The sequence below is a fragment of the Ictalurus furcatus genome, chromosome 19 (genome assembly GCF_023375685.1).
Source record: "Ictalurus furcatus strain D&B chromosome 19, Billie_1.0, whole genome shotgun sequence".
Classification (NCBI taxonomy): Eukaryota; Metazoa; Chordata; class Actinopteri; order Siluriformes; family Ictaluridae; genus Ictalurus; species Ictalurus furcatus.
In genome coordinates, this window is record NC_071273.1 from 5,009,475 (window position 1) to 5,131,370 (window position 121,896).

The following is a 121,896-nucleotide window of genomic DNA, read 5'->3' on the forward strand; positions in this document are numbered from 1 at the left end:
TGCCTTTCAGTTTAAACACAGAATTTTGTCTCCCTCACCTGTAAAGAGATTGCTATGCAACATTTTAGACATATCAAATCATAACACTACTGAATGTGTTCATTTCGTTGTTTTAGGTTAGAAGCCACGAGAAGAATTGCCATCAGAATAACCCCGGCCACAGCTGACAACCAGCATGGGCATAACCACGCATTCTTTGGGTTGGGGGGTCGTGACCCTCCCAATGTTGAGTAAATACCAATTTGTCTCCCCAATATACAGTACAAAATATTTTCTATATGTCCCCCTTAATGAACCCTGAAAATGGATCTGTCTTTTCTTCATCTATTCTATTTATTTATTCCTATTCCTTTTTAATATATTTCCGTCTGTTAAGGAAATAGGTGTGTGCCCTACCTACAATTGTACGCTTGGTTGCGCCTAAACTCAACACAAGTTTGTTGATATATTTTAGCAGCTCAGTCTGTAAGAAATGGAGACAGCAGCCAAGCGTAGAAAAGTGTAGCAGAGCATACAAGCTTTTTTTCAGACAGTAAGTAACTAGATACCTACGTAGTAGGTAACCTTAGCTTAGTATAGAAGGCATCATACCATGGCTTGGTTTGTTCTTAAGAACGTAAATTAACTTTTGATATTCGCACACCCACGAAGTAGGCTAGGCTAACGTCAGTTCCAGTTTTTGACCATTAACGTTACATTCACTTGCGTATCCTCCCACCGAGTTCGTTGTGAACCCTCACATTGTGACAGACTGTTATAAATGCGAGTGAAAGTGAGGAAAGTTGCATTTTGTTCCTTTACACTACATTTGGGCGAAGGACAACTAAGTGATTTTACAAATATAAGGCTCAGCATAATGCTGAGATGTGCTAGCTTGGCAACGAGTGATATGGAACTAACGTCTGAGTTGTGGCCATATTGTAGTTATCCATTCAGAACTAATTATGGCAGTTTGTCTTTAGACATTGGCCCCTGGGCCCATAGCCATAATGCCCATTGGATAATCTGTCCCAGCACTGATCTGAAACAAACTGTGCATAAGACACCAGCTGACTAGTAATGAGTAATGTTAACTAACTAGAAAGAGAACATGCAATCCGTCTGCATGGGAATGTGTAAAACACAAAATACTGCATCAGCGAAACATTTCAGTTCATCCAAAGTGAAAGTGCCGCACAAATCTGTCAGTATTTCCAAAAACTGCCTCACAGTAACAGCTGATGGGGAGAAAGAGAGAAGTGTGCTATGGAGTATTGTGCAGACCAGAACAGGAAATATAATTAAATCACAATGACCACTGAGTGTTTAGTTAGTGAATTTTTTTTTTTAATTAAATGTAAAAGGTGAAAAGGTTAGGATGTACAAGGCATTTTATTTAAGTACGCTATTAATTAGTCAAAAAACAGTCTACAATGTACACATGAAAAAAGATTCCACTACTGACCTGCCTTAAAAGATGAGAAAGGGAAACATGTAAAAAACCAACTGATACACAACAGAAAGAAGGTGTTTGTGCTCATATACATATAAGAGATCATCTCTTGTATGTATGTATGATGAGAAAGGGAAGCATGTAAAAAGATACACAACAGAAAGAAGGTGTTTGTGCTCATATACACTCATTCCCAGTTGAGTCTCCTCAAAAAGGTCCACTCTAAAATTGCTGAGTTAAACAGAACCCAGTTTGGGTCGATTCTGAAATCCAGCGCTGGGTACAATGTGGACCGACTCAGTCTGGGCTGTTTTATCTCAGCAAGGTTGGGTTATGATGTTGACTCAGCATGTTGGGGTGATTCATATTTTTACTTTTCTCTACAAAAACACCCAGTGTAACAATATATTTGTTTGTTACATAAATTTGTGTTCAAAATTATTTTGCTATAAAATTCCTGTTAAATACTCCTCAGATGTCAATCCTGTCAGGTGAGAATTCCACCAATGTCTTGAAACTGTTCCTGTCCATTTTAGCTCTCTCTTCCACTGACTGGGTTCAGCTCGAGGTCATGTGTTTTTTCACCTGCTGTTCCTAATAATCCCTCAGGTGTTTTTATGAGAATGAGGTCTGGGGAATTTTATCAGGGGTCAGAGGTCGTTCTACACTCAGTGTAGAATTGTGTGCAGTCTGATTCACTGTGCATGATGAACACACACTTCTCACGTCTCTGAGTCTGTTTAATGTGTTATAATTAAATGAGTGATGTGTTTATAAATGTGTTCTCTATTCCCCAACAGTGAAATGCAGGAACACCGGAGTCTTCATCACACACACAGATGTTCAATCCACCCTGAATATAAAAGAAAAACATGTGAATTAATTACCACAAACTGGACTGTGGTACTTCATGATCAACATGTAATCATCTCTGCTCCAAGAGAAACATCATCATCTCCTGTTTATAATTAATCATTCTACATTTCTTCATTCTTACTAACATCTGTGTTATAACATTTAGCGAGAACAAATTAGAACTTCCACAAGTTCTAACAGGAAAATGAGCAGATATTTACCCATCACATCACTGCTCTTATCCAATCACAGGCTTTGGAGTTTTTTAAATAATGAACACCACTGTGTCATTTAGCTCTTGTTCTACATTTATATTTAAGTGCAGACTTTAAGAAGAAGCCGAGGTGAATGTTACAGGAAAGACAGAAGACACGGTGTGGAGGTAGGGTGCTGGAGGAAGTGTCAGAGTGAGTAAAGTGGCTGCTCAAATCAAATATCTGGGGCATAAAATATAATCATTTTAATTAGCTTTAATGAGACTTGAGAAGAAAGTGTGCTGCTTATCAGAAACAGGGAAAAGCAGAGATCATCTTGTTCAGACAAAAGCAGCAGTATGAAGTCAGAGATAGCAGGCTGACACAAGGAGACCAGGTGTTCATTTACAATCACTCTCATGCACTCATTTGTGATATTTTGTAGACTCTGTCTGACTCTCTGTCTTCTACCTTCACATGAATTTTAAATCAACACACTTTACTGAACACAAAACAGCATTAAAGCCAATTGTTAGAAAAAATCTGATTAAATAGAATATAGTGACATTTCTAAAACTGGTTTTATTTCCTATTTACTTTATTTTTTTTCACAATTTATTTATAAAGGTCATGACTCACCACAGTGTCTGTAGTTTGTAATGTTTATCATGCTTAAGAGCAGAGAGCAGCTTCACTCCTGAGTCTCCTATTTTATTACCAGACAGATGCAGTTCTCTCAGGTGTGAGGGGTTTGATCTCAGAGCTGAAGTCAGAGCAGCACAGCCTTCATCTGAGACACCACAACCACGCAACCTGTAGAGAGACACAATGACACACTCTTCACTCTCTCGATCTCAGGCAGAGGAACAACAGCACTGACTTTCCTCTGGTTGTAGACAGTTTCTCTCATTGTGGACTGAGTAACACACACTAGATCTTTAGAAATGTTTTTAGTTACTTTTTCCTGCTTCTCACATCTCAACAAAATCTCTTTTTTAATCAGCGTTCACATGAACAGATCTTTCTTGAAAAGATCAGACTGTCCGTAATCAGAAGATTAGAACATGTTTTATTATTAATGATTTAAAATATGATCTTACCATAGTGTCTCCAGTTTACAGTGAGGATTCTCCAGTACAGCAGAGAGACTCTTCACTCCTGAGTCTCCTATTTTATTATAGGACAGATCCAGTTCTCTCAGGTGTGAGGGGTTTGATCTCAGAGCTGAAGTCAGAGCAGCACAGCCTTCATCTGAGACACCACAATTATACAACCTGTAGAGAGACACAATGACACACTCTTCATCAACAGATTTTTATCTTGGTTTAAGAATTACTTTAAAGATGATGTGTTTGTAAAATGATTTTATTATTCAGAATGACATGACGATTTAATATCACCTGTTTATTATAATTAACAGTGTAATTAAAATGATCATACTGAGTGTTATATTAAGTTTCTCTCATCTAATATCTCTCTATATATTTATATTATCACAGAATGAAGGAAGTAAAAGTCTGAATCATCATGAAAAACAAACACTGTCATGAATTACAAGATACAATGGATAAATTACGGCGAGATTACTCACCGATAATTTATTGTTAAATAAAAATAAATAATCTTCCTCCTCAGGTCACTGATGATGAACCTAAAACTTCTGCTTCAGTCTCACTATTAGAGAATGTGTCTTACTGAGGAGCAGGTCATGTGACTCTCAGAGAGATGATCTTACCACAGTTTCTCCAGTTTACAGAGAGGATTCTCCAGTACAGCAGAGACACTCTTCACTCCTGAGTCTCCTACATTATTATAGGACAGATTCAGTTCTCTCAGGTGTGGGGGGTTTGATCTCAGAGCTGAAGTCAGAGCAGCACAGCCTTCACCTGAGACATCACAATCACGCAACCTGTGACCACAATGACACACTCTTCATCAACAGATTTTTATCTTGGTTTACTTGCTATGATGATGATGTGTCTTTCATGTTGGACTTTCCGCCCTCTCTTGATCAATCACAAGATATAATTATCACTGACCAAAACATTATCACTGTTCAGTGGCTCCCTTAAAAAAACTCTACAGGAATCCTGCAGGATTTTCATTTTTCTGCAGGATGTTTGCTGGAATCCTGGAATGATGAAATCCTGCAGGACACATTGACAAACTGTGCAGCATTTTCCTATAGGGTTTAGGATGGAGCAGTACAATAGAAACATGCAGGAATTTCCAGCACACTCGCTGCACAAGGGAAAACTCCTGCAGGACTTTATAATTCCTGAAGGACTGCTGCTCACCTCCTGCAGAAATAAAATAAAGTTCCCAAGTACTTAATCTATCCTGCAGGACGACTTCTTATTTCATTTTAATGGAAAAAAAAAAAATTCTGCAGGTTATGTAGTCGACAAAATTTATTAAATAGTAGATCTGCTCTGAGCTGGAAAACACGCTGCTTAAACAGTGGTAGTCCAATGGTTAAGATGTTGGACAAAATATTGTTTCAGAAGAAACCGATAAATCACACGAACTGTTTCAGCTAAGATTTCTTTTAAATCTATTAGGAGAACCATTATAACTGTCGGATTACTATTTGGTTGTGGTGATATTTAAAATAATTTTATTCAAGTGATGATTTTAACAGAAGAAATCGTCAGAATGGACCACTGCCCCATCAGATTATTATTAAATAAATTCATTCAGAAAGTCTTCAGATTTTGAGTGACAAAAGGAAACCAGGCCTACTCTAATTCCTGTGATTAAAGATGACGTGTACAGACACAGACATCATTTTGTTTTTATCACAGTTAAAATGACTCTGTTTTGGCGTTGCCCCATGCACTCCTCAACCAACTGCAGTTCTGTTCTTCATCTCTCAGATGAGTCCAATCTCCACTCTGACAGCGTGTTCCAGTGTTAACACAAACTGAAATACATTTCATCTTATTATATCCTCTGATTACAGTGTACGAGAGTCAGGGGGAAAAGACACGGTGTGGAGTCTGTTTCAGAGAAGGTAAACTCTTTATTGAACTAGTCTGTTACACGGATACACACCACGCAGAAATGTTACTGAGCAACGTCACTCAATGCAGCTTCTTAAAGCAGCAGCTCCTAGAGAGTGAGAACTGATTTTATAAAACATTCATTCTGAGGAGAATTAACACTCATGTCTTCTCTAAACAAGATTACTGCTGATAATTTATTGTTAAATAAAATATTCCTGGATTATAAAACTAATGGAAGGTAAAAATGTCTGCACATTGGGTTCATCAGGTTCTATGGGTTTAGGATGTGAAATTTGCAGTAAAAAAAAATTCTACAGAAGAATAACATGAAGACAGAGGGACAGATGTGCTGAGATTTTTGTGCATTTGAGGAAGAATCTCTCAAAAAATTGCAGAAACACTGGAAGTGTAACTGTTACATATTCTGCTCAATTTAATAAAGATTGTGAGATTAGCAGTTGTCGGTTTTACACGTTATTTTGTCCTCCTTTGGAAAACCAGGTGCAAATTAGCACCATGTGTGTTGTTGGAGCAGTTGCCAGGTCTCCGGTTTTAATGAGGAATTGAGCTACTTTTGACTCACCATACTATTGACATACATTATTTTAATCATAACTGTATATTAAAACATACAGTAGTGAGCATGCACTGTGATCTCCTCTCATACACACATCTATTGATCCTGTTCTCAACTTCAGCCCTGTGTTACTATATGAATGTATTTGAGTCAGTGGGTTTCCTCATAGACATTCTTTATTTATCACAAAATGTGGAATAATACGAGACCACTGTAGGACCTTAATGAAAGAGCAATTGATGAAATCTGCATGGTTTTAATACTGCTTGTCTATTGAGCTGCTTCTGTAATGCAGGTATGGCAACCCTGTTCATAGCAGCTAGACAGAGACATACTGAATGAACATTCACTCACAAAATAAACACTATTTCACTTTTAAGAACAATAATAATTTAAAAAATCAACAAAAGGATTGTTGCTGTAGCTTGAAATTTTTCTAAGTGCCTTTACCTCACTTTTTTGTTTTTATAAAAAAAAAATCTAATTTGATTTATTTAACTGTTCACCTTTTCAGTCCTACTGCATTAACTTCTGATTATAGTTTCCACATTCTATTTTTGAGATAATTTCCATTTCACTGCTGCTTTTAAACCCTGCAGTTCACACACAGTGCATTTAGTTTGTGTCCCAGGTGCAGTCTGTGTGATTAGTTCAAGTCACGTTTTGTGCTGCAGCTTCTCACATACGTACATCTGACCCAAAGACTCTGTGACAGATCATCAGTGTGCAGTGAAAATAAACAATCTTCCTCCTCAGGACATTGATGATGAACCTAAAACTTCTGCTTCAGTCTCACTATTAGAGAATGTGTCTTACTGAGGAGCAGGTCATGTGACTCTCAGAAAGATGATCTTACCTCAGTGTCTCCAGTTTACATTGAGGATTCTCCAGTACAGCAGAGAGACTCTTCACTCCTGAGTCTCCTAATTTATTCTTAGACAGATCCAGTCCTCTCAGATGTGAAGGGTTTGATCTCAGAGCTGAAGTCAGAGCAGTACAGCCGTCATCTGAGATACCACAATCATACAACCTGTACAGAGACACAATGGCGCATTCTTCATCAACAGATTTATATCTTGGTTTACTTGCTTTGACGATGATGTGTCTGTCATGTTGGACTTTCTGCCCTCTCTTGACAAGACATAATTAACACTGAACAAAACATTACCACTGTTCAGTGGTGCCCTTAAAAAAAAAAAAAAAACTCTACAGGAATCCTGCAGGATTTTCATTTCTCTGCAGGATGTTTGCTGGAATCCTGGAATGATGAAATCCTGCAGGACACATTGACAAACTGTGCAGGATTTTCCTATAGGGTTTACGGTGGAGCAGTACAATAGAAAAAATTGGAGTTTCCAGCACACTCGCTGCACAAGGGAAAACTCCTGCAGGATTTTATAATTCCTGAAGGACTGCTGCACACCTCGTGCAGAAATAAAATAAAGTCCCCAAGTACTTAATCTATCCTGCAGGAAGACTTCTTATTTCCTGTAAATTAAAAAATATTCTGCAGGTCATGAAGTCAACAAAATTAATAATAAAAAAAAAGTAGATCTGCTCTGAGCGGGAAAAACACGCTGCTTAAACACTCTTCTAATAGATTTGTAGGAATGCTCATTTTAGGTTAATAAGACATGTTTAACCGTGAATGACTCAGTGTTTTAACAAATCAGTTGAGTAAATGATTCAGTGAGTCACAACACACAAAAATAAACTTTTCACACATACTGGTGTAATGATGTAATTTACAGAAAGGGCCAGTAAATGAATGTTTTTCAAGAAAAGATTCGATTCACTGAGATGACGTCACTCTTTTTGTCACAAAATCCACGTTAAGAAGTTAGGACTGATGCAAATGCAGAGAAGAGTTTATTCATAGAGAGACAGGCAGACAAATCCAAATCACGAGACAATAGCGTGATCAAAATAACAGGCAAAGGGTCAGGCGATTGGCAAACAGGCACAAACTAGGCAAGGCAAGAATCAACGAGGAACAAGAAGCAAGATCAATGAACATAAAACAAAACGAGGAAACAGGTACAAACGATTGATAAGGTGAGAACACTCAATACTACGCAAAGTCATGATGTTCATAAAGTCTCTCATATTGCGTGGAGTGAGTGAGTGTGAGATTGGCAACAGGTGTGTGAGATTAGAATTCCGGAGAAGGTGAACGTATGTGTGGGAAGCACCAAAATGCATTCCCTCCCTTGGTGGTCCTAGCTCTTTGGGCAAAATGTCTTCACAGCCCCTCAGGTTCAAATGCAGGCATTGTCTGACCAGTAGCAGGTTCCTCGAGGAGCTGAGGAGCAGACATGAGACTGGGGCTGGTTCGCCGGGGTCATCAGTTTGAGCATAAGCATAACTTGGTTGGTCGTGACGTCGGTTTCAGGCATAAGGAGAACTTAGTTGTCCATATCAGAAGACGCGGTTGTGATCAGAACTTGGTTGTTTATGATGTCGGCTTGAGGCGTGAGCAGAACCTGGTTGGCCATGATGTCAGCTACGACCTGGGACAGGAACTTGGCATGAGCAGAGCTTGGGTTGGTCGTCTCTTCAACCTCGGACAGGAACTTGGCTTGAAAGGTCGTCTCTTCAACCTCAGACAGAAACTTGGCTTGTGAGGCCCTCTTTTCGACCTCGGACAGGAACTTGGCTTTCTGATGGAGCTCTGGGGATGAGACCGCCTCGTGGGTCTCATGCTGGATCTCTGGAGCTGAGGTTGCCACGTTGACTTACAAATGGAGCTCACATAGTGAAGCAGTGTACGATACAGTGCACGAGAGTCAGGGGGAAAAGACACGGTGTGGAGTCTGTTTCAGAGAAGGTAAACTCTTTATTGAACTAGTCTGTTACACGGATACACACCACGCAGAAATGTTACTGAGCAACGTCACTCAATGCAGATTCTTAAAGTATTGCTGGCTTTAAAAGTAATGAGTCAGGTTTTGTAGAAGGATCTCTGTTTATCTCTATTTTTAATGTACATGTATCTAACTGTAAGTACATTTATTTATTTATTTAAAGCATGAATTATTCTGGAGAGAAATCATTATCATTTAATGATTAATCTATTTGTTCTGCATGTTGTACTGTTACAGGACATTTCAGGTGAAAAACAACACTGTATACAACTGCTGTGTTTAGTGAGTTATTGTGACTCTCAGAGAGATGATCTTACCTCAGTGTCTCCACTTTACAGTGAGGATTCTCCAGTCCAGCACAGAGACTCTTCACTCCTGAGTCTCCTAGTTCATTCCCAGTCAGATCCAGTGTTTTCACAGTCAGATGCAGTTCTCTCAGATTGGAGGTTTCTGAGCTGAGTGCTGAGACCAGAGCTGACCAACTTCTCACTCCAAGTGAATCACATCTGATACTGAAGGAAATAAAATAATACATAATGAACTAACACCAGTGCAAATTATCAAACAAGTCCTCAAAGCTCTCACTGAACCTTCTCATTTTCATAAATGCTAAAAGTACAAACACCAGTTAGACAATATGCTTAAAGGGAAACTCCAGCCAACATCTAAATTTTAAACATTGATGCATCTGCTGTAAACATCACCAGGGCTGTTTCTTCCTATACGCTAGGTACTAAATTAGGCAAATACACACAAAAAAGAAGAAACAGACCCAAAACAAGCAAAAAAATGACTATTAATGAACTAGTTTGTGTCAATTTGTACACTTTATTGCTTCCACTTGTTGATGTAATTAAAGTGGATAAAGTTAATAGATAACTACAGCTAACTACCTAGTATCTAGAGTAGGGTTTACACTCATCCTGTGTAATATGGGATTGTTATGTGTTGAAATATAAAATTACTCAGTTAATACGGGATGTGATTTGTCCCGTATTCTCATACACATCGTTTCATACATACACTAAGTCTCCACAGTGGTGAGAAACATAATAGTGAATAAAATGAAACCAATTTCACAAGAAATAGCAGGAAGAGAATATACATGAGCAGTGTGAGCTTGCATGTCAACGTCATTGTTGCCCTGGTCAGCCTTTTCAGGTGCTATAAGGAAATATTTTGGGGTACTGTCAGTGTTAGCACCAAGCTGCCAGCTGCCACTGTAGGGCACTTCAGCAAGACCCTTAACCCTCTCTGCTCCAGGGGCACCGTATCATGGCTGACCCTGCGCTCTGATCCCAACTTCCTAACAAGCTGAGATATGTGAAGAAATTAATTTCACTGTGCTGTAATGTACACCAATCAGTCATAGCTTTAAAAGTACTGACAGGTGAAGTGAATAACATTGATTATCTCGTTATAATGGCACCTGTCAAGGGGTGGGATATATTAGGCAGCAGGTGAACAGTCAGTTCTCGAAGGTGAAGTGTTGGAAGCAGGAAAAATGGGCAAGTGTAAGGATCTCAGTGATTTTGACAAGGGCCAAATTGTGATGGCCAGATGACTGAGTCAGAGCATCTCCAGGTCTTTTGGGGCGTTCCCAGTATGCTCAGTACATACCAAAATTGGTCCAAGGAAGGACAAGCGGGCGCCCAAGACTCACTGATGCATGTGGGGACTGAAGGCTAGCCCATCTGGTCCGATCCCACACAACAGCTACCGTGCTACTGTGACAGAAAGGAGTCAGAACACACAGTGTATCACAGCTTGCTGCATATGGGGCTGGGTAGCGACAGAATGGTCAGAGTCCACATGGTGACCCCTGTCCACCGCTGAAAGCACCTACAATGAACATGTGAGCATCAGAACTGGACCATGGAGCAATGGAAGAAGGTGGCCTGGTCTGATGAATCAGGATTTCTTTTACATCAATTGGAAGGCCAGGTGCGTGTGTGTCACTTACCTGGAGATGGCACCAGGATGCACTGTGGGAAGAAAGCAAGCAGGTGAAGGCAGTGTGATACTCTGGTCAATGTTCTCCTGAAAAACCTTGGGTCCCGGCATTCAACGTGGATGTTATTTTGACACGTACCACCTACCTAAACATTGTTGTGAGAAAGCAATCTGAACAGTGTCTGAAATTAACTTTGTCGTCCAACTGCCAAAGTGGCTGATAATTCTCACCTTGGTGTAATTAGACAAAGTCTCTTTATGCTTCCAGTTGCCGCCCGTAAAAATTAGATTGAGTGAAGGTGCGTTCACACATACAGTGATTTTATTGCTGCTAGTCGCCAGTTGCTGTACTATGATGTCGCCAGTAGGCGTTCCTACTACTGGTTGCCATAGTAACATATGTGGCGCAACTAGCATTCCACTTTTGACAACAAACCAGTATTCTTGCCGCTAAAATAAAACATTCTGTAGGGAGAGTGTTTGTATATAAAAATCCACCAGCGTATATATGCATCATATCCTATAAGATGAAGAGGAAGCAGTGTGTGGTCTTTGCCATTGTTGCCATCTGCGGCAAAAGCACAAGCAACAATTAGCTTAGCTTAGCTTATGGCCTTAGTGCATTTAAAGTAAAATAAAAATAATGAAATACTCTGCCCACAATACACCCTCATTTGGCAGGTGGCGGGTGCTAATTTGATACCCTGAAGTCGACCCAAGAAACCAATGAACCATCCTATACAACAGTTCATGATGGGAACTACATTACATAATAAGTGTTTGTTTTGCTAATGGCTCGCAGTTTGAATTTTTAACTTGGACCAAAGACAAGGTAAAATACCTCAATGAAATTTGGTCTAACAAACATGTTTCTGAACAACTTTCAAAAACACATAAAATAAATAAATGGTAAATGGCACACTTATATAGCGCTTTTATCCAAAGCGCTTTACACTGTGTCTCATTCACCCATTCACACACACACTCACACACCAATGGTAGCAGGAACTGCCATGCAAGGCTAGCTTACCATCGGGAGCAACTTGGGATACAGCGTCTTGCCCAAGGACACTTCGACATGTGGAGTCACCCAGGCCGGGAATCGAACCGCCAACCCTACAATTAGTGGACAACCCACTCTACCAACTGAACCACAGCCGCCCCATAAAAACACACACATAAAAACACAGAGGTTTACAAGGTGTTTAGTGAGAGTCTCAAGGAGATGGGCTTCAATCACTCAACTGAAAGATTATAATAACTACAGCTAAAAAGAAAGCCACAATAAGCTTGCGGGGCTGGCATCTTGATGGACGACTGTTATGAGCGGAACTCCGGGACAAAAACAGGTGCAATCTGACCAATGAGGGGACATTTTACTCACATGTGACTTGTATAAACACATTTTGGTACAGTTTGAAATGTTGTGTTGCGGATAAAAAATGTCATAAAATAAACATAAGGGAGACCTAGCATCCAGCAAAGGGGAGAAGAAGAAAAGACGGGCACCTAGACACATAGAAGTGGGATTAGGCGGACATTGACAAATTGGAATTACACTTTAAAGATCTTTAAGAGCAGTAGTAGTCAAAAAAGTCAAAAAGAGGTATACGAGCTGAGCTGAGGAGGGCTAATACACACACACACACACACACACGCTCGTACAGTCAAGGGCGGGCAAGTAGATACAACATACACACACACTCTCTCTTTCTCATACACACACATGAATAACTTTAATAATATCTTATAGTAATAGAGAAACTCTCTATAAAAAAACAGAATAGTAGGATATGCAGGACAGTAGAACTGTAATGATATTAAGAAGTTGGAAGTACAGTAAACCGCTTTTTAAGTAGTATAAATATATATAAAATAAGAAATATAGTGCAAATATGAAAATAAATTATAAACTAGAAATACAGGAAAATGTAAACTTACTCATGACTCAAATGGTGAGGGTTCGTGTCTCGCAAGGAAGGCCTTAATTTTAAGAAAGAACCGTGAGGAGCCAGTTATAAGGGTGGCTGGGTCAAACTGCCCCCCCCCCTCGAGATAACAATAAGACCAAGGTCCCTCCCGGTTGTTTAGTCTTGTCTACGTCATCTAATTTCCCTTAGGTAACTGAAAAGTGCAGTTTCTGATGCCCTAAGGTAACTGAAAATTCTGGTTTCTGATGCCCTAAGGTAACTGAAGAATGAAGTTTCTGATCCTCTGAGTAACTAGAAGCTCTGGGTTTTTATTTTCTGGGTTATTAGAAATGCCTGGGTTCTGATTTTATGTGTAAATTAAAACCCCTGGTTTCAATTCTATGTGTAAGTGAAATAGCCCTTTTCTGGAACATAAGAGTAAGGTAAATGAGCTCTTTTTTAACCCTATTGGTAGTGAGATCATAGTCCTCTTGAAACATATGGGTTATTTAGTGTGTAAATACAGTATAAATACTGGAGCTTAAGCTCAGGGTATTGGGATCACCTCTGAGAATTCTCATCGGTGTGGATCTCGTGTGGTGGAACGGAACAATAAAGCTGGACCCTTGCTTCTTCTCACTCACGGCTGGTGTATTTTTTCTATCTCCAACTGGGCTCAGAGGTAGATGTGAGTATTGGCTTCTAAGTTGAATTTTAAATGTTTTTGGGTAATAGGCTAAATTTGAGCCAACAGTTGCCTTGTGAAAGGAAGCTGAGCCAAGGACAAATACAACATTTTAACAATTTATGTCCCCGTTTTGCAATAAAGCACAGATCTACAGGTCTGAAAATGCCCTTAAAGGACCTGCTGCTAATGTCTTGGTGCGAGATTCCCCAGCACAGCTTCAGAGGTCTTGTGGAGTCCATGTATCAACGGTTCAGAGCTGTTTTGCTGCACAATGTTAGGCAGGTGGTTTTAATATTATGGCTGATCAGTGTATGAGACAAATAAAAGCTTTTTGATAAACGTGATGCAGGTACAATTTTTACTACTTTCTTTCGTTCATTCTTTCTTCTAATTGACTTGTTTAGAGAGTTCACTCCTTGAGTATGTAGATTTCTATTCATTCTGTCATATATAATAATATGATTGGTATAGGTGGTGGCCCCTGATGAAGTTGTCGCTTAGGGTCCCCAAATTTTCAGAAACGGCCCTTAAGATCATTGGGTGGGAGAGGAATGGGGGAGAAGGGGGGATATGGGGGGAGAAGGGAGAAATGGGGTTGTACTAACTAGATAATGATATATTCAGGGAAGTGAGATAGTTAGCGCCCTACTGCTAATAATCAGTTACGTAGCTTTGTGTGTAAATTATTGTGATAGAGTGAATGGTTTACTGAAGAGAGAGAAATGACTCAATGAATGAGGATGTTTTGATTTAGTGTTACATAGTGACCTTCATCCATACATGTTCAATACAGAATATACAGAAGAAGAACTGCACCAGAGAGAAGAACAACAGGAGGAAGAGAGCAGCTGTAGGTCTTTCACAATTACACTGAGACAAATAACTGAAGTTAACAACAACACAAACAGCGACCATAATGTTAGCTAGCAATGTTACATGATTATTACCTTTGCATTACTGACCTTATTAGCCATATTACTAATAGTTACATGGATAAATCAAGTAGGGTTAGCCAACTTGCTAACAGATATTAACAAGTTCTCCTATTTCAGTTCATTTCCTTTTGTTCTGGCCATGGAGCTTCTCTGCTCTCTGTTTTTTTATTAAATACAGACAGAATCTCTGTTTTCTTTAGCATCTTCTCCAGTGGAAGACCTAGAAACTCACTTTCAAATCTCTTTTATAATCCTCTGATTTGAAGTGCTGCTGCACATGTGTAAATATATATAATATTGGTTCATCACAGTAGGGAATCCCAATGGCTGAATTATGTATTGTTGTCTTGCTTGCTGGGTATTTTAGTGTTTGGGTGAAAAATGGAAAATGTTTTATTCTCTAATTTATTTATTTCCCAAAGTAGATATTTGTCAAAGTGTGTTCAGTTTCTCGTTCTAACACTGTAACAGTAGAACAGTTATATTCAGCTTTACTTACATTGCTTTTCTGGATGCTGCAATCACAGGCATCATCTTCAGAAGAACAGTTTCTGGTATCTTATCTGTACTGATATATTTATTCAGGTCAAATTCTTCCAGATCCTGTGCTGATGTCAGTAACACAAACACCAGAGCAGACCACTGTGAAGAAGAGAATTCACTTTGTTTTCCAGATTTCAGGTAGTGTTGGATTTCCTCCACTAGAGAATTATCACCCAGTTCATTCAGACAGTGGAACAGATTGATGGATTTCTCTGGAGGAAGATATCCACTGATCTTCTTCTTAATGTACTGAACTGTTTTCTCTATGCTCTGGGAGCTACTTCCTGTCTGTGTTACTAAGGCAGTTAAGAGTTTCTGATTGGACTTCAGTGAGAGACCCAGAAGAAAGCGAAGGAAAAGATCCAGATGTCCAGTCTGACTTTCTAAAGTCTGATCTACAGCACTCCTGTGTACATTTGAGATCCACCATTTAGAGACCTGATTATGATCAAGAACATTTCTCTTTTCCATCATGAATGTCAGGTGCACATACAAAGCTGCGAGGTGCTCCTGAAAGCTCAGATGAACAAAGCAGTACACTTTACTCTGTTGAAGCCCAAACTCCTCTCTGAAGATCTGCGTACACACACCTGAGTACACTGCTGCTTCTCTCACATCGATGCCACACTCTCTCAGGTCTTCCTCATAGAAGATCAGGTTCCCTTTCTTCAGCTGCTGAAAAGCCAGTTGTCCCAGTTTAAGAAGCATTTCATCACTCTCCTGCTTCTTTGAGTACTTTTCTCCTATGATGTTTGTCTGAATGATGAGGAAGTGTGTGTACATTTGAGTCAGAGTCTTGGGGATCTCTCCACTCTCTGCTTCACCCAACATTCTCTCTAGAACAGTGGCTGAAATCCAGCAGAAGACTGGGATGTGGCACATGATGTAGAGGCTTCTTAATGATTTCAGGTGTGTGATTATGTTATTGGCCAGGCTCTGATCACTGATTCTCTTCCTGAAGTACTCCTCCTTCTGTGGGTCATTGAACCCTCGTACCTCTGTGACTCGATGGACACACTCAGAGGGGATTTGATCAGCTGCTGCTGGTCGAGAGGTGATCCAGATGAGAGCAGAGGGAAGCAGATTCCCTTTGATCAGGTTTATCAGCAGCACATGCACTGATGCTGATTCAGTTACATCACACACTCTCACTGTGTTCTGGAAATCTAGAGGAAAATAACACTCGTCCAATCCGTCAAAAATGAACAGAACCTTTTCCAAACTGGACATTTCTGTTTCTTTTGTTTCATTAAAACAGACATGAAGGAGCTCCATCAGACTCAGTTTCTGGTCCTTCATCAGATTCAGCTCTCTGAAAGGAAGTGGAAATATGAGGTGGATGTCCTGATTTGCTTTCCCTTCAGCCCAGTCCAGAATGAACTTCTGCACAGAGACTGTTTTTCCGATGCCAGCGACTCCCTTTGTCAGCACAGTTCTGATGGGTTCGTCTTGTTCAGATAAGGGCTTAAAGATGTCATTGCATTTGATTGGTGTTTCCTCTGTTCTTGTTCTCCTGGATGCTGCCTCGATCTGTCTCACCTCATGTTCTTTATTGACTTCTCCACTGTCTCCCTCTGTGATGTAGAGCTCTGTGTAGATCTCATTCAGGAGTGTTTGGTTTCCCAGGTTTATTATCACTCCATTCAAACACTCAAACTTCTTCATCAGATTTAATTTGAACTTTTTCTGGAATTCATTCACAGCAGCAGATTCTGGGTCGTGCCTGTGAGATGGTGAAGTAGGAAGATGTGGTGAGACATGGGGTCCATATATTTTCTATAATCTAATCACTCTGTAGTTAATAACAGCAGAGAGGTTTACAATACCAGTGTGTCAGTGTCACAGTCATGTTGTTGGTTCTGATCTTACCCTGTATCTGTGATGTTCTTCTCTATTCTGTCTCCTGCTCTCTGTAGAACACTGTGAACAAAAATTGCAGCTATTAAAGATTATAACATCCATCACTTACATACTATAGTCTAAACCTTTACATAAACTACAATAATTATTTTTGGGTGCATTAACATTCAGAAAACACAGTGTTAATCTGGCCCTATTTTAATTCTAGGTATTCTGGTTGTATTCATTGTCCAGGACAGGACTGTATCCTGTCTCACATCCACACCTTTATTTCAACAGCCTCTTGCATTTCATGGCCAAAATAGCATTGGAAGACATTTTTCAGAACAGGTTTAGTTCATAGCAGAGACAATGATGATGTTGACCTGCCATCTCACACATTGTGTGCTTGTTATTCTCTGTCCCATATCATTGATTTTGAGCTTCCCTGCTATTTTTTATGAAACTGGTTTGATTTTATTCACTATTATGTTATTCTCACCACTGTGTAGACTTATCCTGTTTATAAGGGATGGATTGTTGTCAACCCTAGATAGAGAGAATGGTTTACTCAAGTGAGAGTAATGACTCAACAAATGAGGAGTTTTTGAGTTACTGTTACACAGTAGCATCCAGCCATACATGTTCGAGCCAGAATATAGAGAAGAAGAACTGCACCAGCAAGAAGAGCAACCGTAGGTCTTTCACAATGTCAGCTAGCAATGTTACTTGATTATTTACCTTTGCATTATTTTATTTATTTATTGGAATTTATTGGAGACATTACCTGTGTGGAAGTGAGGAGTCTCCATCTTTAAATCTCAGAGGAATACTCATAGACTGATCACTCTTCATGGAGATACAGCTGGGTTTACTGCACAACATTATAGACAGTCCTTTAGTCATTTATATTCACTCTTAACAGTTCTTAACTAACTTCTTAATTTAATGAGAACTTAATTTTACTTACAATGAACTGAATCAAACATTATTTCACACTGAGTGGAGACTGTTGACTTGTCATTAACAGTAAAACTTTGGTTAAGTTATTCCTTTCATATCTACTCAGTAAATAATTTTGGTAAGGGATAATCCATGGCTAGGTGTGCATTACATTATAATAATGCATGCTGTGGAGGCAAAGAGCCACCTGACACAAAGTGGAGGGTGGTTGCCTCCATAGAGTGCATTAAAATGGTGTAGTGCACTCCTAGTCATGGATTATACTGCTTATACCATGGTCACTGCCAGCATTGACAAATTAAAGCTGTCTTTACCCAGCAAACACAGAACGTTCCCCTAACATTAGCACATGGGTCCCACTTCTTTATTTTTTTGGGAGCCAAATAATAATGTTCTAGGAACGTTCTCTGTAGGTTCTTTTTTTGTAACCAAAAACTAACCTTCCCAGAACACTGCAGAGAGGTTTCTGTGGGACAACCTAAAGAGAACTTATACTGGATGTTCTCTAATGGTTATTTTTAGGTGAATTTAGATAATTGACATTTCCTTCAAGCACTGGCACATCCAGGGGTGGGGCCAGATGGCACTGGCCGGCCCCTGCTGAAATATTATTGGCCCCTGATGTGCCCCTGACGTGCCCCTGACCTGTCAAACTTGAATGAAACGTAACACAGCGCTAACGTTAATGATTCAAGATAATGTTTAAAATTAGCATTTTTGCTTTAACTACAGAGTTTGGCAGAGGTAAAAATCATGAAGAGAAAGGATGAAAAAAAGACATTCTATGGTTTCTGACCAAAAAAAAGCCCATCCTGCCGGTCATTGACCATGAGAGCAGTCAGTGTGAGAAGTAGAGATCTGCTTTTATTAAATAATCTCAGCCTCAAATTGCAATTTTCGATGCGAGTGAATCAACCTCAACATTGTCCCTAAATGGGTAGCACATGAAGGTAGCGACTGGCTCCAGTAAAGCAAAGTCTTGAAAGCGTGTGTCAAACTCTGACCGACAGCTGTCAATCTGCTCCGTGTAGCATGCAATGTTAAATTGCTCACAAGCTTTCCGCTGCGTCTCCAGCTCTGACGCAAGGTTTTGGAAGTTCCCAAAATCATGGCGCTGCAGCTTTGAGCAGAGAAGTTGTATTTTCCGTTTAAAGGCACTAACTGAGCTGATCATATTGACCACGGTTTTGTCTTTTCCTTACAGCTCCAAATTAAGCTCATTTAACCTGTTGGTCAGATCGGTTAAAAATGCCAAGTCCAGCAGCCACCGATCATCATTGAGTTGGGTGTATTCTGCATGTTTAACAGCAAATAGAAACATCTTTATCTCCAGACAGAGCTCTCGAAATCTCTGTAGGAATTTACCCCTACTAATCTCACATCAGAGTGTAGCAGGAGCTCAGAATGGTCGTAGTCTGCCTTCTCCAGATGATCACGGAACAGCCGTCTTTGAAGTGATCTAGCACGTACAGAGCAGGCGATCTTTGTTGCCACATCCATGGTCTCTCTCATGTTTAGCATTTTTGCGCATAAGGCTTGTTGGTGTATTATGCAGTGGTAATTAAGGAAGTCAGGGAAAGTGCATTCCCTGCACTTGGCAATAAATCCATTTGTGCTGCCATCCATAGACTGCAGGACATTTTTCAGTCTTTTAAAGACTTCATTGACAAAACCCAGCTCCCAGTGTGCAAATTGATATCAGTCACTACGGACAGTGCGCCCACAATGGATCCATTTGCGCTGCCATCCATTGCGGGCGCACTGTCCGTAGTGACTGATATCAATTTGCACACTGGGAGCTGGGTTTTGTCAATGAAGTCTTTAAAAGACTGAAAAATGTCCTCTTCCCACGATTTCGCTCGCTAGCCTTTAGCGCTGGCGCGTTTGATCGCACATGAATTTTAGAAGGGTAATATCATCTCAAGTGGAACACGAGTGGTTTTTTACTAACTGGAAGTATAACCCATTTCCCAGTTGATAGCACATGACGCCAAATGCACGTGATGCAACGCCGCTAACTTTAGCAGAATACCCAGAATCAATGACAATAAATTTCTTCAGTTTACTGTTTATGTCAGCGCTACCTTTAATGTCCAACATGTCACCATCAGACAGAAGCATAATCAAGTGACAGCAGAAAAAAAGTGTTACTATCCAAAATGCTCCACTGTGTGCATCAGGTTGGGGAAATTGGTGCGAGTTGCTTAAAGGTTTAGTTTAATTCAAGTTTATTGACATTATATGCTGTATTTGCATGCTTGCAGTGTAAATTCTGTCGTTTATTATAATGGGAGTGATCTGTAAGTGCTCCTCAATCGCAATGTAGACGCAGTGATAAACAGTGAAAGCACAAGTAAGATCTGTAATGTCTAATTAGAACAGTACAATCAAAGTAAACATAAGTAAACCATTATGCCTAAAGAGCGAGTAACAAAAACCATAAGGTGCCATGAAAGTGAGATTTTATTATTAAGTTAAAACTGAAGTTTAATTATCAGTGCTTTTTTGCATCCATAAAAAACAACGCATAAATACTTATATAAAATATAAACTAATACATATAACCAATATATATATGTATATATATATATATATATATATATATATATATATATATATATATATATATATATATATATATATATATATAACACAACACAAAAGTGCACTTTTCAAATTCTGACACTTTGAACATTCTAAGTAAAATAAAGTTTCAAGTTGTAATCATTGCAAAAAATTTGTGGTGCTTTATTTGTGCAGCAATCCTCTCTCGGTATTCGCTATATGTATGGGGGAATGGCGGTATAAGGAAAATATTTGCGACTTGGCAGATAATACCGTGCATCTAAAGTGTGTATCAGTCTCTTAAATCCCACGTTGTCCACAGCCTTGAACGGCACCATATTCTTGGCTAGATAGAATGTGACACCTCAGACACCTTTTCCCATCGTTCGCTGCTTTTATCATATTTTTTTGATTGCTCTAATGTGTTGGTCAGTGCTAACTGTTTATGTTTCGGGATATTGTGAGATACAGATGAGTGGGGTTGTTGTACCTGCCTGAGTGGCATGTTCCCTTCAGATGCTTCCTCTTAAGGTTGTTGAAAAGATTTGTCGTATTACGGAAGTGCTGACCATTGCCCAACAAAGTTTACAAATAACTTTGGTTTGAGAAATATCTGACTGTGCATAGCAGATACAAAATCATCAGATCGCCCACCCCTAATTCAACAGTTTGAATGCACACCTTCCAGGCAATCAGAATCGAGTATTCATACAGACCATGGTATAAATATGAATATTTATGACTAGAATACAATGACATGGTAGGTTACCCAGTTTTGGGGTGTGGGGAAACATTATCTGTGTCCAGATCAGGAGTCTCCATCTTTGAATATTAGTAAAGTTTGCACAAACACACAGCTGAGTCCTGAAGAGTCTGATCTCTTCTGCTGGAATGGAGCACACTCCTAAAAAACACAGAAACAAATGTACAGTTAAACTTCACAACAAGTTTACCTTTTTGTATCATTTTTAATAGTGGTGAGCCTAAAAACTTTTTTGACAGGTGCATTAAAATCACAAGCTCGCCATTCATATATCTGAACTGTCTGGTTATGTTACGGTGGTATATACATACAGTTACAGTTACAATTATTGGCACCCTTTTAGTCAATACTTTGTGCTACCTCCCTTTGCCAAGATAACAGCTCTTAGTCTTCTCCTATAATGCCTGATGAGGTTGGAGAATACATGGAAAGGGATCTGAGACCATTCCTCCATACAGAATCTCTCCAGATCCTTCAAATTTTGAGGTCCATGCTAGTGGACTCTCCTCTTCAGTTCACCACACAGGTTTTCTATGGCTTTCAAGTCAGGGGACTGGGATGGTCATAGCAGGACCTTGATTTTTTTGGTCAGTAAACCATTTTTGTGTTGATTTTGATGTATGTTTTGGATCATTGTCCTGCTGGAAGATCCAACCACAGCACATTTTAAGCTTTCTGGCAGAGGCAGTCAGGTTTTCATTTAATATCTGTTGATATTTGATAGAGTCCATGGTGCCATGTGTCCTAACAAAATGTCCAGGTCCTCTGGCAGAAAAACAGCCCCAAAACATTAAATAGTCACCACCATATTTAACCGTGGGCATGAGGTAGTTTTCCATATGGCTACCTCTCTGTGTGCACCAAAACCACCTCTGGTGTTTATTGCCAAAAAGCTCTATTTTGATTTCATCGGACCCTAGAACCCGATCCCATTTGAAGTTCCAGTAGTATCTGGCAAACTGAAGACGCTCGAGTTTGTTTTTGAATGAGAGTAGAGGCTTTTTTCTTCAAACCCTTCCAAACATCTTATGGTGATGTAGGTGACTTCGGATTGTAGTTTTGGAGACTTTCTGACCCCAAGACGCAACTAACTTCTGCAATTCTCCAGCTGTGATCCTTGGAGATTTTTTGGCCACTCGAACAATCATCTTCACAGTGCGTTGAGACGATATAGACACACGTCCAATTCCACGTTGATTCCTAACATTTCCAGTTGACTGGACCTTCTTAATTATTGCCGTGATGGTGGAAATGAGCATTTTCAATGTTTGTGCTATTTTCTTATAGCCACTTCCCATTTTGTTAAGCTCTCCCTGTTCAGCTGAAGATGTTGGTCTGCCTCCCGGTGCGACCAAGAGCTCTGCTTTTTTCTCCTGATCCGCCTCAGACGTCACTATGCCAGGCTCGGCTGAGGACATCGCCCCACCTTCCTGCTCAGCTGAAGACATTTTGACCAGGACCACTGGGGGAGGGAATGTTTTCTGGTGCTCCGGGAGTAATGCCTTTTGATGGGGGGTTCTGTCATATAATATCAGAGAAGGAACTCTGGACTACAGTTCCCAGCAGCCACTGCACCTCACTGCATCACAGTCACATGACCATCTGCACCTGAATCATGTCATGTTAACGAGCACCTATTTGTATACAGCCACAGTTTGCACTGCACACCTTGTCTTACATTTGTCTTTCTTTGCCGTTGCCTCTGTTACTGTGTTTATGGTCTTTGATTTTTGTTTATTCTTACACTGAATGTATTACCACAAGATCATAGTGTCTTTTTGTCCTTATTAAAACTTATAATATGCACTTGCATCCGTCTCCACCTCCAATCGTGACAAAAAGAGTAATCCAACAAAGAGGACAGGGTCTCTAACACAGAATACCCATCACAGAGTTGATTCTCTGAACTTAAATGCATGTTAACATTGGCAAGACTTTGCCACCTTGTGCAAAAAATTGTTTTATGGTAATTCTTACTTATTGGATCACATACAACAGAATTTCAAATTCACCCTTTAGGTTTGGAGTTATGGACATCTACCAGTCCGTACAGGATTTTGTGGAATATTTTTTGTGACTGGTGCAACCAAAAAGATTTTGCTGCGGGTTTTTTCAAAATTTGCTGTGCAATTTGCAAAAGTTTTGTGCGTTTTTGTAGAAAACTACTTGAATTGAAATCAAAATTGCAATTCTACAAAATTTCACGGTGATGTTTGTTGGTAAATTAGACCTTTTTAGCTCTACCTATGTTGGATGTGTAGCGATTCACATGAGGCTTTGTAGTCACGAAGTAAGCGCAGGAGCGCTGTCTTTATTAATAAACAAACAAACAAACAAACACAAGAAACGCAGTCTATGTTGAACAGGACTATCTGGATCAAACATGGGACTATAGTCTAGGCATTACTCGAGAACAGAACAGGGACATGAGACCGCTAGCATGCTATAGCTATATGTGCTAAACATTACAACCGATAATACTGCGCAAACTGGGCAGCCACACGAGGGGTTTACATAACCAACATAATTAAACTAAAGCATAGACACCTGGCACATCAGCCAATGTCTAAACAGGAAGAGAACGAAATCAAAACGAGTCATGGGTCCACATGGAAACCACGCCGCAGTGCCATCTGCTGGCGGTGGCGTAACAGGATGCATGTGACTCGAAGTGGGCTTTGGCTGAATGAGCAATGTGATCATGTCAGATGACTCATCTTGGCCCAGAACTGCAGAGAATCTGGGGTAATTTAGGAAAAAATTGCAAGCTCCTCTGATGATTGTGACGTTTCCTTGATTTAGTATTAATCTCTGCGATCGCAACATCTTGGATGGACTGATCTACTGCCTGGAGGAGTTTCCCTTGTAACATAGCAACAGAACTGTGTATTAAGCAAAACGGATCAGTAGTATGGCTTTAGTTTTGCATCTACAATTTTAATTCATTTTGATTGTAAACTTTTCTAAGTGCAAATATTTTTAAATATTTAGTCTCTCACACCCTCACAGACAGGACGAGATCATGACCATCACCTTCTGTAGAAAACAAACTAACAAATACACCAAAATAAACATATACTACATATACTATACACATAGTTGGACTTAATTCTACATATTTAAAATCTCACAAAAGCTTAAACTGCTCAGTTGGTGAGCTTGCCTAATTTGTTGCTCTTTCATCTACAACCCCAATTCCCAAAAAGTTGGGACAGTATGGAAAATGCTAATAAAAACAAAGAGAAGTGATTTGTAAATGTACTTTGACATGTATCTAAGCAAAAAAACTTACAAAGAGAAGGTATTTGATGTTTTACCTAATAAACTGCATCGATTTTTAAAGATAAACGTTTATTTTGAAATTGATGCATGGAACACGTTCAAAAATGTTGGGACAGCTGTGAACGAGTGAGCGATTTCAGACACAGCTACTGTAATTATAAACACTTTAAAGCGCACCTATTATGGTTTTTCAAATATTACATTTCATGTAGCGTGTTATAGAGCTGTTTGAGAATGTAAAAACCTTTCAAAGTTTCAAAAATCAACGCACACGACAAATGGAGATATTGACTCTCAAAAGAAAGAACCGATTCTGAACACCTGAAACGAGTCATTAGTAATTCAAGATTTACTTTTACATACCCACTTTATTTGGATCATCTTGTGGCTCTGGATCACAACCTATAAGTATGATTAATTATTTATCTATATATATTCCAAATGCATGGTTTTGTGTTGTATATGTGTACAGCCAGTGCTGTACACATATACACAAGGTAATGCTACCCAAGGTAATGCTACACAAGGTCATGCTGAAATTTAAATTATGAGCAAATTAAAGTGTTTCTTGACCTTGGATGCACATAAATCTATTGTACGAATCCTTAAAAACAAAATTAGGCAGGCTTCAAAACCATAATACGTGCACTTTAAACTCTGGTATACTACAGTCCTGTAGGTGGCGTTAATGCACCTTTCAGCTTGATATCAACTGCCTTTATCAAAAGAGGAAGAGATTCATCATATGAATGGGTAAAGTGAGTTAGTAAAAAGAAAAGAATTAGCATTGTAGGCTGGTTTATTACTGTATGTTACCGTGCTGCCAAACTGTAATGTATATTTAAAAGAAAACATGGATGTTTGATAATAAACGTTTTTTTATTTGTTGTTTTTTCTCTCTCCAGAAACTGGTATTATTAATGTATTAATGTAATGAGGTCACAGGTGTGTGTTTATAGAGTAATTTGCAATGGCTTTGAACACAGCCCAGCCAATCAGAATCAAGGATCAGAAGTATCTGTTTTAAAATAAAAGATAAATGTTATCTTGATTATGTGTGAAATTGTCAATAAATCCTCTCGTAATGTAAAACTCCTGCTAATGTAGTGGACATGTGTGAGTTGGCTTAACTGCACCTCCTACACTCCAAGACCCTTCTTTCCTAGAAGACCAGAAACACTCTGCCATATGGGATTTACTCTCTCTCTTTCTGTATATTCTCTCTCTTTCTGTATATATGAGAGTGGCAAATACACAGCACAGAATGAGTTCTCTGTCTCTCACACACACAAACCACTATCCTCAGAACTTATCACTAACTCAGCATTATATAAAAACACATCCTTTGGAATCAGATTATATGACATGTAACAGTATTTGTATAAACACTATTATATGTTTTAAATGTCAAAAATAATATAATGTGTAAATATACTATACTATAAATCACATCCTTGGGTTTATAAAATGGGATTTTACACAATACATTGTTGTATTCACTTGAGAGAATTTTCCCCACCATAAAGAAACTGCTGTAGATGATAAAACTCTCCCATCCACTCTGTACTAGTCACAAAACTAAAGATATCTTTCTCAAAATACTATTGTGCATCACAACTGAGTCTCTGAATGTAGAAAATGTGCTTTAAACAACTTTGAACCCATTTAATTTGAAGAGCACAGAAAAATACCTATTTATCCCCAGAGCTTCTAACTGATACTTCAGGGGAACTGATACATAAAATATGAATAATGAATGAAGCTCCGCCTCCAGGAGCTCACAGGTGTGTTGTGATTGGCCAGAATTGAGTTCTATTAGAGCCTGGCTCCTTTACTGTCCCGGATATTTTCTCTGAATCACTCAGTCTTAGGCTTTGTTTTTTCCCCCATGTCACTGAATTTAAAACTGCTTTAGTTTTTGACAGCTTGAATTTGCAGAAAGCAAATATGACAGAGACTAAGCAACTGAGCGATAAGACTTCACAAAGACATAGTTTGAAAACGGTCTCTTACTGTGGACTGAGTGTGTGAGATTGGATGCAGGTGTGCGTGATTATTGCGTGATTATTGCGTGATTATTGCAGACCATGTTTGTAGGGAGCAGTGCAAGAAGTTTTCCCCCCAAGCATTACAAATTGAGGTTCAGGTTCTGCTGACTCTGATTTCACTCCACACAACACCTGTTTACAGCCTTTAAACACACCATGACTTCTGCTTCCAGACCGCTAAATGTGACCAAATATATTTCAAAAACACATGATGTTTGTTCCATACTGATAAATCTATATTCCCCGAACATTCTGAATGTTTCATTCATGAGAAATTGAAGAGAGGAAGTTGAAAGGTCTGTATAGTACATACGCCATTAAAAAAAACCTGTTTTACAGGTAAGGTCACACCTGAACCTCACGCGCTGCAGATTTCCTACAGCTGACTTTAAACGAGTTTTATTTACAATATATCCGCATTCTTCTTATTTCTTATAGTCGTTTATACAAAAAACAAACAAACAAACAATACAGCACTCACCCTCAGTCAACAGTTCTTGTTGTGTGACATTAATAACACCGTTTCTGCCTTAAAGATTTGTTTTAACTTCTCCAAGAGCTCCACAAAATGTAGTCGAGTCTGAGGGAGAAACACTTTCACTTTAGGAAGGAGGATTCATTACAGGTGATGAGTCGATCGGGAATGAGTCGACTCTTTGAGCCGGATCTGTTTTGCTGAGAATTCATTTGTATTATGTTTTCATGATTCTCTAATGCATTTAATCACATACAGTACAACATCTTTCTTTCATTCCAGCAGGCATAGGCTACCAACAAGGCACAATATAACTTTAAATAAATAAATGAGTAAAATATAAATATTTTATGTGGTCATCTTTGAGCCCCTTGAATAGCTGATGTTAGGCCTATAACTGACTGCTGAAAGAATGGAACACTCTGTAGTTTACAACTAAAAAGTGCATTAAAAAGTGCACAAGAGTGCAAAAAATGGTTCTATACGACTGATTATATTGGGGATATATACCGCTCGCCTCCCTGTACACCTCGCGGAATATTATAGTAGATATAGGATAGTTAAACACGTTGTTAATGTTCTGTTCCTTGATAGATTTAGTTAGTTCAAACTATAGATCAGTTAATTTAGTCCCCGCTGGTTTTTCCGCTCCCAGTCCATAGTACTACTTCATGTTTCTTGTTTTGACTCGGTTTTCTGTGACCGAGACTCTGATTCCCTTTGCCTGTCTTGACTACGTTTTTTGGAGTACGATTTGGATTTGTCTGTCTGCCCTTAAATAAATACATCTTTACCTGCTTCCGCACTCTACTCCATTACGTCTCGCGACGTGACAGAATACTCCGGAACAGAAGCAAAAAAGTAAACATCCGAAGAGCACGTAGCTCGTGCACGTGTTCTATTTGCTCTAAGTAAAAATAAATAGAGATATATTCTGTTAACACTATATAAAAGGAGCAGTTCTTTGCGACAAGTGAAAATAGTTGTTAGATCAAATTTATACTTATAAATAATGGCAGATATCATTTGCCCCTCAGTATTGTTGTACAGGATGCAGTAATAACATATAGTGTAAACACAATCCCCAAAAGATTTCATAATGTAATTGGTTTAAGTTAATACTCTGTGAACTGACATGCTCACTTTACACAATTCAATCTGGAAAAGTGGAGGCTTGAGCCATTGATATGCAGTTATTATATATATATATATATATATATATATATAGAGAGAGAGAGAGAGAGAGAGAGAGAGAGAGAGAGAGAGAGCACGTGTTAATGCAGTAAAGATACAGGAATCAGGTGTTGTGCCGAAAAAAGCTCCCCGTCGCAGGAACGTGCATATGAAGATAATCTTCTGCCACTCAGAGAACAATAATTATATTGCCACAAATATGGCTACAACAATAGATGAAACAAGGTTTTCACAAGTTTGATGTTTATTTCTTTGAACTGAACAAATTGGAAAGAAAAATTTTACATAGAGTATTTAATTGAAATGATAAATGAGCCTGTGGCACCCTGTCCAGGGTGTACCCTGCCTTGTGCCCGATGCTCCCTGGGATAGGCTCCAGGTTTCCCCGTGACCCTGAAAAGGATAAGCGGTATAGAAGATGGCTGGATGGATGAGCCCCACTGAACACATATTCATCCCAGTCTACACAACACATGAGGGACAGAGTTTTACAGTTTGTGATGCAAATTTATTTCCTGCACTTGATGCATGTATACTGTGTCTTCATTTCTCAGAGTGATTGTGATAAAGAGCCACACACACAAAGCCAATTATTTTTTGTGTCCCACCCCCAATTTGCAGCAGGAACAGACTGTGAGAAAATATAGTGTTTAGAAAGTTTAGAAATAACATTGTGCAGGTTCCCGAAAGACATTTTGTAGTTTCACACACTGCAGAGGGTAAAGAGTGGGAGCGGAAAGGTTATGTTGAAGCATTCTCTCTCTCTCTCTCTCTCTCTCTCTCTCTCTCTCTCTCTCTGTGTGTGTGTGTGTGTTTTGTCCACAGAGAAGTTGAGAAGCAACCTTTTTTTCTTTCTTTCATTTTTACCATGTTTACTTGTTTTCACCTACAACCTACACTTTTTCATGTATACATGCTTTAAACAGCTGGTCATATTATTAAACATGAGGTGTAGTATGCCCAGATAAAGGCAGCTATTATTGACACATTATCAAAATCAATGTCTGTTGTTTTATCACAAAACATATCTAACATACAGATATAAATACATAAAAATCTTTACATACTTCTCAGCAGAGCATGTGGAAAGGAAGAAAGCTCTGACTGACTAAAGCAGAATTATTTTCTTCAAACAACAGCATGCTCACAAACAATATATACAGAATAAAATGCATATTTTTATTGTGTACTGCTTTTTTCAGGATACACATCCATTTGAGTTACTCAGCACGGACCTGATAGGTAAGCTGTACATGTGTGATGGTGGACACAGTACAGTACATGTGTCATGGTGACTAAATGACCACAAGCCTATCTTCTCTGTACCAAAACAGTAGTTGAGGTGGTTGAATGCATAATTAAATTTACCCATCAGTTTGAGTTTCTGAAAAGGATACAGATCAAGGCACAGAGGACAGATCAAGGCACAGAGTTTGTGAATTCAGCACTTTTGCTAAAATGTTGCTAAAATATTTTAGTTGTGTTTTGATCCATGCTTCAATTACAAACATGGTTTCCTATTACAAACATCTTCACCTTCACTTAAAGAATTTCTTTCAAAACCATATTGAAAATATTGGCATAATGGATATTATGATATGTTCTTTATATTAACAGATAAACAAGAATGTATGTGCCAATTCAGAAATTAAAAGGAGCCATTGTTCACCTTACCTCCCTCAAACCAATGGACTGGTAGAGAGGATGAACAGTACCATACAAAGGTGAGGCAAATGGTTGATTTAATATGAATTCATTATATACTTAATGTACATTATTGTCAGATGTACCAAATGATCTTTAATTTACAGCAGCAAATGCAAGTGGGACCATAAATATTTCTTTTTGGGAGATGCCTATTGTCAGTTAAAATTGATATTTTTTAGAGCTCTCAGCAAGCTGGTAGCAAAAAAAAACCTGAAAATTGGGACGAGTACTTGGACGCGGTCATGTTAAGGTTGTGGACCGAAAAACAAATAACGACTCAGTTCTCCTCATTCTTTATGAGGTTTGATGATAGGCTTAGTACCCAACAGAGGTGCCAGAACACTTCATGGTTGGTAAACTCATGTCTAAATATAATTTTAGGTCTATCGATACAGTGTTGAAAATGAAAGAATGTAAAAACATGTTCACAGGTAGACAACAGTGTTGGGGTTGTTGTGGCTGAGGAAATAAAGCACCTTGATCAAATCACGGATATTGTTCATGGTAATGTCAGAAGGCAGCAGGAGAGCACAAGGAGGCGAATAAAGCACTGTGGTCCTAAACCTACCTTAAAAATATGAGACCAGGTGTGGAGACAAAATGTAAGAAGCCAAGAGAGAAAAGATGACTGGCAAACTGGAGGCAAACCTCTTTGGTCCTTTCACTGTGATGGCACTCCAGTGGAAAAGTAAAAGATCTGAGAGAAGATGTTACTGTTTTCAAAATAGTTAATGTAGATTACTTAAAAATTCCAAGGGTGGAGCTACCCCCATATTAAAAAAAAAATATCGGTGGCCATAACAGCAGAAGTCCAAGCCCCTGCCCCTGAGCAGCACCAGCCTCAACAGGCCCTGTCTCGGCATCCACCTCACTAGCTCCAACACATGCACACATTTCAGTTGAAAATGTAGGTAGTATGAAATAGAATTTTTTATTTGCTCCATAGCAGCACCCGAGGTGTCCATTTATACAGAATTAGAGCTCGGCTAATATGCCCAAACTCCGCGGCCTCACAAACACAAGCTTAATAATTTATAAGTGACTTTAATTTTATAGCATTTAAAATTGCTTATTATTTAGTTGAACCAAAAACATTTCATGTTATTTCATTCTGGTATGCAGGACAAAGATGAAGCACAGTTTCTTGTGATGGTGTTCAGTATTTAATTACAATAAGTTCTGTATCTCATCGCTGTCAGGCAGAAACCTTGTATGTTCAAAACTGTAACTTTTCAGGAAACTAAAAAACCCTGTATTTTTAAACAATTTAACACTGTGTCAAAGTTGGTATTCTGACTTTATATATGGTCAGACACTTGCGTGTGTCATTATATTATTAACATTTTACCAAAATCATGCTCAAATGGAATTACAAGTTTTTTGACCAACATATGTGGAGATATTATGTGTTTTGTCCGTCATTAAAAACAGCCGCATCTGAGGCAGTAAGTAAACCACATTACGTTTTTAACAACTTACAGCTTACACAATGTTTATTGTGTCTATGTGTGCACTCAGTTTTTCATGTTGTTTAATACATGTGGCCAAAATCTCATGAAAAAAAAACATGAAGTGCTATGCACAGACTTTAAGACAGTATTTGCTAGGGTAAATGCTAGATTAAACTCACTCCAACCTACAAACGATGTACTTATTTAGACATCCAGATTATTATTTACCCTTGCACTGCAAAAAAGAAGAGGTTGTCTTGAAAACACATTACCTCAGTGGAAAGATCACTGTTACCTTTCAAAGGGAACTTGACGTTGCGTTTAGCATAACAGTGCACCATGGCGTCCAGCCCCAATGGTGCGGGAGGAGTGAGGGCAAACCACAGCGGGCAGTGTGTTGTCTCCTTGGAGGCGAACACATCCACTTCTGCTTGTCCGAACCTCCACCATATGGACTCCACCACTTGTGGATGGAGCCTCCAACCCCCGGGCCTCAGCCCCTGCCTCGACAGGATGTCTGCCCCCACATTCCGGCTGCCCTGAATGTACAATGCACTTACTGACAAGAACTTTCCCTCTGCCCAGAGAAGGATTAGTTGTGCCTGCCTGAACAGGGGGCGTGAACGTACCCTGTCATATAACAACCCTGGTGGTTGATATATGAGACCACCGCTGTGTTGTCTGTCACAACTAACACATGGTGACCTCTTAACTGAGGAAGAAAGCCAGCCGGTGAGGGAGGCATCTGTCATTATCGTCTTGCGATAAGGAGATGCCCCTAGAGTGTGACCTGAGGCTAAAAACTGGGGACACCTCCAAATACTCAGAACACACAGGCATCGCCGCGTGACACTGATTACTCTCGGAGGTTTCATCCTCGGATGAACTTTTCAACCACCACTGAAACGGTCTCATGTGCAATAGACCCAATGGTATGATGTTGGCCTAACAGTCTCTCATGGAGACTGGAGGGGATGCCCAGACCCAGTGTTATCTTGCTCAATGTTTATAGGATCGAGCCTATGCATGTTGGGGATCGAAAAGCCCTCATCGTAGTAGGATCCCATATAATCCCTAGAAAAGTTGTCCTCTGCACTGGAGAAAGCATACTTTTCTTGAGGTTCAACCTGAGCCCCAAGCTCCTCATGTGGGCAAGAACAATATCTCGATGTTGAAGCGCCAGTTCCCTGGATCGTGCTAGAATTAACCAGTCATCCAGGTAGTTTAGTATACGGATGAAAGCCGGACCTGGAAGACAGAGCAAGAGATAGAGCAGCGCTCGTCTCTGGCTCCTCTTCCAAATCCATACGAGATCCCCAGGCCAGCCAAGATCCGCGAGGCTCTGAAACCCAACTCCCTTCGGACGAGAAGAGAGCGAGTCGTGAGCGGAGCTGCCTAATCGTAAAATGTTCACAATGCTGACAGTCAGCCCCCTCAAGGGCTGCCGTCGCATGCTCCACACCTAAACACTTCCCACAGAAAGCGTGTCCGTCTCCTCCAGTGATGAAACGGGAGCAAGGCGTAACACACTTTCTGAATTCTCTCTTGCTCATTCTTTCTTTCTCTTTTCTTTTCTTTTAAAAATGGATAGAAAAGTTTTGAGATTTTGAGAGAATATAGAGGAGAAATGAAGTGTCTTTTTGTTACACAAACAACCGACATGCAGTCTCAATGAAGATAATAAGGCTGACAGCGCGGCTCACAGGTGCCATATATATATAGATCACGAGACGCGCTTAATTGCCACATCACCTGATCATGGCAGGAATATAAATAGAGGCATGATTTTACACAAGCTTCAGATACCGGTTGTGCGTGCAAGGGCGCTCCCATAGTTATGCTAAACGCAACATTACGTTCCCTTCTCAGGGAACAGGGTTACATGCGTAACCAAGACATTTTCCTTCAGCTCTACTTCGTGCTGCACTTCATTCAAAATGGAAAAAGGGTGGAGCTATGAGGATTTGCCTGACAGTCTTAGGATCCAATAGAGTTACGATTTAGTCACAAGCTCTTTTTAATATTTATATTGGTTAAATATTGAAAAACCCACAATTGGATAATCTGTCCCAGCCCTGAGTTGAAACAAACTGTGCACAAGATACCAGCTGACTAGTAATGAGCAAAGTTAACTAACTAGAAAGAGAACATGCAATCTATCTTCATGGGAATGGTTAAAACACAAAATACTGCATCAGGGAAAGAATATTTCAGTTCATCCAAAGTGAAAGTGCAAACAAATCTGTCAGTAGTTCCAAAAATCTGCCTCACAGTAACAGCTGATGGGGAGAAAGAGAGAAGTGTGCTATGGAGTATTGTCCATATCAGAACAGGAAATATAATTATATCACAATGACCACTGAGTGTGTAGTTAGTGAAAAATTGTATTAATTGAATGTAAAAGGTGAAATGTTTAGGATGGACAAGGCATTTTATTTAAGTATGCTTTCAATTAGTCAAAAAACAGTCTACAATGTACACATGAAAAAAGATTCTACTACTGACCTGCCTAAAAAAGATGAGAGAGGGAAGCATGTAAAAAAAAACAGATTGATACACAACAGAAAGAAGGTGTTTATGCTCATATACACTAATTCCCAGTTGAGTCTCCTCCAAAAAGTGTACTCTAAAATTGCTGAGTTAAACAGAACCCAGTTTGGGTCGATTCTGAAATCCAGCGCTGGGGACTGCTTGCTCAAATTTAACCTATTACCTGAAGACACTTAAAAATTCAACATAGAAGCAAATACTCACATCTGCAAATCCAGTTGGAGATAGAATAATAAGGCACCAACCGTGAGTGAGAAGAAGCAAGGTTCCAGATTTATTGGTTCCGTTCCACCACACGAGATCCACACCGATGAGAATTCTCAGAAGTGATCTGACACCTGGAGCTGAGGCTCCTTCATTTATACAGTGTTCTACACAAAGAATACAATTATTTTTTAGAAAGAGCTTATCAAAAATACCAGTATGTTTTGGAAAGAGCCTTTTCCAGCCACCATTAGGTTTGAAAGAGGTACAAGACACAACATTTCGGAGAGACCTTGGTCTCACAGTTATCTCGCGGGGGCAGCGTGACTCAACTATCCTTATAAATGGCCCCTCTTGGTTTCTCTTAAAAATTAAGGCCTTTTTAAGGTCTGTATTACTCCTGACTTTTTCCCGTGAGACAAGACTCTTCCCCACCTCCAAGTATATTATGAGTAAGTTTCTTTCACATTTTTCTGTATTTCTGGTTTATAATTTATTTGCTCTACATTTCTGTTTCATATCTGGTTATACTGCTTGCAAGTGTTTTACTGTACTCCATACTTCATAATATCATTATATTATCCTTATAATATCTTAATACTCCTTTTATTATTCTTATAAAGTTATAGTGTTCATTTATTTTATTTCTTTTATTAATGTTCTTATATATCCTTTTATTATTCTTATAAAGTTATAATGTTCTGCTTTCCTTCTGGCGGCACAGGCCTCTGTGTGTGTGTGTGTGTGTGTGTGTGTTATGTCTGCACGTGTCTGTGTGTCTAGGTGCCCGTTGTCATTTTTCCTTCTCTCCTTTACTGGAGGGGCTGGATTTGGATCTGAACACTCACTATCAGCTTGCGCATCTCACTGCTGACATCATGGTGCTACTTGACGTTCTTCACACCCCCTCTGGAAATGGAAATGCGGGGTCCCCCCCCCTCAGATACAGAATCTGCCCCGCGAATGTGTGTATTGACGCAAACAGACACTCTGCCTGACCCTCCCTCCAGCTTTCAGTCTGAGGATGATGTCACCTTCTCTGATCTGGGCTCTGACCATTCTTCCTTCTTCTCACCTGCCAGTCCCAGGTACTCTCCTCATTACACCTCGGTCAGCTATCCCACATTCCCAGAACCCCCCTTTTATCACCCGTTTTCTCCCTACCAATCCCCTCAGGATTATACCCCCACCAGTCCTGTGAATTTTGAATAAAATTACATGCTGTTCATGCTTATTTTGTGAACCTCAATAAACTTACATGTTAATCATACTTGGTCTCTCTCGTGTTTATTTCATGCCATTTTTATCCACACCAGGACAATGTGGACCGACTCAGTCTGGACTGTTTTATCTCAGCAAGGTTGGGTTATGATGTTGACTCAGCTGGGATGATTTACTTTTCTCTACAAAAATACACAGTGTAACAATATATTTGGTTGTTACATAAATTTATGTTGAAAATTATTTTGCTACAAAATACCTGTTAAATACTCATTAAACTCCTCAGATGCCAATCATGCCAAGTGAGAATTCCACCAATGTCTTGAAACTGTTACTGCCCATTTTAGCTCTCTCTTCCACTGACTGGGTTCAGCTCGAGGTCATGTGCCATTTTCACCTGCTGTTGCTAATAATCCCTCAGGTTTTTTATGGGATTGAGGTCCATGGAAGTTTATCCAGGGGTCAGAGGTCATTATACACTGCATGATGAACACACACTTCTCACGTCTCTGAGTCTGTTTAATGTGTTATAATTAAATGAGTGATGTGTTTATAAATGTGTTCTCTATTCCCCAACATGGAAATGCAGGAACACCGGAGTCTTCATCACACACACATGGATTTTCATCACACACTGAACCTAAAAGGAAAAACATCTGAGTTAAAAACCATCAACTGGACTGTGGTGCTTCATGATCAACAGCATGTAATCATCTCTGCTCCAAGAGAAACATCATCTCCTCCTGTTTATAACTAATCATCTTGTTCAGACAAAAGCAGCAGTATGAAGTCAGAGATAGCAGGCTGTCACAAGGAGACCAGGTGTTCATTTACAATCACTCTCATGCACTCATTTGTGATATTTTGTAGAATCTGTCTGACTCTCTGTCTTCTACCTTCACATGAATTTTAAATCAACACACTTTACTGAACAAAAAACAGCATTAAAGACAATTGTTAGACAAATTCTGATTAAATAGGATATAGTGACATTTATAAAACTGGTTTTGTTCCTAACCTGGTAATCTGATATTTATTGGAACTAAAGAGAAATGTACAAACTAATGATAATCAGGATAAATTAGTCTTTTATTTTTCCAGCATTTATCTAAAAAGGTCATTACTCACATCAGTGTCTGTAGTTTGTAATGTTTATCATTCTTAAGAGCAGAGAGCAGCTTCTTTCCAGAGTCCCCTATTTTATTATTAAACAGATCCAGTTCTCTCAGGTGTGAGGGGTTTGATCTCAGAGCTGAAGTCAGAGCAGCACAGCCTTCATCTGACACACCACACTCACGCAACCTGTACAGAGACACAAGGACACAGTTCACTCTCATGAACTTAGGCAGAGGAGCAACAGCTCTGACTTTCCTCCTGGTCGTAGACAGTTTCTCTTATTGTGGCCTGAGTAACACACACTAGGTCTTAACTTTTCCCCGCTTCACACATCTCAGCAAAATCTCTTTTTTTAATCAGCGTTCACATGAACAGTTCTTTCTTGAGAAGATCAGACTGTCCATTATCAGACCTAAAACAGGATCGGACTCTAAATAGCTTTTGGAGAAGTTGTTAGCTCACTGGTTCATGTACTTTTTTAAAGCCAGACTGTGAATGTGTAAATAGTTTATTCAGTATTAAATGTGACTGTTTTATTCATACAAAATGTGTTTGTCTATTATTGTGAGTTGGATGAAGATTAGAACACGTTTTATTACTAATTATTTAAAATATGATCTTACCACAGTATCTCCAGTTTACAGAGAGGATTCTCCAGTACAGCAGAGAGACTCTTCACTCCTGAGACTCCTACATTATTATAGGACAGATCAAGTTGTCTCAGGTGTGAGGGGTTTGATCTCAGAGCTGAAGTCAGAGCAGCACAGCCTTCATCTGAGACACCACACTTACACAACCTGTAGAGAGACACAGTGGCATACTCTTCATCAAAAGAATTTAATCTTGGTTTAAGACTTACTTTAAAGATGATATAGGGTTGCACAATTAATCGAATATTGATCTCGATTACGATTTTGACTGGCCACGATTACATGAACATGATCGACAGCGATATTGATGTTCAAAGTTCGTCCTCCGCTCATAGAAAACTCTGCAGTAGCTCAAATCAAGTGCTTCCTAACCTTAACCAGTCATATAGTGGCGCAGGGATGACGTCATTTTGTAACGCCAAAACCCGGAAATGAGTTAGCATTTTAGCGCTCGCGCTGCCAGCCTTGCTTCAGGTTTCAGAGCACGCTGCAAGCTCCAGTGCTTGCGCGAGGGGAAATCAAGACTAACGAGCTGATAAATGGGACTACAGAGGTTGTCGGGACATTAAATGTCATCCCGCCAAACAAGAAAAGTCTTTGCAGATAAACTGGTTCAGATATGCTGTGCACAATTCCCCCCAAAAAACATGGCTGAAGATTCATCCACAGAGTAAATCCGTATTATGGAAAATGTTTTAAATAAAGTTTGGAAAAGTTGTCGGAAGCTTGGTGATGTTGAAGTCGAGCGACCGTGTTGTAGTTTGTTTATAGCGTACGGTTAGCTGTTTATTTCTGGTGATTGTATTTAGGTTTCAAACTTCATAAAAGTTGTGTTCATTTGAGAAAATTATTTTGGTTGACAAAACATGTTAGTATTGTAAACTTTTGTTGATCACAGAGATTATTTTTTGCAATAATCCAAAGGCCTATGTGAAAATCCTATTGGGTTTTTGTCGAGGGAACTGGTGTGATGATAACTTCCGGGCGCGGTACAAAATGACGTCATCCCTGTACCGCTCTATTGGGTGATTTGGCTGTCTCTCCTCCTGTAAACACTGTTATTGCATTTTCTGCATATGCCTGAATTGTTTTCAATTGGTTGCATATTGTTATATTTGATTACATATTTTCATTTGGTTGATGGTATTTTTATTTTTACTTATCCTATATTTTGGATATAACTGTATTTATATTTTGCTTCTACGAGATGATGCACTTTAAGGACCAGTCTAATTTGATGCAAAGATTTGTACATTAGCAGGAATGTAGCAGAACATGGAGGTGAAAGCAGAGGTTTATTTAAATATGAAAGTGCAATAAAAATATTTTGCCTAAAATCAACAAATAATTGTGATCTCAATATTGATCAAAATGATTGTGATTATCATTTTGACCATAATCATGCAGCCCTAAGATGAAGTGTTTTTAAAATGATTTTATAATTCAGAATAATATGACTATTTAATATCACCTGTTTATTCTATTTAACAATGTAATTAAGAATGATCAATACTGAGTGTTATATATAGTTTCTGTAATATGTTCTGTATATATTTATATTATTTATATTATTACAGAATGAAGTAAAAGTCTGAATCATGGTGAAAAGCACTCTCTATCATGAATTAAAAGATATAATGTAAAGAGCAAAGCATTCATTTTAAAGAGAATTAACACTCGTGTTCTCTAAACCAGATTACTTGCTGATAATTTATTGTTAAATAAAATATTCCTGAATTATTAAACTGACAGAGAGTAAAAATATCTATAAATTGCGTTCATCAGGTTCTTTGGGATTAGGATGTGAAATTTACAATAAAAACTTCTACAGAAGAATGACCCATGGAGAGATTTTTATGTGCATTTGAGGAAGAATCACCCAAAAAGTGTAGAAACACTGGAAGTGTAACTTTTACACATTCTTCTCAATTTAATAAAGACTGTGAGATTATCAGTCATCAGTTTTACACATGATTTTGTCCTCTCAAAACCAGGTTGTAAATTAGCACCATGTGTGGTGTTGGGAGCAGTTGCCAGGTCCCGGGTTTTAATGAGGAACTGAGCTACTTTTAACTCACCAGCGAGGCCTGATTTTTTTAGCTATACAATCATGTGAAAAGCTAAGTAAACCCCATGGAAATTGTTTGCTTTCTGACATATTTGGACAAGCAAACATTTGTTCATCTTTGAAACAGTGCCTATTAATAAAGTTGATATACTTGAACAAAACCACAATGAAAAATAGCTTTTTCAATCATTCATCCAACAGCAATATCAATAGACGTGATATGATTTTGTGGGAGAAGTAAGTACACCCTTGGCTCAGAAGCTACTATTGCTTTAGCAAAAATAAATTCTTGAAGGCGTTTTGCATAATTGTCCACCAGTCTCTGACATCAGCTTGCTGGAATTTTTGACCACTCTTCCATGAAATATTCTTTCATGTTTGAGGGTTTTCTTGAATGTTCTGCTCGTTTCAAATCCCCTCACAACATTTCAATGGGGTTCAAATCCGGGCTTTGACTAGGCCATTCCATAACCCTCCATTTCTTCTTTTTGAGCCATTCCTTGGTGGATTTGCTAGTGTGCTTAGGATCATTATCCTGTTGAAATGTCCACTTTCGGTTCAACTTCATCTTTTGGACAATGGCTTTATATTATATCCAAGCACTCTTTGATATGATACAGAATTCATAGTTGAATCAATGAATGGAAGCTGTCCAGTCCCTGAGGCAGCGAAGCAACCCCAAACCATAACATTTTGACAACTCCTGAAAAGCTGTCTTTGTTCTGTGCCAAACATGTCTGCTGTCACTATGGCCACAAAACTATCTTTGATTCGTCTGTACAGAGCACATTATTCCCAAAGGCCTGGTCTTTGCCTATATGCTCATTAGCAAACTGTAGTCTTGCTCTAATGTTCTTTTTATACAGTAAAGACTTTTTCCAGGCATGCTTCCCATGAAGGTCAAATTTGTGCAATCTCTTTCTGATTGTAAAAGCATGCACTTTGACACCAACAGTTGCAAGACTTATTAGCAGATCTTGTGATGAATTTTGGGATTCTTGGTGAATTCTTTTTACATAACATGGGCTGCTCTCGGGCTGAATTTGCTTGGACAGCCAGTCCTGGACAAATTGGTAGTCATTTAAAATCTGCAGCATTTGTAATTGATTTTCCTTACAATTATGTATTTCAAATAATTTGGAGATCTTTTTAGATTCCTTGCCAGACTCATAAGCATTCACAACCTTTTATCTGAAAGCCTTACAGAACTCTTTACATGTTGGCATGATGTCACCACACACCTCAATAACAATGGGAACACCAGACACTATATATGAGATATGAGGGTATAAATAAAACAGGTTCCACCTGCACTCCCTAAACAGATTCTAATCACTGGCACGCAATCTTGAAAACCTGATTAAAATTTTATGTATTTGAATGTGTGATAAACGTAGGGGTGTACTTATTTTTACTCATAGACATTCTTTATTTATGACAAAATGTGGAATAATACGAGACCATTTGAGGATCTTAGTGAAAGAACTATTGAGGAAAACTACCTGGTTTTAATACTGCTAATGTCATTGTTGCTGTGCTTCTTTTGTTGTTTTCATTTTTTAAAGTTAAAAATCTATTGTTTTTATTTAATGTCATCAGTATGGCATTAACTTTTTTTTTTCATTTTAATTTATTTATTCATTTTTATGTGATACATTTACATGTGATTCATGTACATGTGATTCATTTACTGATTTGCTTCTATATCCAGTTTTAGACTGTGATATTACAAAGGTCTTTCCAGATTTTTACTTGCCACACTGTATGAGATAACCCCAGTAAAATTGCCTGAATTCTATAATATAATTTGTTTACCATGTTAGGTTTAAATCCTCTAAAAACAGATTCGTAATTGACTATCATTACTCTGTTCCAGTTCACATCCTTCAAAGCATTGGCATGTTTTGTTTACTCTCACAATCCCCCAAACACACACACTCCCAAAGTCTCCATTAAAAAAAAATGAGACAGCAGTGTTTTCCACAATAACCAAAAGTTGTCCACAATGTGAAAACAACTCGGAGAGTAAGTTGAACTAACCAAAAAAATTACCAAGACAAAAAGTTCCAGTAAGAGAAAAAGCCCCTACTGACTTCAAGTCTGATCAACAGTCTGTGCACAATAACAAATATAATGTCCTTAAATTTGAAAGACTTTTAACAAATAACATAACTGTGTAGCACGTAAAGCCGAGGAAAAAACACTAATACAATTAAATAAACAGAAACTCTAACCCAGTCAGAGCCTCAAAACAGAGAACCACTTTACAGAAGTAGATTTAAGAGGAGTGAGTCCACAAAATCTAGGCGAAGTAATGCAACGACAATATCTTCAATAAAAATCCAAATACTGTAGAGCTGGAAGGCTGAGTGCAAAAAATAAAAATAGAGCCAAAAAGACGCCGCTGTGTAGGTGATGCAGTTCACCCCGATATCAAGAGTTTAACATAGTCTCCTGCTTCCTCCACTGAAATTAAGTCCTTCTGAACACCGTTATATGTAATGCGAAGCTGAGCTAGGTGAAGTATTCCATAGCGAGCGCCCTCAATACCTCGGAGTTGATGCCGAACCTCATTAACAGGCTGCCCGGGCCCGGGCTATCTTGGCTGTGTAGTTAGGGAAAACAGACATAGTGAAATCCCTCATTTTAATCCGCTGGAGCTCTCTCGCATGGTGTAAAATGTCAACACAGTCACTATGATAGTGGAATCTGCACACAATAGCTCATGGTCGTTCACCAGGCTTGGGCTTTGGCTGAAGTGTCCGGTGGGACTGGTCCAAAACCGGCTCCTTCTCCAGACCAAACGCCTCCTTTAACAAGGCCGCTACAGCAGCAGTTGTACATGTGTCAGCGCCCTCTGGAACTCCCACTATCCTAAGATTATTGCGTCGTGACCTCGACTCCAAATCCTCACATTTATTCTCTAATTGAGTCACGGTCGCAGTGAGAGATTTGATAGTAGTCTTCATTTGAGCTATGTCAACGGTGCAACTGGAGAGAGCGTGCTCCGTTTCCACAACAGTACTTTCAGTGTTGACATGGTAGCCTCGGTAGCTACTTTATCACTAGCCAGCTGTGTTTTCACTGCCTGCAGGTCAAGCTGAACAGCAGACAGTGCAACCCTGAAAGTCTCCTGGAGCTCCTTTTCAAAAATATCGGCGATGTCCTTCCTCAGTAAAGCCAGCAGCTCAAGCTTGAGGGCGGCGAAATCAAAGGCACCACTCGGCGACGCGGATTCAGAGGAAGAAGGGGACTCGCTCGCGGCGCGCACACTTGGCCTCAGTCGTGTCTGAATGCTACCACGGGTTTTCATGTTCTTTCCAGACATTTTAACGTACCGCAAAGTTAAATGTGCAAACAAGGAAACGGAGTAGAATAAGTCAAAATCTATTGTATGACCGAAAAGCGCTAATTAATTACAATTTTAATCGAAATCAGCAGGAGCCTCCAACTTCGTGTCCTACTCCCAACATGGCATTAACTTTTAATTTTAGTTTTCAAATTCTTTTTTTTTTTTTTTTTTTAGATCATTTCCATGTCACTGCTGCTTTTAAACCCTCCAGCTCACACACAGGGCATTTCGTTTGCGTCCCAGGTGCTGTTTGGGCGATTAGTTACAATATTTTAGTAAATTTCGTAGTAATTTCAGACACATTGTAGTCACATCAAGTCATGTTTTGTGCTGCAGCTTCTCACATACATACATCTGACCCAAAGACTCTGTGACAAATCATCAGTGTGCAATGAAATGGAACAATCTTCCTCCTCAGAAGAGGGATGATGAACCTAAAACTGCTTCCGTCTCACTATTACAATGTGTCTTACTGAGGAGCAGGTCATGCAACTCTTACCCCATGATCTTACCCCAATTTCTCCAGTTTACAGTGAGGATTCTCCAGTACAGCAGAGAGACACTTCACTCCTGAGTCTCCTAGTTTATTATAGGACAGATCCAGTTGTCTCAGGTGTGAGGGGTTTGATCTCAGAGCTGAAGTCAGAGCAGCACAGCCTTCATCTGAGACACCACATTTATACAACCTGTAGAGAAACACAATGAAACACTGATGAAACACTCTTCATCAACAGATTTTTATCTTGGTTTAAGACTTACTTTAAAGATGATGTGTTTGTAAAATTATTTTATTATTCAGAATGAAATGAGGATTTAATATCACCTGTTTATTCTAATTAGCAATGTAATTAAAATTATCATACTGTGCACTATATTTAGTTTCTCTCATCTGTTGTGAGCCAGGTAGCTACAGTGGCCTGGCCTATTATAAAATTAAGCATGCAGATCTTTTCTTTCTGTGCAACTAAATATTTAGGACCAAAAATGAACAGGTATTTGACCCAACTTCCCTATCCAAATTCCCGAGTCTATTAAACATTGCTATTAGTCTGTCACATCTTTAAAAAGGTGGTATAGCATTTCCTCTATATCACAAATTGGACATGTTGTAGCTATAGTGGAGTGGATATGCGCCATGTGTCTGTTTGTGGCCACGGCCCCATGCACAACCCTACAATGTAGATCAGATGTAAGCTTCTCTATAGGGGACTTGTACAGTGACCTCCAATAGCCCTGTGGAGGAGAGCCTGGTACCAGCAGGTCTGACCACCTCAACTCCTTCACACCAGCCAGAGAGTTTTGATGGGTGACTTTCACAATGACTGCATACAAGGCCTTTTTGGTCAGCTGTGGTGTGCTAAAATAGAGTAGGGTTCCTCCTGCTGTTCAACCGCTGCAGAAATGGAGAGGGAGGGGAAGCATTGCCAGTCTCCTACAGATCCCTGCTCTATAGCCTCCTTAAACTCTGGAGGCAGTGCTAGGATCACTTCTCTCAGCATCAAATGGGAGCAAATGGGACTGGATTCCTGTCTCCTCAATCAGTGCCGTGAGACTTCCAGGCTTTGACGGCTCTCAAGCCTCCAAGCTTGGTTATTTGTGCTTTGTGAAGGCACTGGCGAACACTCCTCGATGTAAGGATTACAGCTGGTATCAGTGGATTGTTAAATAAGGGCTCTTGTTTACACAGTAGTATGGTTGTTTGCCTGTCCTGTTTGCCTTTAAAAGAGAAGACCATGCTCTTAGGACTCACTGATAAAACACAGTTGTCCTTGATACATCGACCTCGTTTATGTACAGGATAAACAAGTATCTGTCGTATGCCATGTTCTCTACTTTATGTAAGAGTAGACACACTGGAGTAGTCCATGTCAGTATTATGCTGTAGAGCAGTCTCTGCTGTCTGCAGACGAAAAGCCCTTATTCAACTGGACAGGTCAATCAGGCCCTGACATCCCTCCTGTACTGGCAGGTATAAGACAGGGGCTTCTGTCCAGTGTTGTCCATTCCAAAAAAAGTCCACTATCCTCCTCTGGATCTTTCTCAATGACTAATGTCTCTGGTGGCTTAAGGGCTGTGAACTTGTGCCACAGCATGATGGTGATCAGATTGTTGGTGACCAGCACCCTCCCCCTGTAGGACAGCTGGGGCAGGACCCAAGTGCACTTAGACAACCTAGCAGATACCTTCTCCACCATTCCCTCCCAGGTTTTTTTTGCAGGTATTCTTCTTCTCCCAACAGGACGGCCAAGTATTTTTTCCACTATAAGTTTGTCAGTTTTGGAAGTTCTTTCTATTGCCACTGTCCTGCAGTAAAACTTTTGCACTTACTCCAGTTCACTCGTATAGAGGATGCCCCTTGGTAAACAGCTAGACTATGAGTAAAAGCTTGAACGTCTTCCTGCTTTGTAGTGAAGACCATTACATCGTCAGCATAAGTCTTCCCCCAACCTTGAGCATAATGCTTGCCTTAGAATATAGAAGTTTAATCTATAATTTACAAAAACCTTGTTCCTAGCCCAATGGCATCTAGTGTGTTTAAAAGATATGCAAGATATACTCTATCAAAGGTTTTTTCTTGATCCATGGATAAAAAAATACCCAGATTGTAAGATTGATTTTATTTACACAGTTCAGTCATATCACGTACAAGATATACATTATCCATTATCGTGTGTCCGGGCACACGCCTGACGCCAAATATGGCTGGCCCAGTCTCCACTTTTGGAGCCCTGCAGGAGCGCCCTCTGCTCTCTCCCGGTTATTCCTGGGGAACTGTTCAGCCGGGCTGCACAGCAAGCCCTGGAGCGCAGCCTACAGGTTACACAGGCCAGATAACAGTTTGCTAGTCTGCGTCGTGAACATCCCGCTAGACAGAGACCTTCTAGGCCAACAAATACGGCTCAGTACATACCACAGCTGATTACCCAGCCGAGAGCACGAAACCTTTCTGGGTGTTATCAGCCAACCCCCACCCAGCCCCCTTGCTTGGCACAGCGAGGCCAGCCTTCGGGCCATCGCCCTTCCAGAAATTATAAGGTGCGAAGGGGTAAACAAGGACTGTACCACTCCCGCGGTTGGGTGCTTCACCAGCCAGTAGCTCAGATGCTGGGAAGCTCTTACATCAGACCCCTGGGTTGCATCAACCCTGTCACAAGGCTACAACATTCAATTCAGACGCCGACCGCTGAGGTGCCAGGAGGTCAAAACGACCTTAGTCAAGGACCCAAACAAGGCTCTGGCCCTATGCCAGGAGGTCCAGGCACTCCTGAAGAAGGGTGCCATTGAGCAATTAGACAAAGCTTTATGGAACAGTGGATTTGATTCCACTTATTTTATCATTGCAAAGAAAGACAGCGGATTCCTCCCCATTCTGGATTTAAGATCTCTAAACACACACCTCAAGGGTTTCAAGTTCCACATGCTATGTACAGTGGACGTGCTGCATGGCATCAAGCAAAACGCTTGGTTTACAACCATCGACCTGAAAGACGCATATTTTCACGCTCCAATCGTGCCCCAGCACAGGCAATTCCTCTGTTTTGCCCTCGAGGGAAGGGCTTACCAGTTTTGTGTGCTCCCATTCAAGATTTCACTGGCACCAGGGGTCTTCACCAGGTGTGTAGCAGTGGCACTGTCTACATTACTGGCCAGGGTATTCGAATTTTCCTGTACCGGGATGACTGGTTGATTTGTTCCCAGGCAAGGGTAGATGCCCTCAAAGAATCAGCATTGCTGGACTCCCATGTTACCAAGCTAGGGCTTACAGTGAATTATGGAAGAAGCTCTCTGATGCCCAGTCAGCGAAGACTGTTTATTGGCATCTAGTTGAACTCCCAGTTGATGATGGCTACCCCCTCTCAACGGCGAGTCAACAACATCCTCCAGCTCATCAGTCACTTCAGAAGAGGCAGGGCTCTGGTCCTCAAAGCATTTCTGAGACTGCTAGGTATTCTCACAGTAGCCTCTTCGGGGGTCCCTTTTGGCCTTCTGTCATTACGGCCTCTCCAGATCTGGCTGAATGACCTCGGCTTGCATCCCAATCAACACAGACACAAGCTGGTCAGAATCACTGCCAGTGGACTAGGGTGCCTACGCCCATGTATAATATGCTCTTCTCCTCAGAAGAGCATATTTTACCCAGGGGTTCCCTTAGACTGGCACAGCCTCCACCCTGGCGAATGGAAGCTGCACCCTGAAGTAGTGCAAGCGATCTGGCACAGACATGGCAGGACGGAGGTGGACCTTCTCACCTCACTGCCAAGGACACACTGTCCCCCTTGGTTTTCACTTGGGGAATCAACAAGCCCCTTGGGCCAAGAGGTGCTGGCCCATGTGTGGCCAAATCAACTGCTATATGCTTTCCCTCCACTACTGCTGATACTGCCCTCCCTAGACAGGATTCTCAGGAGCAATCACAAGGTGCTACTAGTAGCCCCCAAATGGCCAGGGAGGGTGTGGTTTCCAATATTACACAGATTACTGTACAGGGAGCCTTGGTCCATCCCTGTGAGGAGGTATCTCCTCTCACAGCTTGAGGGTCGAATCTGGCACCTGAACCCATCCCGGCTGCAACTTTGGATCTGGCCTCTGAAAGGCCAGAGCCATTACTAAGGCTGTGTGATCCAACAGTTGTTCAGACCATCCACAACTCCTGTGCACCTCCCACCAATGTATTGTACACTAACAGATGGAAGCTCTTTTCTGAGTGGTGCCAGGCACAAAATCAGGAACTACCACACTGTCCCATACCGGTAATCCTCAGCTTTCTCCAGTCAAGTCTTGATGGAGGCCTTGCAGCCTCGACCATCAAGGTATACATAGCTGCCATCTCAGCCATGCATAATAGAGTAGATGGCGTGATGATTGGGTCCCACACCCTTGTGACCCGCTTCCTTAAAGGTGGTCAACGTCTGAGACCTCCTCAACGAAACCAAGTATCCTCTTGGGACTTGCCTCTCGTATTAGAGGCACTGTGTCAGCCTCCATTTGAACCTCTAGAGAGGTCAGAATTGAGATGGCTGTCTATGAAAACAGCTTTCCTCTTAGCCATGGCATCGGCTAAATGAGTAGGTGAGTTGCACGCCTTATCAGTAAGCCGAGAGTACCTACACTGGAGTTCTGGGAAAACAGGGGTAATTTTATGGCCGAACCCTTCTTTTTTTTCCTCCCAAAGACCTTTTCTTCAACTTATACGAACCAGCCCCTCAGTCTGTCAGCTTTTGAGCCCCCAACTCAGGAGGATGAGCAGGGGTCAAGTGCGAGTCTGTTGTGCCCAGTGTGAGCACTAAAGTGTTATACCCAAATGACTGCTGAATTCCAGCAGTCTGATTCACTGTTTGTCTGCCATACGGGGCATAGGCGAGGTCATGCTTTGTCCAAGCAGCGTCTGTCAAAATGGATTGTAGAGGCTATCATTTATGCCTATAAGGGCAGGGGCCTCCGGGTCCCTCCTCAGGTTCGAGGTCACCCAACCAGGAGTGTGTGTACTTCATGGGCAGCCCTACAAGGGGTCCCTCTTTCAGATATTTTATGCAACTGCGTCATGGGCATCTACCTGCACATTTGCAAGATTTTATAGGGTGATTGTGATCTCTCACAAGCCGGTGGCTATAACCATTTTTTCCCCGGCTTCACAGCCATTGTTAAGGGGCTCGTAGAACTTCCTCGTGAACTTCTTGATATTAGTCATCCAGGTGCTGAAAGCGCCGCCTCTGGTGGTCAGTAGAAATTAAATAGAACGATGGTTACGTACAGTATCTCACAAAAGTAAGTACACCCCTCAAATTTTTGTAAATATTTGATTATAACTTTGCATGTGACAATACTGAAGAAATGACACCTTGCTACAATGGAAAGTAGTGAGTGTACAGCTTGTATAACAGTATAAATTTGCTGTCCCCTCAAAGTAACTCAACACAGATCCATTAATGTCTAAACCACTGGAAACAAAAGTGAGTACACCCCTAAGTGAAAATGTCTAAATTGGGCCCAAAGTGTCAATATTTTGTGTGGCCACCATTATTTTCCAGCACTGCCTTAACCTTCTTGGGCATGGAGTTCACCAGAGCTTCAGAGGTTGCCACTGGAGTCCTCTTCCACTCCTCCATGATGACACAACGGAGCTGGTGGATGTTAGAGACCTTGTGCTCCTCCACCTTCTGTTTGAGGATGCCCTACAGATGCTCTATAGGGTTTAGGTCTGGAGACATGCTTGGCCAGTCACCTTCACCCTCAGCTTCTTTAACAAGGCAGTGGTCGTCTTGGAGGTGCGTTTGGGGTCGTTATCATATTGGAATATTGCTCTGCGGCCCAGTCTCCGAAGGCATTCCAAAGTACATGTTGACATTCATGGTTCCCTCAATGAACTGTATCTCCCCAGTGCCAGCAGCACTCATGCAGCCCCAGACCATGACACTCCCACCACCATGCTTGACTGTAGGCAAGACACACTTGTCTTTGTACTCCTCACCTGGTTGCTGTCACACACGTTTGACACCATCTGAACAAATAAGTTTATCTTGGTCTCATCAGACCACAGGACATGGTTCCAGTAATGCATGTCCTTAGTCTGTTTGTCTCCAGCAAACTGTTTGCGGGCTTTCTTGTGCATCATCTTTAGAAGAGGCTTCCTTCTGGGATGACAGCCATGCAGACCAATTTGATGCAGTGTGCGGTGTATGGTCTGAGCACTGACAGGCTGACCCCCCACCCCTTCAACCTCTGCAGCAATGCTGGCAGCACTCAGACGTCTATTTCCCAAAGACAATCTCTGGATATGATGCTGAGCACATGCACGCAACTTTATTGGTCGACCATGGTGAGGCCTGTTCTGAGTGGAACCTGTCCTGTTAAACCGCTGTATGGTCTTGGCCACCGTGCTGCAGCTCAGTGTCAGGGTCTTGGCAATCTTCTTATAGCCTAGGCCATCTTTATGTAGAACAACAATTCTTTTTTTTCAGATCATCAGAGAGTTCTTTGCCATGAGGTGCCATGTTGAACTTCCAGTAACCGGTATAAGGGAGTGTGAGAGCGATGACACCAAATTTAACACACCTGCTCCCCATTCACACCTGAGACCTTATAACACTAACAAGTCACATGATACCGGGGAGGGAAAATGGCTAACTGGGCCCAATTTGAACATTTTCACTTAGGGGTGTACTCACTTTTGTTGCCAGTGGTTTAGACATTAATGGCTGTGTGTTGAGTTATTTTGAGGGGACAGCAAATTTACACTGTTACACAAGCTGTACACTCACTACTTTACATTGTAGCAAAGTGTCATTTCTTCAGTGTTGTCACATGAAAAGATATAATCAAATATTTACAAAAATGTGAGGGGTGTACTTACTTTTGTGAGATACTGTATGTGTGTGTTTATATATATATATGTTTGTTTTTCTTCTCAATAAAACTTTATTGGGAAAAAAAAGTAGAAAGCAAATTCCTCGTTCTAGTCCCCAGAACAAATACTTTGTCCTTGAGCAATTAAGAGCTGAACTAAGTAAATTAATAATAATGTTAATGCTACAAGGTGGGTTTAATTCAAACCTCTTTATTAAATAATTCCTCACCAATCATAATCAAGAGTCGCAACTGTTCAGTCTGTAAACATACAGTACGCTGCTGCTCTCTCTTCACGAACTATAATACACAACTCTGTTCACTTCATTTAAACTCAGGGTTGCCAGATATCACTAGAAATGTGAAATCCACTTTCCATGTTTTGATTTATTCGACCAAAACACAATATTATCAGCAGACACTGTACTGGGGGAACCCATCTAAAACTGATAAACACACAAAAATAAAACTACTTAAATGTAGAGACAGAAAATGTGCTTAGTTATAAATAAATCATTTAATATAATAAAATAGATATAATAATAGCTTCATAAAATATAAATAAAATGTTGTTTTTAAAAACATCATAAAATGATGTGTACTTACTATGGGTTGCATTTAATATCATTTTGACATTTCCTTAGAAGGCTATTAGCCTTTTTCTTAATATGGATAATTTTTTGTTAGTCTACATTTTAATTAGGACTTTTTTATTGTTTAAGATATTTTAAAATAAATATTCTATGCTGTTTATTTATCAATTTTCCAACAGTATTTCTTATTGCTATTATTTTCACTCAGTTAACAGTGACCATGAGCAGAGAGCTTACATTTACTGTTTATGATAGACCTCCTGATTAAAGCTTAAACAAAAAAAAAACATTGGAATCTGGATCGGTTTTGGTTGTAAAAATCCTGATCGGTGCATCCCTAATGAACACCATTAAACTAAAGTGCTTTGCATCTGGCGGATAAATGAACTCACCCAATCACATCCTATGAGATTATTCAGATATATACACAATATACGCAGAGCGGTTCAAGAACTGGCTCCAGCCCAGAACCATAACAGTGGAAATAATAGTGTAGTTTTAAATATATTTAAGAGTAGCAGACTTCAAAGACTGAACATTGAGGTTTATTGTATTTGTTTACGAGGTGGAACAGGTTAACGGTTGTTGTTTTTTTGCATACAGTTTGTAAATAAATATTGTGGCACATTAATGTTACCATTTCGAAAAAACATAAATAAATAAAAAAAACAATCTAAACTTCAACCATGCTTCAAAATTTTTGACTGTGCTCCTAAATTTTTGTAATTAGGTGCACAAGTGCTCCTAAAAGAAATTGTTACTGCAGAGCCCTGGATCACGCTGGATACTGCAGGTAAGGTTCTAAGAATTTAAATTCATTTGTTTTGCTTCACACAATAACCACCAGGTGGTGCATGGAACACCACACTGTAGCTGAACACAGCACAATAAAAATGGAGTGTGTGGTCGAATGGTTCACATAAAAATATTACGTTTCTCATCAAAACTTATGATAAACCTCATTTAAATAAGTTTCTAATTACAAGATTTTGTAAAATTTAAAGTGAGCATGATCGAGTTTTGTAGTACAGGTACAATAACTATAGTATATAAAATAACGTGGTAGGGTATGTGTGCTAAGATACTGCAGTGGTAACATGCAGGCTTGCTATACCAGCAACCAGGGTCAAGCCTCAGCTCAACTGGCTGTTTTTTAAATGAGTATTTTTTTTTCCCCCACTGGCCCATGCCAATTAGAAAGATTCAGGGTAAGGACTATTAGCAAGTTATTATCATTCATTCGTATAATTCCAACAATTATCATGTTTTCACTATTTAGCTATTTAGCTCACTATTTACTTTTTTCACTATTTAGCTGTCTTTTTATTTTAGGGATCCAATAAATTGCAAATATAAAGTTATTTAGTACAGCTTCCGACCATCAAATCAAAACAGACTTGTGATTAGATGTCATAATGTTTATTTATTCAGAAACAAAATTAACTAAATACAAAAACACAGTGCTTTCAGTTGATGGACACTCCATTTACATTTTTTGATGAGCTGCAGAGACATTCAAGACAACTATATACATTTTTAAATTTAATATATAACATTTTATAATGGCTCTTATTGAGTAACTGATCATTTATTACTGACCTATTTCACTGTCCCACCAGTTACAATAGTGACCAAGAATTTTTTAAGTTAGTGAAAGTACCACAAAATTTTTAAAACCTTTTTAAAATCTTTTTTAGAAAAGGAATTCCGTTTGTTTCATTGGGCAAGCTAGGGAGTAAAATGCATATGCTCACTTACTGTAGCTTGAATAGCTTTGGATTCACATGCAACTGTACTGGGCGATTAATAAGCAATTATCATCTTTAAGTAATCTTATCTTTTGGCTCATGAAATTGAAGGGGAAGAGCAGAAGCATAAAACTTGGAGAGTCATAAATTCTATCCAGGTCAAGTTATTTGTACGTAGTTGCAGTCTACGACACAGCAATGGAGGCAAAAACAGTTTACTGAAAGAGAAGCACTGCTTTGAGGTGATAGTACTTGGTGGAAGGGATGATCCACGCATCAATAAGTAACTGGCGAAAAAGTTGCAGGATTCATCCTCTTCAAAAACACAAAGAATTTCTTTGTTGCTGAACCCAATCTTACTGAAGCCCTAAGTGGCCATCCATTATTTTTTTCTTTGCCTTTATTCTTCCCGCAAAACTTGTTTTGCTTGAAATGAGAACATTTGTGATAGGCTTACATTTATTTATTATTAGGCTGCATATTTATTTTACCTCATTTTAATGTGTCTGCATTGAAAATGTGCAATAAATATTGTTGAAATGTAGTACTTTGTTTATGAGCTATACATATACAAGAATGACATATGCCCCCAAATCATAGTGCATGTTAGATCTTTTAATGGTTTGGACCTTTAGGGGGAGAAAATGTTTGACACTGGACCTCTTTGAATTCTAATTGTGTACCCCTTGTATAGAGAGAAGGACATTTCTCTGAGCTGTACCAGTTCCCCTTCCAGCACTGTCCATAATATGGTATAAATTCTGGGTATAAAAACAATATCTTAAGGAAATATGGACCAATCTTTTTTGAGACGTGTTGCTGCCATCAAATTCAAACTTACCTTATTTTTTCACTTAAAATTGTACATTTCCTCAGTTTAACATCTGATATGTTTTCTACATTCTATTGTGAATTAATTAAGGATTTATGAGATTTGCATTCTGTTTTTGTTGACATTTTACACAACTTTTATATGTTGATGCTGACAGTTGTATCTTCCTCATATTTTATGTTTACTTGGAAACCCCCACAGATGCCTTTTCTTTCAGCACAGGGAATGTTTGAAATTATGGCCCTGTGCCATGCATGGGGTTTATTCATGTGAAAAATCACGTTGGTGATGGAGCCATCCTTATGGATGTCTGCAAATAGAGTCTCTGGATTTTCTGTCAGTTTCTTGTTTCTGTATACTTTTCATGCAGTTTCATTTGAAATATCTTTTGTGTAGTTCAGTGGAATGGCCTTCACACTTTGGATTTGTGTGGGACTAGGGTTATGGCCCATTTGCAATTGTGCTTGTGGTTGGGTGTGGATAATTCCTGCTATTGTTTTGGCCAAGACATTTTCACACATTCCATTTCACACCTCCAACATGTAGGTCAGGTAGAGCTGAACCCTCATAGAGCAACTGCTCAGTGGGGATAAAGACGCGAAGATGGAAAGTTAAAGTAATAATAATAATAATAATAATTACTTGAGTGTAATAAGTGTAATAAGTATTAGAGTATACGATGAGAAGATGACTCAAGTAGAAAGTTACTAGTTACTTTTGGATCTGATTAAAATCACGGGAAAATCCTGAATTTCAGACTACATGGAGAACTCTGCATATGTGTGTGTGTGTGTGTGTGGTGTGTGCGCGTGTGCGCGCGCTCCGACATGCTCACTTCTACCCCTCTCCAGGACGCTAAAAAACATGATGATGATGGTTGTTGTGTCAGATCACTGCAGGGTCTTGAGTAAGGGTATAAGTATGGCCAGTTAACTATTAAAAGTATTTTTTTTTCAAAAAGTTACTAAAGTAAATGTAATGAAGTAAATGTAGTGCGTTACTACCCACCTCAGTGTCTGTGATAATCAGGATATGTAAATCACCTTGTGAATATTCTCTTACTGTAACACATTTGATAAATGTTGCCACATGTTTAAATGAATACATAAAATGTTTGAATGTTAGGTTTAATTTTGATCGAGTCACACAGTACAGCACAATATAGCTCAATTCAATCATGTGGACCCGATGTAGGAATTTGAATTAAGTAAATTCAATGAGATATTTTTTCAGTGTGTGGATTTCTGTGTTCACTTTAAACCAGTTTTTAAATAACTTTTCATCTGAGAACAGAAGTTTTCATTGGAAAGAAAGGAGAAGATGGAACTCATTCAACTTTCTACAGTGAAAATAACTGCTCATTTAAAAAGCATTAAACTAAGCTAAGATTCAAACCCCGACCACTGGCATACTAAACCTGCATGTTACCACTGCACTACCCAAGTACACATACCAAGCACACATTAATGTAGTTAGCTATACTACGTTACATTACCACGTTCACTCTTGCAGTGAGAAACTTGTCTAAACTAGGTTTATCGTAAGTGTTCACAAGAAACATATATTTTTATGTAAACCATACGTAATATTGTTCCTTAATTCTAAATGACCACACATTCCATTTTTCAGGCTTAACAACATTTAATGTGCTCTGCTGCTTGTTATATAAGCGGAACAAAGGAAAAGAAGTCAGAAAAGGAAAAGAGGAACAGAAGAAAAGAAGACAACACAAGGAAATCTTTAACTTACAGTTATCTTTAACTTGCTAAGTCTGCTGGGGCTAGTCAGTCAAACTGTCTGCACTATTCAAAATACTGACACATTGTTTGAAATGAAGCAGATAGCAGTACAAACCTAAAACACAAAAAGAAAACCCAGACACTGTTCAAAGACTGCACTCTAATTAATGGGAAAAACACCACAACTAATACATTCTTTCACACTGAACACACCGATGCCACTGTCACTCAGCTACAGTGGGGGAAATAAGTATTCAACAGGTCAATATTTTTTTCAGTAAATATATTTCCAGGAAATTTTCACCAGACATCAGTATTAATTCAAGAAATTGGGAAATATAAAGAATTCACAACAATAAAGTCCATAAATAATGTGTAATAAAGTGGAATGACACAGGAAAAAAGTATTGAACACTAAGAAAAAGCAGTTCTCCAAGGGAAGGACCCAGCTGAAATCTGTAAGTAAGTATACCTCCTATCTGTGCAAATTAATATCAGCTGGGTTAGTAAATTGATGGTCTTATAAAGAGGATTTTCGTTACCAAGGTGTCAAACAAGAAACATCTCATGATGGTTAAAAGCAAAGAGCGCTCCCAAGACCTTTGCAACCTTATTGTTGCAAAACATATTGATGGAATCGGATTCAGACGTATTTTAAAATTTCTGAATCCTCCAGTAAGCACCATTGGGGCCATTATCCGCAAGTGGAACAACATCACTCTATCATCAACCGGTCACACACAGAAACTCCTCGCAAGATTTCTGACCAGGGAGTCAGAAGAATATTCAGAAGAGTAGCCCAAGCAAAGGACCACTCGGAAAGAGCTCCATAAACACTTGGAGGCAGCAGGTACCATCATCACAGAGACAACAATAGGCAATGCACTCCATTGCTCATGCTCACCCCACAAAACTCCGTAATTAAAGAAAAGGCATGTCGAAGCTCGTTTAAAGTTTGCTACAACTCATTTGGTCGAACCTATGAAATACTGAGAGAGTGTAGTCTGATCAGACAAGAGCAAAATTGAACTTTTTGGCAGTCATACTACACACCATGATGGGAGAATAAATGGCACTGCACATCACCCTAAAAACACTATACCAACAGTGAAGTTTGGAGGTGGAAGCATCATGGTGTGGGGCTGTTTTTCATTGCATGGTACTGGTAGACTTCATATAATTGAAGGAACGATGAATGGAGCCCTTTAACAGGAGATGCTTGAAAAGAATCTGCTGCCATCCACCAGGATGATGAAGATTAGACATGGGTGGACCTTCCAGCAGGACAACGATCCAAACCATACAGCAAAGGAAACTCTCAATTGGTGTCAGAGAATAAATTCAAGGTGCTAGAATAGCCCAGTCAATCACCTGACTTGAATCCAATTGAACAAGATTTAAAGACAATATGTTGAGAAGAATGGGCCAAAATCACACCTGTATACTGCGGCTGATTAATTTCTTCATACAGGAAGCATCTTGAAGCTGTCATTACAAACAAAGGTTTCTCCACTAAGTATTAAATAAATTTCAGTTACAGGTAGCGTGTTCAATACTTTTTCCTGTGTCATTCCTCTTTATTATACATAACTTCATTTATGAAGTTTAATGTTTGGATTTCTTCATATTTTCGGATTTCATGAGTTAATTCTTATTGGAAATAAGAAAATGTTGACGCATTCAATACTTATTTCCCCCACTGTATCTATACTCAATTTAAAGATGTGACTAAACATCTGTAAGGGACGGCAAATTCCCGTTTTTGTATATTGTAAAAACAAAACAAACAAACAAAAAAAACTCAGGACACAACTTCCTAACAGTTAACCTGTACCAGACAGTACTGTAATGATACAACACTTTTGTAGAGGTTTCCCCCTCTCTCAGAAACCTGTGTCACAGTGATCCCCTGACCCCCTTCTGCACCACTACAAACCACACCGAGAGAGAAACAGAGACATGTGAAAAGCCTAGTACAACCCCTCCAGAGATCACACCTCCACACCACTATAACCAAAAACAAAACTGCAAAAAATCTTCTCTTGTTCCTCCTGTTTAAAATCATGTCCATTTCACTGATGCTTTTAAACCTTGCAGCTCACACACAGTAAATTTAGTTTGTGTTCCAGGTGCAGTTTGTGTGATTAATTACAATGTTTAAGTAAATTTCACAATAATTTCAGACACACTGCAGTTGCATCAAGTCACGTTTTGTGCTGCAGCTTCTCACATACGTACATCTGACCCTCTGTGACAAATATTCAGTGTGCAGTGAAAAACAATCTTCCTCCTCAGGACATTGATGATGAACCTAAAACTTCTGCATCAGTCTCACTTAGAGAATGTGTCTTACTGAGGAGCAGGTCATGTGACTATCAGAGAGTTGATCTTACCACAGTATCTCCAGGTTACAGAGAGGATCCTCCAGTACAGCAGAGAGACTCTTCACTCCTGAGTCTCCTACATTATTAGAGGTCAGATCCAGTTGTCTCAGATGTGAGGGGTTTGATTTCAGAGCTGAAGTCAGAGCAGCACAGCCTTCATCTGAGACACCACAACCACGCAACCTGTAGAGAGACACAATGACACATTCTTCATCAACAGATTTTTATCTTGGTTTACTTGCTATGATGATGATGATGTGTCTCTTCCATGTTAGACTTTCTGCCCTCTCTTGACCAATCACAAGGTATAATTAACACTGACCAAAACATTACAACTGTTCAGTGGCTCCCTTAAAAAAACCTGCAGGATTTTCATTTTTCTGCAGGATGTTCGCTGCTATCCTGGAATTATGAAATCCTGCAGGACACACTGACAAACTGTGCAGGATTTTCCTATAGGGTTTAGGATGGAGCAGTACAATAGAAACATGCAGGAATTTCCAGCACACTCGCTGCACAAGAGAAAACTCCCTCAGGACTTAATCATTCCTGAAGGACTGCTGCACACCTCCTGCAGAAATAAAAAAATTCCCAAGTACTTAATCTATCCTACAGGATGACTTCTTATTTCCAGTAAATGAAAAAAATCTGCAGGTTATGTAGTCAACAAAATTAATTTGAAAAAGCAGTAGATCTGCTCTTCTCCGGGAACCCATCACCTTATAGTGGTGGAGAGGTTTGTGTGTCCCTATGAACCTGAGGGCTGTGTTGTCTGGAGCCTTGTGCTTCTGGTAGGGCCTCCCAAGGCAAAGTGGTCTCAGGGGAGGGGCCAGACTAAGAATTGTTCAAATAAACCCTCATGAAGAAAGCAAAGAGAGGAGGAGTTACCCTGCCCGGAGGAAGCGCGGGGCCCCTGGTGGCTGAGTTTGCCACGGAGCCCAGCCGGGCAAAGCCCGAAAAAGCAACGTGGCACCCGCCTCTCCACCGTGGGGGTCGGGTGCGCTGCTACACGGGTGGCAGTGAAGGTCAGGGGCCTCGACGGACCAGACTCGGGCAGCAGAGGCTGGCTCTGGGGACATGGAACGTCACCTCTCTATGGGGGAAGGAACTGGAACTTGTGCTGGAGGTGGAGAGCTACCAGTTAGATCTGGTGGGGCTTACCTCTACGTATTGTCTCGGTTCTGGAACCGTACACCTGGATAGGGGATGGACTCTATTCTACTCTGGAGTTGACCAGGGTGTGAGGTGCCGGGCGGGTGTGGGGATACTCAAGTCCCCGGTTGAGCGCCGTTACATTGGAGTTTACCCCGGAGGACGAGAGGGTCGCCTTCTTACGCCTACTGGTTGAGGCGGGGGAAATCTGACTGTTGTCCGTGCATATGCACCGAACGCCAGTTCAGAGTACTCGGCCTTCTTGGAGACCCTGAACGGAGTCCTGTATAGGGCACCAGTAGAAGACTCCATAGTTCTGCTGGGAGACTTCAACACGCACGTGGGCAATGATGGAGATACCTGGAGAGGCGTGATTGGGAGGAACGGCCTCCCTGATCTAAACCCGAGTGGGCGTTTGTTGCTGGACTTCTGTGCTAGTCATGGACTGTCTATAACGAATACCATGTTCGAACATAAGAGCCTTCTCATAAGTGTACGTGGTACCAGAGCACCCCATGCCGAAGATCGATGATCGATTTTGTAATCGTATCATCTGATCTGAAGCCGCATGTTCTGGACACTCAGGTGAAGAGAGGGGCAGAGCTGTTAATTGATTACTATTTGGTGGTGAGTTGGGTCAAGGGGTGGGGAAGACTCTGGACAGACCTGGAAAACCCAAACGGGTAGTGCGGGTGAACTGGGAAAGCCTGGAGGAGGCCCCTGTCTGTGAGATCTTCAACTCACACCTCCGGCGGAGTTTTTTTGGCACCCCTGTGGAGGTTGGGGGCATTGAGCCTGAGTGGGCTATGTTCAAAGCCTCCATTGCCGAAGCTGCAGCGGAGAGCTATGGTCTCAAGGTCTTAGGTGCCTCAAGGGGCGAGAACCCTAGAACATCGTTGTGGACACTGGTGATCAGGGAAGCCGTCCGACTGAAGAAGGAGGCCTTCCGGGATGTGTTATCCCAGAGGACTCTGGAAGCAGTTGCAAGATACCGACAGGCCCAAAGGGCTGCAGTCTCTGCCGTGAAAGGGGCAAAGCAGTGGGTGTGGGAGAAGTTCGTAGAGGAGATGGAGAAGGACTTTCGGTCGGCACCAAGGTGTTTCTGGAAAACCATCTGCCAAATCAGGAAGGGGAAACAGGGGACCATCCAAGCTGTGTACAGTAAGGATGGGATGCTGTTGACCTCAACTGAGGAGGTAACTGCACGGTGGAAGGAACACTTTGAGGAACTCCTGAATCTGACTAACATGCCCTCCATGGTAGAGGAAGAGGTGGGGGCTGATGGGGGATCATCGTCAATTTCCCTGGTGGAAGTCACTGAGATAGTCAAACAACTACACGGTGGCAAAGCCCCAGGGATTGATGAGATCCGTCCAGAAATGCTGAAAGCTCTGGGTGTGGAGTGGATGTCTTGGGTGACATGCCTCTTTAACACTGCGTGGAAGTCGGGGACAGTGCCCAAGGAGTGGCAGACCGGGGTGGTGGTTCCCCTGTTCAAAAAGGGAGACCAGAGGGTGTGTGCCATATATAGGAGTATCACACTTCTAAGCCTCCCTGGTAAAGTCTACTCCAAGGTGCTGGAATGGAGGGTTCGGCCAATAGTCGAACCTCGGATTGAAGAGGAACAATGCGGATTCCGTCCTGGTCGTGGAACAACGGACCAGCTCTTTACTCTCGCAAGGATCTTGGAGGGGGTCTGGGAGTATGCCTATCCGGTCTACATGTGTTTTGTGGATCTGGAGAAGGCATATGACCAGGTCCCCAGGGGTTTACTATGGGAGGTGCTGAGGGAGTATGGGGTGAGGAGTTACCTTCTTAGGGCTATCCAATCACTGTACGCCCAAATCAAGAGTAGTGTCCAGATTCTCGGAAAAAGTTGGACTCGTTCCAGGTGGGTGTCGGTCTCCGCCAGGGCCGCGCTTTGTCACCAATCCTGTTTGTGATATTCATGGACAGGATATCGAGGTGTAGTCATGGTGGGAGGGGTTGCGGTTTGATGGACTGATGAGCTCATCACTGCTTTTTGCAGATGATGTGGTCTTGATGGCATCACCGGTCTGGGACCTTCAGCACTCACTGGATCGGTTCGCAGCTGAGTGTGAAGCGGCTGGGATGAGGATTAGCACCTCTAAATCTGAGGCCATGGTTCTCAGCAGGAAACTGATTGAGTGCCTACTCCGGGTAAGGAATGAGTACTTAACCCAAGTGAAGGAGTTCAAGTATGTCGGGGTCTTGTTCACGAGTGAGTGGATATTGGAGCGGGAGATTGGCCGGAGAACTGGAGCAGCCGGAGCGGTATTGCAATCGCTTTACCGCACTGTTGTGACAAAAAGAGAGCTGAGCCGGAAGGCAAAGCTCTCGATCTACCGGGCAATTTTCGTTCCTACCCTCAGTTATGGTCATGAAGGCTGGGTAGTGACTGAAAGAACTAGATCGCGTGTCAGGAGGCTTCTCCCTTAGAGATAGGGTGAGAAGCTCGGCTATCCAAGAGGAACTCAGAGTAGAGCCGCTGCTCCTTTGCATTGAAAGGAGCCAGTTGAGGTGGTTCGGGCACCTGGTAAGGATGCCCGCTGGGCGCCTCCCTAGGGAGGTGTTCCAGGCACGTCCAGATGGGAGGAGACCTTCGGGGAAGACCCAGGACCCAGAAAATAGCAAAAAAAGCTTTTTCGGCTGCCGAACATTCGGTGCATCCCTAAAAATAACTCATTTGTGAAAATACTTTTCTATTGTTGTGAAGTTATTTCCCCTGTATGTTCCTGCAGGATACAAACACTCGCAATGTCCGGCAGTATTTCACATCCTATCCTGCACAATAGTCCTGAGGACATCATTCCTGTAGGATATAATTCCAGCATATCGTTTTTTCCTTCATAGAATTCCTCAAGGTATTTCTACAGGAAAATGAGCTGAGAATCCTGTAGGATATCTGCATAATATTCCTGCAGGATTCCTGTAAAGTTTTTGTAAGGGGGAGCCCAGAAACTGAACAGAGGGTGGGCCCGAGTAAAACAGGGTGGGCACAGGTTTGAAAATAAAACTCAAAACCCAGCAGTCGCTCAAAGGAACTTACATGACTGCAAAAAGTGGCCAATGTGCTGAAAGTCTTTTACTCAAGAGGTTTGTTCATTTGCCACGTGTTTATGTAGCGGACACACACACACACACACACACACACACACACACACACACACACACACACAGATCTAACAGCAAATCACAAAATGAAAGTGGTTGTAGAAAATAGGCTGATGAAATGAGAGATGTTTGTACTACCTGTGTTTTACAGGACCATCTCACATTAAAGACAACTAGAAATTAATTTCAATGAAACACCAGCTACAACGATCCAAAATGCTACAGCAGCCTATGTGAAATTAAATCAAACATCTTGGGCAGCTTACCTCAGTGTCTCCACTTTAGAGTGAGGATTCTCCAGTACAGCACAGAGACTCTTCACTCCTGAGTCTCCTAGTTCATTCCCAGTCAGATCCAGTGTTTTCACAGTCAGATGCAGTTCTCTCAGATTGGAGGTTTCTGAGCTGAGCGCTGAGACCAGAGCTGACCAACTTCTCACTCCAAGTGAATCACACCTGATACTGAAGGAAATAAAATAATATTTTATTTTTACTAACACCAGTGCAAATTATCAAACAAGTCCTCAAAGCTTTCACTGAACCTTCTCATTTTCATAAATGCTAAAAGTAAAAACAACAGTTAGATAATATGCTTAAAGGGAAAATCCAGCCAACATCTAAATTTTAACCATCAATACATCTGCTGTAAACATCACCAGGGCCGTTTCTTCCTATACGCTAGGTACTAAATTAGGCAAATACACAAAAAGAAAAAAGAAGAAACACACCCAAAACTAGTAATAAAATGACTATTAATGAATTAGTTTGTGTAAACTTGTCCCCTTTCTTGCTTCCACTTGTTGATGTAATTAAAATGGATAAAGTTAAAAGATAACTACAGTTAACTAGCTAGTATCTAGAGTAGGGTTTACACTCATCCTGTATAATATGGGATTGTCCTGTATTGAAAAATATAATTATTGAGTTAATACAGGATGTGATTTGTCCCGTATTCTCATACACATCGTTTCATACATACACTAAGTCTCCACAGTGGTGAGAAACATAATAGTGAATAAAATGAAACCAATTTCACAAGAAATAGCAGGAAGAGAATGTACATGTGCAGTGTGAGCTTGCATGTCAACATCATTGTTGCCCTGGTTACGGAAACTCAGTCACACGGTTCTTAGAAAATGTCTTCAACACAAATTCCCAGTGAAACACAAGAGTCTGTGGAGGTACAGGTGTGAGACGGGATACAGTCCTGTCCTTTTTTTTTTAGATATCTGATTGAATGACAAGAGCTTTCCTCAATACAATAAACTGAAAAAAAAAATCACCATAAAAGAAAGGCTCTTAGTCTAACTAGTAACAGGGGCACTCTCAATGCTGAGTTAGTAATCAGGTGAACGTGGTCTGGGAAGTGGGTCATGTGACTGATCATGTGGTGGAGTTTGTAGTCTGTTGTGCTGCTGGGAAATGGAGTTCAGTGCAGGTGTTTGGTTGTTGTGTTGAATTCTGGGAGTTGTTATGGAAGCAGGTGACAATCATTTTCAGGTGCTATTAGGAAATATTTTGGGGTACTGTCAGTGTTAGCACCAAGCTACCAGCTGCCACTGTAGGGCACTTGAGCAAGACCCTTAACCCTCTCTGCTCCAGGGGCTCTGTATCATGGCTGACCCTGCGCTCTGACCCTAACTTCCTAACAAGCTGGGATATGTGAAGAAAATTATTTCACTGTGCTTTAATGTATACAGTATGTGACAAATAAAGGCTTTTTCTTATAAGTGATGCAGGAACATTTTAAAGCTAAATTCAGCTTGACTATATTTCCCCCAGTCATTTCTCACTATGTTAGCCAATGTTTCTTGAAAAAATAACAGAAGCAGAAATTTTAGTTTAAAAGTGCATTGTAATTTATTATTGGATTTATTTTATATTATTTTATTTGTTATTTATATGTAAAATTTAGTTGTTGACCAGTTGTTCTTGAAGTTGTGGAAAATACTTATTTACCTTTAGAATCAGAATCAGCCCTGAACATTGCTACTCGTGTCTTACAGCAATGACGCAGCAACTCTGTACTGATATTTCCTGATTGAATTCTCAAGATCCCCCCCTCATGATTATGTATATTGGACATGGATGCAAAATTTGTAAAACTACACCAGTTATGGTGTATAATTGCATTGGAGGGGAATGGGGGGGGGCAGTGCTCACTAGATGATGACATATACAGGGAAGTGAAATATTTTGCTGCCTACTGCTAATAATCAGTCACTTAACTTTGTAAGTAAATTATTGTGATGGAGCGAATGGATCACTCAAGAGACAGAAATGACTCAATAGATAAGGATTTTTTGATTTAGTGTTACACACTGACCTCCATTCTTATATGTTTGAGCCAGAATATACAGAAGAAGAACAGCACCAGAGAGAAGAACAGGAGGCAGAGAGAAACTGTAGATCTTTCACAATTACACTGAGCCATACAACTGAAGTTAACAATAACAACACAAACAGCTGCCATAATGTTAGCTAGCAGCGTTACATGATTATTTACCTTTGCGTTAGTGACGTTACTAGCCATCTTACTAGTAGTTACATGGGTAAGTCAAATAGGGTTAGCCTACTTGCTAAAAGATATTAACAAGTTCTCCTATTTCAGTTAATTTCCTTTTGTTCTGGACATGGAGCTTCTCTGCTCTCTGTTTTTTACTAAATACAGACAGGATCTCTCTTTTCTTTATCATTTTCTCCAGTGGAAGACCCAAAAACTCACTTTCAAATCTCTTTTATAATCCTCTGATTTGAAGTGCTGCTGCACAGGTGTAAATATATAAAATATTGGTTGATTACAGTAGGGATTCCCAATGGTTTAATTACGTATTGGTGTACTGCACTCTGGGTATTGTAGTGTTCGGGTGAAAAAAGGAAAATGACACCAAAACATGAATTCTGCTCAAATATATAGCGTAAGTGATACAGTCCTGTACAACAGAATACTGCTGTGGCAGTGGGGGCGTGGTCAAGCATCAGCTGTGAACGGAAAGAAGGCGGGGTAACCGGCAGGTAACACGTGATTATTCTCACCTGTGCCTCGCTACCAATCGGCTACTTATGTGTGTTTCTCTGTAATTTTGTATTACAGCAATAAACATGGTTTTATATACCATGTGTCTGTGTAATTGCACTTCATATATAACATAAATTTTCTGGAAACACATGAAGAAAATATCTTCAAACTTGAAAGATAAAATAAAAGATTGTAGATGTGAGGGTGATATTGCTAAGGTTTATGTAAATAAAAACACTTTCACTGGATTTCCAAATATCCAACATTACTGTGGTAATAATAAATCATAATTTTAAGAAACTTTTAATTTTTTCATAACTTCAAGAATTCAGTGTTTTTTTCTCTCAAATGAAATCATCTTGCTTCCACACATTTAATACCTGCTCTTCAGCCTTTGTCATTTGTTTTATTTTTTTATTCTCTAATTTATCCATTTGCATTAATTCCACACAGTATCACCTTAAATTCAAAACATCCCAAGGTAGATATTTGTCAAATTCTCTTCAGTTTCTCTCGTTCTAACTCTGTAACAGTAAAACAGTTATATTCAGCTTTACTTACGTTGCTTTTCTGGATGCTGCAATCACAGGCATCACCTTCAGAAGAACAGTTTCTGGTATCTTATGTGTACTGAAATATTTATTCAGGTCAAATTCTTCCAGCTCCTGTGCTGATGTCAATAACACAAACACCAGAGCAGACCACTGTGAAGAAGAGAGTTCACTTTGTTTTCCAGATTTCAGGTAGTGTTGGATTTCCTCCACTAGAGAATTATCACCCAGTTCATTCAGACAGTGGAAGAGATTGATGGATTTCTCTGTAGGAAGATCTTCACTGATCTTCTTCTTAATGTACTGAACTGTTTCCTCTTTGCTCTGGGAGCTACTTCCTGTCTGTGTTACTAAGGCATGTAAGAGTTTCTGATTGGACTTCAGTGAGAGACCCAGAAGAAATCGAAGGAAAAGATCCAGATGTCCCGTCTGACTTTCTAAAGCCTGATCTACAGCACTATAGTGTACATCTGAGATTGTCATTTTTTCCATCCACCATTTAGAGACCTGATTCTGATTAAGAACTTTTCTCTTTTCCACCATGAATGTCAGGTGCACATACAGAGCTGCGAGGTGCTCCTGAATGCTCAGATGAACAAAGCAGTACACTTTACTCTGGTGAAGCCCAAACTCCTCTCTGAAGATCTGCGTACACACACCTGAGTACACTGCTGCTTCTCTCACATCTATGCCACACTCTCTCAGGTCTTCCTCATAGAAGATCAGATTCCCTTTCTTCAACTGCTGAAAAGCCAGTTGTCCCAGTTTAAGAAGTATTTCATCACTCTCCTGCTTCTTTGAGTACTTTACTCTTATGATGTTTGTCTGAATGATGAGGAAGTGTGTGTACATTTGAGTCAGAGTCTTGGGGATCTCTCCACTCTCTGCTTCACCCAACATTCTCTCTAGAACAGTGGCTGAAATCCAGCAGAAGACTGGGATGTGGCACATGATGTAGAGACTTCTTAATGACTTCAGGTGTGTGATGATGTTATTGGCCAGGCTCTGATCACTGATTCTCTTCCTGAAGTACTCCTCCTTCTGTGGGTCATTGAACCCTCGTACCTCTGTGACTCGATGGACACATTCAGAGGGGATTTGATCAGCTGCTGCTGGTCGAGAGGTGATCCAGATGAGAGCAGAGGGAAGCAGATTCCCCTTGATCAGGTTTATCAGCAGCACATGCACTGATGCTGATTCAGTTACATCACACACTCTCACTGTGTTCTGGAAATCTAGAGGAAAACGACACTCGTCCAATCCATCAAAAATGAACAGAACCTTTTCCAAACTGGACATTTCTGTTTCTTTTGTTCCCTTAAAACAGACATGAAGGAGCTCCATCAGACTCAGTTTCTGGTCCTTCATCAGATTCAGCTCTCTGAAAGGAAGTGGAAATATGAGGTGGATGTCCTGATTTGCTTTCCCTTCAGCCCAGTCCAGAATGAACTTCTGCACAGAGACTGTTTTTCCGATGCCAGCGACTCCCTTTGTCACCACAGTTCTGATGGGTTTGTCTTGTTCAGATAAGGGCTTAAAGATGTCGTTGCATTTGATTGGTGTGTCCTCTGTTGTTGTTCTCCTGGATGCTGCCTTGATCTGTCTCACCTCATGTTCTTTATTGACTTCTCCACTGTCTCCCTCTGTGATGTAGAGCTCTGTGTAGATCTCATTCAGGAGTGTTTGGTTTCCCAGGTTTATTATCACTCCATTCAAACACTGAAACTTCTTCATCAGGTTTAATTTGAATTTTTTCTGGAATTCATTCACAGCAACAGATTCTGGGTCGTGCCTGTGAGATGGTGAAGTAGAAAGATGAGGTGAGATATGGGGTCCAACTACTATGTATGCTCTAATCATTCTGTAGTTAATAACATTTAACGTTTACAATACCAGCACGTCAGTGTCACAGTCATGTTGTTCTGATCTTACCGTGTATCTGTGATGATGTTCTTTTCTATTCTGTCTCCTGCTCTCTGTAGAACACTGAACAAAAACTGTAGCTGTTAAAGAAGATAACTTCCATCACTTACACACTGTAGTCTAAACCTTTACTTTAATTTTGCTAAAATAATTATTTTTGAGCGCATTAACATTCAGAAAACACAGTGCTAATCTGGCCCTGTTTTAATTCTAGGTATTCTAGGTTATTTCCTGTATGGCTGTTAATTATGTAACAAATCAATTTGAATGAACATGTAATGTGTTCTAAACAGAGACAAATACATGCAATGCAATTTTGCAAGAAATTTTGCCAGAAAGGACCACAGGTATAAAATCTCTAACTATAGCCAGGATAATATTACAGCCTGGATGTGCATCACACATGGGGAAATTTATGTTAGCCACTCCATGTAGTGGGATGATTTAGAAGGGGAATGTGGGAAAAGTGGGGGAATGGGGTGTAGTCTCACTAGATAATGGTATATTCAGGGGACTGGGATAACTAGCTGTGATGGTGTGATTGTGATGGATTTAGGGTTGCCACATTCTATTAGGAATAAATAGGGGACCTGATTAGGTCTAGTTTACATTTATTCATTTAGCAAATGCTTTAATCCAAAGTGACTTACAAATGAGGAAGTACAAGCAAAGTTATATAACCTAATACGGTGGTTCTCAACACGGAGATCTGAAGGGGGGCGCAAATTGTTTTCAAGAAAAAAAAAAAAAAAAAAAAAAAAACACATACAGGGCATAATTTGGGTACTCTTTGTATTTTATTGCTTTTCAAATAGAATGTTCCCTCTGCATTTTCTTTTTGCTGGGGAGAGGCGGAGCTTAGCCTGCCTTTTATCTAGCTTCCAGTGCAGACCAGTGTTGCCAACTTAGCGACTTTTCAGACCCCTTAGCGACTTGCCTAACGACAAATCTAGCAACTTTTTGGACAAACCTTAGCGACTTTCCAAATATCACCAGTACTTTCCTGCAAGCGTGAGGTCTTGCTTTCCCTCTGCACTCACACCTCTCTCTGCATCTGTTCTGTTCAGTGAGTGCATAAGAGCCACAGCAGCACATCCTGTTGATCGTACGTCAGCTGACATAGACATGAATGTATAAAGAAGCAAGCGCACGTGTCCAACTGATTGATTTTGTCATGGATAACGATACGTGCCCTTCGTCCAAATTTACATTTAGTTACAAAATGTTGAGAACCTCTGACCTAATATAATAGTTAGACTGATGTTGGCTAGACAGTGCCCCTGTTATTAGTTAAATTGAGGCCCTGTTCACACTAGTGCATTTCCAGTTTAAAATGCATAACTTTTGCTATGGTTATGCCTGTCATCTACACTACTCCAGCGTTTTCGACCCTTGAAAACGGAGACTTCTGGAAATGCCAAAGACTCCGCTTTTGTTTGAAAACTCCGGGCTTGCGTTTCAGTGTAAACAGATCAAAACGAAGACTTTTGGAAAACGAAGGCGTGGCTGCCCACATTCAACATGTGTATTCGGTCGTGTAGTGTGGACGGAGATTGTTTCTGAAACATAGCGGAAACGCCAGTGTGGACGAGGATCGTTTTCATTTTAAAATGCTGTTTTAAGATGGAAACGCAATAGTGTAAACAGGGCCTCATGCCCTGATTATTTTATGACTAGTTAAATGATAAGATAATGATATTCAAAAAAACACTCAACATTCAGTCAGACATGCAACATCACACCATAACCTCCTCAGTGTCCGTCTGAAGTTAAGGGAACTGAGTGATCCCATTCTGTCTTCTATTCGAATCTTTAGCCGCTCGGACATGATCATCACCTGCCGCGTGCTCCAGGGTAAACTGTACAGTTTGTGTTGTATTCATTGTCTGGGACAGGACTGTATCCTATCTCACATTCACAGCTGTATCTCAACAGCCTCTTGCATTGCATAGCCAAACTTGTGTAGGAAGACGTTTTTCAGAACCACAGACACCATAGCTGGGACAATGATGACATTGACGTGCAATCTCGCATAGAGATGCACCGATGTATCAGCTGATAATCAGTATCAGCCGATAAAGGCTATTTTTCCCGCTATCGGCTGTCAGCCGATAGTTTAAAAACATCCGATGATCAGGGCTGATTATATCCTGTCAATCAAAAGAGGGCGGGAAAACATATCGATTTTGTGTTGTGTGTAAAGATGATGTCTCTTGTGTGGAATGATGACAAAACTGCAGTTTGTAATGTCTTTAAGCTCTGCACTGCTAAAATTGTACACCAGACGCTGCAGCAGTGAAGCGGCGTTGAGTCTAATGCCCCCCCATCACTCGTGCGCTACTCATGCTGAATCAAAGCACCAGTACACCATTGAAAGAGTTTCAAGTGCTTGCTAACAGACATTAATTAGTTCTACGAGCCCAGTTTGGCTACTTTTGCTCTGAACATGGAGCTTCTCTGCTCTCTGTTTTGTACTACATACAGACAGAACCACTGCTTACTTTAACAGCTTCTTTAGCAGAAGACCCAGAAACTCTAGAGGAAGCTACTTGGTTGACCATAAATATCTACTGAGAAGATCAATTTAACTACTTAGGTATCGGAGTGACATTAGCTAAAATGTTATCCACATATTATTATAGATTCTTACAGATTTGTTGTTTGTGAGCACTTTATTTTTGTTATGATTTAAACATGTGGGATGTTGTTACATTGAAAGCTGAGGTGCTGTGCAGCAGATGCTATAAATCCTTTTGTAAGCTGAACAAAGTTAGATAGATAAATGTCAATTAAAGGAAACTCCTCAGTAAGAACATGATTGATGTAGAGCTACACAGGTTTGTTAAAACAATTTAAATTAGACACGTTAGTTAACTTGCAAGCTAAGCCTGTTAAATTCTTAGCACAAATTTTGTTTTATAGTTAGCTGCTTAGCTGAGATGCTGCAAAGATGGAGCAACTCTGACCAGAATTATTCCTTCAAACTGCCTGTAAAATCAACCATCTTCGGCTGAAGATTGGTTGATCACAGTAGGGATTCCTAATGGTTTAATTACATATTGGTGTATTGCAAAATCATGAGTTCTGTTAAAATGCAGACAGTAAGTGATACAGTTTGTACAACAGAATACTACATACCATGATAATATATTCAGTTCTAGTTTTATGCTGGAACTGTGACATTAGCAGTGACATTAACAGTGAGGAGACGTTACCTGTGTAGATCTGAGGGGCCTTCAGCTTTAAATTTCAAAGGTGGCTCCATAGACTGATCACTCTTCATGGAGATACAGCTGGGTGCTGGTGATTCGGACCTTTCTCCCTTGAGTTTACTGTATAACATTGTAGACAGTCCTTTAGTGATTTATATACACTCTTCATGGTTTTTAACTAATTTATTAATTTTCATGAGGATTTACTTTTACTTACAGTGAACAGAATCTAACATTTTTATGTGGTGACTGTTAGATTTTATTAACAGTAAAATGTTGGTTAAGTTAGTCCTTTCATATGTACTCTATAAATATTTTAAATATGATTTTTTAATGGTTAAAATACATGGAATGGCTAAGTTACCGTTTTTTTAGTTTATTGAGGGCCTCCATCTTTGGATATTAGTAAAGTTTGCACAAACACACACACACACACACACACAGAGTCCTGAAAAGTCTGATCTCTTCTGCTGTTATTGATCACACTCCTAGAAAACACAAAACATATGTACAGTTAAACTTTTTTCCATTTTTAATACTGGTGAGCCTAAACATTTTTGACAGATGCATTAAAATCACAAGCTCCCCATTCATATGAACTGTCTGGTTATATTATGGTGGTACATACACACACATACACACACACACATACACACACACATACACACACATCTGAACACTCAGAACCAAACCAAAACTTCTCTAGAGATAAGAGATAATCCACAAGAGTAATCCAGAAAACAGGCCAGGGTATATAACACATAATACCCACCACAGAAAGTTGATGCTCTGAATTTAAATGCATGTTAACATTGGGAAGACTTTGCAAAGACTATTTGAGAAAACAAATGAGTGTAAAGATACGTTCTGGTACAAACGGGGGGGGGGGGGGGGGTCTCCACATAGTTACATTAATGTTTTGAATACTAATCAAGTTTATGGATACAGCCCATATTTTCTAAAGGAAACAAAGTCATGCACATGTTCACTAAAACAAAAACAGTTAGAATGATTTCTGTAAGACCATCTCAGCTATTTTTGAGCATTTATGATTGACATAGAAGCCTTTGAATATAGGATTACTCCGGAGAAGAGATACAATCAAACAAAGAGGTTTAAAGTCGTCAAACCTTAAACCAGAGCTTGTTTTGCTTCAAACTGTAACGTCGGGCTGTGCAGTGAGACTGTAATACTGATCTGGTCCACTTGGTGGCGCTGTGAGACAGAGAAGAAAGTGGTGCAAAGGGGAAAAACTGAGCTTTGTACAGCCTTTGTGTGTTTACGACTAGCCTTGCACTACAATACTGCTTTTAACAATCACTTGCCAACTTGCCAACTTTCCCATCGCCATTTTCAATTAGAAGACTCCTTCCACATTTGTGAAATCACAATCTATGTGATCACAGGGTTTTACATTCATTCTTCAGATACCTGTCCGTGATCACATGGGTTTTACATTCATTCTTCAGATACCTGTCCGTGATCACAGGGTTTTACATTCATTCTTCAGATACCTGTCCGTGATCACAGGGTTTTACATTCATTCTTCAGATACCTGTCCGTGATCACAGGGTTTTACATTCATTCTTCAGATACCTGTCCGTGATCACATGGTTTTACATTCATTCTTCAGATACCTGTCCGTGATCACAGGGTTTTACATTCATTCTTCAGATACCTGTCCGTGATCACAGGGTTTTACATTCATTCTTCAGATACCTGTCCGTGATCACAGGGTTTTACATTCATTCTTCAGATACCTGTCCGTGATCACATGGGTGTCGTTTGAAAAATATTGTTATGAAATACTTGTTTCACTTAAATAAGCTCTTACTCACTTTACATCACTTCTATCATGTGTCCTCTCATGCAAGACTAAAAATCTGCAGTGGAACCTTAATTCTTTTTAACCTCAGTATCATTTCCACTTCTGTTGCTCAATTAAAAAAAAAAAAAACTCATAATTATCCACATTTTCATACTCAACTACTCAATTTACACAGAAAGAGCAAAGCTGACAGTTTGAAGAAACAGTTAATTTAGCATTTACAGGATTGTTTGTTTGTTTGTTTGTTTGTTTGTTTTTCAGTTAGTTTTTAGACATAAAAAATAGTTACCGTTTGTTTTGTCCTTCATCTTACATCGCTGATCCTCGGAATGCGCGCGCAAACGCAGAAACGCCCACTTTACGTCACAGTACTGAAACACCTGGAATTTAGTGAATGTCGTTTCTCTTTTGACTTTTCTTTCGTCTTCTACCTGATTCGCTGACTGGTGTCGACTCGATCAATGACTGCGTCACTGCCGCGCTGCTGTTGCACCAATCAGCGCTCTGGATTTCCAAAAGAAGGCGGGACTTCCGGTATAAAAGCACCATGTAGGAAGTGGATTACTCGACGTCAGATCTAGACTAGAACAGGCTGAGACTGGACAGAGAGTCACATTAAGAGAGCGCTGTGTTGTGTGTAAGGTTTATTGTACTCTCAGACGTTTGAGCTGCACTTTGTGATTCTGTAAGTTAGTGTAGTGTTTTTCACTTTGATATCTACACTGTTTGTCTATTGTTAGCTTTTTTGGTGTCACCCTCCGAGGCTCTGCACACTGGGCTAGAGGAGAGTGTTTTATTTTCTTTTTCCCCCACAATGAAAACACAGGGATTTGGTGCTGTGTGTAAAGATGTCTCTTGTGTTGAATGATGACAAAACTGCAGTTTGTAAACGCCGTAATCTCTGCAAAAATAGATTTGTAGATTAGTATATTTCCTAACAGGGAGGGGGTTGGGGGTTCCGTTTTCAGAATTCAGTTAATATGAATTAATAACATTAAATAACTTAAGAAATCTTACTTTAATCTTCAGAATTTACTGTGAAACAGTACAGAATTTACTGTGAAACAACTTGTTGAAATGGAGAGAATAAAGTTTTTATTTGCATTTCTTTCAGAATTGTGTAATTATTATTCATTTAAAACAAGGTATAAAAGGCAGAATTATCGGTATTGGCCGATATCACTCTGAATAATCGGTTATTGGTATCGGCTGAGAAATTTTATATCTGTGTATCTCTACTAAATACACTGCTGTCCTATTGTATGATGAGTTTAGGTATTCTTCACTAAATCTTTGTATGTAGCATATTATTTTTCTATTCACACTTTTCTTTTTGTTTAGTTCTTGCCTATTACCTTGGTTGTCCTGTGGAAAGGCCCCCCTCTTAATCCTGTTGAATTATACACGTGTACAAAGAAGAAAAATAGTAACCTTACTACCTTGGTCTCATTTTATGTCCTTCCTTTCAACCAATCATCATACAACCTCTGCATGTTATTCCTCTTTACCCTTCATCAAAAAGGGGCATGTAGTATGTGGTGTGGGTGTGTGTGTGTATGTATAGATGTATATGTATGTATGTATGTATATGTGCATATATATATATTTTTTAACACTGCTTATTATTGCCCCAGACAGGATAAGACCATGACTCTCACCTTCTACAGAAAACAAACCAACAAATGTGGCAAAATAAACATCCTATACACATAGTTGGACTTTATTCTAGATAGGGCCCAACAGTGGCAGCTTGGTGGTGCTGGGGTTTGAACTCACAACCTTCTGAGCAGTAACGCAACACTTTAACCACTGAGCTGCAAAATGAGGTTTTACATTACATGTTGTATTCACTTGAGAGATTTTTTTTTCCCCACCCAAAAGAAACTACTGTACACGATAAAACATTTCCATTCATTCAGTACTAGTCACTGAATATATCTTTCTTAAAATACTCTTGTGCATCTAAGCTGTGTGTTTGAATGTAGAAATTGCATACTGATCAGGATAAGTGATATAAGTGAGTGATAATGAGTCTTTATTGATCACATATACACATGCACATGTGGGGTATTTTCTTCACATACCCCAACATGTCAGGAAGCTGGGGTCAGAACACAGGGTCATAATGATACAGCACCCCTGGAGCAGAGAGGATTAAGGACCTTGCTCAAGGGTCCAACTGTGGCAGCTTGGCAGTGCTGGGGCTTGAACCCCTGACCTTCCGATCAGTATGATACATCCATGATACAACACCAATGATGCATGATCCATGATGATCCATGATACAGCACCACTGGAGCTGAGAGGGTTAAGGACCTTGCTCAAGGGTCCAACAGTGAAAAAGCTTGGCAGTGCTGGGGCTTGAATGCCTGATCTTCCAATCAGTAACCCAGAGCCTTAACCACTAAGCCAAACTTATCCTAACTTACTCTAAGCCAGCAGCCCCTGCTGAAGCTCCTGTGGTGCCATATAGAGTTGTTAGGAAACTCAGGTTGTGAACCAGCTGTTGTTACATATTTGTGGGAGGGTTTCTAGCGTTGTTGCGTTGTCATCAGGCAAAGCCGAGGCTGTCTCCTGGGTGTTGCTGTAGCAGACAAAGGTAGAATTTTGAGACATCTTGTATATGTGTCCACTGTAACACCTTCCACCCGTTTGAATCATCATGGTATGAGGGCGGTCTTAAGAGACGGTCTCCGAAGTTGGTAATAGGGTGCTCAGGGTTAAACATCAGCGTCTTTACAACATCATTCTCATGAAGAAATTTTGATAAACTAACACATTGGTGTTGTTTTTTTCTTGGAGCAAAAGTTAACGCTTTTCATCAGATTCTCGTATAGTGGTAATACAGGCCGGACTTCGAGGGATATTAGGAGTTCTCGGAGCAGCCATTGTAACAGATACTTGCAGAGTTTCTTCTGTGTTTTAACTACAATCTCTTAAACCAATATTTAAAAGCCATTAACAACGTATATGCTGAACTCATTAACATAAACAAAAGGCGGTGGGATTACACCCCAACCATGGTCGTAAATTAAGTGTACCTACAGAACTGTCAGTCAGGGGGGCACAAAGGGTCATAAATTAGGTGCACATACAGAACAGTCTGCTAGAGTCATAAATTTACGCAATCTACAGAAACTGTCTGCCAGGAGAAACACATGTGGATGCGCGGAATGTATAGAGAAAGAGCTGAATTGTATTTTTTTTTTTTACTTCATTCCTGCTTTATCCAGCGATTGCACGACATCTTGCGAAAAAAAATTGTCTTCTAGTTTAAACAATACGAGGGATTCTTTTAGTCAGCACTTTAACATTTTACCTCCTAAGGGTTATGTTTAGAAGACCTGTAATATGTGCAAATCTTTTAAACATCACTTTTAAACATTTTTACCTCCTAAGAGTTATGTTTAGAAAAGTATGTAATACACGCGATTCTTTTAAACAGGTTTTCTAACGTTTTACCTCCTAAAGGGATATGTTTAGAAGGTATGTAGAAACATTTTTTTCTTTTGGCCATATCGACGGTTTATCTGTTTTTAGGGGTTTTGTTTCAGTAAAATTTTTATTCATAGTCAATCCGTTCTCCCAAAAACGTAATCAGCAATGGTTTTCATTTATTTCACAAACAAAACATTCTGCTCATATATGTTCACATTCAACCATCATGCTTTTTTCTAACAATGTAGTTACACAAAACGAAAGCCCCCATACAGTAACACACATGTATACCCAATATTAACCATTTGATACTCTTTTTCTTACATCAGACATATTTCACCTAAACCATCCTTAAGCTTCAAAATAAAACAATACCACAAAAAGTAATTTCAGAAAACAAACATTCTCTTACACCACATAAAGGTATACATTTGTGTGTGATTAATACTGGGAGAAACATGTTTCACAACAGTCTCATTAACATAAACACATTTGTTGGGGGAAATCCCACACAATACACAAAACACACACCCCCAGGGAAGGAAGGACACAACCCAGACATACAGGTGCCAGAATGACCCACTGACACAGTGGATAGGGTTACCCCCCACCCCTGGTCATAAATTGGGTGTACCTACAGAACTGTCGGTCAGGGGAGCACAAAGGTTCATAAATCATCAAACTACTTTGATTGACAGTTTGACAGAAAGTGTATGATATAACTACAATGGGTGTGTGTGTTGCATTAATGCAAGTTTTGAGTCAGTGTAATTTAGCTTTCTGCTTTGGGGATTTTAACTCAATATTGTAGATTCTATCAACTTGAAAAATTAAAAAGTTCTCTCAACTAGGGAAGTGGTAGCTCAGCGGTTAAGACGTTGGACTTCTGATCGGAAGTTTGTGAGTCTAAAGCCCAGCTACTAAGATGCCACTGTTGGGTCCTTCAGCAAGGCCCTTAACCCTCAACTGCTCAGATGTTTAAATGAGATCATTGTAAGTCACTCCGGATAAGGGCATCTACCAAATGCTGTAACTTTATAACTACTTGTTTTGGCTCATGCATCTGACGTTTGGTCTGACTTCATGATGCACAAACTTGCCTGCATCTCCAGATTTTTCCCTGTTGCTTTTCCTCCATTTTATTTCCATTTTCTTCCTGGGATTCAGACGGAAGGTAAGTTGGAACTTCCATCCATCCATCCATCTTCTATACCGCTTATGCTTCCTTCAGGGTCACGGGGAAACCTGGAGCCTATCCCAGGGAGCATCGGGAAAAAGGCGGGGTACACCCTGGACTGGGTTCCAATCCATCACAGGGCACAATCACATACACATCCACACACCCATTCATACACTACGGACACTAAGCTGGAACTTTCTTTTAATTAACATATTTGATAAAGCAATATTTGACCATGTGTTTCTGTGGTATATGATAGACTAATGTCTTTTGTAGACACATACAGTAACGATGTGGGCAGTAACGATGTGTAACTCAGACTTTGTAGTTTAATTAACACTAGCTAACATTAGGAATTTTACAAGTTAGTGCTATTATATTGATACTTTAAAGTACCACTAATAATCTGGTAATGTGGTACATGGCTTGTTTAACTAGCGGTATATAGTTTTCTGCCATTTTCTTTCTCTGTGTGAAAACAAGGAATCTAACCCAATCTCAGTTTTCACCACCGATTACAGGTGCGATCGTGGGTCAACTAATGATTCAGGTAAGAAGGTAGCATTACAAAATCAATTTATATTGATATGACTATAGTTCAGCTGTTGTTTGACCATTTATTAGCTGATGTTAGCGCATTGGCATATTAGCAGTTGTGTGCTGTGTACAGGTGTCCTGACATTTCATCCTACCCTTCAGATTGTCCTTCCAGGGCTTACTGCACATGCATACATCAATATTGCGTCATTTTTGTCACGCTAAACAGCACGCCCATAATTTTTTACTATTTGCACGTGGATTTGGAATCTGATAAGGTATTTTGCACTGTAAAATCATCCTACCTGTTTATTTTATACTGGTAGGGCAATCTGATAAGGTATTTTGAAATTGTGCAAATTTGACGACTGTACAGGGCCACAAAGGGATGCACCCTAACAAGGGGCACCTCACGCTGAAAAAGTTTGAGAACCCCTAATATATGCCTTTTTAAAAAAGTTTGACTGGTAATCCTGCAAACAATGATAACATCCGAGGTAAGTTTTATGATAAATCCAACTTGCCCTCACATGCAAGAAAAAAAAATGCAAACAGTCTATTTAGAAGTATGTTTTTATAAGTTTTTTGATGGAGAAGAATCTGGGCTCAGCCCCGTATGATTAACAGTCCAGCTAACACCCCTGGCAAGTATTAATGATTTCAGTAGTTATGTTTTAACCACGTCTAATAATGGCTGTCATTTTGATTCTCCCTATTAAGAAGAGGGGAAAAAAAAACTGCAACATTATCTGTGTTAAACAAAATAAACAAGAGGTAAAGGCAAATTAACATGACGATACTTTAATGCCTGCAAAGACAAAGCAGTACCATTCCAGTATCCATTCAGTACCATTTAATTTGTAATTATTAAAAAGTAAATAAATAAATAACATCACTATACCAACGATATCTCAGAAAAGTGTATAACGAAATTGTATTTTTTCACGATATTGATATTATATCGTTATATCACCCTATTCCACAGGATTTTATGGATTACTCGTTTTGGTCTGGCTTAGGACTGGGGCTGTCTCTGGGTCAACATTTCACCGGCTTTGTATTTATTTATTTAGTTAGTTATTTTTATAGATATAGTGTTAAAGCCAATATGGAAGGTTTGGGCAAACTGTACTTACAAAACAGTTCACCTAAAAACATCACATGAGACAATAGGACAGAGCAGCACATTTGTGTTTAACTTGGTTCTCCATGTATAAATAAATATATAGTAGTAGTAATATAACATTAATTCACAAATAATATGTTTAGCTCACGATGTCGCTACTACTAGGGAGTCTGTGCATGTATAGAATAATCTGTGAAGGATTTCCTCCCATCAGTTCTACTGTCATGATTAGCGCCAGCAGAGCTCGCTGAGGTGACAACGTGCACGAGCGGCTTCAGGACGCACACGTGCACGTGCTTGAGATGCGCATGGACACTACCACTGTGTCAAGTGTTGCCGGCTGTCAGCAACTAAGAGAGTGGTGACTAGTTATTTAAACCCCTCGTGTTGCTGCGCACGTCGCGCGGCATTAACCTGAACTAAACTGAATCTCCTCACACGAATCGGGACTGGACTAAGAGAGTCAAAGCTAAAGAGTTGCAGCAAGGCAACACCAAGCCAAGCAAGTTGAGTGTTCATGTCATGCCATAGTTGAGTGTTCATGTCATGCCCTAGTTGTGTGTTTATGCCATGCCATAGTTGAGTGTTCATGTCATGCCCTAGTTGAGTGTTCATGTCATGCCATAATTGAGTATTCATGCCATGCCATAGTTGTGTTTTCATGTCATGCCATAGTTGAGTGTTCATGTCATGCCCTAGTTAAGAGTGTTTAGGCCTTAGTTCAATTAGTGTTTCCGTTCCATGTCCTCTGCTTCAGTATCAAATAAAGACTTCCCTCCTGCGCTTACTTCCTGTCCAAGTCTCGTTCCGTAACAGAATGCCGCTCCCAAGCAGGGAAGTAAGAAGCAGCAGGAGAGGACCTGGTCGGGAGGCGCTCGGACTACTGGCCGCAGTACAAGTCCGTGCAGTTTCCACAGAGGACAGCCGCTGAACTCCCGCTGGAAACGTATGGGTGGGGATCCCACCCGCTGCTGTTCCTGTTTCACAGCCAGGTGTACTTTGCAAGCCTGGTGGCCCCCAAGCCTACCAAGAAAAAGTGGCTGGGCTTCCTAGTATCCTGGTTTTATGGCCCGGCCCGGGATTGGGCAGAGCAGCTGGCCCGTTCAGGGTCCAGTGCCCTCTATGACGTCACCCAGTTCTCAGAACATTTTCTGAAGGAGTTCTCGCAGCCGGGGCAATCAAACCGCCTGGATGTACTGGAGAGGGGAATCGAAGTAATGGACAAGGAGGACTGGCAATTCCACCTCTATTATGCATGGCTGGACCGGATAGAAGCAGCAGCTTCGCTTTAGGTTCCGGTCGACGTGGTGGAGCTCCAGCCCGAGGTTAACATGGCAACCTCTGGGCTCCCGTCTGAGGTCAACATGGCGGCCTCAGAGCTCCAGCTTGAGACCTATGGGGAGGTCTCAGCTGTGGAGCTCCAGCCTGAGGTTAACAGGGCAACCTCTGGGCCCCCATCTGAGGTCAACTTGGTGGCCTCAGAGCTCCAGCTTGAGACCTACGGGGAGGTCTCAGCTGTGGAGCTCCTGCCCGAGGTTAACAGGGCAACCTTGGGGCCCCTGTCTGAAGTCAACATGGCGACCTCGGAGCTCCGGCCAGAGACCTACGGGGAGGTCTCATCTGCCGAGGAAGCTGTCCCGCTGTCCAGCCCAGCCGAGGAAGCTGTCCCGCTGTCCAGCCCAGCTGAGGAGGCTGTCCCGCTGCCCTGCCCAGCCGAGGAAGCTGTCCTGCTGTCCAGCCCCGCAGAGGACGTCCCTCTGCCTTCCTGCACCGCTGACTACGCCGTTCTGTTTGACTACTCCGCGGAGGACGGTATTCCGTTCGCCTGCCCCACAGAGTACAGTGCTCTCTTTACCTGCGCTGAGGAGGACGTCTCTCTGCTTTCCTGCTTCGCAGAGGAAGTCAACCAGCCTTCTAGTCCCACTGGGGACGCCACCCAGCCTTCTAGTCCCGCTGGGGACGCCACCCAGCCTTCCAGTCCTGCTGGAGGCGCTGCCCCGAGCTTCAGTCCCGCTGGGGGTGGTGCTCCGCCTGTCTGCTGCTCAGCGGAGGCTGCCCTGTTTTCCAAGACATCAAGAGACCGATTACACAGGGGCCCAGGACCACCCTTGGAGTGGGGTTTTGGCGCTCCAGGAAGAGCGCCTTTGGAGGGGTGTTCTGTCACGATAGCGCCAGCAGAGGGCGCTGAAGCAACAACGTGCACGAGCGGCTTCAGGGCATGCACGTGCACATGCTTGAGATGCGCATGGACACTACCACTGTGTCAAGTGTTGCCGGCTGTCAGCAATTAAGAGAGTGGTGACTAGTTATTTAAACCCCTCGTGTTGCTGAGCACGTCACGCGACATTAACCTGAACTAAACTGAATCTACCCACATGAACCAAGACTGGACTAAGAGCGACAAAGCTAAAGAGTTGCAGCAAAGCAACACCAAGCCAAGCAAGTTGAGTGTTCATGTCATGCCATAGTTGTGTGTTCATGCCATGCCATAGTTGAGTATTCATGCCATGCCATAGTTGTGTGTTCAAGTCATGCCATAGTTGTGTGTTCATGCCATGCCATAGTTGAGTATTCATGCCATGCCATAGTTGTGTGTTCAAGTCATGCCATAGTTGAGTGTTCATGTCATGCCCTAGTTAAGAGTGTTCAGGCCTTAGTTCAATTAGTGTTTCCGTTCCATGACCTCTGCTTCAGTATCAAATAAAGACTTCCCTCCTGCGCTTACTTCCTGTCCAAGTCTCGTTCCATAACATCTACTTTATTTAGATCAGGGGTCTCCAACCTTTTTTCAATTTGAGAGCTATTTTTTTTTTTAATGAAATTGGCTGAGATCTACTCATGTCATACAATACTTATATCTTTCACATAATGTATCATAACTCTCAAATTAACAAATATATTCACCTGAAAGAGTCAGAGGAGAAAACAGAATCAAAGAATACAGCACACGTTGTTATAGTTACACATAACTATATGATTGTTTACATATATACATTAATGAAAGTTCAAAGTATGACAGGAAGTGCCCCCTTCATCTCTAAGATTTTAGAAAAGGTTGTAGCGAAGCAGTTATGCTCGTACTTAGATAGGAATAACATTCATGAAATGTATCAGTCAGGGTTTAGACCTCATCATAGCACAGAGACAGCATTAGTTAAAGTAGTAAATGACCTTCTACTGACCTACGATCAGGGTTGTGTCTCTCTGCTTGTGTTACTCGACCTTAGTGCAGCTTTTGATACTATAGATCACACTATTCTCCTTGATAGATTAGAAAATGTTGTTGGTATTAAGGGAACAGTCCTCTCCTGGCTCAGGTCTTATCTGACCGATCGTTATCAGTTCGTAGATGTAAATGGTGAATTCTCCATGCGTACTGAGGTTACTTTTGGAGTTCCACAGGGTTCTGTTTTAGGCCCACTGCTCTTTACTTTATATATGCTACCCCTAGGTCAAATTATTCGTAAACATGGAATTAGCTTCCACTGTTATGCTGATGATACACAGTTGTATGTTTCAGCGAAGCCAGAGGACAGACAGAAGCTTAGTAAAGCTGAGGATTGTGTAAAGGACATTAGACATTGGATGTTAACTAACTTCCTTCTACTTAATTCTGATAAAACAGAAATACTTTTATTAGGCCCACGTGTAGCTAGAAGTAATCTTTCTGATCACATGGTTACTCTGGATGGTCTTTCTGTTTCATCATGTGCAGCAGTTAAAGACCTTGGAGTGATTATTGACTCCAGCCTATCATTTGATGCTCATGTAGATAATATTACTAGGATAGCCTTCTTTCATCTCAGAAATATTTCTAAAATAAGAAACATATTGTCACTACATGATGCGGAAATACTAGTTCATGCATTCGTCACCTCTAGATTAGATTACTGTAATGCCTTACTGTCTGGATGTTCCAGTAGGAATATAAATAAGCTCCAGTTAGTCCAGAATGCAGCTGCTAGAGTCCTAACTAGAACTAGAAGGTACGACCATATCACACCGATATTATCAATACTGCATTGGCTCCCAGTAAAATCTCGCATTAACTATAAAATACTTTTATTAACCTATAAAGCACTAAATGGTCTCGCGCCACAATATCTAAGCGACCTTTTGGTTTTATATAATCCGCCACGCCTACTTAGATCAAAAGATGCAGGCTATTTGACGGTACCTCGAATAGTGAAGGCTACAGCAGGGGGAAGAGCTTTCTCTTATAGAGCCCCACAGTTATGGAACAGTCTTCCTATTAGTGTTCGGGACTCAGACACAGTCTCAGTGTTTAAGTCTAGGCTTAAAACGTATTTGTTTACTCAAGCCTACCCTGACTAGATTCTGTTCTACTACTTCGCAGTCATAATAATCTTTTTTCTCCCTCTCTCCTTTCGCTGAGCCCCACATGAATTTATGGAGATACTAGAGATCCAGATCCTTTCTGCCTCTGGATGGAGCTCAAATCTTCTCTAATTCCAGACTGCTGGGACTACGGCTGCTCCTAAGGCCATACAGACTTCATATAAATCCATAATGAACTTTTTCACACTATCTGTTGTTACCCAGATGAGGATGGGTTCCCTTCTGAGTCGGGTTCCTCTCAAGGTTTCTTCCTCTTAAAACATCTTAGGGAGTTTTTCCTTGCCACCGTCGCCACTCAGTGGCTTGCTCAGTTGGGATAAATTTGCACCTTTAATATCTGTATACCATGTTGATATTTCTGTAAAGCTGCTTTGAGACAATGTCTATTGTAAAAAGCGCTATACAAATAAAATAAATAAAATAATAATAATAATAAATAAAGTGCATTCACACTTATTTACAGTTAATGAGTTGACTGACACTGCATTGATTCCACAATAGAGGTATATGCTGGTGTGTATGCACTTAGGTTCACTCTTACGCAATCATTTAAATGTTCATCTGTCAGTCTTGTTCTGAATTTAGATTTGATCACATTCATATCAGAAAACACTGCTTCACAAACGTATGTAGATCCAAATAAAGCAGATGCTTTGAGGGCAGCTTGGTGAATGTTCTCGTAGTTTTCTAGGTCTACCAGACTCCAGAAATGTTGTGAATGTTGCTGAGATTTCAGCTGTATATGCTTTTGGAGATTAATAACTCAGCAAGGAAATAAAGCACTGAAGTGTCTTACTCCTACTCAACCATCTGAGTTCGGTGTGAAGGAGATCACCATACTCTGCAGAAACTTCATCAAGAAAGAGTTTGAAACATCTGTGCTGTTTGGACTTTGCTCGAATTGAGTTGATAATCTGAACAACCGGTTTCATGACATAACCTTAGTGCAGATCTCATGCTGATGAATGATGAATGAATGGGTTTCCCAGGAGGTGTGTGGGGTTTTTTTTCCCAGTGCAGTCGTCCACCGCCGTATGCGATCTCACCACCCGGCGTCCTCGTCCGCACTCCTAATATCCTAAGTGTATATCGAGTTAGATGAATTCTGTGTCTTACTGTATGTAACGATACACACGGGGCTGTGTAATCAGCAAGTAGGCGCAGGAGCGCTGTCTTTTGTAATAAACAATCAAACAAATAAACAAACACAGGGAACGCGGTCTATACTGAATAAGATCAACTGGAGTAAACATGGGACTATAGTTTAGGCATCACTCGAGAACAGAACAGAGACATGAGACCGCTAGCATGCTACACGCATTAGCTACTGCATTCACACACGGTGCTATAGCTATACTCGCTGAACGTTACAACATATAATACTGCACGAAGTGGGCAGTCACCGAGGGGTTTAAATAGTCAACATAATCAAACTAAAGCATGGACACCTGGGGCAAATCAAAGACTTACTCAAACGTAGGTCAATGTCTAAGCAGGACGCGAACAAACCAACACAAAGTCACGTGTCCATTTAGACGCCGTGCCGCAGCGCCATATGCCGGCGGTGGCGTAACACTGTGCAATAATTGTTCTTCTGTATCAGCCTGCACTTTTCTGCACAGCAATAAACCGGCATTAGATATTTGCTGAAATGTCTTTTGTAAGTAAATAAACTTGAGGCCCAATACCAATTAAGGAGTTAGGAGAGGGCCTCAGGAAGGGAGGTAGATATCAGCTAGGACAGCAGATAAAAACAGACAGAAACTCATTGAGACATAAGTAGGGAGTGTTGGTCAGAGAGAAAAAAAAAACAAAGACTGTCTGAATGAAACCTTTTTTTAAAAGAAATCTTGTCCTCATAAAACCTTTTCAAGAAAAATAACTAACTGCACATGCTACACAAATTTAAGATTACATAGACATGAATAATTCATTGTGGCGAAGAAAGTCTGTTTTTAATGAGAAAAGGCAAAACCACACCTAAGATGAGTACACTGTGGAGAAAGGTATAAAAAGGGCTGTGTGTGTTCGTATAATTTAGACTTTCTGCAGACTGTCTCACTTTATTGTTTCAATAAAGTTTAATTACTTTTGACATCTACTAACGCTCTGTCTCTGAAGTTTTTTGACTTAGGCTGAAAAAATTGTTTGCCACGTCAATTTGTAAAGATATTAAAACATATTAAAATTACTAAACAAATATTATTCACATAAACACAGAAAAAATCACATAAACCATTAAAACTATATTATACAATAGTTAGTTCTGGTCCATTAATTTGATTGGATAAGCAGTGTTCCAAGAGTGTTGATATTTAGTAAAACAGCACTGCTACACTAATTAACCAAAGGACAAAGTGATGAATGTGACCTGTAGGGAGTCTCCTACAGGCTTCCACAGATAAACAACTCAGATAAACTCCTCAGATGCCAATCCTGTCAAGTCAGAATTCCACCAATGTCTTGAAACTGTTCCTGTCCATTTTCTGGACATTTGGACATTTCCTGTCCACTGTTCCTATCCACAGTTGTTCATCAAATCCTGAATATAAAAGAAAAACATGTGAATTAATAACCACAAACTGGACTGTGGTACTTCAGAATCAACATGTAATCATCTCTGCTCCAAGAGAAACATCATCATCTCCTGTTTATAATTAATCATTCTACATTTCTTCATTCTTACTAACATCTGTGTTATAACATTTAGCGAGAACAAATGAGAACTTCCACAAGTTCTAACAGGAAAATGAGCAGATATCTACCCATCACATCACTGCTCTTATCCAATCACAGGCTTTGGAGTTTTTTAAATAATGAACACTACTGTGTCATTTAGCTCTTGTTCTACATTTATATTTAAGTGCAGACTTTAAGAAGAAGCCGAGGTGAATGTTACAGGAAAGACAGAAGACACAGTGTGGAGGTAGGGTGCTGGAAGAAGTGTCAGAGTGAGTAAAGTGGCTGCTTAAATCAAATATCTGTGGCATAAAATATAATCTTTTTAATTAGCTTTAATGAGAGTTGAGAAGAAAGTGTGCTGCTTATCAGAAACAGGGAAAAGCAGAGATCATCTTGTTCAGACAAAAGCAGCAGTATGAAGTCAGAGATAGCAGGCTGTCACAAGGAGACCAGGTGTTCATTTACAATCACTCTCATGCACTCGTTTGTGATATTTTGTAGACTCTGGCTGACTCCCTGTCTTCTACCTTCACATGAATTTTAAATCAACACACTTTACTGAACACAAAACAGCAATAAAGCCAATTGTTAGAAAAAATTTGATTAAATAGAATATAGTGACATTTCTAAAACTGGTTTTATTTCCTAACCTGGTAATCTGATATTTATTGGAACTAAAGATAAATGTACATGCAAGGTTAAATTTTTTTTTTTTTTCCACAATTTATCTAAAAAGGTCATGACTCACCACAGTGTCTGTAGTTTGCAATGTTTATCATACTTAAGAGCAGAGAGACTCTTCACTCCTGAGTCTGCTACATTATTATAGGACAGATTCAGGTCTCTCAGGTGTGAGGGGTTTGATCTCAGAGCTGAAGTCAGAGCAGCACAGCCTTCATCTGATACACCACAATTATACAACCTGTACAGAGACACAATGACACACTCTTCATCAACAGATTTTTATCTTGGTTTACTTGCTATGATGATGTTACGTCTTTCATGTTGGACTTTCTGCTCTCTCTTGACCAATCACAAGATATAATTATCACTGACCAAAACATTATCACTGTTCAGTGGCTCCCTTAAAAAACTCTACAGGAATCCTGCAGGATTTTCATTTCTGTGCAGGATGTTTGCTGGAATCCTGGAATGATGAAATCCTGCAGGACACATTGACAAACTGTGCAGGATTTTCCTATAGGGTTTAGGATGGAGCAGTACAATAGAAACATGCAGGAATTTCCAGCACACTCGTTGCACAAGCGAAAACTCCTGCAGGATTTTATAATTCCTGAAGGACTGCTGCTCACCTCCTGCAGAAATAAAATAAAGTTCCCAAGTACTTCATCTATCCTGCAGGACGACTTCTTATTTCATTTAATTGAAAAAAATCTGCAGGTTATGTAGTCTACAAAAATAATTAAATAGTAGATCTGCTCTGAGCGGGAAAAACACGCTGCTTAAACAAGTGGTAGATCAATGGTTAAGACGTTGGACAAAATATTGTTTCAGAAGAAACCGATAAATATTTTTAAAATCTCTTTTTAAATCAGCGTTCACATGAACAGATCTTTCTTGAGAAGATCAGACTGTCCGTAATCAGAAGATTAGAACATGTTTTATTATTAATGATTTAAAATATGATCTTACCATAGTGTCTCCAGTTTACAGAGAGGATTCTCCAGTACAGCAGAGAGACTCTTCACTCCTGAGTCTCCTACATTATTATAGGACAGATTCAGTTCTCTCAGGTGTGAGGGGTTTGATCTCAGAGCTGAAGTCAGAGCAGCACAGCCTTCATCTGAGACACCACAATCACACAACCTGTACAGAGACACAATGACACACTCTTCATCAACAGATTTTTTCTCTTCGTTTAAGAATTATTTTAAAGATGATATGTTTGTAAAATGATTTTATTATTCAGAATGACATGAGGATTTAATATCACCTGTTTATTATAATTAACAGTGTAATTAAAATGATCATACCGAGTGTTATATTAAGTTCCTGTCATCTAATATCTCTCTATATATTTATATTATTACAGAATGAAGGAAGTAAAAGTCTGAATCATCATGAAAAACAAACACTGTCATGAATTAAAAGATACAATGGATAAATTATAAAAGTATAAAACATTAATTCTGAAGAGGATTAACCAGATTACCAGATTACTCGCTGATAATTTATTGTTAAATAAAAATAAATAATCTTCCTCCTCGGGTCATTGATGATGAACCTAAAACTTCTGCTTCAGTCTCACTATTAGAGAATGTGTCTTACTGAGGAGCAGGTCATGTGACTCTCAGAGAGTTGATCTTACCTCAGTGTCTCCAGTTTACAGAGAGGATTCTCCAGTACAGCAGAGAGACTCTTCACTCCTGAGTCTCCTACATTATTATAGGACAGATTCAGGTCTCTCAGGTGTGAGGGGTTTGATCTCAGAGCTGAAGTCAGAGCAGCACAGCCTTCATCTGATACACCACAACCATGCAACCTGTAGAGAGACACAATGACACACTGTAACTGTTATATATTCTGCTCAATTTAATAAAGATTGTGAGATTAGCCGTCATCAGTTTTACATGTTATTTTGTCCTCCTCTCGAAACCAGGTGTAAATTAACACCATGTGTGTTGTTGAAGCGGTTGCCAGGTCCCCGGTTTTAATGAGGAATTGAGCTACTTTTGACTCACCAGCGTGGATTGATTTCTTTGGCTGTGGATTGGAGTTTGGACATTTTTACATACATTATTTTAATGATATCTGTATATTAAAACATACAGTAGTGAACATGCACTGTGATCTCCTCTCATACACACACCTATTGATCCTGTTCTCAACTTCAGCTCTGTGTTACTATATGAATGTATTTGAGTCAGTGGGTTTACTCATAGACATTCTTTATTTATCACAAAATGTGGAATAATATGAGACCATTGTAGGACCTTAATGAAAGAACTATTGAGGAAAACCACATGGTTTTAATACTGATTGTCTATTGAGCTGCTTCTGGAACACAGGTCTGGCAATCCTGTTCATAGCAACTAGACAGAGACGTACTGAACAAACATTCACTGACAGAATAAACACTATTTCAGCTTTAAGAACAATAAAAACATCAACAAAAGGACTGTTGCTGTAGATTGAAATTTTTTTAAGTGCCTTTACCTCACTTTTTCGTTTTTATTTAAAAATCTAATTTGATTTATTTAACTGTTCACTTTTTCAGTCCTATGGCATTAACTTCTGATTTTAGTTTCCAAACACTATTTTTGAGATAATTTCTATTTCACTGCTGCTTTTAAACCCTGCAGTTCACACACAGTGCATTTAGTTTGTGTCCCAGGTGCAGTTTGTGTGATTAGTTACAATGTTTTAGTAAATTTCACAGTAATTTCAGACACATTGCAGTTGCATCAAGTCACGTTTTGTGCTGCAGCTTCTCACATACGTACATCTGACCCACAGACTCTGTGACAAATCATCAGTGTCCAGTGAAAATAAATAATCTTCCTCCTCAGGACATTGATGATGAACCTAAAACTTCTGCTTCAGTCTCACTATTAGAGAATGTGTTTTACTGAGGAGCAGGTCATGTGACTCTCAGAGAGATGATCTTACCTCAGTATCTCCAGTTTACAGAGAGGATTCTCCAGTACAACAGAGAGACTCTTCACTCCTGAGTCTCCTACATTATTAAAGGACAGATCCAGATCTCTCAGGTGTGAGGGGTTTGATCTCAGAGCTGAAGTCAGAGCAGCACAGCCTTCATCTGAGACCCCACAATCACGCAACCTGTAGAGAGACACAATGGCACACTCTTCATCAACAGATTTTTTTTTTATCTTGGTTTACTTGCTATGATGATGATGTGTCTTTCATGTTGGACTTTCTGATCTCTCGACCAATCACAAGATATAATTATCACTGACCAAAACATTACCACTGTTCAGTGGCTCCCTTAAAAAAACTCTACAGGAATCCTGCAGGATTTTCATTTTTCTGCAGGATGTTTGCTGGAATCCTGGAATGATGAAATCCTGCAGGACACATTGACAAACTGTGCAGGATTTTCCTATAGGGTTTAGGATGGAGCAGTACAATAGAAACATGCAGGAATTTCCAGCACAATTGCTGCACAAGGGAAAACTCCTGCAGGATTTTATCATTCCTGAAGGACTGCTGCTCACCTCCTGCAGAAATAAAATAAAGTTCCCAAGAACCTTATCTATCCTGCAGGACGACTTCTTATTTCCTGTAAATGAAAAAAAATCTGCAGGTTATATAGTTGACAAAATTAAATAAAAAAAAATGGTAAAATCTGGTTTGAGCAGGAAAAACATCTGGGTTACCCTGTTCCCTTAGAAGGAAACAAGACGTTGTGTTTAGCATAACAATATGGGAGCGCCTCTCATGCGCGACCAGCATCTGAAACTTGTGTAAAATCATGCCTATTTATAGACTTGCCATGATCAGGGGATGTGACAATTAAGCACGTCGCGTGATATAAACATGGCACCTGTGAACCGCGCCATCAGCCTCTATTATCTGAAGCAGAGACGCAATTCACAGGCCTGCCCTGTTATGACAAAGCTACGCAACGTCTCGTAACCTTCTCAGGGAACAGGGTTACATGCGTAACCCAGACGTTCCCTTTCAATGGAAACTTCGACGTTGCGTTTAGCTTAACACTATGGAAACGAGAATACCCACTCCGTCACACCGAGGGTACGGCCTGTTCAAAAAGACACAAGCCCGAGGGTCACTGCAAGACACTCGAGCCCGGGGTGGAATGAATATCCAGGCTGTAATAACGAATGAATGTGTGTGGCGTAGACCACCCTGCTGCAGCACACACATCCTGTATGGATACCACTTTGGACAAAGCCTTCGCTGAGGCGACCGCCCTAGTGGAATGAGCCCTTATGCCCAGAGATACAGCGAGACCGCGTGCCTCATAAGCAATAGAGATTACTTCCACTATTCAATTAGAGATGCGCTGCTTTGACACAGCATCACTTTTCCTGTCGCTGCCAAAGAAGACCAGCAGCTGCTCTGACTTACGCCACTGGCCGGAGCGGTGGACGTAAGTACAGAGAGCCCTTACTGGACACAGCAGGTGCATTATCTCTTGTTCCACTGTGGTGAATGGAGGAGGGCAGAAAGCCTGCAGCACCACAGGGTGGGCAGCTGATGTGGGCACTTTAGGAATATAATCCGGCATAGGATACAGGAAGGCCATGGTAATCCAGGGGCAAAGTCAAGGCAGGAAGAGGCAACAGAAAGAGCTTGTAGATCTCCTACTCGCTTGAGAGATGTCAGGGCCAGCAGAAGAGCTACCTTTAGAGTCAGAAGCTTCTCAGAGGCTGACTCTAAGGGCTCAAATGGGGCACCTGACAGACCTTCCAGGACCACAGAAAGGTCCCAGGAAGGTATGCGCGGCCTGCAGATGGGCCGCAGCCGCCTGACACCATGCATATCCCTCGAAGTTAGAGAATGTTGCCCCACAGAGGCTCCATCAACAGGGGCATGGCTGGCCAAAATGGCGGCCACGTAAACCCTGATTGTAGAAGGAGCCCACCCCGCTGAGAAACGTTCTTGTAAGAACTCCAGGACTGTAGCTATTGCGCAGTTCACTGGGTCTACAGTGGATCCCTGCAAATGGGAATCTCCCAAGGAGTGCAATCTAGCAGGGATATTATCTCTGAGAACCATATTCGAGCTGGCCAATAAGGTGCTACTAGCAGCAGACGTAGACTGTCTTGGCGAACTCTCGCTAGAACTTGCGGGAGCAGAGCAATGGGTTGAAAAGTGTACAGATGTGACCTCGGCCACATGTGCACCATGACGTCCAGCCCTAATTTGGCAAAGCAAAGCGGGCCGTGTGTTGTCTCAGTGTTTTAACAAAGCAGTTGAGTAAATGATTCAACTTGTCACAACACCCAAAAAGACGATCACTTTTCACACGTACTGGTGTAATGATGTAATTTACAGAAAGGGCCAGTAAATGAATGTTTAGAAAAGATTTGATTCACTGAGATGACATCACTCTTTTGGCACCGCATTCACACAGGTATTCAAAGTCACAAATTCAGCTGTCACCAACCATTGTGTGTCTGTAGAGGTATAGTCCCACTTTTATAAAATCATTTCTTTAATCATTATGGTGTACTAAATTATTGTTCTGTATGTATTTACACATAGCAGTTAGCGTAACGTTAGCTCGCTTACTATCAAACACAGCTAATTATATTATTTACAAAAAATTTCTTACCTTTCTGACCAAAACATTACCACTGTTCAGTGGCGAGGCCAGAAATTGAATAGAGGGTGGGCCTGGGTAAAACAGGGTGGGCACAGCTTTGAAAATAAAACTCAAAAGCCAGCAGTCGCTCAAAAAAACTTTGGCCAATGTGCTGAAAGTCTATCACTCAAGAGGTTTCTTCATTTGCACTTGTTTATGTAGCGCACACTCATGCACACACACACACACACACACACACACACACCTAACAGAAAATCACAACATGAAACTGGATACAGAAAATAGGCTGATAAAATGAGAGATGTTTGTACTGCTGTGGGAATATCTAACCACTGATATTAGGACAAAATATTGTTTCAGAAGAAACCAATAAATCACCCAAACTGTTTCAGTTAAGTATTCTTTTAAATCTATTAGAAGAACCATTATAACTGTCGGATTATTATTTGGTTGTGGTGATATTTAAAATAATTTTATTCAACTGATGATTTTAACAGAAGAAATAGTCAGAATGGACCACTGCCCCATCAGATTTTTATTAAATAAATTCACTCAGAAAGTCTTCAGATTTTGAGTGAAAAAAGGAAACCAGGCCTACTCTAATTCCTGTGATTAAAGATGACGTGTACAGACAAAGACATCATTTTGTTTTTATCACAGTTAAAATGACTTTGTTTTGGCGTTGCCCCATGCACTCCTCAACCAATTGCAGTTCTGTTCTTCATCTCTCAGATGAGTCCAATCTCCATTCTGACAGCGTGCTCCAGTGTTAACACAAACTGAAACACATTTCATCTTATTATATCCTCTGATTACAGTGTACGAGAGTCAGGGGGAAAAGACACGGTGTGGAGTCTGTTTCAGAGAAGCTAAACTCTTTATTGAACTAGTCTGTTACACGGATACACACCACGCAGAAATGTTACTGAGCAACGTCACTCAATGCAGCTTCTTAAAGTATTGCTGGCTTTAAAAGTAATGAGTCAGGTTTTGTAGAAGGATCTCTGTTTATCTCTATTTTTAATGCACATGTATCTAACTGTAAGTACATTTATTTATTTATTTAAAGCATGAATTATTCTGGAGAGAAATTATCATCACTTAATGATTAATCTATTTGTTCTGCATGTTGTACTGTTACAGGACATTTCAGGTGAAAAACAACACTGTATACAACTGCTGCTTTTAGTGAGTTATTGTGACTTTCAGAGAGATGATCTTACCTCAGTGTCTCCACTTTACAGTGAGGATTCTCCAGTACAGCACAGAGACTCTTCACTCCTGAGTCTCCTAGTTTAACCCCATACAGATCCAGTGTTTTCACAGTCAGATGCAGTTCTCTCAGATTGGAGGTTTCTGAGCTGAGTGCTGAGACCAGAGCTGACCAACTTCTCACTCCAAGTGAATCACACCTGATACTGAAGGAAATAAAATAATACGTAATGAACTAACACCAGTGCAAATTATCAAACAGGTCCTTAAAGCTCCCACTGAACCTTCTCGTTTTCATAAATGCTAAAAGTACCCCAGTTAGACCAGGGGTGTCCAGTCTTATCAGGAAAGGGCCAGTGTGGGTGCAGGTTTTCATTCCAACCAAGTAGAAGAGACTACTGAAAGCCAAGCTCAACTGATTAAACAGGTGGAATCAGGCGTGGCTCCTGCTTGGTTGGAATGAAAACTTGCACCCACACCGGCCCTTTCCAGATAAGACTGGACACCCCTGAGTTAGACAATATGCTTAAGGGGACACTCCAGCCAACATCTAAAATCTTAACCATCGATACATCTGTTGTAAACATCCCCAGGGCTGTTTCCTCCTATACGCTAGGTACTAAATTAGGCAAATACACAAAAAGAAAAAAAAAAAACACCCCAAACCAGTAAAAAAAATAATATATAATATTATTATATTTTATATAATATAATAATAAATAATATTAATTCATTAGTGTTAGTCAATTTGTGCACTTTCTTGCACAATAGTTAATAGATAACTACAGCTAACTAGCTAGTATCTAGAGTAGGGTTTACACTCATCCTGTATAATATGGAATTGTCCTGTATTGAAAAATAAAATTACTGAGTAAATACAGGATGTGATTTGTCCCGTATTCTCGTACACATCGTTTCATACATACACTAAGTCTCCACAGTGGTGAGAAACATAATAGTGAATAAAATGAAACCAATTTCACAAGAAATAGCAGGAAGAGAATGTACATGTGCAGTGTGAGCTTGCATGTCAACGTCATTGTTGCCCTGGTTACGGAAACTCAGTCACTCGGTTCTTAATAAATGTCTTCAACACAAATTCTCAGTGAAACACAAGAGTCTGTGGAGGTACAGGTATGAGAACGGGATACAGTCCTGTCCCTGACAATGAATACAACTCAAACTGTACAGTTTACTGTGGAGCAGGCGGCAGGTGATGATCATGTCCGAGCGGCTAAAGAGCAGAGTGAATCACTTAGTTCCTTTTACCTCAGACTTCCCATGAGGAGGATATGGCATGTTGCTCTTATTTCATACATTTTTATCTTATGTACTGAGTTTTCCTGAACACAATAAACTAAAAAAATCACCACAAAAGAAAGACTCTTAGTCTAACTAGTAACAGAGGCACTCTCAATGCTGAGTTAGTAATCAGGTGGACGTGATCTGGGAAGTGGGTCATGTGACTGATCATGTGGTGGAGTTTGTAGTCCGTTGTGCTACTGGGAAATGGAGTTCAATGCAGGTGTTTGGTTGTGGTGTGGAATTCTGGGAGTTGTTATGAAAGCAGGTGACAATCATTTTCAGGTGCTATTAGGAAATATTTTTGGGCACTGTCAGTGTTCGCACCAAGCTGCCATCTGCCACTGTAGGGCACTTGAGCAAGACCCCTAACCCTCTCTGCTCCAGGGGCACCGTATCATGGCTGACCCTGTGCTCTGACCCCAACTTCCTAACAAGCTGGGATATGTGAAGAAACGAATTTCACTGTGCTGTAATGTACACCAATCAGTCATACCTTTAAAAGTACTGACAGGTGAAGTGAATAACATTGATTACTTCGTCATAATGGCACCTGTCAAGGGGTGGGATATATTAGGCAGCAGGTGAACAGTTAGTTCTCGAAGTTGATGTGTTGGAAGCAGGAAAAATGGGCAAGTGTAAGGATCTGAGTGATTTTGACAAGGGTCAAATTGTGATGGCCAGATGACTGGGTCAGAGCATCTCCAGGTCTTGTGGGGTGTTCCCGGTATGTAGTGGTTAGTAAAAATGGTAAAAGTACCAAAAGTGGTACAAGGAAGGACAACCTGTGAACCGACAACAGGATCATGGGTGCCCAAAGCTCACTGATGCATGTGGGGAGCGAAGGCTAGCCCGTCTGGTCCGATCCCACAGAAGAGCTACCATAGCACAAATTGCTGAAAAAGTTAAAGCTGGCTGTGACAGAAAGGTGTCAGAACACACAGTGTATCACAGCTTGCTGCGTATGGGGCTACGTAGCTGCAGACCAGTCAGAGTCCCCATGCTGACCCCTGTCCACCGCTGAAAGCACCTACAATGAACATGTGAGCATCAGAACTGGACCATGGAGCAATGGAAGGAGTTGGACTGGTCTGATGAATCAGGCTTTCTTTTACATCGAGTAGAAGGCCGGGTGCGTGTGTGTCACTTACCTGGAGATGGCACCAGGATGCATTGTGGGAAGAAAGCAAGCAGGTGAAGGCAGTGTGATACTCTGGACAATGTTCTCCTGAAAAACCTTGGGTCCCGGCATTCATGTGGATGTTATTTTGACACGTACCACCTACCTAAACATTGTTGTGAGAAAATAATCCGACCAGGGTCTGAAATTAACTTTGTCGTCCATCTGCCAGAGTGGCTGGTAATTCTCACCTGCATGTAATTAGACAAAGTCTCTGTGCTTTCAGTTGTCGCCCATAAAAATGAGATTGAGTGAAGGTGCATTCACACATACAGTGATTTTATTGCTGCTAGTCGCTGTACTATGATATCGCCAGTAGGCGTTCCTACTACTGGTTGCCATAGCAACATATGTGGCGCAACGAGCATTCCATTTTTGACAACAAACCAGTTTCCTTGCCACTAAAATAAAACATTCTGTAGGGAGAGTGTTTGTATATAAAATCATCCAGTGTATATATGCATCATATCCTATAAGATGAAGAAGAAGCAGTGTGTGCTCTTTGCCATGGCTGCCACCTATCTGCGGCAAAAGCGCAAGCGGCAATTAGCTTAGCTTAGTTTATGGCCTTAGAGCGTTTAAAGTAAAATAATAATAATGAAATACTCTGCCAACAATTCGCCCTCATTTGGCAGGTGCTAATTTGACACACTGAATTCGAACCAACAAACCAATGAACCATCCTATATAACAATGCATGATGTGAACTACATTATGTAAAAAGCGTTTGTTTTGCTAATGGCTCACAGTCTGAATCTTTAAATTGGACCAAAGACGAGGTAAAATGTCTCAATGAAATTTGGTCTAACAAACATGTTTGTTAGACCAAACAACTTTCAAAAACACATAAAAACACAGAGGTTTACAAGGTGTTTAGCGAGAGTCTCAAGGAGATGAGCTTTAATCACACAATTGTTAGATTATAATAACTACAGCTAAAAAGAAAGCCACCATAAGCTTGCGGAGCTGGTATCTTGATGGACGACCGTTATGAGCGGAAACCCGGAACAAAAACAGGTGCAATCTGACCAATGAGTGGACAGTTTACTCACATGTGACTTGTATAAACACATTTTGGTACAGTTTGAAATGTTGCCTTGTGAAAGCTAGACGAGCCAAGGACAAAATACAACAGTTTAAGTCCCCGTTTTGGAACAAAGCACAGATCAACAGGTCTGAAAATGCCCTTAAAGGACCTGCTGCTAACGTCTTGGTGCGAGATACCCCAGCACAGCTTCAGAGGTCTTGTGGAGTCCATGCCTCAACGGGTCAGAGCTGTTTTGCTGAAACAAGGGGGACCTACACAATGTTAGGCAGGTGGTTTTAATATTATGGCTGATCCGTGTATGTGACAAGTAAAAGCTTTTTGATAAACGTGATGCAGGTACAATTTTTACTGCTTTATTTCTTTCGTTCTTTCTTCTAATTGACTTGTTTAGAGAGTTCACTCGTTGAGGATATAGATTTCTATTCATTCTGTCATATATAATAATATGATTGGTATAGGTGGTGGCCCCTGACGAAGTTGTCGCTTAGGGTCCCCAAATGTTCAGAAACGGCCCTTAAGATCATTCAGTGGGAGAAGAATGGGGGAGAAGGGGGGATATGGAGGGAGAATGGAGAAATGGGGTGGTACTCACTAGATAATGATATATTCAGGGAAGTGAGATAGTTAGCGGACTACTGCTAATAATCAGTTACGTAGCTTTGTATATAAATTATTGTGCTGGAGCGAATGGTTTACTGAAGAGAGAGAAATGACTCAGTGAATGAGGATATTTTGATTTAGTGTTACACAGTGACCTCCATCCATACATGTTCGAGACAGAATATACAGAAGAAGAACTGCACCAGAGAGAAGAACAACAGGAGGAAGAGAGCAGCTGTAGATCTTTCACAATTACACTGAGACAAGTAACTTGAGTTAGCAACAACACAAACAGCGACCATAATGTTAGCTAGCAATGTTACATGATTATTTACCTTTGCATTATTGACCTTACTAGTCATCTTACTAGTAGTTACATGGGTAAATCAAGTAGGGTTAGCCCACCTGCTAACAGATATTAACAAGTTCTCCTATTTCAGTTACTTTCCTTTTGTTCTGACCATGGAGCTTCTCTGCTCTGTTTTTTACTAAATACAGACAGATTCTCTGTTTTCTTTATCATCTTCTCCAGTGGAAGACCCAGAAACTCCACTTTCAAATCTCTTTTATAATCCTCTGATTTGAAGTGCTGCTGCACATGTGTAAATATATATAATATTGGTTCATCACAGTAGGGATTCCCAATGGTTGAATTATGTATTGGTGTACTGCATTCTGGGTATTGTAGTGTTCGGGTGAAAAAGGGAAAATGACACCAAAACATGAATTCTGGTAAAATATATAGAGTAAGTGATACAGTCCTGTACAACAGAATACTGCTGTGGCAGTGGGGGCGTGGTTGAGCGTCGGATGCGGACAGAGAGGAGGAAACTGGCAGTTAACGCGTGATGATTCTCACCTGTGCCTTGTTACCGGTAGGCTACTTATTGTGTTTCTCTGTAATTTTGTATTACAACAATAAAGATAGTTATATATACCATGTGTCTGTATAATTCCACTTCATGTATAACAGAAATTTTGTAGAAAAACATGAAGAAAAAAATCTTCAAACTACAAAGATAAAATTAAAGATTCTAGTTGTGAGAGTGATATTGCTAAGGTTTTTGTAAATAAAAACACAAGATTTCCAAATATCCAACATAAAACCAGCATTACTGTGGCAATAATAAATCATAATTTAAAGAACCTTTTTAATTATTTCAAGATACTAAGTCATTGAAGTAACTTCAAGACTTCTGTATTTTTACGCAAATGAAATCAGCTGACTTCCACATATTTAATACCTGCTCTTCAGTCTTAATCATTTGTTTATGCAGTTTTTATTATCTAATTTATCTATTTCCCAAAGTAAATATTTGTTAAAGTTTTTCTCGTTCTAACAATGTAACAGTAGAACAGTTATATTCAGCTTTACTTACATTGCTTTTCTGGAGGCTGCAATCACAGGCATCATCTTCAGAAGAACAGTTTCTGTTATCTTATCTGTACTGATATATTTACTCAGGTCAAATTCTTCCAGATCCTGTGCTGATGTCAGTAACACAAACACCAGAGCAGACCACTGTGAAGAAGAGAGTTCACTTTGTTTTCCAGATTTCAGGTAGTGTTGGATTTCCTCCACTAGAGAATTATCACCCAGTTCATTCAGACAGTGGAACAGATTGATGGATTTCTCTGGAGGAAGATCTTCACTGATCTTCATCTTAATGTACTGAACTGTTTCCTCTTTGCTCTGGGAGCTACTTCCTGTCTGTGGTACAAATGCATGTAAGAGTTTCTGATTGGACTTCAGTGAGAGACCCAGAAGAAAGCGAAGGAAAAGATCCAGATGTCCAGTCTGACTTTGTAAAGTCTGATCTACAGCACTATAGTGTACATCTGAGATTGTCATTTTTTCCATCCACCATTTAGAGACCTGATTATGATTAAGAACATTTCTCTTTTCCATCATGAATGTCAGGTGCACATACAGAGCTGCGAGGTGCTCCTGAATGCTCAGATGAACAAAGCAGTACACTTTACTCTGGTGAAGCCCAAACTCCTCTCTGAAGATCTGCGTGCACACACCTGAGTACACTGCCGCTTCTCTCACATCAATACCACACTCTCTCAGGTCTTCCTCATAGAAGATCAGGTTCCCTTTCTTCAGCTGCTGAAAAGCCAGTTGTCCCAGTTTAAGAAACATTTCTTCATCACTCTCCTGCTTCTTTGAGTACTTTACTCTTATGATGTTTGTCTGAATGATGAGGAAGTGTGTGTACATTTGAGTCAGAGTCTTGGGGATCTCTCCACTCTCTGCTTCACCCAACATTCTCTCTAGAACAGTGGCTGAAATCCAGCAGAAGACTGGGATGTGACACATGATGTAGAGGCTTCTTAATGACTTCAGGTGTGTGATGATGTCATTGGCCAGGCTCTGATCACTGATCCTCTTCCTGAAGTACTCCTCCTTCTGTGGGTCATTGAACCCTCGTACCTCTGTGACTCGATGGACACACTCAGAGGGGATTTGATCAGCTGCTGCTGGTCGGGAGGTGATCCAGATGAGAGCAGAGGGAAGCAGATTCCCTTTGATCAGGTTTATCAACAGCACATGCACTGATGCTGATTCAGTTACATCACACACTCTCACTGTGTTCTGGAAATCTAGAGGAAAACGATACTCGTCCAATCCGTCAAAAATGAACAGAACCTTTTCCAAACTGGACATTTCTGTTTCTTTTGTTTCATTAAAACAGACATGAAGGAGCTCCATCAGACTCAGTTTCTGGTCCTTCATCAGATTCAGCTCTCTGAAAGGAAGTGGAAATATGAGGTGGATGTCCTGATTTGCTTTCCCTTCAGCCCAGTCCAGAATGAACTTCTGCACAGAGACTGTTTTTCCGATGCCAGCGACTCCCTTTGTCAGCACAGTTCTGATGGGTTTGTCTTGTTCAGATAAGGGCTTAAAGATGTCATTGCATTTGATTGGTGTTTCCTCTGTTGTTGTTCTCCTGGATGCTGCCTCGATCTGTCTCACCTCATGTTCTTTATTGACTTCTCCACTGTCTCCCTCTGTGATGTAGAGCTCTGTGTAGATCTCATTCAGGAGTGTTTGGTTTCCCAGGTTTATTATCACTCCATTCAAACACTCAAACTTCTTCATCAGATTTAATTTCAACTTTTTCTGGAATTCATTCACAGCAGCAGATTCTGGGTCGTGCCTGTGAGATGGTGAAGTAGGAAGATGTGGTGAGATATGGGGTCGAACTATTATCTATACTCTAATCACTCTGTAGTTAATAACAGCAGAGAGGTTTATGTGTCAGTGTCACAGTCATGTTGTTGGTTCTGATCTTACCCTGTATCTGTGATGATGTTCTTTTCTATTCTGTCTCCTGCTCTCTGTGGAACACTGTGAACAAAAACTGTGGCTGTTAAAGAAGATAACTTCCATCACTTAAACACTATCGTCTAAACCTTTACCTTAATTTTGCTACAATAATTATTTTTAAGTGCATTAACCTTCAGAAAACACAGTGCTTATCTGGCCCTGTTTAAATTCTAGGTGTTCTAGGTTATTTCCTGAAGGCTGTAAATAGTGTAACAAATCAATTTGAATGAACAGGTAATGTTTTCTAAACAGAGATAAATACAAACACAATTTTGTATAAAAACTTATTTTGGAAGACGTTTTTCAGAACCACAGACTCCATAGCCAGGACAATGATGATGTTGACGTGCACAGTGTGTGTCTGTTATTCTCTGTCCCATACCACTGATTTAGATTCTGATTCTCTGCTATTTTTTATGAAACTGGTTTGATTTTATTCACTATTATTATTCTCACCACTGTGTAGACTTAGTGTATGTATGAAACGATGGGTATAAAAAAGCGTGACAAATCATGTCACATATTAACTCAACAAAGGATGCAGCATTTTTCTTTTCATTACAGGACAATCCTGTTTATAAGGTGTGGATGGCTGCCAACCCTAGATAGACTGAATAGTTTACTCAAGTGAAAGAAATTGCTCAATGAATGAAGTGTTTTTGAGAATGAAGTGAGTTTGAGTGTTTTTGAGTTGAGATCATTTCCAGTTTTGGTTGACAGGGGACGCTGGCACGTTTTGCTGCCGCTCCTGTTACTGTTTTGTTTGTTTTCGTTTGTTATTTTAAGTCATGTTGTATTAAATAACTGCGAGTTTTTTTAAGTTATATTGTTTTTAGTGCCGTTAGGATTGCGATGTGGTGGTGCCATTTTATATATTTTGGACTATTGTTTTTATTTCTGTGCTCCACCTGGAATAACCTGCAGCGTGCAATGCGGAATCAACGCCTCGGTTCGGCTGCATGTGTGGATTGTACGACTTTGTGCTCCCAGTGCGCTACGGAGTTTCAACGCCTTGGCCTTGTGAGTGTGCACTCAATGACCATGGCCCTAAGGTACACTACACGCCAGCTTTTAAATTTAAAACAGAGCTCTTATTGCCTAGCCAGAGACTCTTACAGAATCAGCCGAGACACTGGATTGCTACGTCCTAAACAATATATCCATCGTCTCATCCTCTCCTGACATCTTTGTCCCTACCTGTCGACGTAAGACCAACAAACTGCTCCATACTGGTGTTGATCACAGTAATTTAATATCGGCTCCCCATGTGGAGGTTAAACCACTGTCGTCTCCGCTTCAGAGCCAGGCTTATGCCGCATTATTCAATGTGCGGTCCGTGAATAACAAGGCGCTGCTTTTATCTGATTTTCTTGACTCAAAGGTCAGAGTCAAGATGGCGCCAGTGTCCCTGTCGGCATGCCGTCTCTCTTATCTTTCCCGTGTATTACAGTTTGTTGTATCTGTTATGTCTGTTCATCTGGCATCTCTGCTGTTTTTACTGTGTATCGTGTCACACTGGCATCATGTAGATTCAGTGTTGTCCTACAATCGACAAGCTTTGCTTAACATCAGAAGCTGTATGGGAGCTCAACTGCGATGTTGTCCTACTCTGTATTCTCGTTTTCAATCCTCGTCCAGCCGACCCGCGGTGGAGTGCGCTCGCCGGCTACCTTGCTGCTTTCCTCCTCTAAGGAAGCGCCGCAGGAAGAGAGGGAATCATGCTGGTGTTCGGGTGAGAATCAGACGGACAATCGCTTCCTCCATATAATCGATTGAGTTTCCCTTAAGCTTGGAAGGGCTCCACTTGACACGACGGTCATGGGATTACAGATATGTTTTTCATCTGCCTATTTTCTCGGACTTCCTGCACTCATCTAATTGTTCTGCTCCTCCATGATTACGGATTCGTCAGAGAAGAGTGAACTGTTTAAATCTCCGACAACTGGAATTCCTTTCACCGGATCGGACCTCGCTACCTCAGTCTCCTATGAAGATGGCCCTGGTTAACGCTCGGTCCATGTGCAACAAAACTTTCATTTTAAATGACTTTTCTACCAGACATAACCTGGATATTTGATTCCTGACGGAGACCTGGATTAGTCCTGGTGAGTCAACCGTCTTCGAGGAACTCTGTCCACCGAACTGTTGTTTTATTAGTACTGCAAGGCCTTCTGGTAAGGGCGGTGGGGTTGCTATGGTTTTTAAACAGTCACTGAACATTCGGAGAGTTTCTGTTGGGATTTACTCGTCGTTTGAGGTGCAGTGTGTTGTGTTAAGAGTCGACCTCTTCCACGCTATTCTGTGCTTTGATCTATAGGCCACCTAACCCGGACAGTGCCTTTTTAAGTGATTTTTGTGATTTTTTAACTTCTATTGTTCCATTGTATGATCATTTGTTATTATTGGGTGATTTTAATGTGCATGTCTGCTGCCCTGGTCGACCCTTGGTTACTGAATTTTGTAATATCTTGGATTTCTTTGGTTTTATTCAACACATAAATCAGGCAACTCATGTCCTTGGTCATACACTAGACCTTATATTGTCATATGGAACCGCTGTTGATAAGGTTAATATTGAAGATGCTTCCTTCTCTGATCACAAACCCATTGTTTTTAAGGTCCCTGCTGCCAACTCTGCCTTATGACTAGGCCTTCAGGATATTATTCTCACTGTATTAATTCACTCACTGCCTCTCAGTTTAGTGAAAGTTTTCTAGCTAATGCTGTTGAAACATCTATCTTGAGTGCTGCAGAGTCTTCTTCTGGGCCTGATTTGATTGCCTTATTATACTCATTTTACTCCAATATTTTAGACTCCATTGCCCCTTTTAAACTGAAACAACCAAATCGTAAATCTTATTACTGGCTGGATGATAATACTCGTTCTCTCAGACAGGCTTGTCGTAGAGCTGAGCGGAGATAGAAGCGTGATCAGTTAACTGTGTCCTTTCAGATCTTTAAAGATTGTTTGTTTAAGTTTCAGAGTGCAGCAAAGTCAGCTAGGTCTAGGTATTTCTCTGACTTAATTGCTGCACACTGTCATAGACCAAAAGTTTTTTGCTGATAAAGTAATTACTATTCGTTTTTCCTTCACTTTGCATTTATCAGACCTGTTCCTGAGTTCACTGGCTTTACCGGTTTCATTTGATCAATTTGAACACGTTTCTCTAAAGGAACTGTGATCTGGTTAACCAGATGAAAATATCATGCACGCCACTTGATGTTGTTCCCGCTGTGCTTATGAAAGCAACCTTTTCTGAAATTGGCCCCAGTATCCAAGTGTTGATAAATTCTTCTTTGGATGCAGGGGTGGTCCCAAATTGTTTTAAGCATGCTATTGTTCAACCTTTGCTTAAGAAACAGGGTTTGGATGAAGGTTGCCTTAATAATTATCGGCCTGTCTCTAAGCTACCGTTTCTGTCAAAGCTGCTAGAGAAAGTGGTACAATCTCAATTGCTCCTATTTTTAAACTCAGCTATGTTATTTGAACCTTTACAATCTGGTTTCACTGCTTTTCATAGCACGGAGTCTGCTTTGTTAAAAGTGTCCAATGACATTTTACTCACAGTGGATGCTGGTAAAAATACTGTGTTGATGCTATTAGATCTTACAGCTGCCTTTGGTACTGTAGACCATAACATACTTCTCTGGCGCTTAGAGCATCTGTTTGGTATCAAGGGCACCTCCCTACAATGGCTCAGCTCATATCTTGAGGACAGGTCTTTCTCGGTAGCGTTGGGTAATTTCTGCTCTTCTTCTAGTCCTATTATTAGTGGTGTTCCTCAAGGCTCCATTCTGGGCCCACTTCTTTTTAATTTATATATGCGGCCGTTGGGGAATATTATTAGGGCTCACAATGTCTCTTTTCATTTATATGCTAATGATACCCAGTTGTACATTCCTTTAAAAGCTGGTGACTCCATTCAGCCATTGCTGGACTGTCTGGATGACATTAGAAAATGGTTGACAAATAATTTCCTCCGACTTAATGAAGACAAAACTGAAATAATTGTTTTTGGCCCCCTGAGATTGACAGATGGTCTCATTAACGAGCTCCATAATCACTTTCCCTCAATTTCTTCCCAGGTTCAGAACCTTGGCTTCATTCTGGACTCAGAATTATGCTTAACCAAGCAGATAAATTCGGTCGTTAAGACTAGTTTTTATCAACTACGGATTATTTCGAAACTCAAAACATTTTTGTCTTTCCAGGATTTGGAGAAGGTTATTCATGCTTTTATTACTTCTCGCTTAGATTACTGTAATTCATTATACTTGGGTCTTCCTCAATCATCTCTGGCTCGTCTTCAGATGGTTCAGAATGCAGCTGCAAGGCTGTTGACCAGGGCAAAGAAGTTTGATCGTGTCACCCCAATTTTAGCATCGCTTCACTGGCTCCCAGTCCGTTTTAGGATTCAGTTTAAGATTCTGATGTTTGTTTTTAAAACTCTTAATAATCAATCTCCTTCCTATCTCGTGGATCTTCTTAAACCACATTCATCAAACAGATGTCTAAGATCTTCTGATAGGTTTCTTTTGCATGTCCCTCGTTCCCGGTTAAAAACAAAGGGGGTTAGAGCTTTTGCTGTTGCTGCCCCCCGACTATAGAATCAACTGCCACTGGACATCCGCCTTGCACCTTCTATTACCACTTTTAAAAATATGCTTAAAACTTCTCTCTTCTGCCAGGCTTTTTGATCAAATTTTTAATTATTTAAACAAATTTTTAATCATTTTTTTCTATTGTCCATTGTCTGTTTTTATTTGGTCTAATTCTGTTTCTATGTTACTTTCCTTACTCTGTGCAGCACTTTGGTCAGCTTTGCTGTGTGAAACGTGCTATATAAATAAATTTTACTTACTTACTTACTTACTTACTATAAAAAGCTGGACTTGTTGTTTTTAACTGAAACCTGGCATAAAGAAAATGGGCTCCTGTTTAACCAGATCTCTCCAGCGGGCTTTGGAGTATTAGATCTCTCGAGGTTATCTGGCAGAGGCGGAGGCATTATTGTGGTTTACAACCTGAAGTTCAGCATAAGCTCTGTGTCCGTTCCCAAGTTTTCATCATTTGAATGCCTGGTCTTGAGTATTTCCGCTCCTATATCTACAATCATCGCTACAGTCTATAAACCACCTAAGGCTAAGACACATGCAGCTTTTATGTCAGAGTTTGCTGACTTCCTGTCAGTGTTGAGAATGAAGTTTGACAGAATTCTAATTGTGGGAGATTTTAACATTCATGTGGATCGGAGTGACTCTGTGGCGGCTAAGGAATTTCTGTCGCTAACTGATTGTTTTAACTTCACACAGTTTGTAACTGACCCAACTCATAACAAGGGCCATACGCTGGATCTCGTGATTGCAAACGGATCGTTTGTATCGCAGTTTTCATCTGTTGACATTGGACTGTCTGATCATTCAGCTGTCTTCTTTAACCTGGAACTGTATCATCCAAGTGAGCCTACCATCCGAACAGTAACCTTCCGGAAGTGGAAGTCTATGGATCAGACAGTTTTCTCCAATTCTGTTGTTCCCACCTTAAGCGATCTGCATCCCTCATCGCTGGAGGAGAAAGTTCTGCAGTTAAATTCTGCTCTAATCTTGACTCTTTTGCTCCTCTAAGGTCACATATGGTCACATTCGCCGGCTCTGCTCCCTGGTATAATGACAATCTGCGCTCTAGAAAGGCTGCTTGTTGGAAAATGGAGCGCAAATGGCACCTTACTGGACTGAATGTCTACTATCAAGCGTGGAAGGATCTTCTGGGTGATTATCGAGCACTAATGGAGACTGAAAGATCTTCTTATTTCTCTCAGGTTATTGTAAACAATCAAAATAACCAAACCATAAACAGATTGCTTCAAGTTAATGCTGTTACCACTTTGTCTGTTTCTCAGCAGCTATGTAATTCTTTTCTTCAGTTTTTTAATTCTAAGATTGAGAATGTTCGCAAAGAAATTCCTGTCACACCTGACTCTGCCTCTTCACTCCTTCGTCCATCTGCGTTCACTGGTGTTTCTTTCACTCATTTCTCCCTGCTTGAATCCGAGGCTCTCACAAGGGAGGAATCCAGCATGAAATCAACCACTTGCTTGCTGGATCCAATTCCCACAAACCTATTTAAATCGTGCTTCGATGTTTGGTGCCCTACTATCCTCAGCATTATAAATGAATCACTGGAGACTGGGGTCGTTCCAGCAGTACTAAAGACTGCTGCTGTTACACCTGTACCAAAGAAAGAATATGTTTCCGTGGATGATTTGAACAATTTTCATCCAATTTCAAATCTTGAGTTTTTGGCAAAAATACTTGAGCGTGTTGTTGCCTCTCAACTATGTAATCATCTTACAATTAATAACCTCTTTGAACCCCTTCAGTCAGGTTTTCGTAAACTTCACAGCACTGAAATGGCGTTGGTCAAAGTTACCAATGACTTGTTGATGGCCTCTGATTCTGGAGCTACTTCCATTCTTATTCTTCTTGATCTTAGAGCTGCTTTCGATACTGTGGATCATGGTCTTTTACTTACCTGCCTTGAAAGTGTTTTTGGTGTGTCTGGGACAGTTTTAAACTGGTTTAAATCCTATTTTACTGACCGTTCCCAGTTTATTTCTATGGGTGGCTACAGGTCTGGCACTCTGCCTCCGTTATCACTTTTATGCTGATGATACCCAAATCTACATTCACTCAGAATCTGGTGAAAACCTTGATGTTTGTTTCCTTTCTGACTGTATTTCTGAGATAAAAACATGGATGAATAATAACTTTCTGTGTCTGAACAGCGGGAAAACCAAAGTTATGCTTATAAGTTCCCGTCATCAAATCTGGTCCACTGTCTCTGTTTGTTGATGGCTCTGTTCTAGAGACTCAAAGTAAAATGAGGAACCTTGGAGTAATTTTCGATACCAGCCTCACATTAGATTCTTTTGTTCAGAGCAGTGTTAAAGCATCCTTTTTTCACCTCAGAAATATAACTAGACTGTGACCAATGCTAAACTTCTTTAACGCCGTTTTAGCCGGAGTTTCTAAATCCATAATTAACAAATTGCAATATGTACAAAACTCTGCCACCAGGATCCTGAAAGGAACCAGGAAATGTGATCATATTACTCCTGTTCTGGAGTTCTTATTAACTTTTATGTTTTATTTTTCTGTGTACTGCTTATTTTGTGTACAGCGCTTTGAGAAGCTGCTTTTAAAGGCACTTTATAAAAAAATAAAATAAAGTTTATTATTATTATTATTATTGTTACACAGTGCCATCCAACCATACATGTTCGAGCCAGAATATACAGAAGAAGAACTGCACCAGCAAGAAGAGCAACAGGAGGCAGAGAGCAACTGTAGATCTTTCACAATTACACTGAGACAAATAACTGAAGTTAATAACAACACACGTAGCTACCATAATGTCAGCTAGCAGCGTTACATGATTATTTACCTCTGTATTATTTTATTTTTTTATTGGAATTTCCCTTTAACTGTGACTTTAGCAGTGACAGTAACAGTGAGAGGATGTTACCTATGTAGAAGTGAGGAGTCTCCACCTTTAAACCTCAGAGGAGTGTCCATAGACTCATCACTCTTCATGGAGATACAGCTGGGTGCTGGTGATTCTGATCTCTCTCCCTGGAGTTTACTGCACAACATTATAGACAGTCCTTTAGTCATTTATATACACTCTTTACAGTTTTTAACTAACTGGTTAAATTAATGAGAACTTAATTTTACTTACAATGAACTGAATCTAACATTATTTCATACTAAGTGGATAGTGTTAGCTTTTCATTAACAGTAAAACTTTGCTTAAGTTATTCCTTTCATATGTATTCAGTAAATAATTTAGGTAAGGGATAATCCACAGCTAGGTGTGCATTACATCATTTTAATGCATGCTGTGGAGGAAAAGAACCACCTGACACGAAGCGGAGTGCATTAAAATCATGTAATACACTCCTAGCTCTGGATTTTCCTGCTTATACCATATCACACACACACACACACACACACACACACACACATACACACACACACACACACACACTTCAAGGCTGTAGTAGATGAGTTCGGTGTGATGTTTAATGACCCCAACAAACTCTGTACTTTTTTTTTTAAATCAGTTAACAAAGTTCAGATGTTACATATACTTACAAACATCAACAATATAATAAAATCATTTGTACACTGGGGGAGCTTTGCACATTTCTATATAATAATATTAATACAAATTCTCAGAATTTTAATTGCCTTTTGTTTCATAGAAAATCGAACTGAGTCAATATAATGTTCCATTTCTATTTTAAAACGACATAAAGCAGGGTTTTTTTGGCAGGAAAATGTACATTTGTGAAAATTTATGATTTATGATTGTGAAAGATTTATCATATAAACATTGTTTCTTTGATACTCTAATAGACCAAACAACAAATGTTTCCATAACAAAATAAACTCATCAACAGTCTTCACAACAAATTCCCAAACATTTTGCCAAAAAAGGCCTAACAAATGGGCAATGCCAAAACAAATGAACCACAGTTTAAGGACAACTGTCACAAAAGGAGCAACTTGCATCAATATCATCTTTAAAGTTTTACAAAATAATGTTTCACTGGGTTGATCCTGTGTATAAGCCTGAATGATACTTCCTTAACTTCCAAACAATATTGTCTGTAGAACAATTTCAATATGAATATACATAAGGCAAAAATATATTATCTCCTTGAAATAAAACTCTTATGGATCTGTTATGGGAGTGAAAGTAGAACAATATTTTACCAACATATTTACTATTAAATAGTACTTATAACTTACTAAATAAATTATATTAGGCAGCGACCATTGTTGAATCTGACGTTTACACAGCATACACATTTCAAGAGATATTTCATCAAAATATGTTGTATAGTCCCCTGGTGGTACAGGGATATTGTAATCGGCAAAAACTCATCAAAAGTGAGAAAAATCTATTTAAATAAATAATTTATCCACCAACATAATGCCGGTCATGTAAGGTGAACGCAGGACATTACTTCACATCATACAAAGTTCCACAAAGGTATAAATACTTAAACTAATCAAAGAGGGAAACAGAAACAGCTGTGGACAATGATGACACATGAGGGACACAACCAATCACAATACATGGGTGGAGAAAGGACAGAAACCAAAACAAAAAACACACACGTGGTAACGTAAACAAAGCAAAAGTAAAAAATAGTGATTATTTTTTGTTAGCTATTATTATGATTCATTAAATCTAGAATTTTGCCTGCTCTAAATCAAATAGAGAGATAAAGTAGTTCGATAAGATTACAATTATTTGAATGAATTATAAAAATTATTAGACAGAGAAAGAGAGAGAGAGTGATGGTATGTGTGTGAATGACCTGTTTAGGGCATGTTTACAATAACTGTCTCACTCTGTATGCAACTGTAACTGTATGTAACTATGGTTACAATTGTTTATAGGCAGCGCATTAATTTAGAGCGGTGATTAAACTGACTGGAACTATCTGTGCATTCAACGTAGGGGAGGGCGATCTTCCCAAAAAATCATATCACGATCTTTACAAAAAACAATCATGATCCACAATCTGAATTGCGATCTTCTTCCCAATTTTGAGATGTATTATGGAGAATAACCAGACCGGAACAAGCCTATGGACTTATCTATTTGCACAATTTAAACACAATATTGCATTCATCTTTTTATTTTAAAAATTTGAACCTTAACTTTTATTGAGTTAAACTTCATTTTAAATATTAACATTATAATCAGTCAATAGATAACACGACCATTAAATAAAAAGATTTTTCTAGTACTCAGAATTCAACTAGAAATAATTACAGTAGTAAAATGTAAACAACACAAAATGCACTTTTCAAATTCTGACACCTTCACACATTCTAAGAAAACTAAATACTAAGTTTCAACTTCAAGTTGTAATCATTAAACATTTTTGCCGTGCTTTATTTGTGCAGCAATCGGCATTCGCTATACGTATGGGGAATGGTGGTATGAGAAAAATATTTGCAACTTGGCAGATCATACCGTGCATCTAAAGTGTGCATCAGTCTCTTAAATCCCACGTTGTCCACAGCTTTGAACAGCACCATATTCTTAGATAGATAGAATGTGACACCTCAGACACCTCTTTCCATCATTTGCGGCTTTTATCGTATTTTTCGACTGCTCTAATGCGTCTGTCAGTGCTAACTGTTTATGTTTCGGGATGAGTGGGGTTGTTGTACTGGTCTGAGTGAAACACTTGTGGCATGTTCCTTCAGATGCTTCCTCTTAAGGTGATTGAAAAGATTTGTCGTATTACAGAAATGCTGATCGTTGCCCGACAAAGTTTACAGATAACTTTGGTTTGAGAAATATCTGACTGTGCATAGCCAAACCATTGCCACATTACTGACGTCGAGTCGTTTTTTTTCACACCAGCTCCTTATTCGCCTGCTGCTAGCTCATGTTGAACTGTTTTTCAAATACATCTGGCATGAAAGTAGATATGCCACGAGAACCAATACTTCGGTAACATGTCGGTACCAACTTTCTTAAAACGTGACGTTACTTGTTTTTCTGCACTATCGTTGGAACCGATTCTAATGGAGGCATCGAGGTTGCAATTCTTCCGGACCTGATGGGGGCAGCAAATACACATGAGTGTTTTAGTCGGTCCACAAGTGGTGAAGAAGAAGAAGAACGCCTACAAGCACACGGGAAAAACTACAGAAGATTAGCTTAGCTTAACAAGTTTAGCTCTGCCCCGACTCGTTCAGAGGAAAAGAGAGGAAAGCTAGTATCTGTTTCCGGTGTACAACCGATGCTATCGTTCATTTCAAACAAAGTGAGGAAACACCTGGAATTTGGCGAAGCACCTGAAAGACAGTCCTATATTATATTTGTTTGAGGCAGCTGAATTTTAGCCGTAAAACCAGCTAACGTGTAATGTTTGCGATAGCCAGTCATTTGTTAACTACGCTAACGCATTGCAATGTTATAAACTACCTCCTAATGGGCCACCATGCATCGCCATTCAGCCCGTGTCCTGTCAGCAACATGTAGCCTAATGTCACTAATAATTATTCAAATGTTCATGCTTTCAATAAATCGTTTTGGCCTGCCACCATCAGTGAATTTAAACTAAAGCTTGCATTGAGAGTATAAGGTGTGTGTGTGTGTGTGTGTGTGTGTGTGTGTGTACGCGCGCATTTAGGAGTGCATGTCCACTCATTGTCAGACAGTGTTTGATAAATAAAACAACCGCCCGCCCCCGCCGCTCTCTCTCTCTCTCTCGCCAGAGGAGGATGTCCTCCAGGGGAGTTTTTTTATTTTCTTTTTTTAATTTTATACCACACCGTGGTATCGACTTTGGTATCGAGTACTTTTGGTGGTATTGGTACCGGCTACTAGAGTTTTGGAATTGTGACATCCCTACATGAAAGACACATGATAGAGACACGTGATATAATTTAGGCAATCGATACAGCCATCTAGTAGGGAATCATTCTGTTGCAGTTTTAACATTATTAAAACTGGACAAGTCTCTACATTCACTTGAAAAGTAGATTGTGGACGTCTTCAAGATCGATCACGATACAAAATCGTCAGATCCTCCACCCCAAATTCAACAGTTTGAATGCACACCTTCCAGGCAATGAGAATCGAGTATTCAGACAGACCATGGTATAAATATGAATATTTAATGACTAGAATACAATGACATGGTAGGTTACCTGGTTTTTGAGTGTGGGGAAACATTATCTGTGTCCAGATCAGGAGTCTCCATCTTTGAAAATTAGTAACGTTTGTCCTGAAGAGTCTGATCTCTTCTGCTGGAATGGAGCACAATCCTAAAAAACACACAAACAGATATGCAGTTAAACTTCACAACATTTTTCACTTTTTGTATAATTTTTAATACTGGTGAGCCTAAAAACCCTTTTGACAGGTGCATTAAAAAAAAATCACAAGCTCCCCGTTCATATATCTGAACTGTCTGGTTATATTATGGTGCAGACAGTATGTGCACATACTGTATGTGCATAAATACACTTACAGTTACAATTATTGGCACCCTTTTAGTCAATACTTTGTGCTACTTCCCTTTGCCAAGATAACAGCTCTGAGTCTTCTCCTATAACGCCTGATGGTTTTGGAGAATACATGGCAAGGGATCTGAGACAATTCCTCCAAACAGAATCTCTCCAGATCCTTCACATTTCGAGGTCCATGCTGGAGGACTCTCCTCTTCAGTTCACCCCACATGTTTTCTATGGCTTTCAGGTCAGGGGACTGGGATGGTCATGGCAGGACCTTGATTTTGTGGTCAGTAAACCATTTTTGCGTTGATTTTGATGCATGTTTGGGATAATTGTCCTGCTGGAAGATCCAAACATGGCCCATTTGAAGCTTTCTGGCAGAGGCAGTCAGGTTTTCATTTAATATCTGTTGATATTTGATAGAGTCCATGATGCCATGTATCCTAACAAAATGTCCAGGTCCTCTGGCATAAAAACAGCCCCAAAACATTAAAGATCCACCAACATATTTAACCGTGGGCATGAAGTACTTTTCCATATGGCTACCTCTCTGTGTGCACCAAAACCACCTCTGTGTTTATTACCAAAAAGCTCTATTTTGGTTTCATCTGACCATAGAACCCGATCCCATTTGAAGTTCCAGTAGTGTCTGACAAACTGAAGACGCTCGAGTTTGTTTTTGGATGAGAGTAGAGGCTTTTTTCTTCAAACCCTTCCAAACAACTTGTGGTGATGTAGGTGACTTCGGATTGTAGTTTTGGAGACTTTCTGACCCCAAGACGTAACAAACTCCTGCAATTCTCCAGCTGTGATCTCTGGAGATTTTTTGCCAATCGAACCATCCTCTTTACAGTGCGTTGAGACGATATAGACACACGTCTAATTCGAGGTTGATTCATGACATTTCCAGTTGACTGGAACAGCTTAATTATTGCCCTGATGGTGGAAATAGGCATTTTCGGATGCTTCTGTTATTTTCTTATAGCCACTTCCCATTTTGTGAAGCTCAACAACCTTTTGCTGCACATCACAGCTATGTTCCTTGGTCGTACCCATTGTTATGAATGACTAAGGGAATTTGGCCTATGTGTTACCTCATATTGATGCCCCTGTGAAACAGGAAGTCATGTTTGAACAATTTCCTGTTCCTAGTTACCCAGGTGTACTAAAAAAAATAAAATATCAATAGGAATATACTTTAAATATATTTCTCATATGAATTCATTGGGGTGCCGATAATTGTTGCACACCTATATTTAACAAAGATTTTTTGTTGGATAAACATGTGTTCTGTTTGCAATTGTTTGATATACATGAGAGCAGATTATATTTGTGATTTTTTTTAACAAAAGATTAAACAATAAAGACAGATTGTCACATCCTTCATATTTACCAAGGGTGCCAATATTAGTGGAGAACACTGTATATATATGTTTATCATTGAACACTCAGTGGCATTAAGGAAGTTAGTTATAAACCAAGCATTAACTTCTCTTTAGCTGAGAGATAATCCAAAAGAGTAATCCAAAAAACAGGTAAGGGTCTATAACACAGAATACCAATCACAGAGAGTTGATGCTCTGATCTTAAATGCATGTTAACATTGGCACTTCACAAAATCTATTTGAGAAAATGTGCGCGTATTGACAGCTGCAAAGAAGTAAATTTTGAAAGGATGATTTGAAATCATATATTTCCCTTTTATCAATGGTCAATAATACTTGGATGTAGCATGTTCCAGGATAATGTTCTAGGATAAGGACATCATCCTGGATCAGGCTACATCCGAGTTTTATAAGGCCAAACCATGTGCAATTCAGAATTGGACAGTTACTGTTAGCTTTGTCAGAAACCTTGTACATTAATGAATGCTGTGTCGGTGTGTCTTTGGCTTCATTTGTTTTGTATCTGAAAATTAATTGTGTTGCTGTAGCTATTGGTTTTTCTCAATTATGGGAAACAAATACAAATGTTATTCCCAAAAAAAAAAGAAAAGAAAAGAAATTATGCGCTTATTACTTTAACAAGTGCACCATTAAATACTTGTGCAAAAAAAAAATATTTTTATGCTAATTCTGAAATGAAACAGAATTTCATTGATGTTTTTCAAATTCACCCTTTAGGTTATGAGTTATGGACATCTACCAGTCCATACAGGATTTTGTGGATTTTTTTGTGATTATTACGGCCAAAAAGCTTGATTTTGCTGTGGCATTTTTCAAATTCTGGGGTGCAATTTGTGAAGCTTTTTGGGCTTTTTTGTGGAAAACTACTTCAATTGGAATCGAATGAAATATACACTCGCCATCGCACTATTTCCCATACTCCAATGCGAGATGGCCATAAAACGCAAAAGAAAAATAAACATGGTGGACAGCAAAACCGAATGCGGCAACATTTACAAATGTATGTGTAACTTTTTATTAACGAAAATACATCTGCATCAATATATTTCTGAGTGAAATGATACAGATTACTGATTGACTGGCACAGTATTTATTTTCAGCCACTTACTATTTTGCAATGTAACTTTTGAATTAGCTGATATGATAAATATCATATCAATAAATAAATAAATGATAATTTGGTGGATTGTACACATATATTAGTTAACACATGTATGTACAGTATTGACATATGTATTAGAAAATAATATATTGATGATGTTTTAATTAATTTAGGGATAGATGGGGGGAATATTAGTTACTTTTAGTTGCATTTGTTTCTTACAGGAGTTGGAAGGATCAAGTCTTCAGTTATTTAGTTAACAGCTGGATGTGTTTTGTCTAATGTCTTCTTCCTGACAGATGGCAACTTCGAACTAACAAAGCATGCCTTAAAGTTGTTGCTCTTTCTGAAATATGCCTTTTGTTCTCCTCAGGAAAAAGAAGTTTCAGCAAAACCAAAACTAGCAAGACGGAGTACATTTTACACCAGGTTTACCTCAGGAGTCAGCTTGAGGACACTGACAGGAAACCATGTGAAAATTAAACCCTGCAAAATATGAACAGTGAGAAAATTAACTTTACCGTTTTACGATACAATCCATAATGTCCGTGATAGAGTGTCTCTGACACAGGTATTTACGTCAGTGTCCCAATTCGTGAGCGATTTCGGACACAGTTAAATCACAGCACACTGTAATTATACACTCTTTAAAATCTGGTATACTACAGTCCAGTAGGTGGCGTTAATGCACCTTTCAGCTTGATGTTTTTTAGTTATTTAGTATTATTAGCATAAACAATGCAAACAAAAACTAACATTTTGAAACGATTTATTTGGCGCTGTAATACTGATGTAATGAGGTCACAGGTGAGTGTTTATAAAGTTATTTAAACGGCTTTGTACACGGCTCAGCCAATCGGAATAAAGGATCGGAAGTATCTGTTTTAAAATAAAACAGATTATGTGGATTATTTGTGAAATTGTTGATAAATCCCCTCGTAATGTAAAACTCCTGCTGATGTAGTGGACGTGTGAGAGTTGGCTTAACTGCACCTCCTACACTCCAAGACCCTTCTTTCCTAGAAGACCGTAAACACTCTGCCATATGGGATTTACTCTCTCTCTTTCTGTATATTCTCTCTCTTTCTGTATATTCTCTCTCTTTCTGTATATATGAGAGTGTCAGATACACAGCACAGAATGAGTTCTCCGTCTCTCTCACACAAACTGCTATCCTCAGAACTTATCACTAACTCAGAATTGTATAAAAACACATCCCTTGGAATCAGATTATATAACATGTAATATAAGTGTTTATACAAACACTATGTTTTAAATGTCAAAAATAATATAATTTGCAAATATACTATACTATAAATCACATGCTTGGGTTTATAAAATGGATTTTACACAATACATTGTTGTATTCACTTGAGAGAATTTTCCCCTCCATAAAGAAACTGCTGTAGATGATAAAGCTCTCCCATCCTCTCTGTACTAGTCACAAAACTAAAGATATCTTTCTTAAAATACTATTGTGCATCACAACTGAGTCTCTGAATGTAGAAAAGGTGCTTTAAACAACTTTGAAACCATTTAATTCGAAGAGCACAGAAAAATATCTAAATATCCCCAGAGCTTCGATGCTTCACCATAAATATGACTAATAAATGAAGCTCCGCCTCCATGAGCTCACAGCTGTGTTGTGATTGGCCAGGACTGAGTTCTATTAGAGACTGGCTCCTTTACTTTTTCTGAGTATTAGTGATGGGAAGTGTGGATCATTTTAACGACTCGGATGTTTGAATCTTGTTCAGCAAAATGAACGAATATTTTTTTGAGTCATTTTGTTCATATCAGCAGAATAGTAGTCATAATGGTCTTCGGCTTCAAGTCATTCGTTCTTCACGTGACCGGCCCATAGGTTGAATGGAGAGGGGCTGTGAAGTGATGAACGAACGACTCGAACCTGAAGACTCGAGAGGTGAACTAATCATTTCTGCTTCTATAGGATATAAAGTGTAATCAAAGTGTGTAACTACAAGGTTGACTAATGTTTGGATATGTTAATCAGGTATAATCTGGTATGTTTACCCAACAGTTAAGAATTACTTGTGGGAAGCGTTATCTAAATTCATAGTACACTTTTTGATCGAGTTATAAGTGTGTATTGAGTTAGAAGAATTCTGTGTCTTACTAAACAGTAGGCCTAATTGTTTTCTGTGTCAATCCGTACCTCTTCACAGCAGACATAATCTAAAACTATAAAACACTTCTAACAAGTGGTATTCTAAGTGTGTACATTAAGTGCTTTGTGTTTGTCTAAAGCAGCTTCACTCTATGACAGTAAATTAAGAACCTTGTGTTTGTCTAAAGCAGCTTCACACTATGACAGTAAATTAAGAACCTTGTGTTTGTCTAAAGCAGCTTCACTCTATGACAATAAATTAAGAACCTTGTGTTTGTTTAAAGCTTCACTTTGTGGCAATAAAAAAATCAATTAGACACATTCCACAACTGGGTTTCTAAACAAAGCCCTCTAAGCTTGCAAATCAGTGTCAAAAGAAAAGATAAGAATTCCAGGAGGAAAAATACCCAGATGAGACTATAGGGTAAATTATGTGACAAAGTAAACACCCTGGTCTGGTAAAACTTTTGAAGAAAATACAACTGACTACCCATGCGCCACAAATATAAGGTATCATATGGACATGAATAATTAGTTAAGGCAGTGGAGATTGGTTTGTTTCTAGAATGAAAAGGTGAATGCCCCACCTAGGGATAATTTTACTGCTTCAGAGAGGTATATAAAGACATGTTTGTACATGTACAATTCAGACCCTCTGCAGACTGTCTCACTTTATTGTTTCAGTAAAGTTAAGTTACTTTTTGACATCCACAAACCACTCTGTCTCTGAAGTCTTTTGACTTAGGCTGGAAAGATTGTTTTCCACTACACTTCCTGTACAGAACCTATGGGGATGTTAGAGCGCATGCGCATTCAATATCGAATCACTCTGACTCAACTCGTTGTTCCCGAGTCATATTAAAGATTCGTTCAAAATGACCGAATCACTCTCTGACTCAACTCGTTGTTCCCGAGTCATTTTAAAGATTCGTTCAAAATGGCCGAATCACTCTCTGACTCAACTCGTTGTTCCCGAGTCATATTAAAGAATCGTTCACAATAACCGAATCGTTCATGAACACATAACTACTGTGTATCCCGGATGTTTTTTTCTGAATCGCTCGGTGTTAGATTTGAAGCTGCTTGAATTTTTGAAAGCTTGAATTTGCACATTTTCCCCCAAGCATTACAAATTGAGGTTCAGGTTCTGCTGACTCTGATTTCACTCCACACAACACCTGTTTACAGCCTTTAAACACACCATGACTTCTGCTTCCAGACCGCTAAATGTGACCAAATATATTTTAAAAACACATGGTGTTTGTTCCACACTGATAAAATTATATTCCCCAAACATTGTTTTTACAATATATCATTCTTCTTATATAACGTCGTTTATAATAAAGAAATCACTCACCTTTAGTCAATAGTCCTCGTTGTGTGACATTAATATCACCTTAACTGCCTTAAGGTTTAAAAAATAAATCTTTTCCAACTGCTCCACAAAATGGAGTCTGAGGGAGAAACTCACTTTAGGAAGGAGGATTCATTGCAGATGATGATTCGTTCGAGAATGAGTCGACTCTTTGAGCCGGATTTTTAGATGAACGTTGGGAGCTGACTCGCAAATCTGAACACTGTAATATATCCTTTGCGGAAACTTCATCAGTATTATGTTCTCATGATTCTCTAATGCATTTAATCACATACAGTACAACATACTAGCAGTAATTTATCCTCTCTGTACTGCACTTATATAGGAAAGAGACTGCGGTAAAGTTAGTTTCACTTTCACATATTCACATTTCTGTCTTCAGTAGCTTTAAAACAGAAGCTCAAAAAGGATAAAACATTTAAATTACTGTTATTCACAAACAAAACAATGAGCTACACCTTTTTTAGTAACTGATGTTTAAAATACAGATTTTTACTAAGTTAAACGGTTACTGACTTTAAAAATATTTTAAATATTTTAATTTATTTTGGGGAAATATGTACTACTCTATAATGTACTACACAGCAAAATCACCAGTGTTGATTTAGCATGCACAGTGTTGAATTTACACCCTACAGTGTTTATATAAGTCCATTGGACTCAAATAAACACTCTGGGTATTAATTCAACACTAGGGATTTACTGTGTACACCCTTTACTTTAACTAGTTCAACCATTACAGATTTTTAAAGATTTTTTTATTTGGAAAACTGTAAAATTACAGTAAATTACTGGCAGCAGGTTTTCCAGCTTTGTACCACAATTTTTACAGTGTGTTGCGTGTTTTCTTAACAAGAGTTGTACCCAAATCTGACTCCCCTTCATCACACAGGTGATAGGCGGTTCAGTGAGTTAACGCTCTTCTGTTTACCACAGCCACTCATCCATCAGTTTTCACACAGCTAGCACCAATAACGTACATGGAAGCGGTGTCTAAACTTAAATTAATAAACAGAAATTAAATTAATATTGATAAAGGATACAAAAAACATGGCAGATACATTTAATGTGGAAACTGCTGATGCTTCGACAGCGTTAAGAATAAATCTATCAGCTGCCAAAGAAAAACACATGGAAATGAGTGTGTTTCATATAAAGTACAGTATTACTCTTCCCTTTGCACTTGCATATGAATGTCATTAAAATACTAACATTTAATCACATGCAGTCATTTTTTTTTTTTTATGAATGTAGACTTTATACAGCGTTCATCACACAAAATATATTTCTTTACATTTGTATACCTGATATACAAGGCAAATGTTTGCAGTGTAACAATAGGCCTGTAGATGGAATAAGCCCATATTTTTTAAAGTTATATAATACTTAGTTGTCAATGTATCATTACATCTTAAATAAACAGAAACAAACCAAATTTTTAGTCACATCAGTAATTATTAAAAGAGACAGGGCTGTAAACAAACCTCAGATGTTTTCCCCTAAACTCATCACTGTTTTCCAACACATTAGGGACCAAAAAACAGGGTCATGTTTTGCTTCTGATCTTATATATATATATATATATATATATATATATATATATATATATATGTTAGTGTATTACATTACAGTTTTATATGCCTGAGAAAAACACAAAAACATACAATTTCATAAAATAAGTTTTCAAAATATTTCCTCTCCCTCCCTAAAAATGGTTTAGTCTGATGGTTATTCATTATTTCACTTCAGTCAGTGATGAAGAGCAGAGGGGACCAATAAAAATCTTTTTTTCTAATCTTTGTCTAATTGATGGGTTTTATATCTTCATGCTCTTAATTGGCTTAATATGCAATTTATGATTCTGTACATACATGTTATATTGTATAATGCACTGTATTCTTTAAATATTGCAAATTGTGTTTAGTGTACATTGTATTGCATATACATACCACACAGTATATATATATATATATATATATATATATATATATATATATATATATATATATATATATATATATATATATATACACACACACACACACACACACACACACATATACATATATATAAATATAAACGTAATAAAAATTGACGATAAAGGCAATTTTTCACTGTATGGGTTATCGGCCGATAGTTTATAAACATCTGATGATCAGGGCTGATTATATCCTATATATATACATATATATACATACATACATATATATATTATATATATATATATATATATATATATATATATATATATATATACACATATACATATATATATATATATATATATGTGTGTGTGTGTGTGTGTGTACACACTACAAAGAGACTACAAAGAGACTGTAATAGAACTAAACTAACAAACATGTCACTGTAACTACTTACATTATACATTAGATATATCAGTACAATAACATGTTATATCAACAATAACATTCAATATAATTTAGTGTAAACAAAGTTTATTTTTAGTGTCAAGCTCTTTTTTTGTGCGGGACTGCGGGTAGACTAATATTACCATCAGCATTTAAAAAGAAATACATAGCAAATTATTCATCATTGTGCAACACGAACAGCACATGCCATAAGAACTTACATTGCTAGACTTATTAAAAAATGAGTGAATGGTTTTTGCCACTTTTTGAGCACGCAGCGCGAGTGTGAGCATGGGCCTGACACGTGATGTGAGTGACCAATTGTCACGTAAAGACTTATAGACACGTACACGTATAGAAATCAAAGATACACATATTGGCCATGGCCAGTGAAAAAGTGCGGGGGATGAATTTATTAAAAGTAAATCCGGCAAATCAGGTTTATTGTCAAAATTTACAGACTTTCAGCTGTTTGCAATGAACAAATCAAACAAAAGCAATTGAAATAGACAACGCGAATGCTTCAAGTGGTTTCCCCAAATTCAACTGAAAATGCAACTTATAATTTTAAAATTTAACATACAAGGACTACCGACTGGGGTCCCCCAAGAATAAACTACTGTAATGAACAACCATCATAGCAAAATGTTCAGTTATTTCTTCTAAAACAGTATTAGTTATGTAATTAATGTTAACTGAAAAAAACGGATTATTATTATTTTATGAAATTTACAGTTAATTTGCATATTGTGTAAAATGAAAATATATTTTTTCTTTAATTATAAATTGCTGCTTTTATACCAAGTACAATCCACATTAGTATTTAAAAGATTATTTACCATCCTTTGATTCTGGTATCATTTAGTTTTCAGAAATTTCAAGTAAATATTATTTGTGTTATATTTATAAGCTAAAACTAACCATTTTGACCCCAATATAAAATAACTGAAATAAACTCATAGTCATTCAAACTTCAAACATTTTTTTATTTTATTTGTCTCACATGCTACAGGCAGTTATAGCACACGATTTGGCTCATGCTATGCTCAGGGCATACTGGCATGTGACAAGAGGAGCAAACATTTGCTACCTTCATGTCTGTGTTTCAGGAGCAAAGGCTTTTGCAAGATTTTCCAGCCGATCGTTGGACGTCCACAGCAGTAGATGGAGTTTTCCCTCACTCCCATGATGGTCATTGCTGCTCGGATTGGGGCTTGGAGCATGGCAGTATCAGCTCTCCTCTTCATGTGTGGCATGACCAGGGCATGCCCCAGCTGTCTCAGGTAGATCTGGTGATGTCGGTCACATTCTGAAAAGTTCCTCATCCAGA

The 121,896-nt window shown here is 39.7% G+C and overlaps 3 protein-coding genes across 6 annotated transcripts; all 3 read right to left on the reverse strand.

Annotated features, from left to right (window-relative positions):
* Nucleotides 1–1,351: 1,351 nt before the first annotated feature.
* LOC128623008 (NACHT, LRR and PYD domains-containing protein 12-like) lies at nucleotides 1,352–28,047 on the reverse strand. Its single transcript, XM_053649842.1, has 11 exons — nucleotides 26,898–28,047; nucleotides 21,093–21,227; nucleotides 17,583–17,669; nucleotides 16,826–16,876; nucleotides 14,913–16,679; nucleotides 9,245–9,439; nucleotides 6,920–7,093; nucleotides 4,217–4,390; nucleotides 3,582–3,755; nucleotides 3,121–3,294; nucleotides 1,352–2,285 (listed from the first exon to the last, which is right to left on the reverse strand). The coding sequence occupies exons 2-11, from the start codon at nucleotides 21,143–21,145 to the stop codon at nucleotides 2,276–2,278; spliced, it is 2,859 nt and encodes a 952-aa protein (XP_053505817.1). The 5' UTR covers nucleotides 21,146–21,227; nucleotides 26,898–28,047; the 3' UTR covers nucleotides 1,352–2,275.
* An 8,300-nt stretch (nucleotides 28,048–36,347) lies between these two features.
* LOC128623710 (NACHT, LRR and PYD domains-containing protein 3-like) lies at nucleotides 36,348–72,923 on the reverse strand. Its single transcript, XM_053650863.1, has 12 exons — nucleotides 72,153–72,923; nucleotides 71,166–71,250; nucleotides 70,400–70,523; nucleotides 70,039–70,155; nucleotides 66,833–66,886; nucleotides 64,911–66,692; nucleotides 61,598–61,792; nucleotides 57,054–57,227; nucleotides 42,917–43,090; nucleotides 36,958–37,131; nucleotides 36,398–36,520; nucleotides 36,348–36,354 (listed from the first exon to the last, which is right to left on the reverse strand). The coding sequence occupies exons 3-12, from the start codon at nucleotides 70,426–70,428 to the stop codon at nucleotides 36,348–36,350; spliced, it is 2,829 nt and encodes a 942-aa protein (XP_053506838.1). The 5' UTR covers nucleotides 70,429–70,523; nucleotides 71,166–71,250; nucleotides 72,153–72,923.
* Nucleotides 72,924–83,598: 10,675 nt separating this feature from the next.
* On the reverse strand, nucleotides 83,599–118,294 carry LOC128623005 (NACHT, LRR and PYD domains-containing protein 12-like). 4 transcript variants are annotated; one of them, XM_053649837.1, is made up of 11 exons: nucleotides 118,180–118,294; nucleotides 111,881–111,997; nucleotides 107,661–107,777; nucleotides 100,103–100,156; nucleotides 98,181–99,965; nucleotides 92,683–92,877; nucleotides 88,816–88,989; nucleotides 87,515–87,688; nucleotides 86,839–87,012; nucleotides 85,934–86,107; nucleotides 83,599–85,045 (listed from the first exon to the last, which is right to left on the reverse strand). In XM_053649837.1, exons 2-11 carry the CDS (start codon nucleotides 111,931–111,933, stop codon nucleotides 85,039–85,041), a joined length of 2,907 nt encoding a protein of 968 aa, XP_053505812.1. In that variant the 5' UTR covers nucleotides 111,934–111,997; nucleotides 118,180–118,294; the 3' UTR covers nucleotides 83,599–85,038. The 4 variants fall into 4 exon arrangements, with proteins under 4 accessions (XP_053505812.1, XP_053505813.1, XP_053505815.1 ...); XM_053649838.1 differs by lacking the exons at nucleotides 87,515–87,688; nucleotides 88,816–88,989; XM_053649840.1 differs by lacking the exons at nucleotides 86,839–87,012; nucleotides 87,515–87,688; nucleotides 88,816–88,989.
* Between the last annotated feature and the right edge of the window lie 3,602 nt (nucleotides 118,295–121,896).

Bases quoted from the DNA above. Each gene is read 5' to 3' on its own strand.
- LOC128623008 (XM_053649842.1), bottom strand. From the start codon at position 21,145: ATGGAGACTCCTGATCTGGACACAGATAATGTTTCCCCACACCCCAAA. The intron at 16,877-17,582 runs GTAATGTCTCCA...TTTTGTTCACAG, and splicing joins GACTCCTCACTTCCACACAG to TGTTCTACAGAGAGCAGGAG. The intron at 9,440-14,912 runs GTAAGTAAAGCT...TATTTCCTTCAG, and splicing joins GCAGCATCCAGAAAAGCAAT to TATCAGATGTGATTCACTTG.
- LOC128623005 (XM_053649837.1), bottom strand. From the start codon at position 111,933: ATGGAGACTCCTGATCTGGACACAGATAATGTTTCCCCACACTCAAAA. The intron at 107,778-111,880 runs GTAACCTACCAT...AATGTTGTGCAG, and splicing joins TCCCCACACTCAAAAACCAG to TAAACTCCAGGGAGAGAGAT. The intron at 100,157-107,660 runs GTAACATCCTCT...TTTTGTTCACAG, and splicing joins GACTCCTCACTTCTACATAG to TGTTCCACAGAGAGCAGGAG.
- LOC128623710 (XM_053650863.1), bottom strand. From the start codon at position 70,428: ATGGAGGCCCTCAATAAACTAAAAAAACG. The intron at 70,156-70,399 runs GTAACTTAGCCA...AATGTTATACAG, and splicing joins CTCAATAAACTAAAAAAACG to TAAACTCAAGGGAGAAAGGT. The intron at 61,793-64,910 runs GTAAGTAAAGCT...TATTTCCTTCAG, and splicing joins GCAGCATCCAGAAAAGCAAC to TATCAGGTGTGATTCACTTG.